This window comes from Myxine glutinosa, chromosome 2, assembly GCF_964187855.1.
Source record: "Myxine glutinosa chromosome 2, kmMyxGlut1.1, whole genome shotgun sequence".
Lineage (NCBI taxonomy): Eukaryota > Metazoa > Chordata > Myxini > Myxiniformes > Myxinidae > Myxine > Myxine glutinosa.
The window spans coordinates 115,419,613-115,537,621 of NC_136262.1; the positions used below are offsets into that span (position 1 = coordinate 115,419,613).

Here is a 118,009-nt window from a genome sequence, read left to right on the forward strand (position 1 = left end):
ATTGATTAAGCATTTATTTATTTCCTTTCTCATCTGGGCATTATCTCAGGCACCTTTTGAGCTAGGAAGCTGATATTTGGACATGCCAATGAACAAGTGATTTAGCTGTAAAGGCTATTTTTGATTTATTGATTAATCAATTAATAATTATTTATTGATTAATCAATTAATTATTTAATTTTTTCGATTAATGACTTATTTAATTAATTTCCAACAAGTTACAGCTTCGGATGAAGCACTGGTGGTTTAGGTATGCTATTAGCCAATTGATTAAGAATATATTGTTTGATCATTATTTGTTGATTTTTAATTATGCAATTAATCAATCAATTGTTGTACACCTCTCTCTCCAATACAGTCTCTATGAGCTGCACGGTGGTATTGCCGAGCGCCAAAGGTGCCCCGGCAATGCCGCGCTGGAGGATATTTTTTTATTTGGCATGGGGGCGGTGTACTTTGAATGTATCTGTTCTTGTTTCTTTTCTTTTCAAATTAACTGCATGAACATCAGGATCATTTGTGGCGGGCCACGTGAAAAGGGGAAAAGGGGGCTTATGGGTGTTCCTTGGGTAAACTGACTTTTCATCGTTTTCTGACCACCCGTAAGCCACCTTTTTACGTTGTGCGCCACATTTTATGAATGAACAATTTCACAGTACAATATCCATAGTTGGGTAAGGGATGCTTCTTTCTCTTCATTCATTTGCAGCCCATGGCTGAGGGTAGGATCATTTCTTTTGGGAGGGTGGGGGCGTAGTTGTGCACATGATGCAGTGCCCCCTGTATCAGGAAATTGTAATTTGTTCAGGGTGCCGGCGATAGCTCGTCAACTCTTCGCGAAGGACACCGTGGGATCTTTAACGTCCACTAACGAATTCTGGCAGACAGGACACCCAGTTTAACATCTGTTCGAGGGACGGCATACATATTAATGAATCACCCTTCCTGTGAAACACCGGGATGGCAGCTTATTTCTGGGATGGGATTCAAGCCCAGGCTAGACGGCTCAGAGCCAAGTGTATATACAGTCACGTGAAAAAGTAAGTACACCCCATGTAAAGTTTTGACTTTTTCAACATATTTCAACATACAGCTATTTGATCTTCATTTCAACAATATTGATAGATAAAGGTGATATAATGTAACAAATATTATGAAACATTTACATTTTGTAGTCCATTGTATAATTTAAATAAACATAAATGCAAATTTCGCATGTGTAAAGAGTAAGTACACCCTTGGCTCTAATAGGTGGTATTGCCCCCTTTGGCAGAAACAACCTCAAGTAGGCGTTTCTTATAACTGTCTACCAGTCTCTGACATCGACTGGGAGAAATTTTTGCCCACTCCTCCATGCAGAATTCTTTCAGCTTTGCGATGTTTGAGGGGTTTCTTGCATGCACAGCTCGTTTCAAATCCCCCCACAACATCTCGATGGGATTTAGATCCGGGCTTTGACTTGGCCATTCCAGAACCCTCCATTTCTTTCTTTTCAGCGATTCCTTGGTGGATTTACTGGCATGTTTAGGGTCATTGTCATGTTGCAAGGTCCACCTTCAGTTGAGCTTCAACTTTCCGACAGATGGCCTCACATTATCCTCAAGCACCCTCTGGTACAATGAAGAATTCATAGTGGATTCTATGATGGTGAGCTGCCCAGGCCCTGATGCAGCAAAGCTGCCCCAAACCATAATATTTCCACCACCATGCTTTACAGTTGGTATCAGGTTCTTGTGGTCAAATGCTGTCTTTGGTTTTCGCCAAACATGTCTTCTGGTACTGTGGCCAAATAGCTCTACCTTTGACTCATCTGTCCAGCATTGTTCCGTGCTTTCTGTTGCACATTGTTGCACGCCGCACAATGTTGCACATTGTTCCAGAAGTGCTGGTCTTTGCCTTGGTGTTCATTGGCAAACTTTAGTCTTGCCCTGATGTTCTTTCTGGACAGCAAATGTTTCCTCCTGGCACACCTCCCATGTAGATCAAATTTGTGCAGCCTCTTTCTAATGGTAGACTCGTGCACTTTGACATCAACAGTGGCAAGAGCTACCTGTAGGTCCCGTTATGACATTCTGGGGTTCTTAGGGACTTCTTTCAGCATCTTGCGGTCTGCTCTCGGGCTGAACTTGCAGGGCGGCCAGGCCTGAACAAGTTGGCAGTTGTTTGGAATCTTCTCCACTTGTAGATGATCTTCCGGACAGTCAAATGATTGATTTCAAATTGTTTGGAGATCTTTTTAAATCCCTTCCCAGACTCGTCGGCATCTATGACCTTCTTTCTGAAGGCCTCAGAGAGCTCTTTTGATCTAGGCATGGTGATGCCGCACACTTCAACAACAAAGAGCAAACCAAACTGAATGTCTGAAGTTTAAATAAGACAGGTTCCTCTAAGATCATCTCTAACGATGTTCTAATCATTTGCACCTGAGCTGGTGCACCCGATTCTAATTTTAGGTATTTGAAGTAGTGATAAATGTAGGGGTGTATTTAGTTTTTCCACATGTGAAATTTGCATTTATGTTTATTTAAATTATACAATGGACTACAAAATGTAAATGTTTCATGATATTTGTTGTATTATATCACCTTTATCTATCAATATTGTTGAAATGAAGATCAAATAGCTGTATGTTGAAATATGTTGAAAAAGTCAAAACATTACATGGGGTGTACTTACTTTTTCACGTGACTGTACCTGTAGGCCATACTGTACCTGCAATATCCAAACCCCTTGAGGTCCGAAAATTAACCCCTTAGTTACCTCTGTCACCAAAGGGGGATGGAGGTTATGTTTCCACCCCTGTCTGTTTGTGAGCAGCATATCTCAAAAGTTATGCACTGATTCGGACTAAATTTGGTGGACAAGGTGTGCATGTCAAGGATGAATCGATTCAATTTTGGTGAAGATCTGGTTTCGAGAATTTTTTAATGTTTTTAAGTGAGGGGCCAAAAACGATATATAGCACGATATTTCAAAAAGTTGTGACAAAACTAGGTGGATGAGTTGGTTAGGAGACAATAACAAGCCGATTATATTTTGGTTCATGTTGGATCCAGATCTGACCTATCAATGGGATACACAACAATAGACTGTTCAGCCTGACGCAGGTACGTGCTCTACCGAGTGCCGTTCCAGTTTCCACTGCAACATTTAAATTATCCTCACAACAACTAGGTTCTGATAAAACAGGTTTATTACCATTAAAGGTTGTAAAAAAATAAGTGAAGCTCTAAGCAAGTCAAGCGCGTGACAACAGTAAGAATAGTATTTTAACTGTATATTCAAAGAACGAGGACACAATCAATCCTCCACCATATGGACTCACACACTCACACCCCTCTGCAGTGCCACAACCCACATCCCCGCACCCCACCCACCCCACCCACACCTGGGCCACAGTAATGCCCGGCTCTGGTGATAAAATAAAAAACGTTAAAATATCCTCCTTGTAACCCTTCCTCACTTTGTCCATTGCGGAGCCGATATTAAACAGTTCCTTTTAACCGTATCTTAAATTAAATTCAAACTGGAACCATAACAGCAATTTTACATCAGCAGTACAGCGGATATCTCAGAAGAGAACAAAAACAATAATGCTGTAGTTTCAAAATATGTACATTTGCCAAAGGAGCGACAATCTCACAGCAGCCCAACACTGGCCAAACGGGCCCAGTGATGGCACTGAAAGGGAACCATCACTTTGACCTTGCGATGGTGAAGTGTTTCTCCTCCAGTAAGGTATCGATCGGTCGATACCTTACAATATATCATGTATAGTGCAATATCGAATTACCTTCATCTCCCTAGACCACCCCCCCCCCCCCCCCACCAATCCTCCTGTTGGTATATGCAGGGCTAACCGTCTATCCATGAAAGAGCCATAGGTTGAACCAAGGCAGGTGAGAACGTGACAGCATGACATCACAGACTGGTTTAAAAGCGCGAACAAACTATGATTGTCGAACCTTTTATCAGGACATGATCGATGTCTTGTCCATCCAAATGTATGTTTGGCAATGCATATAAATGATCAAACGCCATCTTGACCCCTCAAAGTGCAGCACATGTGAAATTAAGTGTTACAATGTGATCTATGGGGAGGGAGTTCACAGAACTCTACAATGGACTAGCTGAACAAGTTTTAGTTCAACTAGAGGAGAGCGCAGCATCGTACTAGAGGACAACCACCTCCCAAGGAGTAACAAAAGCCCATTTTATAACATAAACACAATTAAATAACAGAGTGCACAGGGTTATCATTGGTTGGAGACGTACTTCTCCATTCTTCCAAAGCTCCTCGTGTCCATGGATGCACAGCAGAGTATCGCTTTGCAACACGGGCGCACCTCATCCTCCCGCCACAATCAGAGCACTGTAACCATGTGACCTGGTGCCAAAGGTATGTACTAACTAGAAAACATTATACAAAAGAATCAACATAATAACTTAGACCCATAATATTAGTGCTTGAGGTCCTGATAAGCAACATACACGGAGTTCAGATCTACGAGCAGGAAGCCGATGGTCCGTTCAAAAGGTCCACCCGCCGAACCTTCCCTGACATTACGGTGTTGTCACAATCGGGCGGTTCAGTCGTCGCATCGCCGGTCTCAGCAAACCTCAAACGCCTTTTCCCACATCCTTGGATAGAAAAAGTAGCTTTTCTCATAAAGAAGCTTCTTTGTTCGGTACAAACTCAAAGCCATCATTTCACCAAAAAGGAAAAAAAAAACCTCCACCTCGACATCAAACGTGTACCCCCGTATTCCATCATGACCTTCTCACCCTGAGATGGTCCAGCAGACGATGTCAGCTTGAGAGAAAAACCGTTCGGTCCTGACTTTTCTATTTCCAACTTGCCAGCAGTTGCCTGTTGAGGGACACAGAAGCCATCGGTGAAAGGATACATTCCGCAACAGAGCCAGCGGTTCAATTCAAATGGAGGAGGAACTACTTTTGGACGAAGGTGAGAGCGCTTACGTTTTAAGAATCGACTCGTAATCAGAGATCATTGTTAACTATTGCAAAAGTTTGGCCAAGTCTTGAGAAAGCTCTAACATGGAAGCATTTCCCATGGTTTCTGACTGTTCAGGTTGAGGTTCAACAGTTTGACCTTTTAAATAAATAAATGCTTGCTCAACAATGTCGTGTTTTTCAAACCAAGCCCTTCACGTACCAAGTGCATAGCTGCGAGAAATGTTGAGGCCGCATATTGAGGCGATTCACCGAGCACGAGAGAACGGAAAGACACGGTGGCACGTGAGACCCCCACCCCTCCTTCTGAACCCATAGACAGAGCTGTGCACAGTTGTTCAATGCTGCTGGCCAGAAGAGGACTTTCCCACTGGAGTTCACAAAAGTAAGGATCGGGGACAGAACTGAGATCATTAAATGAGAACAGGTAGAGGTGTAGAGGTATAGAGATAATGAAAAGGATAAACATCGTTTCAACCACCCCCCTACCTGCTGGATAATCATCTTCTTCCGCACTGCCATTCCAGCATCTCCCACCCCAACCCTCCATCCTGCTTGAAGATCCTGACACCTCTCCCCCCACAAATATTACCTTTCCCATTAGTAGCATCAACACTCCAATAAGCCTCTGTTTTCCCAACCTCTGCTTCTACCATCTTCCATCACTGCACCACTCACGCCCCTTTCCCCTTCGCCCACAACCCAAACTTACTCCCCCAACCTCCACTTCCACAAAAGAAACATTCAATGCCACACAACCTCCCAGTAATTGAAGCATCTCACTGATTTTTCAAGGTGGGCAGCCACTCTGTTCTGCCAGTGCCGAAGGCGATCGAACCACTCGTCATCATAAATATCGACTTGATGTGCAGATCCGCATCTTTCGCCTTCACCTTCTACCTCCACCTCCACCTCCTGCTCCATGAAGTGCGGCTCCTGTGTACGAGTTATGAAAGACGTTAGTATGTTCATCATTGACAGTGTTTGTTTACCTCGTGAGCACAGCTCCCAGCAAACCCTCAATCCGATTTTAACCTGAACGGAAAGGGAGACGAAAGGGTCACTCCAAACACCAGAGTCGACTGGATCATGCTCAGCGAGGTCGGAGGTCGGGCTGACTGAACCGTTAACCAGAGGCGATCCTTGTTCTTGGACATTAGGCAGCAATGGTGAAGTCAGGTGAAGGGGTTGTGGTCTACAGCCATCTTGGGTGAAGAGAGTTGGGCTAAGGATGAGACTGCCATCCTTCTGAGGGGTTGAGCAATTTACCCAGGAGACCTGGTGATCACTTGATTGGGAGGGGGAGGGGGGGGAAAGAAAACAAAACCGATCAATATGCAAAAAATACTTCAACTGAAACGGCATTCTTTGACGTCGACTGATATGCTTCCCCCCATATTATTAGATCATTACACATACTTCTACCAAGTTTGATTTAAATCCCTTCAGCTGTTCTAAAGTTATCACATTTGTACCTGACATGACCTCTGACCTTTGACTTATTCATGTCATACTCCAATCAGTTCATATTTGCATCAAATATACTTGTACCAAGTATGTTAAAATTCCCATCACTGGTTCACCAGTTGTCCCAGTAATAATTTTTACTTCACTCTCTGCAGACCTGGACAATATCACAAACTTGTTAAACAAGTGGAACATGTCTTTCAATCCTGACAAATCTCACACTCTCACTTTGTCTCTCCATAAAAACCATCTGGACAACCCTCACATCTACTTTCTGAACAATCCTCTCCAATAAGTTCTGTCACTCAAGCTCTTGGGTCTCACTATCTGCCATAATCTTTCCTGGGAAAACCCCATTTCCAAGCTGGCCTCCAAAGCCAGTCGCCGATTGGGCATTGAGGAAGTGTAAAATTTATCTATGAATCGAGTGATTTATATGAGCCACAACCTGTCAAAATCGTGTGTTTAGAACCTACTCACCTCGTGTGCAAGTTTTTATGACTTCCATCAAGAAGTTAAAATTTGTCTAGAGTAGGTCAATTGTCGCTGGCACCCTGACCAAATTTATTTGCTCGGGAAAGTATAACTCTTAACAGAGGCAACGTTAGACCACCTCTTGTCATAGTTTTGTAGAAAACCACAGAATGGGAAATAATTTTTTGTATAGTTTTAATTATTTCTTTATGACTAAGAATGATATACACTACTGGTCAAAAGTTTTAGAACACCTCAATTTTTCCAGTTTTTATTGAAATTTACACAGTTTAATGTCTCAATGTACTCTGAAATTAAGCATAGAACAAATAAACAATTGGAGATAAAAAAATAAATCATAGAATCATTTTGTTTAATAAAATAAAATTTAAATATTTGACTCAGCAAAGTAGCCACCTTTAGCAGATTTTTTTTTTTTTTTTTTTTGTATACAAGATCGAGGCTCGTGAAAGAGCGAACATTAATCACACAGAAAGACAAACCGACACATAAAACATATAACATCGGGAGCGGTAGACAAGATGGGGAGAGAGGGGGAAGGACACAAACACAACATTTGAGAGCAGGGACCGAGAGACATGGAGACATCGAGAGATCTGAGAGAGGGCGAGGGCTTTGGGGGGGGGGGGGCATGGGAAGGGGGCGGTGGGAGAGGTATAAAACATATGGACACTGCCAGGACTTCCAGGAAAGAAGTTGGAATTTCAAACAAGGTGGATCTGGGGTGAATTAGCGGGGGTAGAAAAGCTCAAGGTTTTGGATGGGGGAAGATAAGAGATGGTGGTGAACAGCTGTTTTAAAGACCTGGAGGGAGGAGTGGGATTGAAGGGAGTGAGGGAGTTTGTTCCAGAGGCGGGAGAAAAGAGGAATGAAAGAGTGAAGGTGAGCAGAGAGCCGAGATTTCGGCAGCTTAACCATCAGAGGGTTGCTGGCAGATCTTGTGCGACCTGTAGGAATATTTGGGGGACAGAGCACAGAGAGAGCTGGGGGTGCAAGGCCGGAGAGGAGTCGGTAGAAGACAGAAAGACCACCTACCTGCCTGCGGTGAGTGAGTGAAAGGCCCTCAGAGATAGCTTCATCGCGGGAGATTCCAATAATTCTGAAAGCTTTGGTTTCAACAGCGTGAAGCCGAGCTAGGTGTGAGGCAGGAGCACCGGCCCATAGGGGAGAACAGTATTCCATTGAGCTGCGGATGAAAGTCTTGTATGTGGTGAGGAGCTCAGGTGTGCCGAGGAAGGACTTCGCACGACGGAGGATGCCCAGTCGGCGACTGGCTTTGGAGGCCAGCTTGGAAATGTGGTTTTCCCAAGAAAGATCATGGCAGATAGTGAGACCCAAAATCTTGAGCGACAGAACTTCTTGGAGAGGATTGTTGAGAAAGTAGATGGGAGGGTTGTCCAGTCGATCTTTTCGGAGAGACATAGTAAGAGTGTGAGATTTGTCAGGATTGAAAGACATGTTCCACTTGTTTGACCAGTCTGTGATTTTGTCCAGGTCTTCAGAGAGTGAGGCGGCAGCAGACTGCCGATCTGAGGGAAGAGGAATGGAGCGGCAGAGAGTGGAGTCATCAGCAAAGAGATAGAGAGGATTTTCGAGAGAGTCAGAGAGATCATTGATGAAGACCAGAAAAAGCACGGGGCCCAGAACACTGCCTTGGGGAACTCCAGCCTGAACAGGAAGAGGAGATGAGAGAAACCCATTCAGGGCCACACGTTGACGACGACTAGAGAGGAAGTCCGCCAGCCATGCGTGGAGATTTCCATGGATACCAAAGGAGGAGAGTTTGGTGAGCAGAGCGGGGTGCCAGACCGTGTCGAAGGCACGTGATATGTCGAGGGAGACAGCTCTAATTTCCTGTTTGGCATTGAGGACCTCCATCCATTGTTGAGACAGCAGAAGCAGCATGTCCAGAGTAGAGTGACCTGGTCTGAAACCAAATTGATGATCAGAGATCAAGCCATTGGAGAAGAGGAAAGATTTCATATCCGAAGCAATGATGGATTCCATGACTTTGCTGATAATTGGGAGAAGGCTGATTGGTCTGTAGTTGCTAGGATCTGTTTTTGCACCTTTTTTGTGCAAAGCGGTGATGTTGGCTGATTTCCAAGCAGATGGCAGTTGACCTTGAGCAAAAGAGAGGGTGAAGAGAGCAGAGAGAGGGTGAGATAGAGCAGCAGAGCAGGATTTTAGGACCCGTGGGCTGATGCCGTCGGGTCCAGTTGCAGAATCAGAGTCGAGGGTTGACAGAAACTTTTCCACCTTGTCAGGAGGAAAGGACACGGAGTCCAGGAGCAGCAGGGTACGACTGGGTATGGTGGGTACAGAGAGGGATGGGTTTGGGACACAAGATTTAGAGGCAAACACAGAGTTGAGGCATTCAGCTTTTTCACGTGCGGAGTCAGCTGTGTAGCCGTTTGAGGTAAGGGAGGGGATGGAGGGGGAACAAACACCAGAAACGGATTTGACCAGACGCCACCAGGATTTGGAAGAGGGAGACAGATAAGAGAGTTCGGTCTTGAGAACGGAGAGATATTGTTTCCTGGCTCTCCTGAGGGTGGACACACACTTGTTTCGGGCTTTGTGAAAGGAAATGAGATTTCCTTCCGTTGGATTTGCTTTCCAGGAGACGAAGGCAAGTTGTTTCTGGGCAACAGCCTCACCACAAGATTCCGTGTACCATGGACGGGAGGAAGGGTATGACAACTGAAGACGAGATGGGATAAATCTGTGCATGAGAGAGAGCAATTTACTTTGGAAGAATTCCCAGGATGAGTTGATGTCAGAGGTGGTAGAGATGGGAGACCAGTCCAGATGATTGATGGCTGCTTGAAGACCGTGCCAGTTGGCCTGAGTGAAATGCCAGACTCGTCGACGCTGAGCAGGCTCCCTGAGGATGGTCAGAGAGATGTCCACTTTAACAAGGACATGATCAGATGATCCGATCGGAGCAGAAGAAGAGCAGCAGACATTTTCAGGGAAGTTAGTCATAACCAAGTCCAGAAGAGAAGATGTTCCGTTGACTGAGATCCGGGTCGGGAAATTGACAGATTGTGTCAGTCCCAGTGAGTCGCAGAAGTCCTTTGCTGAGGAGCCATGGCTGGTGAGAGAGGTACCCACACCCAGCCAACTGGCATAATGACAGTTGAAATCACCACATATGAGGAAGAGAGAGTTGGGATGAGTAGATAGAAGTTGGTCCATATCATCAGACAGCGAGATGTAGATGGAGTCATCACTGTTTGGTGGACGGTACAACACACATATGAACAAGAGGTGGGAGCGAAGGGGAAGCCGTAGCCAGAGGTATTCCTGGGGGTGAGGTGGAGAGAGTGCAGTGCAGGGCGAATGAGGAAGAGAGTTTTTGATAAAGATAGCAACCCCGCCTCCAGGACGAGGCTCAGGTCTATCATACCGGAGGAGGGAGTAGCCCGGGAGAGATACTATGGAATCAGAGACATCATAAAGGAGGAAAGTTTCTGTTAAGCAGATCACGTCTGGTTTGACAGAAGCAACCTGTATGGAGAGATCAGTTAAGTTTGAACGAAGGCCCCGGATGTTTGAGGTCCATACCGTTAATGAAGAGGAAGGGGGAGCATCAGATACAGAACAGGGGGGAGGAGGGGTAGGGTAAGATGTGGAAGAGGTGGAAGAGATAGGGAGAGCTGTTGAAGGTGTGTCAGAGATTTCAGAATAGCTCGGAGAAAGGGAAGGATGGGGCGGACAAAAGGTTTGATGGTGATTGGGTGAGCCACAATGAGGTGTTATTTGAGGAGGGGGAAGAGCGAGGCAGAAGGTTGGGGGAGATGGAGGTGAGAGTTTGAAGGGGGAAGAAGCGGGGAGGACGCTTTGAGGAGGGGGAGTGAGAGGGGGGAAATTGAGAAGCAATGAGGGTGGGGAGATTTGAAGGGGAGGGGTGAGGGGGGAGTTTGGGAGGGAAGGGACAAGGGGAGGGATTTGAAAGGGATGGGATATGGGGGAGATTTGGAGGGGAGGGGTGAGGCAGGAGTCTTGGAGGGGAGGGGCGAGGGGGCGTCTTGGCGGGGAGGGGTGAGGGGGTAGTTTAGGAGGGAGGGGGCAAGGGGGGAGATTTGAAAGGGATGGGTGATGGGGAAGATTTGGAGGGGAGGGGTGATGGGGAAGATTTGGAGGGGAGGGGTTATGGGGAAGATTTGGAGGGGAGGGGTGAGATTGGATTTTTGAAAGTGTACGATTTATGGGAAACGAACATTTATTGCAAAATGAGTTTCTTGTGACCTTCGAGTTAAAAATACGTTTAAGGACGCTGGATGGAGGATGGAGTGCAGGAGAGTTTAGGGAATGTAGAAAAAAGGCACTATAGGAGATGGATATTTTTTTTGGGATGAATTGATTTGGTGAGCAAGTCGAAAGCAGCCTTTTAAAGAAGAAGAAGAAAAAGGTGTTATAAAATATGACGGAATACATAACTTGAGGGGAAAGTGTAAACATTGAAGGTTAATGAGTGAAAACTATCTGGGGAAATGGGGGAGAAACACGTGGTCGAAGAACGAACGAACGAATAAGAATGAATAAACGGATGAGAACAGAGAAGGAAAAAAAATTTTTTTTTTTTTTTTTTTTTTTTTTTTTGAGTTGAGATTTACACAAGGAAGTAGGCTATGGGTGAAAAGACTGGGAATACAGAGAACGAAAGTTATTGGATCACAAACGACGGACCGCTGAGAGAAAAACAAAGCCTCAAGGTTGTACAGTGCACACTGTACAAGGCCTCAAGACACGACACGGCAAACAGACGATCAATTTATGAAAGATAAACACCGAGAAACAACCAAAGTTGCACACAATAACTTCACACACCGAAAGATAAATACAGTTTCGACAAAATACAATTGTGAACACACTTAACTTCGAAAAACGTGGAGACCGTGTGGAGCTTCGAAAATCCCTCCCACCGTCTCCGAGATCTCGCGAGATCTAACTGCCGAACACACTCGTGGCACTCTTTCTAAAATGGAAATCAAATATTTTTCGGGAAGTTCTTCCCAACACTGTTGCAGAAGTTCCCACAAATGTGTTGCACTTGTAGGCTGCTTTGCTTTCACCCTTCTGTCCAGTTCATCCCAAACCAGCTCGATGGGGTTTAAGTCTGGAGACTGTGCTGGCTATTCCATGATTTGAAGCCTACCGTCTTGTTCTTTTCCGCAAAGGTAGTTTTGACATAGCCTGGAGGTGTGTTTAGGGTCATTATCTTGCTGTAGGATGAACCCCTGACTAACTAGGCATATACCAGAGGGTATTGCATGGCGCTGCAAAATGCTGTGGTAGCCGTTTTGGTTCAGGGTGTCAGTCACTCTGTGCAAGTCGCCGACTCTGGATCCAGCAAAAGAGCCCCAGACCATCACACTTCCTCCTCCATGTTTGACAGTTGGTGTAACACCTTGGAACCATCCTTTTGCCTACTCGATGGCGTACAAAAACCCTGCGTGATGAACCAAAGATTTCAAATTTTGATTCATCGGTCCATAAGACCTTCTTCCAGTCTTTAGTAGTCCACTGGTGGTGCTTCGTGGCCCAGGCAAGCCTCTTTTTCTTATTTCGCCATCTTAGCAATTGCTTTTGTGGAATTATATATATATATAATTGGGACAATCTATTGCTAAAAACAGTTAAATTAGATTTCAATGTAATTCTTGTAAAGAGGGTTCTCAAAGCTGCAAAGGAACGTGTGGACCCGACATCTGGAATTTATTTTGTCGCCCTGTCAAATGGCACAAGGTGAGAATGTTGACTTAGCACGGGGTTGGTATGTAACACACCATTAGTGGAGCCGAACAGGTCAAGGAATGACCTTAAATGGATAGATTGTCAGCTTGGGCAAACTCTTGAGTCGCCCCATTATTACAAACAGATGGAGTTGGCGCCAAAGAGTCTAGGGTTTAACTTGGCTTTAAGTGACCCCAGAATTCCAACCTGTGGAAGATAAGAGGGTACGATCCCTATTTAACAGAAGACTGCGAGGCTTGGAGAGAGAGATTTTCCTTCGACTGAACGACGCGTCGTCTGTGTGTAGTTTGAATTTGTGGTGGATTTTCTCTCCGCGATGATTGAATAAATTTATGGAACTCAGTGAGGTTGTCTTAATCCTTAATCGAGAAGTCTCACTGAGAAAGTAGTCTGGAAATAGCCAGATACAACAATTTATTACTGCCACTCGACCTGTCAAACCTGCAGCTCAGTCTTCTCTTCACAGTTGAAACTGAGACTTGTTTACTTTGACCAGTGTTAAGCTGTGCTTGAAGCTGTTGTCCTGTGAGCCGCCTATTACGCAAGCTGTTGACTCTCAGAAACTTGTCTTCCGATTCTGTTGTGGCTTTGGGTCTGCCAGACCTCTTCCTGTCAGTTTCCTCCAGTTTCCAATATACTACTTCCTGCAGTGCAATATTGTCCAAATAATGCTTCAGAAGGTGTAATAACAGTCTGTTCCAATACTGCTTTTATACAGACAGGGGGTTTGTCATCAAGTAATCAGCAGAGGTTGGGACACCTGTAGGAATTGTTTGCATCAACTTTCAAGGCTTAATTTACTTACATTGCTGCAGAACAGCTGTAAGTTGTTAACCCATTACTTGTTCCCTGAAGAAGGCCTTTTTTTTTTAACAATATAACTGCAATTTACCTTATTTTCCCATTTTTGCTAACCTAAACTTTTTTTTTTAACCTCGAGCAGTTTACTGCTTACCTTTGTACCATTTCAGGTTATTCACTGGACATTAAACTGCGTAAATTTCAATAAAAACTGGAAAAATTGAGGTGTTCTAAAACTTTTAACCAGTAGTGTATGCTGCTCTGAAATATATAGTAAGGGAAACATATGAAAATCTGTTAACTAAATTGTTACCAAAAAATTTCTTCACCAATATGTTTGTAAAGGTGTGTAATAACATGTGTTAAAATGTTGAAGGTCAACTCCCGTGGGAAACCCAGAAAAAAAGCTGTTGAATTCGGGTACCGAAAAATTATTTTCGAGAATTTTTATTTTTTTAAATCGGCCCTTAAGTAACTTATGAGGGGTCAAATAAGGGTTTTTCATGATTCTGAGTTGATTGTTAACATTTATATTTCACCACAGACACTCCTTTGTGGAAAAATAATTTCTAAATATATCTCATTTTCTACTTTGCAGGACATGGAGTCTAGCAATATGGATGAAGACGTTACTCCACCTGTGCTCAATTGCTTCATCTGTGCACGCTCGGATACACCAGCTGAAAGGCTCATACAGGCAACTCCAAAGGGATACTCAACTTTATTGAAACAAGCAGAAACTGTCGAAAATGTTACTGTTGTGGAACGTATGAAGGAGGCTCAAAAGGAAGGAAAACTGAGGTACCACCAGAAGTGTAAAAATGATCTGTACAACAACTTTGTTGCAACCACCAAGAAGTCAGCTCAAGCATCAAAGGCAGAGAAAGAGTCATCAAAGTTGAAGAGAAGACGCACTACTTGTGAGTTCAGTTCATCAACTGGCTGCAGTTCTAGAAGATCACAGTCAGTTGACCTCCTGTATAAGGATGTATGCATTCTTTGCAACCAACCAGCCCAGCTCTACAAAAATAATCCAGCACAAGCTAGAAAGAAATACAGAGTGCCAGATCATTTGACTGCAGATACACTGAAGGCAAGCTTGCTGAAGACAGCATGGAGTCGCGGGGATGACTGGGGCACTGAAGTCACTGGACGCCTGGAAGGGATCAACGACTTGGTAGCAGAAGAAACACTGTACCATTTGCGATGCAAACTTATGTTTGTGAGAGGTGACAGTTTGTCCAAGACTGATGAGGAAGGAAAAAGGAAGAGAGGACAGAGGAGTATTGATGAGGAGCGAGAGGCAGTTTTTATTGAATTCTGCGAATGGTTAGACTCAGAATTAGAGCATGGGGTAATGAACATGGACCAAGTCCATGAAAAGCTGCAGGAGTTTAATCAGTCACCAGAGAAGAGCCTTTCTTATTCAAAGCATTGGCTAAAGATAAAACTTCTAGAGAAATACGAAGACACCTTGTATTTCACAACACAGGAAAGAAGGGCAGATGTACTCTGTCTCAAAGATGGCACCGACAATATTCTGCGAGAGCATCATGCTAATCTTGACCATGGAGATGAGAAGACTCAGATCATAAAGACGGCACTCAAGTTCATATCCAATGATATTGCCTTGATTGATTTAGGTCCAAAGTCATACTCCACCACACACAGTATGACTGACATCGATAGTCAGCTGACACTTGTTCCTGCAAGCCTTCAGATGTTCTTGAGACCGATTGTCAAGACAGACGAAAGAGTTGCCGTTTGGGGGCAGAATTTTATTAAGGCCTATCGACCTCGGTCTGGAGTATTGCCACACCAAATGGGGCTTGCCATACAACTTGATCATAGATTTGGGTCAAAATGGATGCTCAACAAGTTCCACCGGCTGGGATACACTGAGTCTTACACGGAGACACAAAACTACAAATACTGCTTCCTTAATAGTAGGAGTGGAGATGATGTTCCAGATACTTCTGGCACTCTTGACACCATTGTGGAGGAAACCGATGAACAGATCAATGATGAGGTTGCGGTTGATGCTGCGCTTGAGGATCAATCAGTGATGACAGCCAAAGTGCCAGCCAGTGAAAGTGAATTGTCAAGTAATGATCAGGTGGTCTTTATGGAGGTTGGGGAAATAAACAATGCAGTCACTCAGTTTGTTGGAGACAATATAGATTTAAACATTGTCTCTATTCACGGAAACACTCCCTTTCACTCAATGGGTTGGATCGAAGTCACCTCTCCGGCACCACCTTTGCCAGATCCACAGACAACAGCAGCTTTCCCCCGGGTGAAGTTGAAGGCACTCGACAAAGCTAAGATCCTGAGAGGAACTGAAGTAAAGATTATTCCATTTACGAACAGGAAACAGATAGGAACGAACGCGATCATGTTTCTCCCCCTCGCTGAGCTTTCCTCCTCCCTGGCTCATGATCAGCCACTCCTCACTCCAGGTGACACACTCTGGGCAGCGGGGTGGGTGATCAAAGCCAACGATCCTGAGTTCCCACACTCCAACTGGAATGGCTGGATGAAGAGAATCCATGCTAATGATGCAAAGCAGAGCACACAGATCGAGTTCCTCCCAGTTATTGAAGGAGACCCTAATGACCTCAACACCATCTTCACCACTCTGAAAGAGTGCATACGGCGCGCTGGGGTCGCTATAGTGACCTTTGATCTTCCGATTTGGCTGAAGGCTGTGAATATAATAAAGCAGGCAAATCTACCCGTCATTCCAAGGTTGGGTGGTTTTCACCTGCTGAAGTCTTATCTTGGATCAATGGGTAACATCATGGAAGATTCTGGACTACTAGATGTGATCCAGTTGATCTATCCTGGAAGTACGACAGCCAACCACATCATGGATGGAGGATGTTTTGACAAGGCAATCCGTGTTCACCTCCTCATCGATGCAGCCATCTATCAACACATCATGAAACTTGCCTTCACTGAGGAGGAGCGTGGTGACATGAAGACCTTCATGGAGAAGGAGTCTGAAGAAGACATAGACCATGACTGTTGAAACTTCTGACATTGTGAATGAGAAATAACTCTTGAGTATTATATATGTATGTGAAATAAAAGCTACTTTGTGTGTAAATGTAAAAGTGAAAATATAAATGTTAACAATCAACTCAGAATCATGAAAAACCCTTATTTGACCCCTCATAAGTTACTTAAGGGCCGATTAAAAAAAATAAAAATTCTCGAAAATAATTTTTCGGTACCCGAATTCAACAGCTTTTTTTCTGGGTTTCCCACGGGAGTTGAACTTCAACATTTTAACACATGTTATTACACACCTTTACAAACATATTGGTGAAGAAATTTTTTGGTAACAATTTAGTTAACAGATTTGTGAAATATCTCATAAAATGCCCTTACTAATAGTATTAGTATTAGATTGGGTCTTCCCAAATGATAAATAATTTTGTACAATATCGAATAATGATTCAGAAAATGTCGTTGCGTTATGTTTTTAAATACACTCAAATATAGATATAAAATGTTTTTTTTACTGAGTTCTATAAGCAAGTTGTAGAAAGATGAGATTTTCTAGGTAAATAATACGGCTGACAGCTGGCGCCACGATGTCTGATTCAAAGAAACTTGTTTACCATTTACATTGTGTTTGGTAAAAACTAATTTCCATCGAGACAATGTTCTTCATTTGCATTGATTGTTTGCCTGTTGGCTAAACAAACTTGGTGAAATCGTAGCTGTCCTCTAGGTCAAATTAACTCAGTATGGAGTATGCAACGAACATAGTTTGATAAGTGAGATGCAAAATACTTGTAAATTATTTTGCAGGGTGGAGGGGTGTATTCCCTCCCACTTGCATACTTGAAAGTAAATGGTTTTGCCTACGTGACCTCTGAGGGATGGTGATTCACATGTACCTTTCTTTCTCACTTGCTTCACATACAAGTTGGTCTTATGGCTATTTTTAAAAAGTCTTAAAATTGCATATGGAATTGTCAATGCAGTCTTGTTTTTTTCAAAAAAAAACATATAGGCAACAATTCGGAACTAAATACCTGTAATTGATGCAGTTGCATACAAGTTTGCTTCAGCAGGGGAGCTATCTCTGGCCTTTTGAGTTAAAAAAAAAACTGTCAGGAGTCCCAGTAAGTCTTTTTCAAAAGCAATAATTAAAATTATAAACATCTACTGAATTATCAGGACAGTTATGCTAAAATCCTGCGAAATAATAATGTTAAAGATGAATGAATTACGGATAACATGCAGGTTTGGAATTTGATGTGCTTGCAAAACTCAGGTATTTCTAAGATTATATTGTTGCGGATCTCCCAAAGCCCGTTCCCGTTACAAAGGGGGGGATTAAACCCCTTTTTTCCCCCTGGGTCTTCGTGTCCACAAGGCCGAATCGCCACTTCCGGAGCAAGCGTGAAAAAGGGTATCGGGTCAACGTCGCACGTACCTTTAACCCATGCTGCCACGAAAGCGGGGACCGAACCTCGCACAAGCCACGCTTAATCGAGTATGCCCGATGGTATGCGTATCACGTGACTCGTGCCGTTACTTTTATGGAACCCGATTCAAGCGGTTCTAGTCGTACCATGCGAGGCCAATCAATGGAAGGGACGGAAACGGTCAAATAAGAGGAATAACACGATTTATTATTTATGTACAATGATTCGCAGAAGGAAAGGGGACACAGAGCAGAAGCTTAATCAATCTTAACTTATCCGCCCAGACACAGGGCCCACTCACGCACACGGGAGAAGAAGAGAAGAAGTTCGCGCGCCAAACGCGCTTTGCCGTCGGTCGCTCCGGGGCAGCTCGCCCGGCGTGGCTCTCTGGCGGTCACAGCACGTATGCAGGCGAAGGCAGGCAGGAGGAGATCGCGCGTCTGTGGCCCGGCACGGGTCGTCTTCTTGAGCCGTGCGATTAATACAGCGCAGGGCACTGGGCACGGGGAAGGTTCGTGTACAATCTCGATCACCGGAAATTCAATGCACTCGTTCTGCAGCACGTTCTCGTGTGTTCTCAAGCTCAACTCAACTCCACTCACTCTCACAGGGGCTTCGACGCTACTGAACTGAGAGAACTTGAACTCATCTGTCGACCCGAACTCAGAACTCATCACACACAGGGGCTCCGACTCTTGAACTGACGCGCAACTCTAAACTCATCTCTCACAGGGAACTCAGGTGGGGGGGGGGGGGGGGGGGGGGCTCGGAGCAGGGTTATATGGCTCCGCCCCAGCCCTACTCAAATGTTCCAAACCACACCCCTCATCGTCGTGGTTAGCCACTCCCCTCGAGCCCTGATTGGCGGCTCGTTCTTACCGGCCACTCCTCCTGCAGCTCCTCCCTTTGGCCTCGCTAGACTTGTTCAGGCCTGCCACGTGGCATGCTATCGCCAAAAGACCGCTCTACTCACGGGCCTGCTCAACGCAAAACTAATGCAGGACAGGACTACGCTTACATTCACTAAGAAATAACTGAACTATCGTGAGGCTTCATGTTGTGGTGCGTCTACCTACGAGGGGGAATTATCCTTTATTCCAAAACCACAACAATATTTAAAAGTTTAATAAGTTAAATATATCAAGTTTTTTTTGTAGTTTACATTTACATCGTATAAAGTAAGTAATCTTTCAGATGTCCTTGTAGTGTCAAACATGAGTAAAATATATATCCACTTATTTCTTACAAATGCTTCACATTGATAGTCAATGAATGATCTTCAATGTCCTTGAAGTCTTCAAGGATAATTAAAAGAATGATGGCTCCGCAAGGTCTGACAAAAGAAAATGGGAAACAGATGTGCCTTATTAAGAATATTTTATATGCAGACCTAATCTCTAACTCACTCGGCAGGAAGTCTGCCCATCGCAACATTTCACTCGACCAATCAGATTGCATTTCTTTATCTCTCCCACCCATATGTCATTCGACCAATCCCCACTGCCCTAAACCCTCCCACCCACACTTTGCTCAACCAATCCTACTACACACTTCCCCTTTTTTTCATGCGACCAATCCCATCTTCGCTCCTCCTTTCACTTGCTCCTCCCAATTATTTCTTTATTTTCAGCCGGTATAAAAAACATGTGGACAACTTCATATTAGGATTTTTCACTTAGGACTTTGATTTAGGATTTCACTTGGTTTGTAAATACTGTATGTTGATATTGTACTTAGGATTTTCACTTGGTTTGTCGATACTGTATGTCGATATTGTATACTGTGCATGCTACTGTGTATTTGGTGTATCCTTATGATATTTCCTTTGATATACATCTCCACTGTACCAGGACTTAGGATTTTGTAGTGTATCTTGCAATGTGCTTTTCGTGATTTGCAGTATGTTCTTCTTGGTTAAGAAAGGGTTTATTGTTTCTTAATGTGTATCTTCTCGTAAACAAAAACGTGATATCCTCCTCAGGAATTAAAATTTGTCAATCCTTCTTCTGACAAAAAGGTTTGGACATTGAATGCTTGATTCATCAATTACATACTGTCCAAAATTCCACAACAGCATCTCCGTCGTGCATCCAACTGGTCATCAAAGTCCTTCCTTGGCACACCTGAGCTCCTCACCACATTCAAAGATTTCATCCGCAGCTCAATGGAATACTGCTCCCCCCTCTGGGCTGGTGCTCCTGCCTCACACCTAGCTCAGCTTCACGATGTAGAAACCAAAGCTTTCAGAATCATTGGAATCTCCCGTGATGAAGCTAACTCTGAGGGCCTTTCACTTACTCACCGCAGGCAGGTTGGTGGTCTTTCTGTCTTCTACCGACTCCTCTCTGGCCTATCTCCCCCTGCTCTGTCCCCCAAATTTTCCTGCAGGATGCACAATATCTGCCAGAAACTCTCTTCTGGTGAAACCACCAAAATCAAGTCTCTGCTCACCTTCACTCTTTCATTCCTCTTTTCTCCCACCTCTGGAACAAACTCCCACACTCCCTTCAATTCCACTCCTCCCTCCAGGTCTTCATAAGAGCTCTTATCTTCCCCCAACCAAAACCTTGATCTTTTCTACCCCCGTTAATACATCCCAAATCCGCCTCTTTCAATCTCAAACTCCTTTCCTGAAATTCCTAGTTGTGTCAATTTGTTATATACAGTGCACCCTTTCCCTCCCCCCTTAACCCCCCCCCCCCAAAGACCCTCTCCCTTCCACAGATCTACTGACGTCCATGTTCTTTGCTGTTGTTGTGCTTGTATGTTTTCCTCTCTCCCCTTCTTGTCTCCTGCTCCCTTTATTTATTGCATGTTTTATGGGTCTGTGTCTGTTCTCGTGTGGAATGCGTTAGCTCTTACATGAGCCTTGACTCTGTATAAAAAAAAAAAAATTCAATAAAATAAAAACATGACCTCTGACTTTTGACCTCTTGACCCCAAAATCTAATCAGTTCATCTTTGCATCATAATATATAATTATACCAAGTTTGGTGAAAATCCCTTCAGCTGTTTTCAAGTTATAAACCAATTACAGACTTTGACCTTTGACCTCTTGACCCCAAAATCAAATCAGTTAATCTTTGCATCATAATACACACTTGTACCAACTTTGGTCAAAATCCCATCACTGGTTCACATGTTATCGCGGTAACAGGATTTTTTTTTTAACCAACATGACCTCTGACCTTTGATCTCATAACCACAAAATCGAATCAGTTAATCTTTACATTATCATACACACCTGCACCAAGTTTGACTTTGATCCCTTCAGCCATTCTCAAGTTATCGCGGTAATAAAAACCCATCACGGAAGGACGGGCGGAAAGACGGACAGCCGGACGGACAACCCGAAAACATAATGCCTCTGGCGACTTCGTTGGTGGAGGCACAAAAACAATAAATGAATGAATGAATGAAGGAATGAGTAATTGACTATGCATATGAAACCATCCCCCCAATAATTGAAACCACCCCACACCCAAAGCCCAGGTTACTCGTCATGGTGTCAATGGATGGGGAGAGAAATGTGCCAAAAATGACATTTTCCCTGATTATTTCTTGTAATGCAAATACACACAGCTTGTTATCCAGTTAGTACAGAAAGATTACCTTGTAAAGAATTGATTTTCAGAATCAAAGGAAGCAAGGTCCATCATCGTACCAATCTGCAGGAGATCTACGGTTAGTCAGAGTTTGTCTGCTTCACGGATGTTGGACTAGAGTTTTGTCTGAAACACAATTCTTCATCCGAGTAACATTTATCACACAATCTTATTCAAGAATTTATACATTCACATTCCTCATGATTCCAATCATTAACAACCACCTAGAGCCTTTTGCTCCGTCCTTCTCTACACTGGACAAACAAATACCTGCTGCACACCATGGTTATAACACCTCGCAGCGAGCCTAACACCTCGTCCGTTAAGAGGTTAACGTTGAGAGCTGCATCCGATTTGAAGCCAATCACCTGTTCAAGACTAGTCCGCCGTTGGCATCCTGGTACTTGTGGAAATATGAAACACAAAGGTGCAGGTGCTCTTTCAAACAATGGCTGATGCTTGTAACAATGCCATTTGTGGCACCCTGGCCCACCTTTCGAGATAAGGGGTGCAAGCCCTCATATCAACAATTGTACTTGAGATTTGAAAGAACATTCAAATTTGTTTTTCTCAGGTATTATGTCTCGAGATGTGCAATTGATGATGCGGATGTCCCTCTGAGCTGTCTAGTATGGGTTCAATTCCTGACCAGACAAACTAAATTGTCCGATCGGTGCTCCACAAGCAGGACGTCGCATCACAAAGTGTACCGTCCCTCGGCCGGGTGCTCCATCTGCAAGCATTACATGTTGAAGCATCAGACGGCTGACGTTAAAGATCTCACGTTGTCATGTGAGTAGGTTTGTTAAACAAATTACAAATTCCTGCTCTAATCTGTGCACAGCAAGTGGTTTGGCAGTTTATTTTTCTGGTCTGGATTATTTATCTTTTGAAATCTTGGCTGAGCCTCTGCATGTTTTATTTATTTATATAAAGTCAAGGCTCGTGGAAGAGCTAGGACATGGGATTAAACAGAACAAATAAAACAACAGAAATGGAGTGGGGTCACCAACAGTAGGGACGAGGGACAAAATAGATGGACACAGACAAACAAGCGTAGGGGGGGGGGTGGGGGCACCAACAGAACAAATAAAACAGCAGAAATGGAGTGAGGTCAACAACAGTAGGGACGAGGGACAAAATAGATGGACACAGACAAACAAGCGTAGGGGGGGGGCACCAACAGAACAAATAAAGCAGCAGAAATGGAGTGGGGTCACCAACAGTAGGGACGAGGGACAAAATAGATGGACACAGACAAACAAGCATAGGGGGGGGGAGGCACCAACAGAACAAATAAAACAGCAGAAATGGATTGGGGGCACCAACAGCAGGGATGAGGGACAAAATAGATGGACACAGACAAACAAGGGTGGGGGGGGGCACCAACAGAACAAATAAAACAGCAGAAATGGAGGGGGGGCACCAACAGTAGGGAAAATAAAATGTACCAACAGGAGGGAAAATAAAATGTACCAACAGTAGGGAAAATAAAATGTACCAACAGGAGGGAAAATAAAATGTACCAACAGTAGGGAAAATAAAATGTACCAACAGTAGGGAAAACAAAATGTACTAACAGGAGGGAAAATAAAATGTACTAACAGTAGAGAAAATAAAATGTACCAACAGTAGGGAAAACAAAATGTACCAACAGTAGGGAAAACAAAATGTACTAACAGTAGGGAAAACAAAATGTACTAACAGTAGGGAAAACAAAATGCACCAACAGTAGGGAAAACAAAATGTACCAACAGTAGGGAAAACAAAATGTACTAACAGTAGGGAAAACAAAATGTACCAACAGTAGGGAAAATAAAATGTACCAACAGTAGGGAAAATAAAATGTACCAACAGTAGGGAAAACAAAATGTACCAACAGTAGGGAAAATAAAATGTACCAACAGTAGGGAAAATAAAATGTACCAACAGTAGGGAAAACAAAATGTACCAACAGTAGGGAAAACAAAATGTACTAACAGGAGGGAAAATAAAATGTACCAACAGTAGGGAAAATAAAATGCACCAACAGTAGGGAAAACAAAATGTACTAACAGGAGGGAAAATAAAATGTACCAACAGTAGGGAAAATAAAATGCACCAACAGTAGGGAAAACAAAATGTACTAACAGGAGGGAAAATAAAATGTACCAACAGTAGGGAAAATTAAATGTACTAACAGGAGGGAAAATAAAATGCACCAACAGTAGGGAAAATAAAATGTACTAACAGGAGGGAAAATAAAATGTACCAACAGTAGGGAAAATAAAATGTACTAACAGGAGGGAAAATAAAATGTACTAACAGGAGGGAAAATAAAATGTACCAACAGTAGGGAAAATAAAATGTACTAACAGGAGGGAAAATTAAATGTACCCACAGTAGGGAAAATAAAATGCACCAACAGTAGGGAAAATAAAATGTACTAACAGGAGGGAAAATAAAATGTACCAACAGTAGGGAAAATTAAATGTACCAACAGTAGGGAAAATAAAATGTACCAACAGTAGGGAAAATTAAATGTACCAACAGTAGGGAAAATTAAATGTACCAACAGTAGGGAAAATAAAATGTACCAACAGTAGGGAAAATAAAATGCACCAACAGTAGGGAAAATAAAATGCACCAACAGTAGGGAAAATAAAATGCACCAACAGGAGGGAAAATAAAATGTACTAACAATAGGGAAAATAAAATGTACTAACAGGAGGGAAAATAAAATGTACTAACAGTAGGGAAAACAAAATGTACTAACAGGAGGGAAAATAAAATGTACTAACAGGAGGGAAAATAAAATGTACCAACAGTAGGGAAAATAAAATGTACCAACAGTAGGGAAAACAAAATGTACTAACAGGAGGGAAAATAAAATGTACTAACAGGAGGGAAAATAAAATGTACCAACAGTAGGGAAAATAAAATGTACCAACAGTAGGGAAAACAAAATGTACTAACAGTAGGGAAAATAAAATGTACCAACAGTAGGGAAAACAAAATGTACTAACAGGAGGGAAAATAAAATGTACTAACAGTAGGGAAAATAAAATGTACCAACAGTAGGGAAAATAAAATGTACCAACAGTAGGGAAAATTAAATGTACCAACAGTAGGGAAAATTAAATGTACCAACAGTAGGGAAAATAAAATGTACCAACAGTAGGGAAAATAAAATGCACCAACAGTAGGGAAAATAAAATGCACCAACAGTAGGGAAAATAAAATGTACCAACAGTAGGGAAAATAAAATGCACCAACAGTAGGGAAAATAAAAAGTACCAACAGGAGGGAAAATAAAATGCACCAACAGTAGGGAAAATAAAAAGTACCAACAGTAGGGAAAATAAAATGTACTAACAGTAGGGAAAACAAAATGTACTAACAGTAGGGAAAATAAAACGTACCAACAGTAGGGAAAATAAAATGCACCAACAGTAGGGAAAATAAAATGTACTAACAGGAGGGAAAATAAAATGTACCAACAGTAGGGAAAATAAAAAGTACCAACAGGAGGGAAAACAAAATGTACTAACAGGAGGGAAAATAAAATGTACCAACAGTAGGGAAAATAAAAAGTACCAACAGGAGGGAAAATAAAAAGTACCAACAGGAGGGAAAATAAAATGCACCAACAGTAGGGAAAACAAAATGTACTAACAGGAGGGAAAATAAAATGTACCAACAGTAGGGAAAATAAAAAGTACCAACAGGAGGGAAAATAAAAAGTACCAACAGGAGGGAAAATAAAAAGTACCAACAGGAGGGAAAATAAAAAGTACCAACAGGAGGGAAAATAAAAAGTACCAACAGGAGGGAAAATAAAATGTACCAACAGTAGGGAAAATTAAATGCACCAACAGGAGGGAAAATAAAATGTACTAACAGTAGGGAAAATTAAATGTACTAACAATAGGGAAAATAAAATGTACTAACAGGAGGGAAAATAAAATGTACTAACAGTAGGGAAAACAAAATGTACTAACAGTAGGGAAAACAAAATGTACTAACAGGAGGGAAAATAAAATGTACTAACAGGAGGGAAAATAAAATGTACTAACAGTAGGGAAAATAAAATGTACTAACAGTATGGAAAATAAAATGTACCAACAGTAGGGAAAACAAAATGTACTAACAGGAGGGAAAATAAAATGTACCAACAGTAGGGAAAATAAAAAGTACCAACAGGAGGGAAAATAAAAAGTACCAACAGGAGGGAAAATAAAAAGTACCAACAGGAGGGAAAATAAAAAGTACCAACAGGTGGGAAAATAAAAAGTACCAACAGGAGGGAAAATAAAATGTACCAACAGTAGGGAAAATTAAATGCACCAACAGGAGGGAAAATAAAATGTACTAACAGTAGGGAAAATTAAATGTACTAACAATAGGGAAAATAAAATGTACTAACAGGAGGGAAAATAAAATGTACTAACAGTAGGGAAAACAAAATGTACTAACAGGAGGGAAAATAAAATGTACTAACAGGAGGGAAAATAAAATGTACTAACAGTAGGGAAAATAAAATGTACTAACAGTAGGGAAAATAAAATGTACCAACAGTAGGGAAAACAAAATGTACTAACAGGAGGGAAAATAAAATGTACTAACAGTAGGGAAAATAAAATGTACCAACAGTAGGGAAAATAAAATGTACTAACAGTAGGGAAAATAAAATGTACTAACAGGAGGGAAAATAAAATGCACCAACAGTAGGGAAAATAAAATGTACCAACAGTAGGGGAAATAAAATGTACTAACAGTAGGGAAAACAAAATGTACTAACAGTAGGGAAAACAAAATGTACTAACAGGAGGGAAAACAAAATGTACTAACAGTAGGGAAAATAAAATGTACTAACAATAGGGAAAATAAAATGTACCAACAGTAGGGAAAATAAAATGCACCAACAGTAGGGAAAATAAAATGTAGCAACAGTAGGGAAAACAAAATGTACTAACAGTAGGGAAAATAAAATGTACTAACAATAGGGAAAATAAAATGTACCAACAGTAGGGAAAATAAAATGTACTAACAATAGGGAAAACAAAATGTACCAACAGTAGGGAAAATAAAATGTACTAACAATAGGGAAAATAAAATGTACCAACAATAGGGAAAATAAAATGTACCAACAGTAGGGAAAATAAAATGTACCAACAATAGGGAAAATAAAATGTACCAACAGTAGGGAAAATAAAATGTACCAACAGTAGGGAAAATAAAATGCACCAACAGTAGGGAAAACAAAATGTACTAACAGTAGGGAAAATAAAATGTACCAACAGTAGGGAAAATAAAATGTACCAACAGTAGGGAAAATAAAATGTACCAACAGTAGGGAAAATAAAATGCACCAACAGTAGGGAAAACAAAATATACTAACAATAGGGAAAATAAAATGTACCAACAGTAGGGAAAAAAAAATGTACCAACAGTAGGGAAAATAAAATGCACCAACAGTAGGGAAAACAAAATGTACTAACAGTAGGGAAAATAAAATGTACCAACAGTAGGGAAAATAAAATGTACCAACAGTAGGGAAAATAAAATGTACCAACAGTAGGGAAAATAAAATGTACCAACAGTAGGGAAAATAAAATGCACCAACAGTAGGGAAAATAAAATGTACCAACAGTAGGGAAAATAAAATGTACCAACAGGAGGGAAAATAAAATGCACCAACAGCAGGGAAAATAAAATGCACCAACAGTAGGGAAAATAAAATGTACCAACAGTAGGGAAAATAAAATGTACCAACAGTAGGGAAAATAAAATGTACCAACAGTAGGGAAAATAAAATGTACCAACAGTAGGGAAAATAAAATGCACCAACAGTAGGGAAAATAAAATGTACCAACAGTAGGGAAAATAAAATGCACCAACAGTAGGGAAAATAAAATGCACCAACAGTAGGGAAAATAAAATGTACCAACAGTAGGGAAAATAAAATGTACCAACAGTAGGGAAAATAAAATGTACCAACAGTACGGAAAATAAAATGTACCAACAGTAGGGAAAATAAAATGTACCAACAGTAGGGAAAATAAAATGTACCAACAGTAGGGAAAATAAAATGTACCAACAGTAGGGAAAATAAAATGTACCAACAGTAGGGAAAATAAAATGTACCAACAGTAGGGAAAATAAAATGCACCAACAGTAGGGAAAATAAAATGCACCAACAGTAGGGAAAATAAAATGTACCAACAGTAGGGAAAAATAAAATGCACCAACAGTAGGGAAAATAAAATGTACCAACAGTAGGGAAAATAAAATGTACCAACAGGAGGGAAAATAAAATGCACCAACAGTAGGGAAAATAAAATGTACCAACAGTAGGGAAAATAAAATGTACCAACAGTAGGGAAAATAAAATGCACCAACAGTAGGGAAAATAAAATGTACTAACAGTAGGGAAAACAAAATGTACTAACAGTAGGGAAAATAAAACGTACCAACAGTAGGGAAAATAAAATGCACCAACAGTAGGGAAAATAAAATGCACCAACAGTAGGGAAAATAAAATGTACCAACAGTAGGGAAAACAAGTGAATCCACTTGGATTCCGCCCAGGTTGGCACATGGAAATTATGATGTAGCATAATTATCATCTCGGGTCAAGATTTGAAATTATGCCATGGTTTTTGTAAAATTGCTACTAGTATTCACATTATGTACTTTTCTTTTGATTTAAACATCCATAAATACAAAACAAATAGTTTTGTAATCTTAAAAATTTATTAAATGTACAAAATTCCTATCCTATAACATATATATCCTATAACCTATCCTATATATATCCTATATCATATAACATATATCCTATATATCCTATAACATAACATATAACAAATATATCCTATATTATGTACTAGCGAGCGGCCGCGTACCAGCCAAAGGGGTAGCCCATGGTTAGCCTAAATATAGATTTGATGACGTCATGTTTACACATCTGAGCGACAGAAACTGTCTACACATCTGAGCGACAGAAACGTCTACACTGTTGGAGCTTCACTTTTGGAGAGACAGAAATTCTGGGTCATTTGGGTCCTCTGGGTCATTTGGGTCCTCTGGGTCCTCTGGGTCATTTGGGTCCTCTGGGTCATTTGGGTCCTCTGGGTCATTTGGGTCATTTGGGTCCTCTGGGTCATTTGGGTCCTCTGGGTCATTTGGGTCCTCTGGGTCATTTGGGTCCTCTGGGTCATTTGGGTCCTCTGGGTCCTCTGGGTCATTTGGGTCCTCTGGGTCCTCTGGGTCATTTGGGTCCTCTGGGTCATTTGGGTCATTTGGGTCCTCTGGGTCATTTGGGTCCTCTGGGTCATTTGGGTCCTCTGGGTCATTTGGGTCCTCTGGGTCATTTGGGTCATTTGGGTCATTTGGGTCCTCTGGGTCATTTGGGTCCTCTGGGTCATTTGGGTCCTCTGGGTCATTTGGGTCCTCTGGGTCATTTGGGTCCTCTGGGTCATTTGGGTCCTCTGGGTCATTTGGGTCCTCTGGGTCATTTGGGTCCTCTGGGTCATTTGGGTCCTCTGGGTCATTTGGGTCATTTGGGTCATTTGGGTCCTCTGGGTCATTTGGGTCCTCTGGGTCATTTGGGTCCTCTGGGTCATTTGGGTCCTCTGGGTCATTTGGGTCCTCTGGGTCATTTGGGTCCTCTGGGTCATTTGGGTCCTCTGGGTCATTTGGGTCCTCTGGGTCCTCTGGGTCATTTGGGTCCTCTGGGTCATTTGGGTCATTTGGGTCCTCTGGGTCATTTGGGTCCTCTGGGTCATTTGGGTCCTCTGGGTCATTTGGGTCCTCTGGGTCATTTGGGTCATTTGGGTCATTTGGGTCCTCTGGGTCATTTGGGTCCTCTGGGTCATTTGGGTCCTCTGGGTCATTTGGGTCCTCTGGGTCATTTGGGTCCTCTGGGTCATTTGGGTCCTCTGGGTCATTTGGGTCCTCTGGGTCATTTGGGTCCTCTGGGTCATTTGGGTCCTCTGGGTCATTTGGGTCATTTGGGTCATTTGGGTCCTCTGGGTCATTTGGGTCCTCTGGGTCATTTGGGTCCTCTGGGTCATTTGGGTCCTCTGGGTCATTTGGGTCCTCTGGGTCATTTGGGTCCTCTGGGTCCTCTGGGTCATTTGGGTCCTCTGGGTCATTTGGGTCCTCTGGGTCATTTGGGTCCTCTGGGTCATTTGGGTCCTCTGGGTCATTTGGGTCCTCTGGGTCATTTGGGTCCTCTGGGTCATTTGGGTCCTCTGGGTCATTTGGGTCCTCTGGGTCATTTGGGTCCTCTGGGTCATTTGGGTCCTCTGGGTCCTCTGGGTCATTTGGGTCCTCTGGGTCATTTGGGTCCTCTGGGTCATTTGGGTCCTCTGGGTCATTTGGGTCCTCTGGGTCATTTGGGTCCTCTGGGTCATTTGGGTCCTCTGGGTCATTTGGGTCCTCTGGGTCATTTGGGTCCTATATTCCTATCCTATAACATATATATCCTATAACCTATCCTATATATATCCTATATCATATAACATATATCCTATATATCCTATAACATAACATATAACAAATATATCCTATATTATGTACTAGCGAGCGGCCGCGTACCAGCCAAAGGGGTAGCCCATGGTTAGCCTAAATATAGATTTGATGACGTCATGTTTACACATCTGAGCGACAGAAACTGTCTACACATCTGAGCGACAGAAACGTCTACACTGTTGGAGCTTCACTTTTGGAGAGACAGAAATTCCCAGGCAAACGCTATAACGCACCAGGTTTACAACCTGTGCGTTAATAAAATGTACCAACAGTAGGGAAAACAAAATGTACGAACAGTAGGGAAAATAAAATGTACCAACAGTAGGGAAAATAAAATGTACAAGCAGTAGGGAAAATAAAATGTACTAACAGTAGGGAAAATAAAATGCACCAACAGTAGGGAAAATAAAATGTACCAACAGTCGGGAAAATATAATGCACCAACAGTAGGGAAAATAAAATGCACCAACAGTAGGGAAAATAAAATGCACCAACAGTAGGGAAAATAAAATGCACCAACAGTAGGGAAAATAAAATGCACCAACAGTAGGGAAAATATAATGCACCAACAGTAGGGAAAATAAAATGCACCAACAGTAGGGAAAATAAAATGCACCAACAGTAGGGAAAATAAAATGCACCAACAGTAGGGAAAATAAAATGCACCAACAGTAGGGAAAATAAAATGCACCAACAGTAGGGAAAATAAAATGTACTAACAGTAGGGAAAATAAAATGTACCAACAGTAGGGAAAATAAAATGTACCAACAGTAGGGAAAATATAATGTACCAACAGTAGGGAAAATAAAATGTACCAACAGTAGGGAAAATAAAATGTACTAACAGTAGGGAAAATAAAATGTACCAACAGTAGGGAAAATAAAATGCACCAACAGTAGGGAAAATAAAATGTACCAACAGTAGGGAAAATAAAATGTACCAACAGTAGGGAAAATAAAATGTACCAACAGGAGGGAAAATAAAATGCACCAACAGTAGGGAAAATAAAATGTACCAACAGTAGGGAAAATAAAATGTACCAACAGTAGGGAAAATAAAATGTACCAACAGTAGGGAAAATAAAATGCACCAACAGTAGGGAAAATAAAATGTACCAACAGTAGGGAAAATAAAATGTACCAACAGTAGGGAAAACAAAATGTACCAACAGTAGGGAAAATAAAATGTACCAACAGTAGGGAAAATAAAATGCACCAACAGTAGGGAAAATAAAATGTACCAACAGTAGGGAAAATAAAATGCACCAACAGTAGGGAAAATAAAATGCACCAACAGTAGGGAAAATAAAATGTACCAACAGTAGGGAAAATAAAATGCACCAACAGTAGGGAAAATAAAATGTACCAACAGTAGGGAAAATAAAATGTACCAACAGTAGGGAAAATAAAATGTACTAACAGTAGGGAAAATAAAATGCACCAACAGTAGGGAAAATAAAATGTACCAACAGTAGGGAAAATAAAATGTACCAACAGTAGGGAAAACAAAATGTACTAACAGTAGGGAAAATAAAATGTACCAACAGTAGGGAAAATAAAATGTACAAACAGTAGGGAAAATAAAATGTACCAACAGTAGGGAAAATAAAATGTACTAACAGTAGGGAAAATAAAATGTACCAACAGTAGGGAAAATAAAATGTACTAAGAGTAGGGAAAATAAAATGTACTAACAGTAGGGAAAATAAAATGCACCAACAGTAGGGAAAATAAAATGTACCAACAGTAGGGAAAATAAAATGCACCAACAGTAGGGAAAATAAAATGTACCAACAGTAGGGAAAATAAAATGTACCAACAGTAGGGAAAATAAAATGCACCAACAGTAGGGAAAATAAAATGTACCAACAGTAGGGAAAATAAAATGTACCAACAGTAGGGAAAACAAAATGTACCAACAGTAGGGAAAATAAAATGTACCAACAGTAGGGAAAATAAAATGTACCAACAGTAGGGAAAATAAAATGCACCAACAGTAGGGAAAATAAAATGTACCAACAGTAGGGAAAATAAAATGTACCAACAGTAGGGAAAACAAAATGTACTAACAGTAGGGAAAATAAAATGTACCAACAGTAGGGAAAATAAAATGTACAAACAGTAGGGAAAATAAAATGTACAAACAGTAGGGAAAATAAAATGTACAAACAGTAGGGAAAATAAAATGTACTAACAGTAGGGAAAATAAAATGTACTAACAGTAGGGAAAATAAAATGTACCAACAGTAGGGAAAATAAAATGTACCAACAGTAGGGAAAATAAAATGTACTAACAGTAGGGAAAATAAAATGTACTAACAGTAGGGAAAATAAAATGTACTAACAGTAGGGAAAATAAAATGTACCAACAGTAGGGAAAATAAAATGTACCAACAGTAGGGAAAATAAAATGTACTAACAGTAGGGAAAATAAAATGTACTAACAGTAGGGAAAATAAAATGCACCAACAGTAGGTAAAATAAAATGTACCAACAGTAGGGAAAATAAAATGTACCAACAGTAGGGAAAATAAAATGTACCAACAGTAGGGAAAATAAAATGTACCAACAGTAGGGAAAATAAAATGTACCAACAGTAGGGAAAATAAAATGTACCAACAGTAGGGAAAATAAAATGCACCAACAGTAGGGAAAATAAAATGCACCAACAGTAGGGAAAATAAAATGTACCAACAGTAGGGAAAATAAAATGTACCAACAGTAGGGAAAATAAAATGCACCAACAGTAGGGAAAATAAAATGTACTAACAGTAGGGAAAATAAAATGTACCAACAGTAGGGAAAATAAAATGTACTAACAGTAGGGAAAATAAAATGCACCAACAGTAGGGAAAATAAAATGCACCAACAGTAGGGAAAATAAAATGTACTAACAGTAGGGAAAATAAAATGCACCAACAGTAGGGAAAATAAAATGTACTAACAGTAGGGAAAATAAAATGTACCAACAGTAGGGAAAATAAAATGTACCAACAGTAGGGAAAATAAAATGTACTAACAGTAGGGAAAATAAAATGTACTAACAGTAGGGAAAATAAAATGCACCAACAGTAGGGAAAATAAAATGTACTAACAGTAGGGAAAATAAAATGTACTAACAGTAGGGAAAATAAAATGCACCAACAGTAGGGAAAATAAAATGTACTAACAGTAGGGAAAATAAAATGTACTAACAGTAGGGAAAATAAAATGCACCAACAGTAGGGAAAATAAAATGTACTAACAGTAGGGAAAATAAAATGCACCAACAGTAGGGAAAATAAAATGCACCAACAGTAGGGAAAATAAAATGTACCAACAGTAGGGAAAATAAAATGCACCAACAGTAGGGAAAATAAAATGTACCAACAGTAGGGAAAATAAAATGTACTAACAGTAGGGAAAATAAAATGTACTAACAGTAGGGAAAATAAAATGCACCAACAGTAGGGAAAATAAAATGCACTAACAGTAGGGAAAATAAAATGTACTAACAGTAGGGAAAATAAAATGCACCAACAGTAGGGAAAATAAAATGTACTAACAGTAGGGAAAATAAAATGCACCAACAGTAGGGAAAATAAAATGTACCAACAGTAGGGAAAATAAAATGTACCAACAGTAGAGAAAATAAAATGTACCAACAGTAGGGAAAATAAAATGTACCAACAGTAGGGAAAATAAAATAGATGGAGCCAGACAAACAAGGGATACAGTTAAGGATGAGGGCTGTCTTGAAGACCTGGAAGGAAGGATGAGATTGAAGAGAATGTGGAAGTTCGTTCCACAGGTAGGAAAAAAGAGGAACGAATGAGTAGAGGTGAGTGGTGATCTTGGATTTATGTAGTTTTACCAGAAAAGGGTTGATGGTGGACCACCAGGGCCCTGCAGAAACCTGGGGGGAGGGGAAGGGGAAGGACAAATCATGGAATGAGTAGAGAGTGCTCGGAGACTGGAGAATTAGAACGGAGGCGGTTGAAGACAGAGAGACCACCGACCTGTTCGCGATGGCAAAGTGATAGGCTCATAGACCCAGCTTCATCGTAGGAGATTCCAGTAATCTTGAAGGCCTTGGTTTCCCTGGCGTCAAGCAGAGCAAGGTGTGAGGCAGGGGAACCAGCCAGCCCATCAAGTTGTGGATGGAAGCCTTTTAGGTGGACAGGAGCTCAGGTGTGCCAAGGAAGGACCTTGTACGATGGAGGATGCCCAGTTGGTGGCTGGCTTTAGAGGCCAACTTTGAAATGTGGTTTACCCAAGGAAGATCAGGACTGATAGACTCAGGAGTTTAAATGACTCGACTTCCTCAAGAGGATTGTTGGAAAGTAGATGGGGAAGGGTTTTCCAGACGTTCCTTTCAGAGAGAGATCGTGAGAGCGTGAGATTTATAAGGATTGAAAGACATGTTCCAAGTGTTTGACCAGATTGTGAATTTGTCGATGTCTGAAGAGAGAAGATGCCGCAGCCTGCCTGTCTGAAGGATGACGGATGCCACGGCAGAGGGTGGAGTCATCAGCCAATAGATAAGGAGGACTTTCGAAAGAGTCAGAGAATCATTGAGGAAGATTAGGAATAAGATTGGCCTATCACTGCAGAGCTTTTTCACTGTACATTGCTAGTACCTGGGCTATAAATGATCAATTGTGGAAATAATGCACCACCAATGACATCCACCTATCTTTGTAGCCGTGAATGCAAAAACGGTACAACACATGCAAACTCAATCAGTTGCTCGATTCCAAAAACCTTATCTGAAGTAGCAATCGTTGATAACATGGAAATTGAGATGAGAGTTGACAGAGAAAATTAAAAACATCGGGGCAATACCCCTGGCGCTCACCTGGTGGAATAAACAGTTTACTGCACTGACTAAAGGTATTTTACACTAATTTCAATGGTTGCTAGAAGACAGGGCAGCAGGTAAAATCATACTAACATAATCATAAGACTTTAAACAAACAAATATAAAAATACCTATTTTGGGGGGCAACCCCCCCTCCCCTAACCCCAGATACCTCCTCAGACCCCAATTTTTCTAATGACTTGAACAAACATTGGTATATCATGGGTGATGAAGGTTGTGATGAAGTTTCATCGAAATTGCGTGTGTAGTTTCTGAGAAGAAAGCAAATACCTATATTTGGAGGAAACCTCCCCCATAGACCCCCAAAGGGGCAGATTTTTTTTAATGCCGTGAACAAACTTTGGTGCATCACGGGTGATGAAGGTTGTGGTCAAGGTTCATCGAAATAGTGTGTGTAGTTTTAGAGAAGAAAGCAAATACCTATTTTGGGGGGAAACCCCCCGTAAACCCCGAAAGGGGCAGGTTTTCTTAGTGCCGTGAACAAACTTTAGTACATCATTGATTATGAAGGTTGTGGTCAGGTTTCATCGAAATAGTGTTTGTAGTTTCAGAGGAAAAAGCAAATTCCTATTTTGGGGGGGTCAAACCTGGATCCACTTTCACCCCGGTAAAACCCCTTAGACCTGGATTTTTTTAATGCCGTGAAAAACTTTAGTCACAACACAACAAATATTATTTGTGCCAAATTTTGTCGCAATCCCATCAGCGGTTTCGGAGAACAAGTTTCAAGTATTTACGGACGGACGGACTGACGGACGGACAACGCGCCATCGCATAAGCTCCCCTGAACTTCGTTCCAGCTGAGCTAAAAAAAGTAATTTTTATAAACCGCAGGTTCGATCGGAGCGAGAGGAGAACAGCACACGCTAGCTATAGCCTGCAGTAGTTAATCGCACCGTACAGTCACATGACACTGCCCGGTGTTTTTGACACACGACCCCTAGGTGTTTGACAATTGTGCGAACAGCCAGAGGCTCAAAATGTTACAATGCAGACCACAACCAGGAGGGTCGCCAGATACCAGGAAACGTCACAACCAGGAGGATCACCAGATACATTAAACGTCACAACCAGGAGGGGCGCCAGATACCATGAAACGTCACAACCAGGAGGGGCGCCAGATAACATGAAACGTCACAACCAGGAGGGGCGGCAGATACCATGAAACGTCACAACCAGGAGGGGCACCAGATACCATGAAACGTCACAACCAGGAGGGGCGCCGGATACCATGAAACGTCACAACCAGGAAGGGCGCCAGATACCATGAAACGTCACAACCAGGAGGGGCGCCAGATACCATGAAACGTCACAACCAGGAGGGGCGCCAGATACCACGAAACGTCACAACCAGGAGGGGCACCCGATACCATGAAACATCACAACCAGGAGGGGCGCCAGATACCATGAAACGTCACAACCAGGAGCAGCGCCAGATACCATGAAACGTCACAACCAGGAGGGGCGCCAGATACCATGAAACATCACAACCAGGAGGGGCGCCGGATACCATGAAACGTCACAACCAGGAAGGGCGCCAGATACCATGAAACGTCACAACCAGGAGGGGCGCCAGATACCATGAAACGTCACAACCAGGAGGGGTGCCAGATACCATGAAACGTCACAACCAGGAGGGGCGCCAGATACCATGAAACGTCACAACCAGGAGGGGCGCCAGATACCATGAAACGTCACAACCAGGAGGGGTGCCAGATACAATGAAACGTCACAACCAGGAGGGGTGCCAGATACCATGAAACGTCACAACCAAGAAGGGCGCCAGATACCATGAAACGTCACAACCAGGAGCGGTGCCAGATACCATGAAACGTCCAAACCAGGAGGGGCGCCGGATACCATGAAACGTCACAACCAGGAGGGGCGCCAGATACCATGAAACGTCACAACCAGGAGGGGCGCCAGATACCATGAAACGTCACAACCAGGAGGGGTGCCAGATACCATGACGCGTCACAACCAGGAGGGGCGCCAGATACCATGAAACGTCACAACCAGGAGGGGCGCCAGATACCATGAAACGTCACAACCAGGAGGGGTGCCAGATACCATGAAACGTCACAACCAGGAGGGGCGCCAGATACCATGAAACGTCACACACATCTGTCCGCATTATCAAGTCACTGCCTTCTTCACAAGCAACCGCCGCACTCTCTGAACTGAACACAACAGGTACATTTGTGCACACTCCGATTGCTCACCCGTTCATCAAGGCTTGGCAAATGAACGAAAGGACATGGCGTCAGATGATCAAAAGACTCAAACTATGGAGGAAACAAAAGGAGACGAGGAAATTGCAAATAACTGAAATGTCCACTTTACAAAAATGCTAATTTCAAATGCCGATGCAAAGGGGTTTCTCGTTGTACCTCAATGTGCCACGGATGGGAAGTTGCCACAGGAAGCACTGGAGTGGGATCACGAGGCTCCGTGTCTTCAGAATCTTCTTCCTCCATGCCCAGGCCCAAATCATCAATCCCATCTGCAACATCACCAATGCAGTCAACATAATAAACGGTTACCAACCGGAATAAATCAAATCAAGATTTCTGCTTCAAGTGGCTTCAAGTCTTGAACATCACGACTACATGACCACTCAACCCGTCGTGCCCACGAGCCCCCAGGACCCACCAGAGCCATTAATGTCCGTCGTATCAGTCGTCGTGGACGACTTCATACTCAGCGGCGTGGATGTGGAAGATGCTGGAAATGACGCACAAGGGCTTGTGGGTAATGACGGTGAAGGCGTCGGAGACGAGCAGGTGCTTGTGGGAACCGTCGGTTTCCAAAGAGGTGAGTCGGTGGGAATCGCATGGAGGAACAGGCAGCCCGAGGCAACTGGGTGGCTACTGTTTACCCAAAATGCTCTGAGCCCATCAAGGCTGAAAGTGAAACAAGGATTCGATTGGACAAGGAGGTTCAAACACGGATAACGCATCGATGTTACAACAAACATAACCTGTGGTACAAGGGTGTTCTCCGTGACAAACTGCACACGTATCTATCTATCTATCTATATATATATATATATAATCGGGAGATTAAATCAGACGCGGACGTAGCTTCAGGACTTCGATCTTTAATTTTGGACAAGCTTTCGACCAACAAAGGTCTTCTTCTGAGTCGGCCCCAAGTTCAACGGAACTCCCGTCGAACTTCCGTTGAACTTGGGGCCGACTCAGAAGAAGACCTTTGTTGGTCGAAAGCTTGTCAAAAATTAAAGATCGAAGTCCTGAAGCTACGTCCGCGTCTGATTTAATCTCCCGATTATTTATTCAATGCAAATGAGACGCTCTGCTCGTACTGTGGAGTTTCTACTATTTCTCACAGTTATATATATATATATACAGACTTGGCATTTAATATGGAATTATTTTTTTTGTGGGGGTGAACTTACTTTTCAAGATGTCTTAGAACCAAAAGTTCATTGGAATTATGTTGAAATTATTCTAGATTTTGTTAATGTGACCTTTAAAAGAAACAAAAACCACATTTGACATTTCGAAACAAATAAATTGATCCTTGAAAGTGATGTAAACTGATATCGAACTCAATTCATGGACAGTACTGTGTTAAACTTCTGTGCGTTTTCCAGAAGTATCTCTTTATTTTGCACATTAGCCAAAATTTTTTTAAACAAAAACAAAAGTTAAATAACGACTGGGATTACGGACAGTAAAATTACAGTTCAGTACTTCGTGTAACCCCCACGAGCATTCAGGAGAGCACGTACATGTTGAGGCATGCTGTTCACGAGATTTGCCAAGGTTTGGACAGGAATCGCTTGCCATGCAGTGACAATAGCCTGCTGCAATTCACACACAGAGGCAGGCTGCTGGTCCAAGTGGTCGATTTGACGCGTTAATTCTGCCCACAAGTTATCTATCGGATTCATATCCGGGGACATGGCAGGCCACTCCATATGCTCTCCACCATGGTCAGCAAGAAAGTGTTGGATCATGCGAGCACGATGAGGCCGTGCATTGTCATCTTGGAAGACAAAGTTTCCTTGAATGGCTGCACAAGCAAATGGAAGCAATGTTTCTTCCAGAATGGCCCTGTACTTGAACTGGTTCAGGTTTCCATTCAGAACAACCAGGTCAGTTTTGCCCCCTGCATGAAAAGCAGCCCAAACGGTCACTTCACTCCCTCTCTCTGTTCTCTTCACCCTCTCTTTTGCTCAAGGTCATCTTCCATCTGCTTGGAAATCTGCCAACATCACCGCTTTGCACAAAAAAGGTGCAAAAACAGATCCCAGCAACTACAGACCAATCAGCCTTCTCCCAATTATCAGCAAAGTCATGGAATCCATCATTGCTTCAGATATGAAATCTTTCCTCTTCTCCAATGGCTTGATCTCTGATCATCAATTTGGTTTCAGACCTGGACACTCTACTCTGGACATGCTGCTTCTGCTTTCTCAACAATGGATGGAGGTCCTCAATGCCAAACAGGAAATTAGAGCAGTCTCCCTTGACATATCACTTGCCTTCGATATGGTCTGGCACCCCGCTCTGCTCACCAAACTCTCCTCTTTTGGTATCCATGGAAATCTCCACGCATGGCTGGCAGACTTCCTCTCTAGTCGTAGTCAACGTGTGGCCCTGAATGGGTTTCTCTCATCTCCTCTTCCTGTTCAGGCTGGAGTTCCACAAGGCAGTGTTCTGGGCCCTGTGCTTTTTCTGGTCTTCATCAATGATCTCTCTGACTCTCTTGAAAATCCTCTGTATCTCTTTGCTGATGACTCTACTCTCTGTCGCTCCATTCTTCATCCCTCAGATCGGCAGTCTGCAGCCTCCTCACTCTCTGCAGACCTGGACAAAATCACAGACTGGGCAAACAAGTGGAACATGTCTTTCAATCCTGACAAATCTCACACTCTTACGATGTCTCTCCGAAAAGACCGACTGGACAACCCTCCCATCCACTTTCTGAATAATCCTCTCCAAGAAGTTCTGTCACTCAAGCTTTTGGGTCTCACTATCTGCCATGATCTTTCCTGGGAAAACCACATTTCAAATCTGGCCTCCAAAGCCAGTCGCCGACTGGGCATCCTCCGTCGTGCGAAGTCCTTCCTTGGCACACCTGAGCTCCTCACCACATACAAGGCTTTCATCCGCAGCTCAATGGAATACTGCTCTCCCCTCTGGGCTGGTGCTCCTGCCTCACACCTAGCTCGTCTTCACGCTGTTCAAACCAAAGCATTCAGAATCATTGGAATCTCCCGCGATGAAGCTAACTCCAAGGGCCTCTCACTCACTCACCGCAGGCAGGTTGGTGGTCTTTCCGTCTTCTACCGACTCCTCTCTGGCCTTGCCCCCCCAACTCTCTCTGGGCTCTGTCCCGCAAATATTCCTACAGGTCGCACAAGATCTGCCTGCAACCCTCTTATGGTCAAACTGCCAAAATCAAGACTCTCTGCTCACCTTCACTCCTTCATTCCTCTTTTCTCCCACCTCTGGAACAAACTCCCTCACTCTCTTCAATCCCACTCCACCCTGCAGGTCTTTAAAACAGCTGTTCACCACCATCTCTTATCTTCCCCCATCCAAAACCTTGATCTTTTCTACCCCCGCTAATTTCACCCCAATTCCACTTTTTTGAAATACCAACTTCTGTCCTGGAAGTCCTTGGTGTCCTTGTGTTTTATACTTCTCCCTCCCCCCCCCCCCCCTTCCCACGCCTCCTCCCCCCAAGCCCTATCGCTTCCACACATCTCCCTGCTCTCAAATTTTTATTTTTTTATTTTTTTTGTATACAAGATCGAGTCTCGTGAAAGAGCGAACATTAATCACACAGAAAGACAAACCGACACATAAAACATATAACATCGGGAGCGGTAGACAAGATGGGGAGAGAGGAGGAAGGACACAAACACAACATTATTTTGAGAGCAGGGACCGAGAGACATGGAGACATCGAGAGATCTGTGAGAGGGAGAGGGCATTGGGGGGTGGGCATGGGAAGGGGGGCGGGGGTGTGGGAGAGGTATAAAACATATGGACACTGCCAGGACTTCCAGGAAAGAAGTTGGAATTTCAAACAAGGTGGATGTTGTGTTTGTGTGCTACCCCTTCTCTCCCCATCTTGTCTTCCGCTCCCTCTTTTTATATATTTTGTTTGTCTGGTTGATTTGTTTGTGAAGTAAATGTTAGCTCTTTCAGGAGCCTCGATTCAGTATACAAAAAAAAAAAAAAAAAAAAAAAACCCCCACCACCTCCAGCTTAGACTCGTAGCACTATATAATCTTTGTTGTAGGCTTCATGCACTTGTCTGTGCACTCGGACGCGGCCATCTTGACGATAGACCAGAAATCTAGACTCGTCACTGAAGATCACGTGATTCCAGTGTCCTGGCTGCCATTGACGGTGCTCTCTGGCCCACTGCAATCGGCGCTGGCGGTGTTGTCTGGTCAGGGGTGGCTTTCTCAGGGGACGCCTGGCACGATAGCCTGCTTGAACCAGTCGTTGGTTGACTAGCCTTCTGGATACAGGCACATTTGTCAGTTGCTGCCACTCAGCCCTAAGCCGATTAGCTGACTTGGTACAGCCATTGCGGACTAACCGGTGCAGCTGGCGATCATCCCTCCTTGTGGTTCTGCGGGGACGTCCTGGCCTCGGTATTGGAGTAGGGACACCCCTCTGAGCATTTCGTTTCAGGATCTTTGACACCTGACCTTGAGTGATGCCATACTGCCGAGCAATAGCACGCTGTTTCATGCCGTGATTTCGTAAAGCCACCACTCCATGACAAACAGCATTGTCGAGTTGACGGACCATCTCCAGAGGAAGCGGCAATAACTTTTGGAGACGTGCAGCAGTTGTTTTCCACTAATACAGAACGCAACAACCCTTGTATACCCGACTGTGAAGCCAATCATCAAATGCACCTGTCCGTACATTTTGCCACGCCACCTGTGATATAATCCTGTTGTTGACTTCTTGCTGCGACAGACAATCAGTGACATGGTTCTTTTAACAAATAAATCACCAAAGTGTAAAATAAACTCACCAGATTGATATACTGAGTTAAGAAAGTAAACCCAAGTCAAGAAAAAAAAAAAATTCCATATTAAATGCCAAGTCTCTATATGGAATCTGCGGTTCAGTCCTGCAGCGGTTTGAATCAAACTTAACAAGCCGTCAACAACGGGTGCAATTCCGGGGGTCACATGCAGCCTGGGCCCCGTTCCCTCAAGTGCTCCCAAGGGGTCAGTTCTCACGCCCCTGCTTTTCAATGTTTTTGCCTTTGATTTGCCATTTCTCCATCAGGTCGAACCTGCGACAGTTTGCTGATGACACTGTAATTTACAGAGTTATCTCCGGTCAAGATGACCATCTCACTCTGCAGAATGATTTATGTCAGATCGATGTTTATTGTTCTCCAAAGATGAAACTCCATGTTGATAAATGTAAATTGATGACCATTGCTCGTTCCAGAAACTTACCAAATCAGCTTACACGATAGGTTCTCACTCTTTAAATCACTCACCATTACAAATATCTGGGCATGTCCATTTCCAGGGATCTTATCTGGAAGCTCCATGTTAACACAGTTGTCTTAAAAGCATCCAGAATGACTGGGTTTATTGGAAGACCAAGGAGACATATCGAGTCACGGTGGTGACCCAGAGGAGATTTACCCGATCCTGTCTAGATCTCCCAAGGAGATGTATACCGAGTCACGGTGGTGACCCAGAGGAGGTTTACCCGATCCTGTCTAGGTCTCCCAAGGAGATGTATACCGAGTCACGGTGGTCACCCAAAGGAGATTTACCCAATCCTGTCTCGGTCTCCCAAGGAGACATATATCGAGTCCCCAATCCTGTCTCGGTCTCCCAGGGAGACGTATGTCGAGTCCCCAATCCTGTCTGGTTCTCCCAAGGAGATGTATACCGAGTCACGGTGGTGACCCAAAGGAGATTTACTCGATCCTGTCTAGGTCTCCCAAGGAGATGTATACCGAGTCACGGTGGTGACCCAGATGAGAATTACCCGATCCTGTCTAGATCTCCCAAGGAGACAGACATAGAGGAGATTTACCCGATCCTGTCTAGGTCTCCCAAAAAGATGTATACCGAGTCACGGTGGTGACCCAGAGGAGATTTACCCGATCCTGTCTCGGTCTCCCTAGGAGACATATTCTGAGTCCCCAATCCTGTCTCGGTCTCGCAGGGAGACGTATATCGAGTCCCCAATCCTGTATGGTTCTCCCAAGGAGATGTATACTGAGTCACGGTGGTGACCCAGAGGAGATTTGCGCGATCCTGTCCAGGAGACAGACCCAAGGGAGATTTACCCGATTCTGTCTAGGACTCCCAAGGAGACAGACCCAGAGGTAATTTACCCGATCTTGTCTAGGTCTCCGAAGGAGATGTATACCGAGTCACGGTCGTGACCCAGAGGAGATTTAACTGATCCTGTCCAGGTCTCTCAAGGAGACAGACCCAGAGGATATTTACCTGATCCTGTCAACGTATCACAAGGAGACAGACGCAGAGGAGATTTGCCCGATCCTGTCTAGGACTCCCAAGGAGACAGACCCAGAGGTAATTTACCCGATCCTGTCTAGGTCTCCCAAGGAGATGTATACCGAGTCATGGTGGTGACCCAGAGGAGATTTACCCGATTCTGTCTCGGACTCCCAAGGAGACAGACCCAGAGGTAATTTACCCGATCTTGTCTTGGTCTCCCAAGGAGATGTATACCGAGTCACAGTCGTGACCCAGAGGAGATATAACTGATCCTGTCCAGATATCTCAAGGAAACAGACCCAGAGGATATTTACCCGATCCTGTCCACGTCTCCCAAGGAGACAGACCCAGAGGAGATTTACCCGATCCTATCCACATCTCCCAAGAAAACAGAACCAGAGAAAATTTACACGATCCTGTCCATATCTCCAAAGGAGACAGACCCAGAGTATATTTACCCGATCCTGTCCACATATCCCAAGGAGACAGACCCAGAAGAGATTTACCCAATCCTGTCTAGGTCTCCCAAGGAGACAGACCCAGAGGATAGTTACCCGATCCTGTCCACATATCCCAAGGAGAGTGACCCAGAGGAGATTTACCTGATCCTGTCTAGGTCTCCCAAGGAGACAGACCCAGAGGATATTTCCCCGATCCTGTCCACGTCTCCCAAGGAGACAGACCCAGAGGAGATTTACCCGATCCTGTCCATATCTCCCAAGCAGACTGACCCAGAGGAGATTTATCCGATCATATCTCAATCTCCCAAGGAGACAGACCCAGAGGAGATTTACTCGATAATGTCCAGGTCTCCCAAGGAGACAGACCCAGAGGATATTTATCCGATCCTGTCTAGGTCTCCCAAGGAGACAGACCCAGAGGAGATTTACCCGATCCTGTCCAGGTCTTCCAAGGAGACAGACCCAGAGGAGATTTACCCGATCCTGTCCAGGTTTCCGAAGGAGACAGACCCAGAGGAGATTTACTCGATACTGTCCAGGTCTCCCAAGGAGACAGACCCAGAGGAGATTTACCCGATCCTGTCCAGGTCTCCCAAGGAGACTGACCCAGAGGATATTTATCCGATCCTGTCCAGGTCTCCCAAGGAGACAGACCCAGAAGAGATTTACCCGATCCTGTCCAGGTTTCCCAAGGAGACAGACCCAGAGGAGATTTACCAGATCCTGTCCAGGTCTCCCAAGGAGACTGACCCAGAGGATATTTATCCGATCCTGTCCAGGTCTCCCAAGGAGACAGACCCAGAGGAGATTTATCCGATCCTGTCCAGGTTTCCCAAGGAGACAGACCCAGAGGAGATTTACCCGATCCTGTCCAGGTTTCCCAAGGAGACTGACCCAGAGGAGATTTATCCGATCCTGTCCAGGTTTCCCAAGGAGACAGACCCAGAGGAGATTTACCCGATCCTGTCCAGGTCTTCCAAGGAGACATATACCGAGTCACGGTGGTGACAATATTGATTATTCCCTTCGTTGCTCCCAGCTAAGTCTGTCATTCTTGACGAACAGGTTTAAATATTTGTTTGTCGTTTTTGTTGTAAAATGTTTGTATAATCGATTTGACATTGCTATTGATAATCTTGTTAATGTTAATCCAAGACATGTCCATAAAGTTAAATATATTCACCACTGCTCCAGAATGAATGCTTTTCATCATTCCCTTTTTAATCAAACTCCCAAGTCTATGGGATACTCTTCCCGCCAATGTTATCGACAGTCCTATCCTTGGGCTTGGTCTAAATCTATTTTATTAAAAACCTTAAAAAGCATCGTTTGGTGCCAAATGTGAACAATCACTCGGTCATAACCTACCGATGCGGGTTTATTTTATGTCTGACTTGTTATGTTGTTTTCCTTTTAGAATATACTTGTGCAATTTAACTTTTTTTAACCTTGTATTTAATGTAAAATTTTGTTATACTTTATTTGTCCTTTTAGGGTTTGGAGACGGGGTGTTTTATCCTCTTTTGTTTGTTTTTCCAGCGTCAGGAGAGCTACTCGATAGTGGTTTGGTTCACTTTTTATCAATCCTGTAGGAGCACAATGTATGTCTTGATGTAGCTGCAAAATAATAACAAAATTTAAAAAACAGTAAACAGAACCTTACCTCCCTAAGTGAATCCCCAGCAGCACCCATGGCATTATGGGTAACATTTCTCTGCACTGCAAGAAGACATCAAGACATCGTTAACAAAGTCACTGCAAATTCATCGATGAAAGGTTATTGATATCCATTTGCATCTGACACACTCAGGAGCAATTCATATGTTGGTACTCAGGTTGTCATCATCGGTGTGTTCTGGTAAGAATACTGTTGTGGATCTCACACGTCAGCCTCCCCCTTATCAAGGGGGGATTAATCCCCTTGTCTTTTATCTAGCCGACGCGATCCGGGGCTATGACGTTCCTTCCGGACGGCGTTAAATAGGGCTGTAAGCCAAATTATTATTACCTAATTACTAACACCGGCCATGAAGCAAGGAAATAACCCCGCCCGAACCACGGTTTTAGTGGACACGCCGAGCGATAGCGAGCCGCGATTCGGGCCGTTAACAGGAACTAACCCGATTGGAGCGGTTCCTAATCGTGACACGTTTACCCAATGGAGAAATCACTAAAACGGTTGAATCAAGAGGAAAAGGAAGAACAGATTGGTTTATTAATTATTTACACAGGAAGAAGGAGAAGTACACACAGTGCAGCCTTAATAACAGTCTTATACTTATCACCAGACAAACGGACCCGCACACACACACACACTCACACGGGGATGTAGATGGTCGGGGTTGAAGGTCCAGGGATGATGTCCACAGCTCGCTCCGGTCCCCGACTCGTACCACGAAGAAGATGGTAGACGGCAGGCAAGCTCTCCGCGTGTCGTTGGCGCGGATCGGACAATTATATGGGGAAAGGTGAGCTAGGCTGGGCGGTTATTTCACAGCTTAGCCGCGTACGTAATAAATGAACCGGCTGGCGGTTATACTGGCGGTCTCAGCAAGCCCAAAGCCAAACCCCCAACGAGTTCTTGCAATCAATGCCAAACGTGACAGTCCTCTTGATCAAAGCCACAATCGTGCAAGTCCTTTGTAAAGCGCATATACTCCCCAGTCCTTTGTAATGCGCGAATATCCTCAAGTACTCATAAACCGCATAAGTCCTCTTACAAAAGCCCCTCGCTCCTCAGTCCTCTCCGCACAGTCCTCCTCGCGCAGTCCTGTGGAAGGGCTTTTCGTGCGCGATTATATAGCGCCGCCCAGCGAACCCTCTCAAATCTGCCAGACGCGCACTGACCACGCCCCTTAGGCCATGCCCACTGAGCCCTGGTCGGTTGTTGGGGTCTTACCGGCTCCGCCCTTGACGTCTGCTTGATGTGGCCACACCCCCGACCTTGCGCTCCGCCCCCTTTTCAGGCCTTACCTCGTGGCATTTGGGCTGGTTTGAGCATCCTAATGCGAGGGGCAATGGGTTGCAGACTGGATGGGCGCAATGGGGCATGGGGCGCAGACTGGATGGTGTGCAATGAGGTCGATTGGAGGGTGGGCTGCAAAATGAACGGGGCCTACTCTTATTTATTTATTTTACACAACGCAGGTATCACTATTGGAAATGGCCTTATCTCACATATACTAAGAAATAACTAACGTTCTAAGGTGACCTACGTGTTGCATGTGGACTAACTATGGGGGCAAAACCTTTAACCTTTATTAATCAAATATGTACACTTTCTCAGAAACGCAACAATACTAATATGGCACAGTCTGCAGGTGCACAAGGAATTAAGAGGAACTTAGACACTGGAGGAAGTCGTTTGGCCCATCATGGTCATGTCTGTGCTTGATCTCCAACCTATTGATTTAATAATCGTCTAATGATAGGAACCTGATCTACACAGTGTACTTCAGGTGAACCCAAGCTAAGCACTTCAGGTGTACCCAAGCTAAACACTTCAGGTGAACCCAAGCTAAGCACTTCAGGTGTACCCAAGCTAAGCACTTCAGGTGTACCCAAGCTAAACACTTCAGGTGAACCCAAGCTAAGCACTTCAGGTGAACACAAGCGAAACACTTCAGGTGAACCCAAGCTAAGCACTTAAGGTGAACCCAAGCGAAACACTTCAGGTGAACCCAAGCTAAACACTTCAGGTGAACCCAAGCTAAACACTTCAGGTGAACCCAAGCTAAACACTTCAGGTGAACCCAAGCTAAGCACTTCAGGTGTACCCAAGCTAAACACTTCAGGTGAACCCAAGCTAAGCACTTCAGGTGTACCCAAGCGAAACACTTCAGGTGAACCCAAGCTAAACACTTCAGGTGCACCCAAGCTAAACACTTCAAGTGAACCCAAGCTAAACACTTCAGGTGAACCCAAGCTAAACACTTCAGGTGAACCCAAGCTAAACACTTCAGGTGAACCCAAGCTAAACACTTCAGGTGAACCCAAGCTAAGCACTTCACGTGAAGCTGAAAAATGTCATAGCCAATTATTTGTTGCACTTTGATGAAACACAGCACTTTGAACTCTCAGTGATTTTGATATCGATTGTCTCTTCCAGTACGTTCTGAAGGTGTGTTGTGACGTCACAAGAACATTCTTCTGTAACCTTGATACACAACCTAATGATGCACCGAGTGTGTTCATACGAGTAAAATTAAAATCTTCCTTTTATGCAAGGCCTGGATTTGTGCTCCTCCAGTTTGTTTGTTTTTCTACATAACTATTTGTCCTCTCACCTGGAGTGGGTTTGGTGGTAACACGAGGTCTGCAGACGAGGTGAGGTCATCCAGGGGTTGCATCTGAAAAAGGTAAAAACGTTTTGTATTTTACACAATTGGAACCAAAGATACGTCACACACAGAGCCAGCTCAATGTGGAGCAATTTCGACATTCCAACAGAACAACATGCCATTGGGAATTTCGACATTCCAACAGAACAACATGCCATTGGGAATCTCGACATTCCAACAGAACAACATGCCATTGGGAATTTCGACATTCCAACAGAACATGCCATTGGGAATCTCGACATTCCAACAGAACAACATGCCATTGGGAATTTCGACATTCCAACAGAACATGCCATTGGGAATCTCGACATTCCAACAGAACAACATGCCATTGGGAATTTCGACATTCCAACAGAACAACATGCCATTGGGAATTTCGACATTCCAACAGAACAACATGCCATTGGGAATCTCGACATTCCAACAGAACATGCCATTGGAAATTTCGACATTCCAAAAGAACAACATGCCATTTGGAATCTCGACATTACAACAGAACATGTCATTGGGAATCTCGACATTCCAACAGAACAACATGCCATTGGGAATTTCGACATTCCAACAGAACATGCCATTGGGAATTTCGACATTCCAACAGAACAACATGCCATTGGGAATTTCGACATTCCAACAGAACAACATGCCATTGGGAATTTCGACATTCCAACAGAACATGCCATTGGGAATTTCGACATTCCAACAGAACATGCCATTGGGAATTTCGACATTCCAACAGAACATGCCATTGGGAATCTCGACATTCCAACAGAACAACATGCCATTGGGAATTTCGACATTCCAACAGAACAACATGCCATTGGGAATTTCGACATCCCAACAGAACATGCCATTGGGAATTTCGACATTCCAACAGAACATGCCATTGGGAATCTCGACATTCCAACAGAACATGTCATTGGGAATTTCGACATTCCAACAGAACAACATGCCATTGGGAATTTCGACATTCCAACAGAACATGCCATTGGGAATCTCGACATTCCAACAGAACAACATGCCATTGGGAATTTCGACATTCCAACAGAACATGCCATTGGGAATCTCGACATTCCAACAGAACAACATGCCATTGGGAATCTCGACATTCCAACAGAACAACATGCCATTGGGAATCTCGACATTCCAACAGAACAACATGCCATTGGGAATCTCGACATTCCAACAGAACAACATGCCATTGGGAATTTCGACATTCCAACAGAACATGCCATTGGGAATTTCGACATTCCAACAGAACATGCCATTGGGAATCTCGACATTCCAACAGAACAACATGCCATTGGGAATCTCGACATTCCAACAGAACAACATGCCATTGGGAATCTCGACATTCCAACAGAACAACATTCCATTGGGAATTTCGACATTCCAACAGAACAACATGCCATTGGGAATCTAGACATTCCAACAGAACATGCCATTGGGAATTTCGACATTCCAACAGAACAACATGCCATTGGGAATTTCGACATTCCAACAGAACAACATGCCATTGGGAATTTCGACATTCCAACAGAACATGCCATTGGGAATTTCGACATTCCAACAGAACAACATGCCATTGGGAATATTGACATTCCAACAGAACAACATGCCATTGGGAATCTCGACATTCCAACAGAACATGCCATTGGGAATCTCGACATTCCAACAGAACATGTCATTGGGAATTTCGACATTCCAACAGAACAACATGTCATTGGGAATTTCGACATTCCAACAGAACATGTCATTGGGAATTTCGACATTTCAACAGAACAACATGCCATTGGGAATTTCGACATTCCAACAGAACAACATGCCATTGGGAATTTCGACAATCCTACAGAAAAACATGCCATTGGGAATCTCAACATTCCAACAGAACAACATGCCATTGGGAATCTCAACATACCAACAGAACATGCCATTGGAAATTTCGACATTCCAACAGAACAACATGCCATTGGGAATTTCGACATTCCAACAGAACAACATGTCATTGGGAATTTCGACATTCCAACATGTCATTGGGAATTTCGACATTCCAACAGAACAACATGCCATTGGGAATATCGACATTCCAAAAGAACAACATGCCATTGGGAATTTCGACATTCCAACAGAACAACATGTCATTGGGAATTTCGACATTCCAACATGTCATTGGGAATTTCGACATTCCAACAGAACAACATGTCATTGGGAATTTCGACTTTCCAACAGAACATGCCATTGGGAATATCGACATTCCAACAGATCAACATGCCATTGGGAATTTCGACTTTCCAACAGAACAACATGCCATTGGGAATATCGACATTCCAACAGAACATGCCATTGGGAATATCGACATTCCAACAGATCAACATGCCATTGGGAATTTCGACTTTCCAACAGAACAACATGCCATTGGGAATATCGACATTCCAACAGAACAACATGCCATTGGGAATCTCGACATTCCAACAGAACAACATGCCATTGGGAATCTCGACATTCCAACAGAACATGCCATTGGGAATTTCGACATTCCAAAATGCCATTGGGAATTTCGACATTCCAACAGAACAACATGCCATTGGGAATTTCGACATTCCAACAGAACATGCCATTGGGAATCTCGACATTCCAACAGAACAACATGCCATTGGGAATCTCGACATTCCAACAGAACAACATGCCATTGGGAATATCGACATTCCAACAGATAAACATGCCATTGGGAATTTCGACTTTCCAACAGAACAACATGCCATTGGGAATATCGACATTCCAACAGAACATGCCATTGGGAATATCGACATTCCAACAGATCAACATGCCATTGGGAATTTCGACTTTCCAACAGAACAACATGCCATTGGGAATATCGACATTCCAACAGAACAACATGCCATTGGGAATTTCGACATTCCAACAGAATAACATGCCATTGGGAATATCGACATTCCAACAGATCAACATGTCATTGGGAATTTCGACTTTCCAACCGAACATGCCATTGGGAATATCGACATTCCAACAGAACAACATGCCATTGGGAATTTCGACATTCCAACAGAACAACATGCTATTGGGAATTTCGACATTCCAACAGAACAACATGCCATTGGGAATTTCGACATTCCAACAGAACAACATGCCATTGGGAATATCGACATTCCAACAGAACATGCCATTGGGAATCTCGACATTCCAACAGAACATGCCATTTGGAATTTCGACATTCCAACAGAACAACATGTCATTGGGACTTTCGACATTCCAACAGAACATGCCATTGGGAATATCGACATTCCAACAGAACAACATGCCATTGGGAATTTCGACATTCCAACAGAATAACATGCCATTGGGAATATCGACATTCCAACAGATCAACATGTCATTGAGAATTTCGACTTTCCAACAGAACATGCCATTGGGAATATCGACATTCCAACAGAACAACATGCCATTGGGAATTTCGACATTCCAACAGAACAACATGCTATTGGGAATTTCGACATTCCAACAGAACAACATGCCATTGGGAATTTCAACATTCCAACAGAACATGCCATTGGGAATTTCGACATTCCAACAGAACAACATGCCATTGGGAATATCGACATTCCAACAGAACAACATGCCATTGGGAATTTCGACATTCCAACAGAACAACATGCCATTGGGAATCTCGACATTCCAACAGAACAACATGCCATTGGGAATCTCGACATTCCAACAGAACATGCCATTGGGAATCTCGACATTCCAACAGAACATGCCATTGGGAATTTCGACATTCCAACAGAACAACATGCCATTGGGAGTTTCGACATTCCAACAGAACAACATGCCATTGGGAATCTCGACATTCCAACAGAACATGCCATTGGAAATTTCGACATTCCAAAAGAACAACATGCCATTTGGAATCTCGACATTACAACAGAACATGTCATTGGGAATCTCGACATTCCAACAGAACAACATGCCATTGGGAATTTCGACATTCCAACAGAACATGCCATTGGGAATTTCGACATTCCAACAGAACAACATGCCATTGGGAATCTCGACATTCTAACAGAACAACATGCCATTGGGAATCTCGACATTCCAACAGAACAACACGTCATTGGGAATTTCGACATTCCAACAGAACAACATGCCATTGGGAATTTCGACATTCCAACAGAACAACATGCCATTGGGAATTTCGACATTCCAACAGAACATGCCATTGGGAATTTCGACATTCCAACAGAACATGCCATTGGGAATTTCGACATTCCAACAGAACATGCCATTGGGAATCTCGACATTCCAACAGAACAACATGCCATTGGGAATTTCGACATTCCAACAGAACAACATGCCATTGGGAATTTCGACATCCCAACAGAACATGCCATTGGGAATTTCGACATTCCAACAGAACAACATGCCATTGGGAATCTCGACATTCCAACAGAACATGTCATTGGGAATTTCGACATTCCAACAGAACAACATGCCATTGGGAATTTCGACATTCCAACAGAACAACATGCCATTGGGAATCTCGACATTCCAACAGAACAACATGCCATTGGGAATTTCGACATTCCAACAGAACAACATGCCATTGGGAATCTCGACATTACAACAGAACAACATGCCATTGGGAATCTCGATATTCCAACAGAACAACATGCCATTGGGAATCTCGACATTCCAACAGAACATGCCATTGGGAATTTCGACATTCCAACATGCCATTGGGAATTTCGACATTCCAACAGAACATGCCATTGGGAATCTCGACATTCCAACAGAACAACATGCCATTGGGAATCTCGACATTCCAACAGAACAACATGCCATTGGGAATCTCGACATTCCAACAGAACAACATGCCATTGGGAATTTCGACATTCCAACAGAACAACATGCCATTGGGAATCTAGACATTCCAACAGAACATGCCATTGGGAATTTCGACATTCCAACAGAACAACATGCCATTGGGAATTTCGACATTCCAACAGAACAACATGCCATTGGGAATTTCGACATTCCAACAGAACATGCCATTGGGAATTTCGACATTCCAACAGAACAACATGCCATTGGGAATATTGACATTCCAACAGAACAACATGCCATTGGGAATCTCGACATTCCAACAGAACATGCCATTGGGAATCTCGACATTCCAACAGAACATGCCATTGGGAAATTCGACATTCCAACAGAACATGCCATTGGGAATTTCGACATTCCAACAGAACAACATGTCATTGGGAATTTCGACATTTCAACAGAACAACATGCCATTGGGAATTTCGACATTCCAACAGAACAACATGCCATTGGGAATTTCGACAATCCTACAGAAAAACATGCCATTGGGAATCTCAACATTCCAACAGAACAACATGCCATTGGGAATCTCGACATACCAACAGAACATGCCATTGGAAATTTCGACATTCCAACAGAACATGCCATTGGGAATATCGACATTCCAAAAGAACAACATGCCATTGGGAATCTCGACATTCCAACAGAACAACATGCCATTGGGAATATCGACATTCCAAAAGAACAACATGCCATTGGGAATTTCGACATTCCAACAGAACAACATGTCATTGGGACTTTCGACATTCCAACAGAACATGTCATTGGGACTTTCGACATTCCAACAGAACAATATGCCTTTGGGAATTTCGACATTCCAACAGAACATGCCATTGGGAATTTCGACATTCCAACAGAACAACATGTCATTGGGAATTTCGACATTCCAACATGTCATTGGGAATTTCGACATTCCAACAGAACAACATGTCATTGGGAATTTCGACTTTCCAACAGAACAACATGCCATTGGGAATATCGACATTCCAACAGATCAACATGCCATTGGGAATTTAGACTTTCCAACAGAACAACATGCCATTGGGAATATCGACATTCCAACAGAACATGCCATTGGGAATATCGACATTCCAACAGATCAACATGCCATTGGGAATTTCGACTTTCCAACAGAACAACATGCCATTGGGAATATCGACATTCCAACAGAACAACATGCCATTGGGAATTTCGACATTCCAACAGAATAACATGCCATTGGGAATATCGACATTCCAACATATCAACATGTCATTGGGAATTTCGACTTTCCAACAGAACATGCCATTAGGAATATCGACATTCCAACAGAACATGCCATTGGGAATTTCGACATTCCAACAGAACAACATGCTATTGGGAATTTCGACATTCCAACAGAACAACGCCATTGGGAATATCGACATTCCAACAGAACAACATGTCATTGGGAATTTCGACATTCCAACAGAACAGCATGCCATTGGGAATTTCGACATTCCAACAGAACATGCCATTGGGAACTTCGACATTCCAACAGAACAACATGCCATTGGGAATCTCAACATTCCAACAGAACAACATGCCATTGGGAATCTCGACATTCCAACAGAACATGCCATTGGGAATCTCGACATTCCAACAGAACATGCCATTGGGAATTTCGACATTCCAACAGAACAACATGTCATTGGGAATTTCGACATTCCAACAGAACAGCATGCCATTGGGAATTTCGACATTCCAACAGAACATGTCATTGGGAATTTCGACTTTCCAATAGAACAACATGCCATTGGGAATTTCGACTTTCCAACAGAACAACGTCATTGGGAATTTCGACATTCCAACAGAACAACATGTCATTGGTAATTTCGACATTCCAGCAGAACAACATGCCATTGGGAATCTCGACATTCCAACAGAACATGCCATTGGGAATTTCGACATTCCAACAAAACAACATGCCATTGGGAATTTCGACATTCCAACAGAACAACATGCCATTGGGAATCTCGACATTCTAACAGAACATGCCATTGGGAATCTCGACATTCCAACAGAACAACATGCCATTGGGAATTTCGACATTCCAACAAAACAACATGCCAATGGGAATTTCGACATTCCAACAGAACAACATGCCATTTGGAATCTCGACATTCCAACAGAACGACATGCCATTGGGAATTTCGACATTCCAACAGAACAACATGCCATTGGGAATTTCGACATCCCAACAGAACAACATGCCATTGGGAATTTCGACATTCCAACAGAACAACATGCCATTGGGAATTGGTGGAGGAGAGGGTGGGAAAGTGGGCAGAAAAAAAAACCTGGAGATGTTCACCCAAATCCCACATCCCCCTCAGATCCCTCAACCCCAATAGGCACATGCAGGCTGATCACACTAACCTCCTCTTCTTCACTCGGACATCTTCTGCAAGCAGAGATTGTCAACCTGTGATGAACACCTCTGGTCGTGCCATTCTTGAAAGTCCGCCGATCGCCATCTCGAGTATTTTTCAACGTGGCGTTGCCGTCTGAGTGTTGGACGCGAAGGAGCTGAGAGTCTTCAGAGCGAGACCCATCCAAATGCCCACCTGGGAAGCGCCAGGTCAGCAGGTGTAGCTCGTCCACCTGGTGACGCAAAGGAGAGGTGGCTTCGTGTATGAACATCTGCACAAAACATTTGTAAAATCATGAACAGCAATGAGAACAGCGAACCCTGGAGCAATAGAGGGCCGTGAGCTCCTGCAGAAGCAACGCAACCTCGGTGAACGTCAGTCTGTGACTTTGCGTACCACGTGACAGACTTCCGTCCAGCGTCACCTGCACAACGAACAGAGGAAAAGGAGAGAAAACATTCCGCGAACAAGAACCAATTCAAATAGCAAATACACACCTGGTCGTCCGATGGACCAAAAGTGCAGAAACTTGGAGTTTAATCAAGTCTCTCCACAAACGTAGAACTCGGCCTCTCACCCTGCGCACACACTGCTCCAGAAGATTTGGAATGGAAGGACTCCACAGGTGTCTACCTGACAGGCGCTGCCTCCTCAGGTGTTCCAGCAACTCCATCCTCCGCTTCTCGTGACAACCATACCCAGAAAGGCCCAATCACTGCCATGGAAAGCAGCGATTGGTACTCTGCACATCACAATGAAAGGAAACTCAGGTTCCCAGGCTCTTTGCTCTTCCCAAATGAATGACCAGCTGTTTGCACTCACTCGAGCTGTTGTTTTGACAAACTACATTTAATACCAGAACGGCACTAGGAAGAGGGCACACCTCCACCAGGCTGAACAGGTTACGTATTCGTATCCCACCGATAGGTCGGATCTGGATCCAGACCTGAACCAAAACCGAATCGGTTTGTTCTCGTCACCAAACCAACTCATACACCGAATTTGGTCATAACTCGTCCACAGGTTTTTGAGGTATTATTATTATTATTATTATTATTATTATTATTATTATTTTGTACACAAAATGGAGGCTCGTGGAAGAGCTAACATTGATCAATAAAAAAGACAAACTGACATAAAACACATGATAAAGGGAGCGGGAGATAAGATGGAGAGCAGGGACATCGGGAGATCTGTGGGAGGGAGAGGGCTTGAGGGGAGGAGGCATGGGAAGGGGGGGGGAGGTAAAAAAACACATGGACACAGCTAGGACTTCCAGGAAAGAAGTCGGTATTGCAAAAAAGTGGATCTGGGGTGAATTAACGGGGGTAGAAAAGATCAAGGTTTTGGATGGGGGAAGATAAGAGATGGTGGTGAACAGCTGTTTTAAAGACCTGGAGGGAGGAGTGGGATTGAAGAGAGTGTGGGAATTTGTTCCAAAGGTGGGAGAAAAGAGGAATGAAGGAGTGAAGGTGAGCAGAGAGCCTAGATTTTGGCAGTTTAACCATAAGAGGGTTGCTGGCAGATCTTGTGCAACCTGTAGGAATATTTGGGGAACCGAGCACAGAGAGAGCTGGGGGAGCAAGGCCGGAGAGGAGCCGGTAGAAGACAGAAAGACCACCAACATACCTGCGGGTAGAGAGTGAAAGGCCCTCATAATCAGCTTCATCGCAGGAGATTCCAATGATTCTGAAAGCTTTGGTTTCAACAGCGTGAAGCCGAGCTAGGTGTGAGGCAGGAGCACCAGCCCAGAGCGGAGAGCAGTATTCCATTGAGCTGCAGATGAAAGCTTTGTATGTGGAGAGGAGCTCAGGTGTGCCAAGGAAGGACTTCGCACGACGGAGGATGCCCAGTCGGCGACTGGCTTTGGAGGCCAGCTTGGAAATATGGTTTTCCCAGGAAAGATCATGGCAGATAGTGAGACCCAAAAGCTTGAGTGACAGAACTTCTTGGAGAGGATTGTTGAGAAAGTGGATGGGAGGGTTGTCCAGTCGGTCTTTTCGGAGACACATCGTAAGAGTGTGAGATTTGTCAGGATTGAAAGACATGTTCCACTCGTTTGACCAGTCTGTGATTTTGTCCAGGTCTGCAGAGAGTGAGGAGGCTGCAGACTGCCGATCTGAGGGATGAGGAATGGAGCGACAGAGAGTAGAGTCATCAGCAAAGGGATAGAGAGGATTTTCCAGAGAGTCGGAGAGATCATTGATGAAGACCAGAAATAGCACAGGGCCCAGAACACTACCTTGGGGAACTCCAGCCTGAACAGGAAGGGGAGATGAGAGAAATCCATTCAGGGCCACACGATGACTACGACCAGAGAGGAAGTCCGCCAGCCATGCGTGGAGATTTCCATGGATACCATAGGAGGAGAGTTTGGTGAGCAGAGCAGGGTGCCAGACCGTATCGAAGGCACGTGATATGTCGAGGGAGACAGCTCTGATTTCCTCTTTGGCATATCCTGCTGATCCTGCTTACAAACTGATGAGATATCCTGCTTACAAACAAACAGGGACGAAAACATAACCTCCGTCCACCTTTGGTGGTTGTGGTGGTGGTGGTAACAAATTGCAAACTCTTGCACATGAAATGGCCCACATACCTGCACGAGGTGATCGTCATGGGTCAACTGGCTGGTGAGGGTAGGAATTTGGAATTTCTCCAGGGTGTTGAAGACAATTGCTGTTTCTGTGCAAAAGACACCACGGAATCTTTAACATTCACCAGCAACCAATGGGAGTGGACGGGTCCCCAGATTAATGTCCCATCCAGGACATTCATGCACCAGGACAACAGTTCTTATTGTCAGGTCGGGATTCTAACTGAGTGTAAATAGCCCAAAGATAAATCCACAACCTCTGACTGGTTGGGGTCCAGCATTAGACACTCTATGGATGATATTACTCCATTTCGACGGTTTCTAACATGGTGCGGGACCACCATTGGATTGATGTTAGTGGCATTCAAATAGAGTCTGATTGAGTCGATGCACCTCATCCTGGGGCGTCCCGAGGTCTGCACCAACCAGGTGCATTTGCTATGTACCTGGTAGGGTGGTAGTTGAGTTAGCATGCGATGGAGACATCCGTACCATCGCATATATCGTTGGCATAGAAAAGAGGATGCAAGTGGCTGTTGGGTGCTTTACCAGACATGGTGATCGATGATGTGCTGGACCCATCGGATACTTTCTAAGCACTGGAGACACTGCACATCAAAGTGGTCAAGTCTAGGTAGATCAGTACTGGTGGTGGTCCAGTCTAGGTAGATCAGCACTGGTGGTGTTCCAGTCTAGGTAGCTCAGCACTGGTGGTGGTCCAGTCTAGGTAGGTCAGCACTCGCGGTGGTCCAGTCGAGGTAGATCAGCACTGGTGGTGGTGCAGTCTAGGTAGATCAGCACTGGTGGTGGTCCAGTCTAGGTAGATCAGCACTCGCGGTGGTCCAGTCTAGGTAGATCAGCACTGGTGGTGGTCCAGTCTAGGTATATCAGCACTAGCGGTGGCCCAGTCTAGGTAGATCAGCACTGGCGGTGGTCCAGTCTCGGTAGATCAGCACTGGCGGTGGTCCAGTCTAGGTAGATCAGCACTGGCGGTGGTCCAGTCTAGGTAGATCAGCACTGGTGGTGGTCCAGTCTAGGTAGATCAGCACTGGCGGTGGTCCAGTCTCGGTAGATCAGCACTGGCGGTGGTCCAGTCTAGGTAGATCAGCACTGGCGGTGGTCCAGTCCAGGTAGATCAGCACTGGTGGTGTTCCAGTCTCGGTAGATCAGCACTGGTGGTGTTCCAGTCTAGGTAGATCAGCACAGGTGGTGGTCCAGTCTAGGTAGATCAGCACAGGTGGTGGTCCAGTCCAGGTAGATCAGCACTGGTGGTGGTCCAGTCTAGGTAGATCAGCACTGGCGGTGGTCCAGTCTCGGTAGATCAGCACTGGTGGTGTTCCAGTCTAGGTAGATCAGCACAGGTGGTGGTCCAGTCTCGGTAGATCAGCACTGGCGGTGGTCCAGTCTCGGTAGATCAGCACTGGTGGTGGTCCAGTCTAGGTAGATCAGCACTGGTGGTGGTCCAGGTTTCCACTCTACACAGGAACAAATGACTAGTGCATGGTACATCTTGATCTTCGTCGACAATTGAATGTGACGCTTGTTGAATAAAGGACTCTCGGGGGTCATGCCTCCACCTTTGTGGTTTATGGGTAGGGAGTGGTCTGGTCTCAGATAGTCCTGAAAGCCGCCGGGTACACTTTTCACTTTCGAGTGTGTGGTTGCTCCACAGGTATCTGCTCCCACATTATGAACAAATTCATTATTAAATACGAGTTCTCTCACAAGGACCTTCAATCTCACCCTACTCAGCGAGGCGTTTCCTCAAGAGGAATTTCCTCCTCCCCATGGATGCCAACCAATGGGAATTGTCCGTGCGTTATGCTTTTCAAGCGAGGAAGCAGCATATACAATTTTCAAAGTCTTTGGTATGACTTGCACATGGTTAGAATCACGGACCTGCCAGACTCAAAGCAGACCCACTAACCAATAGCAGAGATGAAGGCCAAAACAGGGAAGGCAGACAAATGGGTGTTGGGAGGAATGGTGTGCACAAGATGGACACAGAAGGGAACTCTCTGGAGGGAAAACTGGAAATTGGGAAGGAGGACAACTTGGGATGGGCCTAACAAGGGTAGAAACAATCGTGGGATTATCTGAGGTGGTCTTGAAGACCTGAAGGGAAAAGTGAGATTGAAGAGGATGTGGAAGTTTGTTCCACGGGTGGGAAAAAAAGTGGAACGAATGAGTGGAGGTGAGCAGTGAACCTGGATTTCGATAGTTTAACCAGAATTAAGTTGATAGTTGTCCATGTGAGCCCTACTGAAAACTAGGGGGACAAAGCATGGAATGAGCAGAGAGTGCAAGACCATAAAGGAGGTGGTAAAAGACAGAGAGACCACCGACCTGTCTGCAATGGCGAAGTGATAGGCCCAAAGGCTCAGCTTCATTGAGGGAGATTCCAATGATCTTGAAGGTCTTGGTTTCCACGGCATCAATCTGAGCAAGGTGTGAGTCAGGTGCACCAGCCCAGAGGGGAGAGCAGTACTCCATCAAGCTGCGGATGAAGGTCTTGGTTTCCACGGCATCAATCTGAGCAAGGTGTGAGTCAGGTGCACCAGCCCAGAGGGGTGAGCAGTACTCCATCAAGCTGCGGATGAAGGCCTTGGTTTCCACGGCATCAATCTGAGCAAGGTGTGAGTCAGGTGCACCAGCCCAGAGGGGTGAGCAGTACTCCATCAAGCTGCGGATGAAGGCCTTGGTTTCCACGGCATAAATCTGAGCAAGGTGTGAGTCAGGTGCACCAGCCCAGAGGGGTGAGCAGTACTCCATCAAGCTGCGGATGAAGGCCTTGGTTTCCACTGCGTCCATCTGAGCAAGGTGTGAGGCTTCATGTGATAGGAGTTCATGTGTGCCAAGGAAGGACATTGTACGACGGAGGATCCCTAGAGGACTGCTGGCTTTGGAGACCAACTTGAAATGTGGTTTACCCCAGAGAGATCATGGCCGATAGTGACAGGAAGTAGATGGGGTGGAGAGAGGGGGGATAGGAGGAGAGGAGGGGGAGAGAAGGGGGAGAGAAGGGGGAGAGGAGGGGAGAGGAGGGGGAGAGGAGGGGGAGAGAGGGGGGAGAGAAGGGGGAGAGAAGGGGGAGAGAAGGGGGAGAGAAGGGAAGGGGAGGGGAGAGAAGGGGGAGGGGAGGGGAGAGGAGGGGGAGAGAGGGGGGAGAGAGGGGGGAAGAGAAGGGGAGGAGGGAGAGGGGGGAGGGGGAGAGGAGGAAGAGAAGGGGGGAGGAGCGGAGGAGGGAGGAGGAGGGAGGGGGAGGAGAGGGGGAAGAGAAGGAGGAAGGATAGGGGGTTTATGCAGGACATATCCCAAGTGTTTGGCCAGATTGTGATGTTGGCCTGAAGAGAGGGAAAAGGCTGCAGCCTGCCGATCTGAAGGATGAGGGACGTCACGGCAGAGGGTGATGAACCACTCACTCACTGCAAATCAGTAAAACAATTACAAACCGCATAACTAACTAAACCTGTTTACTCAAACACAAGAAACCCAAACATCCAAAAAAAAACAAACCTAAATAAGCGATTTCTCGATCTTGCGCCAAATTAAAAAAAATTACCCTTAATTGGGGATTAATTACGATTCCGACCCCGTGGGCTCATTGAAACGGTGAATGACGTCACGTTCATACGTCATCGCTCAATAACCAGGTAAATTAATTTCGCCTCGCGTGTTGTGGAGTACAGTAAGTACGAGTATGTGTAATGGATGATTCAAACCCGCCGTGCTTCGCCGTGCTCGGTCGTCTCTCTGTACCCCGCAGGTACGCAGGTAGCAATGTGGGAATAATCTAATCATTGCGCCATAATGATTATGTTATTATCGTCAATTATAATCGCGTCACAAAATCGATTCCCAAGTTATTGCTTTTAATCGTTCACAAACCGCGCGAATTTGTCACCGGCATGTTACGACTCACCTGCTCGTTCATATTAACCACGCCCCGTTACGTCAGCGGCGAAGAGCGCAACTAGCGTGAGGCCTCGTGGGTTTCACTGAGGCGTCGCGGCGGAGCGATCCAAGCGGCATTTTTGTGTAATGCGGTCGAGGCAAAGGGAGGTGATGCGACTAATGAGGGCCGGCTATTCGTCCGCGGAATCAAACAATCCCTTCGTGTTCCCAAATATTTCACACTTTTCCGAACATTTTATGGCCCCGAACACAATTATAATATCTTCGTTTGGGAAACCTCCCTCTTCAGGCGGTTCTGTTCTCAATTTGGTTCGACAGCCCAAGCCGTTTCCTGGTAAGTGTTGCACTGGAACTGGAAGCTTTTCCATCCATCCCTTCCTCCCTTCCTCCCTTCCTCCCTTCCTCCCTTCCTTCCTTCCTTCCTTCCTTCCTTCCTCCCTCCCACAGCATTCGTTAGAGCAGGCATTTGTAATTTGTTCAGGATGCCGGAGATAGCTCGCCGACTCTTCGCGAAGGACACCATGGGGTCTTTAACGTGCGTCGACGAATACATGCAGACAGGACGCCCGGCTTAACGCACACCTGTGAAACACCAGGATGACGGTTTACAGTAGGATCGGGATGCGAACCCAAGCTCCCTCTAATCCAGAGTCGAGGCCGTCATCCTGCCAGTCCAAGAGGATGTAGAGAGGGAGTCGAGGTGTGTTATTAATGGTCTGTATCTGTATGGCCAACCCTGGTTTTAGGTTTATATTACTATTAGTAAATGGCGCGTTTATAAACATTCCCTACTAATTATTCACGATGAGTGAACAGTCAATCGCGGGAGTATTAAACTAGTAATACTAGTATTAGAGACCAGAACCATTCTTGACCATGTTATTGAATGTCAATGGAGACCCTCATTTTTTGTCCCCCGTCTCCGATATCGTTATTAAAATGAGCTCCGATCATCCGACCGACAGACAGTCCCACCGATCATCCGACCGACAGACAGTCCCACCGATCATCCAACCGACAGACAGTCCCACCGATCATCCGACCAACAGACAGTCCCACCGATCATCCGACCGACAGACAGTCCCACCGATCATCCGACCGACACAGTCCCACAGATCATCCGACCGACACAGTCCCACCGATCATCCGACCGACAGACAGTCCCACCGATCATCCGACCGACAGACAGTCCCACCGATCATCCGACCGACAGTCCCACCGATCATCCGACCGACAGTCCCACCGATCATCCGACCGACACAGTCCCACCGATCATCCGACCGACACAGTCCCACCGATCATCCGACCGACACAGTCCCACCGATCATCCGACCGACACAGTCCCACCGATCATCCGACCGACACAGTCCCACCGATCATCCGACCGACACAGTCCCACCGATCATCCAACAGACAGACAGTCCCATCGATCATCCGACAGACAGACAGTCCCATCGATCATCCGACAGACAGACAGTCCCATCGATCATCCGACCGACAGACAGTCCCACTGATCATCCGACCGACAGACAGTCCCACTGATCATCCGACCGACAGACAGTCCCACCGATCATCCGACAGACACAGTCCCACGGATCATCCGACAGACAGACAGTCCCACTGATCATCCAACCGACAGTCTCACTCATTATCCGACCGACTATCGATCGTCTGACGACAATCTGACCTACCGACCATCCAATTGTCCGACCGACAATCTGACTTACCGACCATCCGAGCGTCCAACTGACCGACGATACAATCGTCTGACCGACCATCCGACCTACCAGCTATCCGATCATCCATCCGAGCATCCAACCGACCATCCGACCTATCAACTATCCGATCATCCATCCAAGCGTCCAACCATCCAAACAACCATCCGACCGACCCACCATCCAAACGACCAAATGTCCGACCGACCGACTGGACCATCCGATCGACCGATCGACCATCCGATTGTCCGACCGACCGACAATCCAACCAACCGACTATCCAATCATCATCCGACCGAGCGTCCAATCGACCATGCAATCGTCCGACCGACCGACCATCCAAGCGTCCAACCTACCGACTATCCAATCTGCCGACCGACAATCCAACCTACCGACCCTCCGAGCATAGAACCGATCAACTATCCAATCTTCCGACCGACAATCCGACCTACCGACCATCTGAGCGTCCAACCGACCATGCAATCATCCGACCGATAATCCGACCTACCGACTATCCGAGCGTCCAACCGACCATGCAATCATCTGACCGACCGACCATCCGAGCGTCCAACCGACCATGCAATCATCCGACCGATAATCCGACCTACCGACTATCCGAGCGTCCAACCGACCATGCAATCATCCGACCGACCGACCATCCGAGCGTCCAACCTACCGACTATCCAATCTGCCGCCCGACAATTGTCTGCTGACAATTGTCTATCCAATCTGCCGACCGAGCATAGAACCGATCAACTATCCAATCTTCCGACCGACAATCCGACCTCCCGACCATCTGAGCGTCCAACCGACCATGCAATCATCCGCCCGACAATTGTCCGACCGACCGACAATTGCAATCCGACCTACCGACTATCTGAGCGTCCAACCGACCATTCAATCGTCCGACCGACAATCCGACCATCCGAGCGTCCAACCAGCCATGCAATCGTCCGACCGACAATCCGACCTACCGACTATCCAATCTTCCGACCGACAATCTGACCTACCGACCCTCCGAGTGTAGAACCGATCAACTATCCAATCTTCCGACCGACAATCCGACCTACCGACCCTCCGAGTGTAGAACCGATCAACTATCCAATCTTCCGACCAACAATCTGATCTACCGACCCTCCGAGCGTAGAACCGATCAACTATCCAATCTTCTGACCGACAATCCGACCATCTGCGCGTCCAACCGACCATGCAATCACACGATCGACAATCCGACTATCCAATCTTCCGCACCCGACCTACCGACTATCCAATCTTCCGACCAACAATCCGACCTACCGACTATCCAATCTTCCGACCGACAATCCGACCTACCGACTATCCAATCTTCCGACCGACAATCCGACCTACCAACGATCAAATCATCCATCCAAGCGTCCAACCGACCTACCGACCTACCAACTATCAAATCATCCATCCGAGTGACCAACCGACCATCCGACCTATCAACTATCAAAATCATCCATCCGAGCATCCAACCAGCCATCCGACCTAACAACTATCAAATCATCCATCCAAGCGTCCAACCATCCGACCAAGCATCAAACCAACCAAACAACCATCCGACCGACCTACCATCCAAATGAACAAATGTCCGACCAACCAACGGACCGTCAGACTGACCGACCAGACTATCCGATCGTCTGACTATCCGATCGTCTGACTATCCGATCGTCTGACTATCCGATCGTCTGACTATCCGATCGTCCGACTATCCGATTGTCCAACCGACTATCCGATCGTCCGACTATCCGATTGGCCGACCGACAATCCGACCTACCGACCGACCATCCAACCGACTATCCAATCGTCTGACCGACCATCCAACTGACCATCCATCCAACCTACCGACCCATCCGACCGACCGAGCCAGCGAGCATCCAACCAACCAAACATCCAACCGACTATCCAATCTTCTGACCGACTATCCAATCTTCTGACCGACTATCCAATCTTCTGACCGACTATCCAATCTTCTGACCGACTATCCAATCTTCTGACCGACCATCCGACTGAGCGAGCATCCAACCAACCAACCAACCAACCATCCGACCGACCCACCATCCAAACGACCGACTGACAATCCAACCGACAATCCGATCATCGGACCGACCATCCAACCTACCAACCATCCGACCACAGACCAAGCGACCAACAGTCCGACTATCCAACCGACCGACTGACCATCCGAGTGTCCACCCGACCAACTATCCGATCATCCATCAAACCTACCAACTACCCAATTATCCATCCGAGCGTCCAACTTACCAACTACCCAATCATCCATCCAAGCGTCCAACCTACCAACTATCCGATCATCCATCCGATCGTCCAAGCATCCAACCAACCAAACAACCATCCGACCGACCTACCATCCAAACGACCAAATGTCCGACCAACCAACGAACCGTCCGACCGGACTATCCGATCGTCCGACCGACCGACTATCCGATCGTCCGACCGACCGACTATCCGATCGTCCGACCGACACTGTCCAACCGACCAACAGATGATCCGTTTGTCCGACTGACAATCCGACCAACCTACTATCCGATTGTTCGACTGACAATCCGACCAACCGACCGACTATCCAATCGTCTGACCAACCATCCATCCGACCTACCGACCGACCATTCGACTGAGGGAGCACCCAACCAACCAACCATCCGACCAACCCACCATCCAAACGACCGACTGTCCGACCGACCGACCCGACAATCCAAACAACAGTCCGACCGACCATCGAACCCACCGACGGATTATCCGACGAACTTTCTGAGCGTTGACTGACCATCCGATCATCCGAACAACCGACTATACAATGGTCCGACCAACCAACACAACGATCATCCGTCCATGTACTTTTGTGTACACGATATTTTAAAACCGTTCAACATTTAGCTTTCATATTGCAGATATCTATTCCTCATGACATTATCTGAAGCTGATTAGATCATGGTGGTGATTGGATGAATTGTTACCATGGTAACGATCTTGGTAACTTGGCTTCTGTACTCGATATTTCAAAAACCGTTCAATATTGAAGTTTCATATTACACAGACAGATCTATTCCTCATACCATCCAAAAGGTGGGAGACCTAGAGAATCAGCTCCTTCTTCACCTTCATTCTTTTTTAGGTTATTTCTGAGTATTTCTCCAAAATAACCTCAGAGTGGGTCCCATCCGTCCATCCGTTAACATTTGACTAAAACAAGTCAAACGACCAGACCGATACGGACAAAATTTGGTACGATGCGCCAGGATAGCAACGTCAGGGGGTTATGCTCCCCATCTGGATCCACCCATATAAGAGGCTGAAAAGGGGGCTTTCACCTTAAATTCAGGTAATTTATTTTAAAATCTCAGAAACCCTGAGGAAACAAGAAGAAAAAGACATAAGATGTCATTGCCACCGGCGTTGTTTCAGTAATCAAGGGAGGTGCAAAGTGCCCCTCTGTGTATATCTGAATCAAATTGGCTACTGCCGACCGAGTTGGTATACTGTATGAATCAAATTGGCGCCCCTTTATATGAACTTTTCTAGAGCATTCCTTGGTTCCTCCTAAGAACACAAGGGTAGACAAGCATGCACACAAGATTTTTTAAAATGTCCCTTCTTTTCTATTGTTTGGCATTTTCTACAAGCTATGGAATGTCACTTCTTTTCTATAGTTTGCCACATGGCACATACCATGCAAAGGGGCCTTTTATATGCCCCTGGCATTTCCCCCAATAATTTTACTGTACGGCGTTAAAGGCTGTCAGTCGGCCATCTTTGGTCGGATGACAAAACAAAATCTTCTGCATATGTATATACTCATGTATTGTCTTTGTGCCAAGTTTGAAGAAAATCGGTGCATGCATGTCCGAGAAGTGGATGGGGACACGCTTAAGTAAGAAAATGGCCGCCAGTCGATCATGTTGGATATGATCTCGAAAAGAAATGCCATGCATATGTAAGCCATCATTCATTATCTGTGTGCAAAGTTTGAACAAGATCGGCAAATGCATGACCGAGAAATGGTTGAGGACATGTTCAACATCGGAGGGGTTATTTATTTTATTTATTTATTTTTACAAGTAAAATCACCACCAGATGGGCATCTGTGATCGCATCGCGACACAAAATGATGTGCATAACACCGTCATGTATTGTCTTTGTGCCAAGTATGAACAAAATCGGTCCATACATGTTCGAGATATGGTTGCAGACATATAAACGAGACCAAATCCAAAAGCCCCCATTTCAGACTAAGTCCAAAGGGGGCTAATAACCGTTAGTCCCCCACGGGGATATTTATTAGTCCCCTACCGGTGTACACCGGAGGGGACTTTGGGTTTGCACGCCGTCCGTCAGTCTGTCTGTCTGTCAGTCCGCCACGCAAAGAACAGCTTTCCGGACTTTTTTTCTAAACGCTTCATGCTAATGATTTCAAACTTGGCACATGGTTTCCTCATAAGTTACACATAAAGTTCGAACTTCACGACGTTTCGATCATTTTTGACAAAGTTATGGCACTTTGAACTTTGGTAATTTCCCCCAACAGTTTTCCGGACTATAATTTGGAGTGCGGTAAGTCAAAGCTGTTAATATTCCTTGTTTTAACTCCAATTTACATTCTGTTTCCACTTTTAGTGAGAAGTAGGGCTGTGCAACCATTCATAAACTTTATTTGGTGCAAATTGGATAATTTTTAGCCGAGTTACCTCAGACCGTGAGTTGGTCATTATATAATTCACACATAGTGCAATACGTGCAGGCTGCTCCACGGAGCGACCTTGCGGGCTTATTTTAACTCAGATTTACATTCTGTTTCCACTTTTAGTGAGAAGTAGGGGTCTGTGCAACCATTCATAAACTTTATTTGGTGCAAATTGGATAATTTTTAGCCGAGTTACCTCAGACCGTGAGTTGGTCATTATATAATTCACACATAGTGCAATACGTGCAGGCTTTTTTTTTTTTTTTTTTTTTTGTATACTGAATCGAGGCTCGTGAAAGAGCTAACATTTATTTCACAAACAAATCAACCAGACAAACAAAATATACAAAAAGAGGGAGCGGAAGACAAGATGGGGAGAGAAGGGGAAGCACACAACCACAACATTTGAGAGCAGGGAGAAGTGTGGGAGGGAGAGGGCTTGGGGGCAGGAGGCGTGGGAAAGGGAGGGGGGGGGGGGGAGAAGTTGTGCTCCACGGAGCGACCTTGCGGGCTTATTTTAACTCCGATTTACATTCTGTTTCCACTTTTAGTGAGAAGTAGGGGTCTGTGCAACCATTCATGAACTTTATTTGGTGCAAATCGGATAATATTTAGCCAAGTTACCTCAGACCGTGAGTTGGTAATTATATAATTCACACTGCCGGTAGGGGACATGTATTGCAGCGCAATACTCAGAATGCTTGTTTAATTTGTTTTCTCCGAAACCGCTTGAGCGAGTGACGCAAAACCTTCAACAAAGGAGCGACTAGCCGTGGAGAACTTTTAAAGTTGCATGATGATGGGATGGATGTTGTGGACGGTGTTCCTGTTTTCTGCAGGCATGGTTTGCAGGGTGTTTCACATACCAGTGTTACGAATCTCGGCCGTCGGCGCTCCCCTTATCAAGGGGGGGGGGGGGGTTAATCCCCTTGTCTTTTTATCTGGCCGACCCGAGTCCTTGGAAGTTATACGCTCCTTCCGGTCGGTATTAGATAGGGTGATTGGTCAATTTAGTCCCAAATACCGAATTACCAACACTGACCGCGAAGCAGGGAAATAACTCCCGCTCGAACCGCGGATACGATGGAATAGGCCGAGCTGATAGCAATCCGCGATCCGAGCCGTTAACAATGTGACTAACCCGATTCTAAGCGGTTTCAATCGTGCCACATTTACCCAATGATAGAAAGGACGGATGCGATCGGATGGAGAGGAAACCAGAAGGTAGGAAGAACAAAGATGGGTTTATTAACAAATGTACAGAAAGAAGAGGAAACAAAAGAATGTACAGGATAGGGAGAGAAAGAAGCAGAACACAGGGCAGCCTTAAAAACAGTCTTACTCTTAATACCCCAGACAAACATACACACTCACATGTGGATTGTAGATGGTTGATGGAACGGGTAGAGGGTCCGGCGATGGGGTCCAGGCTCCAGTCCAGCGGGAGAAACCCGGCAGACAGCTCCGCGTATGGTTGAACGCGAATGGACAGTTATATAGCCTCCAACACCGCATAAGTCCTTTACAACGCGCGCGCCTCCAACAAGTTCCTTCTCATGAGCGCCGCTGAATAATTCCTCTTAACAAATGTGCTCGCTGGCCAGACCTCCGCGCAGTCCTTTACAATGCAATCAGCGCGCTCTCCCAACAAAAGTCATCTGCGCAGTCCTTTACAATGCAATCAGCGCGCTCTCCCGACAAAAGTCCTCTTAATAGCGCCGCTCTCGCACGAGTCCTTTAAGAATGCCAACATTCCGCTCGAGTGCTTCGCGAGAGTACTGTGAAAGGGCTTTGCGTTCGCGCTTATATATCTCTCCACGCGATCACTCCACGAGCCAAAAAGCCACGCCTGTCGGTGATGTTCCTTCAGCCCTGGTTGGCTGGTGAGGGCTTACCGGCCACGCCTTTGACGACTGGATGACGTGGCCACACCTTCTTCTTGGCGTTGCGCCCCCTTTTTCCTGGCCTCACCGCATGTCTTATGGCGGCGTTTGAGCGAGCTCCAGCTCAAGGCAGCGAACGCTGCTGGCAGAGGCGTGTATAAATTTGAGAGAGACATAGGGCAGACTGTAGGCGCGTAATGGCGTCGCTTGGAGAGAGAGGCTTGTAAAATGAACAGAATGAAATGGGCCTACTTCTTATTTGATTGACACAACGCATTCAACTATTGGAAACACGGCCTTATCTAAAACACATACTAATGAGATAACTGAAGTTCTAAGGTGGCCTACGTGCTGCTTGTGGACTAACTAGGGGGTGCAACCTTTAACCTTTTAATAATGGGATATTTACAAGAGTGTGGGTTCTAAAACCGCAACACTGCACCCCCCCCCCCCTTTTCCAGGCTCGGCCCGAGCTGAAACAAAAGGGCTATCTTTTAACTTAGTGTGACACTTAGGTGGGGTTACCCTCTACTTTTAACCTCAACCTGAGTGCGACAGTTTTAACACTAGATATGTCCCACCTGCTGCGTTGCATCCTACCTAACTGACTCACGCCCGCAATTAACCGAATTACGGAATGGTCTTCAAACTACACATTTAAGCCGGTGGGGAGCATTATTTACAAGACTAATTATTTACAAACTGCAACGCAGGACCTGTCTTTTGTGGGAAAAGAAGAACTTTTGAGAAGGGGAAATGCCATTGCCATGCACTGCACCGATACACCATACCATATGTACCCATAAAATGCACCATAAAGCACAATGCACCATAAATGCACAAAAAGCACCATCCATGAAAATGCACAAAAAGCAGACATTTCAGAAATAATAAATGATGAATGATGTCTTCTTCTTGCACTTGCTCTGCTGGGCCGATGTTTCTGGCTGTCTTCTTGCTTGATGTTATTTCAATTAAAAGGGCACACACCGCGTCCGCTTTTTATTATCTATTTGGCCAGCAGGGCCAACTCAGGTGGTCCACCTGCATGGCACAGATGCCACTTAAAACAGTGGTCCACAAGCCAGATACCGCTGGCAACAATGGTCGGTCCCAGCAGAGGTGCCAGGCCACACAACGTGTGGTCCATAAGTGGTGCCAGGCCACAGAACGTGTGGTCCATATGTGGTGCCAGGCCACAGAACGTGTGGTCCATATGTGGTGCCAGGCCACAGAACGTGTGGTCCATATGTGGTGCCAGGCCACAGAACGTGTGGTCCATATGGTGCATCAGTGCAGGCAGGAGGCAGCAAGGGTGCGGGCGCAAAATCCGCGGCACCTGCACACTCCCCTCGGGCACAAAAGAACATTGTCCATGAGTGGGGAAGGAAGACAAGCAGAGCTAGCCGGGGGGGGGGGGGGGGGGCAAGGGCGCAAGGGTACACATCAAAAAAAGGCAATGCAAGATGAGGGGCGTGGGAGAGCGAGCCGAGAAAGCTCGTCCCTAACCGTTCGTCACCCCCCCCCCCCCCCCCCCATGTCACCTACTCTACCCTTGCCCCTACCCCGTATTTACACAATTTACACCGTTACAAATTCGTCGCTAACGTCTTGTCCCCCATATCTCCCTTAAACCAAATTCGTCATCAATCCCTCATGGAATACCCACAATGTCTCACCCGCGTCAAGATGCGTCTTTCATTCCAAACATTTGCAAAACATGGTGTGGAGCGCTATCACCTTAGTGAGTGGATGCGGATGGTGCGAAGAGATTTTCTCCTATCTATCCTTCTAAAGTCTGGTGTTGGGCTAGCGGCTAGGGTGCCAGCTTAGGATCCTGGGTTCGAATCCCTGTCGATCGCTGAATTAACGCCAGGAGGGTTGACTCAGCCTGTCATCCTTCCGAGGTTGGCTAATTGAGTACCAGTTCACTGGTAATTCCCTGCTCGTCATAAAAGGCGACAAAAAGGGTTGGCGGCAGGAAGGGCATCCGGCCGTAAAACATTGCTTCAAAAAGGGGACCAACAAAAACAACAACAACCACGGTGCCCGAAAAAGGCCAACCCCCGCTTTGTGGGGAAAAATGGCCTCTAAAAGGTGGTTTATCCTTCTAATTGACATTAACACAGTTAAACTACCCGGGATCTCGCCCTGCCAATCCATTGGCCATCATTACACAATGTGGTTCTATAAACCAATTCCCATTGCACATACTGTGGTGCTCACCAATTTGGGGTCTCACTCCCCCGATTTTTCTCTACTGTGCCCTCGCACAATTTCGGGGCTGGGTCGTGTGGCTCTCCTAGCAAGTGCTACTCACCTGCGCATCTCCGCCACTGAACGTCGCCACCCGAGCTTGCCTAGCTCCTTCACACTACCCTAACCTGGGGAAGGCTCTCCCTGGCACTTACCCCCTCGATGCCCTCTCTGGCATTGGGCTGCCCGGGTCCTCTTCCTTAGGATCCTCGGGCCCCGCTGAACTCTACTTGAACTGAACACCGACTCTAACTGGCTCCCAGAGCCTACCTGCAGCCTCACCTGGCCGACAGACTACCAGTGGCGGAGTGCTCAACCAACCATACTCACTAACAGGCCACACGCCCAGCCATTCCATACACTTATGCACCAAACCAAGCAATACCGTGCTACTTTCAGCACCACAGATGTCAATATCCAATCAAATTTGCCTACTCCCTCTACCTACTTTTAAACAACCCTCCCCGGGTATTCTTGAAGGGGTCCATCCTTCTCCCATTCACTCCTTCGCACCATGCACTCCACTCCACTCCACCATACTCACTCCACACCATTGATTCCACACACCTGTTCCCATACACCCATTCTCCACTTGCACACCATGCAAGTCAATGCACTCAATACTCAATTCCATTTGTCTCAACACAATTTCTCACACACACAGCATCATCTAGCTAACTATTTCCCCTCTGAAACTCGTGCTCCCCGTCATCCCTTATACTACGCACATCCCACGTCATTATCAACCTGAGTTGATACTCAGGTCAACTACTCTACTACTCTACGTCCCCACTACAGGTACAATGTCACTACTTAAATCTTGGTCACCTATAGTCATCTCTAGAGATTTCTATCATTTATCCTAACCCTCCCGGGCTAGTTTGTACTGCCAATCCCCATAAGTCTATAGCTCCTCTGCCCCCAAAAATGGATGTGAGGGATGGTAGAGCCACCATCCCACTACATCGGGCATCTCCCACTATCACCCCCTCCCCCCACCCCCCAGTCCTCTTGCACTATGAGCCCCCGTCATGTGAGGTACTGGGTCCTGCCTCGGCATCTAAAGCCGAGGCGATCCATGAGGGCGCCTGCTCGCCGGTATAAGGTCTTAACCGGTCGGTGTGGACAATCCGAGAGAGGGCTCGTGGCCCCATTCTGATCTTAACGACCACGTCACAGACTTGCGACAGGACGACCCCCAGGCCTTGCCAGGGAGAGGTGAGTTTGGGGCACCTACCCTTCCACCTCCAGGGATTGAAGAACCAAATCTTCATCCCCGGAGCGTACTGACTCCCCTGGCTCCGGTGGTCGTACCTGCGCTTCATCTTGGCCCCCGCCAGCTGGAGCTGGCGGCGGGCGAATGCATGGACCCTCTCCATGCCTTCCTCTAGGTGACGTGCATAGCCCTCCCTTGGCGGGATATCCGTGGTGTCTGGCACGGGACCGCATAGCAAGTCGGCGGGAGCCCGCAACTCCCGCCCATACATAAGCAACGCCGGACTGCATGCGGTGGCCCCGTGCTGGCTGGTTCGGTAGGCCATTTACAAATACGGGAGATGTTCGTCCCAGTCAACCTGACGGGTGGTGGTGAACAATGCCAGTTGTTGGATCAATGTTCGATTGAACCGTTCCACCATCCCGTCAGATTGTGGCCGCAAGGGCGTTGTCCTTGTCTTCCTAATTGACAGGAGTCTGCACACATCTTTTAGTAATTGACTTTCAAAATTTCGACCCTGGTCGGTGTGCAGCTCCTGTGGAATCCCATGCCGACATACAAATCCTTCCACGAAGGCCTGAGCCACCACCCCGGCTTCTTGGTTGGGGAGGGCATAGGCCTCCGGCCACTTGGTGAAATAGTCCATTACAACAAGGATGTACTTATTACCTTGGCGGGTGCGGGGTAGTGTTCCTAGAATATCCATAGCCACCCGCTTAAGGGGGGCCCCCACCTGGTGTAATTGAAGGGGGGCCCTCATCCTCTGTGCTGGTCCCTTTTTAGCAGTACAGGCGTCGCATCTCCGACACCAGTCCTGTATATCGCGCCCCATATTTATTTACCCAATAGAACCTCCGGCGGACCCGAGATGTTGTCTTTGTCCTGCCCAAATGGCCGCCGGAGCGGGTACCATGCACCTGCTGTAATATGATGTTCTTAAATTTGTCTGGGACTATCACCAACCAGGAAGTTCTCTCAGAGGGAACCTCCACCCATTTGCAATACAAGATGTTGTCTTTCAATTCCAGGGTTTGCCACTGAGCCCAATATGCCTTTGTTGGCGCCCCGAGGGGGGTGACCTCTTCCCCATTAGGTCTCTGTCCCAATCGAACCCATTCGTACACCGGTCCCAGGACGGGATCCTCCTGCTGGGCTGTGCTCCAAGCCAATGTGCCAAATTCTTCATCTGCGGTTAGTGGCAAAATTGGCCCTCTCACCCGGGTTGCACGGACTACGAGGGTAAGGGTGGAATCTGCCAATTGTTCCCTCTCCTCGTGTCTCGCACAAAATTTACAGTTTTCCCCCAAACAAGGACGTCGAGAGAGTGCATTGGCATTCCCATGGGCCTTCCCGGCCCGATGGGTCACACTGAAATCGTACTGCTGCAACTTTTCCAACCACCTTGCAATTTGGCCCTCCGGTTCCTTGAACCGAAGGAGCCATTGCAAGGAGGAATGGTCAGTTCGAACCAAAAATTTCCGCCCGTACAAGTACGGGTGGAAATGGTTCATGGCAGCCAGCATAGCCAATAACTCTTTACGAGTGACGCAATAATTTCGCTCGGGCCTACTTATGGCCCGACTAATACGCGATCACTCTCTCCACGCCCTCCTGTGTCTGAGACAAAACTGCGCCCAATCTTTCCTGGCTTGCATCCGTGTCCAGAGTAAATGTCCCGTCACTAGTGGGGTAAGCTAGAACGGGTGCGGATGTCAAACACCCCTTCAATGCTAGGAAGGCCTCTTGGCACTCTCTTGTCCAATTAAACCTTGTCCCCTTCTCCGTAAGCCGGTGAAGGGGCCGGGCCATCTCTGCAAATTTTGCCACAAAACGCCGGTAGAAGGAGCAGAGTCCCAAAAATCCCCGCACCTCCTTGATGGTACGTGATGCGGGCCACTCCTCTACCACGGTAATTTTGCCTGGGTCTGTTTTTACCCCCACACGACCAATAACGTGACCTAGATAGGCCACCCCTCTTGCAAACAAAGTGCATTTACTTGACTCGACTTCAACCCTGCCTGTCTGAGGCACCCAAACACCTGGTCCAAATTAGCTATGGATTGGGGGAATGTTTTAGCATGTACCAGGATGTCATCCATGTACACCAGGCATGACTGCCATGGCATGCCGCCCAGTACATGCTCCATCAATCGTTCAAAGGTGGTGGGGGCGTTACACAAACCAAACGGCACCACAGTGAACTGATACAGCCCCTTACCTGTGGAAAATGCCGTTTTCTCCTTCCCTGCCCTATCCATCTCCACCTGCCAATACCCACTCTTGAGGTCCAAAGTTGAGAACCAATTTGAGCCCGCAACGGCATCGAGGGTGTCGTCAATTCTTGGCAGGGGATATGAGTCCTTGAGTGTCACGTTGTTTAGCTGGCGATAGTCCACGCAGAAACGCGTGGTCCCATCCTTCTTTTTGACCAGCACAACAGGTGACATCCAAGGACTTCCCGAGGGCTCGATGATACCTGCATCGAGCATTTTTTCTACCTGCTCGTCAGCTTCCTCCCTCTTGCTCCAAGGGAGCCGTCGGGCGGGCTGACGAATAGGCCGGGCCTCACCGGTGTGGATCTGATGTTTCACCAGGCCCGTACGTCCAATATCCTCGGAGGACACGGAGAAGATATCCAAATGGGATTCAATTAATTTATGTAAGGCCTCCCTCTGGGTACCTTCCAAGTCTACGCTACTACGATTTACCATCTCGCAAATGGGATCGGGCCAATTCCTAGTTCTTTTTGAAGGCTCCCTCTGGGGCCGGCTCGGCTGGACGTTCTCGTCCCTCACTGGCGCGACTTCGTTAACTGGGGTGCAGCCGGCTATCTTCGTGCCCCTTACTATAGTGCGTGGTTCTGTACTAATATTGATTACCCGGGCGGCCACCAGCGGCCCGTCCGTTTTTACGAGCGTGCGGCCCACGATTAAACCTGGGATGGACTGCGCTGCCACCGGTTCGACTAGGCCGCAGGACTCCTGCCATGTTGGGCGAGCTAACCATCGGGCCGGCACTATGGCCTCGGCCCTCGGAGGGATGGTCACGGCCTCAGAAGCCTCCAGTCCGTCCTCTCGGCCGTGCTCACCCCCTCCAATGGTAGCTCCTCTACTCCCACTTGCAGGGTGCCCCGGCACAAATCGATTTTACAACCGCTGGCAGTCAACAAATCCAACCCTATTAAGCATGGGTCGCACACCTCCGCCACCCAAACTTCTATCTCCCTCTTTACCGACCCTAACTTGAGGGTTACAAAACCACGCCCTATGATGGGGCCGTTACCCCGGTAGCCAGCTGCAAACTATGATTTTCCAGACGCTGGATTTTATCCCAGCAGTCTGCACTTGAATTAAGGATCACAGGGCTGATGATCGTGGCGCCAGCTGTCGTGCCCACTACGGCCTCTACCCCCACGCCGGCAATTTTGCACTGAATTGTCAAACTACCAGTACCAATTTGGCCACAATGAATGACCTGTCGGGTCAATGAGGGCACTTCACCATCCCCTACTGCCGAACACGGCCCTGTATGTTCGGCACATTCTAGTTTCCCGGGCCCTGGCGGGGGGGGGGGGGGGGGGGGGTGTCTGGGGTCGACTAGTCTGACCCGTACGAGGCGGAGTTGATGGTCTCGGCTGCCGGGGTCCGTCCCGGCGGGGAGCTCGACACTCCCACGCACGGTGACCCAGCCGACTACAATTATAGCACTTCACCTGGTAAGGTGCTTGCCTCCGAAATTCCAAATTGCCCCCCCTGAAGGTCCTAATTGGGGCACTTGCCTGTGGTCTACCGGGGGCCACCTCCGGAGCCACCTGCCATGGTCCGGGTCCCGCCAGGCGCTGGTTCACCAGCCTCCGGACCATGCTCTCCAGGTCAGGGTCCCCTACAGGGGCGGGCCCTCTCGGGGGGCCGCCACCCGTCACGGGCCCTACCTGGTGCACCGCCACTGCGTGGCGCTCACTTCCCCGGGCCAGGGGCCTCGCTGCTTCCCAACGGGCCGCAGCGTCGGCCGCCTGGCTCAAAGTCCGCGGGCGCCACATGGCGAGTTGTTGCCGAAGCTCGGGGTCCGGGAAGGCCTGGATGAAATGATCCAGTGCCAGGCTTTCCTGGGAGGCCGCCGCCATGTCCGCGTGTGCGATCCCTACTGCGCGGCGAATGTCATGGGCAAGCTCCCCGATGGTCTCCTGGGGCTTTCTCTTTCGCACCGCGAGCTGAGCTTTAACAAGCTCGCTCTGCTGTTCAATGACGAATCTATTAATTAAGGCCGCGCAGAGGGCTGGCAGGGTGAGAGCACCCGGTGGTAAAGCTGTCAGCACCTCCGCCGCCGCGCCGCGCAATGCCCCCACAAGGTGTACTCCACCTTCGTCCGGATTCCAACCGTTGCCCCTACTCACATGGTCGAATTGCGCCAGGTACGCCCTCAGATCACTCTTACCGTCATACGACGCGAGTGGAACCTTATGGCCGCCCGAAGGCCAGACCCCGTGCGTCGCTCCTTGCGGAGTTAGCGCGGGGCCGAACCGTTCGGGTCCCCACAGTACACTATTCCCGGGGGGCTCGCGTGCGTCCCCCGTCCCTCTAAAGGCTACCCCTGTCAGTGTCGATGCTTGGGTCGCCCCGTCGCAACCCGCTACCCACTCCATACTCGCACATCCCAGCTCAACACCTCTCACACTCCCCATGATCGGACATCCTTGCACACACTCTCTTTCCACACACTCCGGACCCGTCGCACGCCTTACTATTGGCCTCTCACGAACGCCCGGGTCTATACCAACCCCCAAGCTCACTGAACCTCCCCTCACACCATATGCATTTCCGATCATATCGCAACTCACCTCGGCGTTTCTTCCTCTTCGCTCCTCCTCCGCCACCTGCAAACTCTATTTGGTTAGCAAGTATGTCATCACGATGTGAGCACAGACCTTGTACCAATTCCATCACCTCCTCCTTTATTTCCTTCTTAGTCTCCCTCCGTCTGTTTTTAATTTCACTCACCCCTTCTTCCACTTCCTCTAACTTTTGTTTCACCTCTTCTATCTCCCGGTGCGCCCCCACAATGTCCTCTTCTAAGGCCACCTTAGTCATCTCTATATGCTTCCTAACTTCTCGTTTTCTCACCCCCAACGTCTCTACCACCTCATCCAACCTCTGTCAGCCCCTCGTGTACCATCTCACATTCTTTCTTCATCGCTATAAGTTCCTTCTTAATTTCCCTTTGTGCTGCTTTCAGCCCCCCTATCACGTCCGTGTTCCTACTTACTTGCTCCCCTAACTCCTTTTGTCCCACTGTCAGCTGTTCTACTCCTCGCGTCAAATCCTCTATACCCCCCTGTAACCTAGCCGTACTCTTTCTCACCTCTTTCTCCACGCGCTCCTCACCCCGCTTTACCTTGTTGCGTACCCCCGCGACCTCTACGCTCACCCAGCTCCTTATATCCTCCCCCATCTCTCCCATTTCCTTCTTAGATGTCGCCCTCATTTGCTCCAATTCATTCTTTTGGGCGTCCAATTTGCTTTCCAGCCCGTTCTTTACCTCCTCTATCTGATCCCCCACTTGTTTGATTTCCCGGGCGGATTGATCCCCCATTTCCCTCAATTTGCCTCACATCTTGTTTTCTAACCCCGTTAACCCATTCTTCACCCCTTCCATTTGGTTCTCCTGGGTGGCCATTCTATTTTCCAATCCCGTTAACCCGTCCTTCATTTCCTTCATTTGGCTACCCACGTCCTCCAATTGGCCCCCTAATTTGTTTTCTAATCCTCCCAATTTGCTGTCTAACCCCCCCAAATTTGCTGTCTAACCCCCCAAATTTGCTGTCTAACCCCCCAAATTTGCTGTCTAACCCCCCAAATTTGCTGTCTAACCCCCCAAATTTGCTGTCTAACCCCCCAAATTTGCTGTCTAACCCCCCAAATTTGCTGTCTAACCCCCCAAATTTGCTTTCTAATCCCCCCAATTTGACTTCTAACCCCCCAATTTGACTTCCCAATTGCTCCCCCAGTTGATTACTCTGAGCATCCATTTTATTTTCCATCTGCTTACTATTCTTTGCCATCTCCATTTGTATGACCGCCTGTAGCTGTGCCATGAGGTCCTGCATGTCCATCCCTCCCACTTGCGCCGCGGGTGCGGCCCTCGTCGCCATGTGCGAGGCGCCGCCATTTTGTGCGCCCACTAACCCAACCCCATCCTCCTCCATCTCTCCCAATTGTTCTTCCCTGGGGTCCTGGGTTGCCTCTAACTCCTCTTCTATTTCCCCCACCGGCATCCGATCGCCTTGGTTATCCATGGCACGATTCAAAATTTAGATGTTAATAAAAATTTCGGCCGCTCGTAATTTCGACCAAATTTTTGTCCAAAAATATATAAATTTGGTTCGGGTCCAAATCCCACTCCTGACACCAATTGTTACGAATCTCGGCCGTCGGCGCTCCCCTTATCAAGGGGGGGCGGGGGGGGTTAATCCCCTTGTCTTTTTATCTGGCCGACCTGAGTCCTTGGAAGTTATACGCTCCTTCCGGTCGGTATTAGGTAGGGTGATTGGTCAATTTAGTCCCAAATACCTAATTACCAACACCGACCGCGAAGCAGGGAAATAACTCACGCTCGAACCACGGATACGATGGAATATGCCGAGCGGATAGCAATCCGTGATCCGAGCCGTTAACAATGTGACTAACCCGATTCTAAGCGGTTTCAATCGTGCCACGTTTACCCAATGATAGAAAGGACGGATGCGATCGGATGGAGAGGAAACCAGAAGGTAGGAAGAACAAAGATGGGTTTATTAACAAATGTACAGAAAGAAGAGGAAACAAAAGAATGTACAGGATAGGGAGAGGAAGAAGCAGAACACAGGGCAGCCTTAAAAACAGTCTTACTCTTAATACCCCAGACAAACATACACACTCACACAGGGATTGTAGATTGTTGATGGAACGGGTAGAGGGTCCGGTGATGGGGTCCAGGCTCCAGTCCAGCGGGCGAAACCCGGCAGGCAGCTCCGCGTATGGTTGAACGCGACCGGACAGTTATATAGCCTCCAACTCCGCGTAAGTCCTTTACAACACGCGCGCCTCCAACAAGTTCCTTCTCATGAGCGCCGCTGAATAATTCCTCTTAACAAATGTGCTCGCTGGCCAGACCTCCGCGCAGTCCATTACAATGCAATCAGCGCGCTCTCCCGACAAAAGTCCTCTTAATAGCGCCGCTCTCGCACGAGTCCTTTAAGAATGCCAACCTTCCGCTTGAGTGCTTCGCGAGAGTCCTGTGAAAGGGCTTTGCGTTCGCGTTTATATATCTTTCCGCACGATCACTCCGCGAGCCAAAAAGCCACGCCTGTCGGTGATGTACCTTCAGCCCTGGTTGGCTGGTGAGGGCTTACCAGCCACGCCTTTGACGACTGGATGACGTGGCCACACCTTCTTCTTGGCGTTCCGCCCCCTTTTTCCTGGCCTCACCGCTTGTCTTATGGCGGCGTTTGAGCGAGCTCCAGCTCAAGGCAGTGAACGCTGCTGGCAGAGGCGCGTATCAATTTGAGAGAGACATAGGGCAGACTGTAGGCGTGTAATGGCGTCGCTTAGAGAGAAAGGCTTGTAAAATGAACAGAATGAAATGGGCCTACTTCTTATTTGATTGACGCAATGCAGATTCAACTATTGGAAACACGGCCTTATCGAAAACACATACTAATGAGATAACTGAAGTTCTAAGGAGGCCTACGTGTTGCTTGTGGACTAACTAGGGGGTGCAACCTTTAACCTTTTAATAATGGGATATTTACAAGAGTGTGGGTTCTAAAACCGCAACACCAGAAATAAATGGCATCGTGCGTTATCTTCGCTCGGCCTTCTATCAATTTATTGATCAATCACCAAACTCAAGTAACATAACGGTTCTGAGATCGAGACTGAGGTCGGCAGTTTGATTCTTGTCTCGCATAGCGTATAACATGTCATAGGTGTGGAATTCTGTGATGGGCAGAGGTTATATTTTCACCCGTTTGTTTTTGTGCAGGGTATCTCAAAGTTGACGGATTCAGACGAAACTTGGTGGATTAATTGCTTAGGTGACAAGAACTAGTAGATTAGATTTTGGTGAAGATCCAGATCCAGATCTGGCCTATCAGTCATCAGTGGATACAACAAATCGTGAACTGTTCAGCCTGGCGGAGGTATGCGCTCCACCTAGTGTCGTTCTCGTTATTGTCATGTCAACATTGTGCACATCTGAGGTTTATACCAAAATCATAAACAATGAGACTTTGTTTCTGGCAGATGAAGCAACACCCTCTCAACTAACAATTATTTGTTTACAAGAATCATAAGTAACCCCAACCCGAGCCATCAAATACTTGGGTTTGGCAAACTTCACAATAGGCACCATGTCACCAAACTGTTCAGCTGTGGTGTAGCGTAGATTCTTAAGACCTTTTCTGACTTGTGTAGATCCTTAGAACCTACACATCTTAAACCCCTCCTTGAAGATTTAACTTTAGATCCTTAAGACTCTCAGTACCCCCATTAGACCATAAAGATGCTCAAGAAAAAGAAAAAGAAAAAAAAAAGAAGTATTTATAACCCCTCAAGGACACCATTGGACTCTCAAGACCCTTTGCGATTAGCCAAGCTTTTTAATAACTGAGGATGAACTCTGATTGCACAAGGTACACATGACCAAAAGTATGTGGACATCCCTTCTAATTGGTGGATTTGGCTATTTCAGCCACTCCCATCACTGACAGATATATATATAATCAAGCACACAGCCATGCAATCTCCATAGACAAACATTGGCAGTAGAATAGGCCGTACTGAAGAGCTCAGTGACTTTCAACGTGGCACAGTCATAGGATGCCACCTTTCCAACAAGTCAGTTCTTCAAATTTCTGCCTTGGTCAACTGTAAGTGATGTTATTGTGAAGTGGAAACACGTAGAAGCAACAACAGCTCAGCCGCGAAGTGGTAGGCCACACAAGCTGAGCGTGACCGCCAAGTGCTGAAGCGCGTTGTGCGAAAAATAGTCTGTCCTTGGTTGCAACACACTACCGAGTTCCAAACTGCCTGTGGAAGCAACGTCGGCACAACAACTGTTTGTCGGGAGCTTCATGAAATGGGTTTCCATGGCTGAGCAGCCGCACACACGCCTAAGATCACCATGCGCGATGCCAAGCGTCGGCTGGAGTGGTGTAAAGCTTGCCGCCATTGGACTCTGGAGCAGCGGAAACACTTTCTCTGGAGTGATGAATCACACTTCACCATCTGGCAGTCCGACGGATTAATCTGGGTTTGGCGGATGCCAGGAGAACGCTACCTGCCCGAATGATAGTGCCAACTGTAAAGTTTGGTGGAGGAGAAATAATGGTCTGGGGCTGTTTTTCTTGGTTTGGGCTGGGCCCCTTAGTTTCAGTGAAGGGAAATCTTAATGCTACAGCATACAATGACATTCTAGAAGATTGTGTGCTTCCAACTTTGTGGCACAGTTTGGGGAAGGCCCTTTCCTGTTTCAGCATGGCAATACCCCCGTGCACAAAGTGAAGTCCATACAGAAATGGTTTGTCGAGATGGGTGTGGAAGAACTTGACTGGCCTGCACAGAGCCCTGACCTCAACCCCATCGGACACCTATGGGATGAATTGGCACGCCGACTGCGAGCCAGGCCTAATCGCCCAACATCAGTGCCCAACCTCACTAATGCTCGTGGCTGAACAGAAGCAAATCCCTGCAGCAATGTTCCAACATCTAGTGGAAAGTCTTCCCAGAAAAGTGGAGGCTGTTATAGCAGCAAGGGAGGGGGGGGACCAACTCCATATTAATGCCCATGATTTTGGAACGAGATGTGTGATGTTCAGATGTCCACATACTTTGTCATGTAGTGCATGTATGCCATGTTACAGACAAGGTTTCTTATATCTCTGCTTGCCTTTACCAAGATAAAGTCACCATAACACATCACATTTCATGACGTTTCATGTTTCTCCAGTAATGATTTATGCATGTAATTTACAACATGCAATGTATGATCCACTCACGACTGTCATTCCATTTAATATGTAATGTTACATGAAACATGCATGTAATGAATGCTCCACTCGTAATTGTGGTCCCATATATTATGTAATGTTACATGACTTTTGCATGTCACGAATTATCCACTTATGATTGTGGTGCCATATATTTAATATGTAATGTTACATGACATACTGTATGCATGTAATGAATGATCCACTCATGATTCTGTGGTCCCACATATTTAACATGTAATGTTAAATGAAACATGCATGTCGGCACGTACAAATTTTATTATTTGAAAACTTGTATTATAACAGATTGTCCATTACAAGATCGTATTACAACATTTGATTACATGTGGTACAACTCCTGATCCTACGTGGCGTGTAATTGATCATGTCCCCACAAAATTAGCGAACTGATTGGGTGGGAATGAAAGTCAAAATAAATAAGTAGTAAATACCCAATTCAATGGTAATTGACCCCCAGAGAAGGGGAATCTGTAAAAGAGAATCCCTCTCTCTTGCTCAGTGCAGATCAATTACCATTTAAGTTTATTACCGATTTGTCCTGATTTTATACTTAGCTCGTTTTAATAACAATTATTCTCGTTACCACACACAAACGAGTCGTTGTTAATTCTTCATTCCACGTGACAAACTTTTACTTGATATTTTCCCCTTTTCTGGATAATGAGGATAAATATACTTCTTCCTTCCTCTGATCGATTGGAACTGCACCATGTTGCACATTACGGCATATTTTACACCCAAAAACGACTTCAGAATGAAAAATAATGATGAGATGTAAATATGACGGAGGGTCACCAAACATGCACACGGTTTAGCGCTTCGCTCGGCGAAGATGAGTAACAAGATGGTGGCTTGCGGTCATGTGATCACATCATTCTCCAATCACGATCGTTTTCGCCGAACTCGAGTAATCTATGACTGAGCCATCCATTCCACCCGATACAACACAACATGCATTTTAAAGGCCATTTTCCCTGCTAGAGCAGGGGTTAGCCTTGTGGTCCCCATGACAATCTTCTCCATTTTGCCCTATTTTCTGCATCTCTCCTTGTTAACCCCCTTGCCCGCATTTCTTCTTCCACCATCTTTAGCCAAGTCTTTCTCGGTCTTCGCCGTCCTCTACTTCCTTCTACATTCATTTCCATCACTCTTCTCAACCAGTCACTTTCATCCTTCCTCAACACATGACCAAACCATCTCAACCTGTTTCTCTTCACAGCATCCATTACAGGCTCTATTCCCATCATCTTTCGCAATTCATCATTTGTCTTCCTCTCTCTCAACGATACTCCGCCCATCCGTCGAACCATTCACATTTCCACCCTTTCCAACCTTCGTTGCTGCTCTACGTTCATTACCCATGTCTCGCTCCCATAAATAACACTTCTCACACATGCAGTATACACCTTTCCCTTCAGCTTCAACGACACTCCCCTCATCATCAGCACGCCACTCAATTCCCGAAACTTCTTCCATGCACATCTCACTTGAGCAACCGTTGCCGAGTCTGATCCACCTTCTCCATTCAGCATGTCTCCGAGGTAGCAAAATGTTTACACACCTTCCAGCTTCACGCCGTCTCCAAGATCCAACTCAACATTTCCTCCATCTGCAGCTCCCTCTGTGCACACCTTACATTTGAATGTAGCTGCCACACTGGTTAATGACCCTCTCAGACCACTACATTTTTGATGAACCCACTCAGCGCACATTGTACATTGAATGGAGTTCACTCCGACACCCTGCACACAGCACATGGCCACTTCCCAGTTCTTTCCACCTCACCACATGCTTTACCACTTGCCATCACCTTCGTCTTTCCGATATTCACCTTCAGACCTTTTGTCTCCATACATTCCTTCCACGTGTTCATCTTTTCCTTCAGTCCATCCATACTTTCCGCAATCAACACTAGATCTGCATACAACTCCCACGGTAAACCCTCCTTTACGTTCTGAGCCAGCACCTCCATCACAGCTACAAATAGTAGTGGACTTAGTACCGACCCCTGATGCACTCCCACCTTCACCTCAAACTCACCACTGTTCCCGTCCTTCGTCCTTACAGCTGTGCGCGCTCTTTTGTACATTGCCATCACTACTCTGATCAACCATTCCTCCACTCCTAACTTCCTCAATGCCCATGTCAATACTTTGCGTGAAACCCGATCGAATGCTTTGTCCAGATCAACAAACCCAAGAAACAACTTCTTCCTCTTCTCCATGTACTTCTCCTGCAACTGCCTCACAATGAAAAGCGTGTCTGTCGTTCCTCTTCCTGGCATGAATCCAAACTGCATTTCGTCGATCTTCACTTTCTTCCTTATCCTCCTCTCCAACACCTTCCAATACCTTCATTCCATGTTCCAATAACTTTATCGCTCGGTACGAGCCACATTCCAGAGGGTCACCTTTCCCCTTGTATAGAGTGACGAGGGTACTGTTCCAAATCCACTGGAATGCAGCCTTCTTTCACCACCAGATTACAGATCTCTGTCATTCTCTTCACACCCCAACTTCCTGCTGCCTTCAACATATCTCCCACAACTCCCATCGGCCCTCCCGCTTTTCTACCCTTCATTGCTTTTATCGCTTCCTCAACTTCCTTCTCGGTTATCTTCTCTGCCGGTCCTAAAACTGGGTTACTCTCTATGTTGCCATCCCATTCATTCTCTGTATTCAACAGCATTTCCATATATCTTTTCCATCTTCCTTTAATTCCATCTGGGTCGACAACGATTTGTCCCACTTCATCCTTCAATCAACTCACCCCCATCACATCACACCTCTCTTTCGCTATCTGCTTTGCAATCCTGAATACTGCTTCCTGACCCTCTTCCGAATCCAAGCGTTCTCCGAACATTTTCCTACATGCCTCCTGCGCCTTTGCTACCTCTTTCTTTGCAGCCTTCCTGGCTGCCTTATAACTTTCATGCTCTGCTGTTTCTGCTCCCGTACCCTTCTCCTTCTGCCACTCCTTGAACTTCTTCCTCTTCTCGTCAATCCTCTTTCCAACTTCATCATCCCACCACCATGTTTCCGAGTGCCTCGGTGGTCCTTTTGTCCATCCACATACCTCACCAACGGCTCCCAACAGACTAGCTTTCATTGACATCCAACCACTTTCAAGCTCAACCACATCTTCGACCCTACTCAGCCTCTCTTTTAATGCCTCCCTTACTGTCACCTCTTTCAACCTCCACACCTTCATTCTCGGTTGGTACTTCACCCGCCGAGCTCTCCTCGCACCTTTCACCCTTACGTCGCAGACAACCAAGTGGTGCTGTGAAACAGCCTCCTCCCCCAGGATCACTTTTGTGTCCCGGAGGTGCCCCCTATCTCGCCTACGTACCATCAGGTAGTCAACGGTTGTCGTCGACCCACCTGACGTGTATGTAACAAGCTTATTATCCTCTTTCTGGAACTGAGTATTACAAATCAACAAATCAGCTCCATCAGCAAACTCCAAAATCCTTTCACCTTCTCCATTTCTCACACCATATCCGTAACCCCCATGAACTCTGCCAAAACCATCCATACTACTTCCCACATGTCCATTTAGGTCTCCTCCTACCACAACAACCTCATCTTTCACGTTTTCCATCAGCTTCTCTATCGCACACCAGAACTTGTCCTTCTCTTCATCGCTTCGACCAACCTGCGGAGCATATCCCGAGATGACGTTCACCAAGAGCTTTCCAATCATCATTTTCACCATCATCAACCTATCACTCACTAGTCACACTCACCACACTGTCTACAAACTCCTCAGAAAACAGGACACCAACACCATTCACGCCCTCCGGGCACCCTTGCCACACAAACTTGTATTTCTGTCCCTGCCTACCCTTCACCATTCTCACACCACTTCCCTTCCATCTCGTCTCTTGCACACAACATATGTCCACTCTTCTTCTGACCAATACTTCCACCACTTCTCCTGATCTCCCTGTCATTGTCCCTACATTCCATGTCCCAAACCTCAGAAACCGATCTCCACTTCGGGCTGTACCCTGCCCACATGTAGTTGTAATTGTCATGGTTCTCTTTTTGAGGCAATGTTTTTATGGCCGGATGCCCTTCGACGCCAACCCTCTTAGTCGCCTCTTACGATACGCAGGGATACGGCGTACCTATTCTTATCCAGGGTACACTGGGAAACGTTTAAAACATGGAAATTCTGGGGGGTGGGGGGGGGGGGGGGCGGCGTCAGCATCACGGCTGTGGTTTAAACATATTTAAATAAATATTTAAACAAAACAATGAAAAACAATCTGGGAAAAGTCTAAGTGAGAACGTGGATTTGAGAAAGCAGGAGCAGAGGTGAAAGAACAAACGAGATATAGAGGGCGGGGCACAAGTCAAGACGAGGAGGCCGCACGACACCAGGCCGCACGAGGCGGAAACAAAAACGACTAATTACACACAAATTTGCAACAACGACAAAACCAAAACCAAATAGAAACACACAACACATACACAACAAAATACGCAGCGGAAATTTGACAAAGAAACGAACGGGAAAACACTCAAACTTTGATGCCGTGGAGAGATCGAAGCAAGCCCCGTCGCTCGAGGGACCATTCCACCCGATAGGAACTCAATACATTTCTATTAATATATATATATATATATATATATATATATATATATACAGACTTGGCATTTAATATGGAATTTTTTTTTTTTCTTGACTTGGGTTTACTTTCTTAACTCAGTATATCAATCTGATGAGTTTCTTTCACACTTTGGTGATTTATTTGTTAAAAGAACCATGTCACTGATTGTCTGTCGGAGCAAGAAGTCAACAACAGGATTATATCACAGGTGGCGTGGCAAAATGTACGGACAGGTGCATTTGATGATTAACTTCACAGTCGGGTATACAAGGGTTGTTGCGTTCTGTATTAGTGGAAAACTGCTGCACATCTCCAAAAGTTATTGCCACTTCCTCTGGAGATGGTCCGTCAACTCGACAATGCTGTTTGTCATGGAGTGGTGGCTTTACGAAATTCTGGCATGAAACAGCGTGCTATTGCTCGGCAGTATAGCATCATTCAAGGTCAGGTGTCAAAGATCCTGAAACGAAATGCTCAGAGGGGTGTCCCTCCTCCAATAACGAGGCCAGGACTTCCCCGCAGAACCACAAGGAGGGATGATCGCCAGCTGCACCGGTTAGTCCGCAATGGCCATACCAAGTCAGCTAATCGGCTTAGGGCTGAGTGGCAGCAACTGACAAATGTGCCTGTATCCAGAAGGCTAGTCAACCAACGACTGGTTCAAGCAGGCTATCGTGTCAGGCGTCCCCTGAGAAAGCCACGCCTGACCAAACAACACCGCCAGCGCCAATTGCAGTGGGCCAGAGAGCCCCGTCAATGGCAGCCAGGACACTGGAATCACGTGATCTTCAGTGACGAGTCGATTTCTGGTCTGTCGTCGAGATGGCCACGTCCGAGTGCGCAGACAAGTTCATGAAGCCAACAACAAATAGTATAGTGCCAAGAGTCCAAGCTGGAGGTGGTGGGGTGACCGTTTGGGCTGCTTTTCATGCAGGGGGAAAAAACTGACCTGGTTGTTCTGAATGGAAAGCTGAACCAGTTCAAGTACAGGGCCATTCTGGAAGAAACATTGCTTCCATTTGCTCGTGCAGCCTTTCGAGGAAACTTTGTGTTCCAAGATGACAATGCACGGCCTCATCGTGCTCGCATGATCCAACACTTTCTTGCTGACCGTGGTGTAGAGCATATGGAGTGGCCTGCCATGTCCCTGGATATGAATCCGATAGAGAACTTGTGGGCTGAATTAATGCATCAAATCGACCACTTGGACCAGCAGCCGACCTCTGTGCATGAATTGCAGCAGGCTATTGTCACTGCATGGCAAGCGATTCCTGTCCAAACCTTGGCAAATCTCATGAACAGCATGCCTCAACGTGTATGTGCTCTCCTGAATGCTCGTGGGGGTTACACGAAGTACTGAACTGTAATTTTACTGTCCGTAATCCCAGTCGTAATTTAACTTTTGTTTTTGTTAAAAAAAGATTTGGCTAATGTGCAAAATAAAGAGACTTCTGGAAAACGTACATATGTTTCACACAGTACTGTCCATGAATTGAGTTCGATATCAGTTTACATCACTTTCAAGGATCAATTTATTTGTTTTGAAATGTCAAATGTGGTTTTTGTTTCTTTTAAAGGTCACATTAACAAAATCTAGAATAATTTCAACATAATTCCAATGAACTTTTGGTTCTGTCATCTTGACAAGTTCACCCCCACAAAAAAAAATTCCATATTAAATGCCAAGTCTGTATATATATATGTATATATATATATATATATATATATATATATATATATATATATATATATATATATATATATATATATATATATATATATTCACCCACATCTCTTCCTAACCAGAATTGACTATGCAAGAAGGAACTCTTTATTCTGGATTATGGAGACTAAGCCCAAATAAGTTTTAACATGTACTGTATTGGGATTTTTGAAGGAAGGTCATGTGACATAACAGGTAAGCAGAATGTACACAAAGCAATGGCATTACTGTTCAAAGGATGCTCCAAGATGCTGCACTCCCAGGCAATCTTCACTCCATCAGCAAGGGATGCTAACGAAGCTCGTTGGTAGTTCAATTAAAATAAATCAACACAGATGCGATTAACAACAGGGTCAACATCTAAAATGTTTGTAGTCACCGTTACCTCAACCACAAGTGCATTTACCTTTGGAGGAACGAGTTGGGATGTCGATGTGACGCGTGTAGTTTACTCCGAGTCCATACAATTGAAGACAAAGTGGAAGCAAGCCGTTTATTGGAGGGTATGATACAGCACAGCCATTTGTAATAACCACTAGATTCTCAGCAGGCTTGTATACCCTGGAATACATCAACTTCACACCGAGTTGGCGGACTGAGGGGTGAGTGGTGGCCTTTTTGAACAAAGTACTGAAAAGATAACGAGCTTCATAAAATGTCAAATGCTGTTTACATCGTTTGTTTCATTCACCTATTTGTAATAATCATTGTAACAATTGTTAAATATTGCCAGTAATTATTTCAATATCCCATTAGAGCAAATGGTGGATAATTAGACGTAATGGCAGGGAACCCCTCCCCACCAAAAAAACAAAACAAAAACAAACAAAAAAGCAAACGAACACCAAAATAATCCAAATTGCAACAAAGAAAATCAGAACAATTAAATCAAATGTACATTTGGCTGGGTGTGGTGAACTGGGTGGGAGAGGCCACGAATAGCCTGTGCTGTACAGGATTGTGGGACGAGATGCGACACGACACGACTTGGGTGGAAAGGTGCGTCCATCGAGCAATTAGAAAGTCCCAGGTGTAAACCCAACATCACAGAACTGATCGATACCTGTGCCGTTCAGAGCTGGACACATCCTTGGTCAAAATGACAACTTTGATGGAACCATAGCAAATGCCCCTCACCAAAGTTAGCCATGTCAAAAGAAATTTTATAAAACGGCCAATTAAAATTTTATTTATTTATTTTAAACTACATTCCCAGTCTGGAACCGAAATCCAATTAGTACCCCTGAACATGCCCCTCCCCCATCTTACAATGATAATTTTCACAGCAGCAATTCTCCCTTTTTATTCTCAAACCACAACTTCCTCGCTCACCATGATTGTTCAGATTTGTTTTTCACCACCACAAGCTTGCGCCACTTACAGCACACAAAGAAGCTTCCTCTGTGCGATTGCCGTTCTCCCCCTCACCTCTTCCTTCCATCCATCCATCCCTAACCCTCATCCCTCCCTCTTTCACTGTCCATAAACACTCTCATCACTGTAAGCAATGTACAGGAAAAAATCTTCTTCGTGATGTTCCTGGTGGAGCAGAGAGATGGAGGGCATGGGGGAGTTGAGAGAAAGAGAGGGAGTGAGTGACACGAGGCTCATTCTGTTTACCATTTTACTGTTAGTCGCGTTGTCAGCAAAGTCAAAATATCAGCATGAGGGCTCAATGTTTGTCTTGGACCGGTCACACAAACAAACGCTTGGTGTTCAAGGTTATAGTAGTGTAGGACCTGCATAAAAGGTCCCAATGCAGGGTGGTTCTGATCATTTAAACATCACTGCCGGTTACCCTCCTCTCCGACCCCCCCCCCCCCCCCCTCCAGGAGCCTGGGGGTATCGCAATCCACCCCCACTCACACCCCAAAAAATGTAAGGCTTGCTAGGAACCCCCCCCCCCCCCCCCCCCAACACACCAGAAGAATGGCAGTCACACACAACCAACAAGGGTGCATGGCCAGAATCCTCCTTCTCTCAGCCCTCCCCTGTCAGTCATCCATTTTGTACATTTTAAGACTACAGCTCGTTTTCATAATCGGTTTCTTGTCCTGATGCAAAAGCTCAGGGCCTGCTCCATGCCCTCGACAGGCTCGTCTTTCCGTGCAACTCAATTCCATACTAGTCAAAGTCCTCAACATCGTACATGTGCTCATGTCTCCATCCGGTTCAAACCATCTCATCAAACATATTAAATGAGCGATACTCCACGTGCCTGGATTACGAAAGATTTATTTGTGACCAAACACTAGGAAAATGATCTTACCTGGTATAGCTGGCCCATGGTGGCAGATGTGGGTGGAATTACGTTGTTCACGAAAAAGAAGAGGGCATCCTCTGCGCGAAGGTGGATTCTTTTTCGGATCAGGAAGTAAAACTGTCCAACTGCACACGCCGGTGTTAAAAACCAATTACATCATGAAACAACCATCCTTGACTAGGCCAAGTCAATATTATGACATCAGGGGGAGCACACATGAAATATACATCTCATGTCAGTCACTGATTTCACTTTAAACATTAAAAATAATCTTTCAACCTCATACATCTGCAAGATCGAGGTGATGTGGTGCGTGCACATGTTTCCAATACAATGAATGAATGAAAAAAATAAGATATGTTTCCAATATGTGGAATATGTTTATGTGGAAATTTGGAAACCAATATGTGGAAACTTCCATACGTTTCCAACACAAAAACAAGAAAAAGAGCAATCAGAGATTGCAAACCCTCACCAGGATGTATTTTCAGTGGTTTTTAAGGCTTTTGTGTTAAAACAAATATATCGGTCACGCAGCTGAACCACGTGACCGATGACGTCCTTTTTTTTCTGAACTAATTTATTCCTAGATTATGCTCAAGAAATTTCATCTTGATTGGATGAAGTTTTGTACTTGTCGAATTATGCCGTCATAATAGAGGCACCTATGACATCATTAACATTTTATTCCCCATGGAGTTCTTTACAATGAGACATGTCAATTTTTTTCTATTCAGCACTTTTGGAGATAGAGGTGCAATTTTTTTCAGTTTTTCCAAGATGGCGGCCGAACCATGTGACCAATGACGCAATCATTTATTTTTTTTCTCCACCAGTTTATGATGACATGGCGCTCAAGAAATTGCATCTCGATTCGATGAAGTTTTGTAGCCGGCGAAGCCGGTGTTGTGAATAAACGCGTACGTATTATGTTGAAAACCAGATTATGCTGGATCCCTTGGCTTGAGAATTTCGAAGCTTTGACGCACCAAATCGCTCAATGGAGGCCACCATCTTGCGGATGCGGAAGTATGCATAACAAATTGAAAAACGTTCAACAGGAGTTTGTTTCACCCGTCTGTTTGATTCACAATCTTATGCACCTCTAATTTGTAATTAAAATACTTTAGGACCAACCTCGGCCCGCACGGGCCTAGTTATCTTCAACGAAAATCGTCACCAAACACCGGAACCAATGAGATGCGAGCATTTGAAAAAATATTTCAGAAACCAAATCACTCAATGGAGGCTGCCATCGTCCGGATGCGGAAGTTTGCATAAAAAAAATTGAGAAAACGTTCAATAGGAGTTTGTTTCACCCGTCTGTTTGATTCACAATCTTATGCACCTCTAATTTGTAATTAAAATACTTTAAAACCAACCTCGTTATCTTCAATGAAAATCGTCACCAAACACCGGAACCAATGAGATTCGAGCATTTCAAAAATTATTTCAAAAAAGCTTATTACGCGTTTCGGAGGGTGAAAACGGCGTCAAATATTCTAAAATTGACGAAGAATTATTTTTTAGAAATCTCGCAGCCGTAGGGGATAGTTTTTCACGCCCGGAAATATCCGAAGTTGAGACCGAATTCACCGAATTAATCAAGAAGGAAATTTTATCAATTTTAATCTCATCCAGAATGCAAATGGTGTCATTTTGAACTAGGTACGGTACCTACTACACCTACCTACTACCAACTACCTAACCTACTGATGCCATAGTGATGGGTAAAATAGTGGCAAGAGGCTTTGGCTTCGCCGGCTCATTGCGGCTTTGCAGTCGGGTACTAGTACTTGTCGAATTATGACGTCATAATGGAGGCATCTATGACCAACATATTTTATTCCCCATGGAGAGTTCTTCACAATGAGCCATGTTTCAATTTTTTCTATTCAGCGCTTTGAGATATAGAGGTGCAAAGTTTGATTTTTTTCCCAAGATGGCGGCCAAACCACGTGACCTATGATGTCATAATTATCATTTAAAAAATTATACAGGCGGAGTTGCACCGATGGTGAAAATTTCCTGTCAATCGGACCAACGGTTGCAGAGAAAATCATATTTATTCTGTGCGGACAAACAAACAAATGGACTCAAATGCAATACCCTCTCCTCTGGCGAGGGGAATCATGAGCCGAACAGCCAAATGGAGGTGGTCTACAAAGAGCATGTGAGGGGCAGCATTTGCCTCTTGGGGACCAAGCACGTGGTCCCTGAATGGATATTCCATACTCTGTTCCATTACAAACAAGAAAGAGAAATCGGAGATTGCAAACCCTCGCCAGGATGTATTTTCAGTGGTTTTTAAGGCTTTTGTGTTAAAACAAATATGGCGGCCGAATCACGTGACCAATGACGGCATCATTTATTTTTTTTTAACGAATTTATTCCTAGATTATGCTCAACCTATGATGTCATAATTATCATAAAAAAATTATACAGGTGGAGTTGCACCTATGGTGAAAATTTCCTGTCAATCGGACCAACGGTTGCAGAGAAAATCATATTTATTCTGTGCGGACAGACAGACAAACGGACTCAAATGCAATACCCTCTCCTCTGGCGAGGGTAATGACTGGTGATGTAGTTAAAAGGAAGACGAAGAGCAAATCAAAATGATACAAGAACATGCAAAGCAAACTGCCGGGTCCATGCGGGTTCTCAAGAGAAGGAAGTGAAAACGAAAAAAGACAACACACAAACTGCAAGAGCAGGAACATCCGTCATGTTCACAAGATCGACGTAGTTTGTGAAAACCAGAAAGAAGCTCAAACCAAAAATACAAAATTAATTACAGTGCCTATAGAAAGTCTACACCCCTTTCAAAATTTTCACCTATACCGGTCTTATAACCTGGAATTAAATCAGACTTTTCCATTTTTATTTACACATCGTAACCCACAACTTCCAAGTGAAAAAGAAATTCTACAAATTTCAGAAAATTAATTAAAAATACAAAACTAGAATATCTTGTTTGGATAAGTGCTCTTTCAAATTCCGTTTTCTTTCCTGAAAGTCCCAGTATTGTCCATTTGTTTATCCTGTGTATCCCACCCCAGCCCTCCCTTCCACAGATCTCCTGATGTCCCTGTTCCCTGCTGTTGTGCTTCCCTCTTTCTTCCCCTCTTGTCTCCCTCTCCCTTTATTATATGTTCTATGTGTTACCTCTCCCATGAGCCTCGACTTTTAGTCCTTGAGCCAACCGGCCATATTTTGAAGTGAATGCTCCGGCGGGGGGAGTAATTCTCATTATGATTTTCCATTAGACCAATGTCTCAAGTGTCAGAAAAGGTGTGATGGACATCTGAGAACGGTAGCTTAGTGCCCGGATGGACGCCATCTTTGAAACCACCCAGCTCGAAAATGCCCATTTGGTGGGGTACATTGTTGCACGTGTATCTGGACTTCTATACTAGCTATCGATGTGCGGTTGACGACTAAATATACGTCCGATGTGTACCGTCTAAATAAAAAATAATATGAAGCATTTTGTTTTAGATTAATTATTATAAAAATCAATTATCGAAAAAAAATCATATATTTTTCAATATTTTATTATTAGACTTGTACTTTTTTTAGTGAAACAACACTGGTATGATTTTCCAAATTATGCATTGTGCTACACCGTTTATCTGTCTATAAAAATAACTCAAAAACTAAAACATATCATCCACCACGAGTGTACACAAAAAATATATGAAAAGGCATGCACTTCCCACAAACCGAAACTATGTCAGTTGGAATTTCCCGCCGATAATCAACCCACAGAACCCAGTGCCGAAAGTGACGTCAGTCTATTCTATATCTATATTCTATATTCTATATCTCAGTCTGAGATTTGTTGCGGTGACCTGATTAATTTCTGAGGGGGGGGGGGGGGGTGGGTGGCTTAAGAACTAAAAGTGAACATGTTAGATGGCGCCACATACAACTCTATTATAGAGTTGTATTGTGGCGCCATCTAACACGTTCACTGACTTGGATGAGTATGTCTATGTAAGCTGGCGAGCTTTTCGGATATCGGAGTAATCTAACGTCAGTCTTTTTGTTCTTTCAGCTGAGATGGCCGGTGTCGAGGCGAAACGGGCGAAGATTGAACCTGAGTCCGGAACGTGCATCCTGTGCAGCAAGAAGTCGCCACTCTCTGAACTAAGCAAGGCAGCGGGCAACAGTTCTTGGAAGACATTGTGTGACGCAGCCGCAGTTAGAAACTTTTATCCAATTCTAAAGCTAGTCCAAGAAGGCGCAGTTGAACTTCCTAATATTCCAATATTATACCATAGGGCTTGTAGATCAGACTTCACTCACAAAAACCACCTAGCTACTTTGACCAATGCAGCTAGAAGTTCTTCAGTTGATACTGGCGATGCGGTGCGACGGCGATCATCACGGGAAGAGACAGGATCAACTTCAACGGTCTACGATGATAAATGCATTTTTTGCCAGCGTGCTTCAAAATTCATAAAAGGCAGTCGTACCCGTAAAACAGTTGTCTTGGCTGTTGAACTTCGAGCAGATAAGACAATAAGAGATGCTGCGACAGCTCGCAATGATGAGAGAGTTTTGGCATTGACTACACGAGATATGGTTGCAGCTGAGGCTCACTACCACTTCTCCTGCTATAGAAACTACACACGGCCCCAAAAACCTCAAGTAGAAACTGACATTGAAGATAATATCGAGAAAAAAGAAATGATACGATGTATATTCAATTTCATTCGCACTGACTTGTTCTTGAACCCGAGGATTGTTCCAATAGTTGATGTTGCAACAGATATCCTGTCTTCAGATACATTTTCAGTTGATGTTCGTGACTCCATCAAGAAGAATCTGCAGCGCACATTACAAAGAGAGTTTGGAGAATCGCTCATCTTCTTCAATGTGAAACACCGTGTATACTTGATGCCCGATAATCTGACAAAGCGAGAGATTGCTGCAGAGTGCGTAAACCTGAAAGCAGAAGTGAAAGCATTTGAACGAACGGACGGTGAAAGTAACATTGTGCGTGCAGCTACTTCACTGCGACACCAGATCAAAGATGCTCATTACAATGAACGTTGGCCGCCTCAGCCAGCAGAACTCACTTCAGATTACGTGAAGATACCAGATTCTCTTCGTGTATTTCTGCATACTTCGATTTGCGGGAGTGGGGGTAGCTCTGCGCGTGCCGACACACTGGTATGGTCGATGGCTCAAGATATCATCAATGCTGTACACCGGGGTACCATCAGAACATCGAAGCATGTCCTACTTCCGTGGGTCATGAAAACGCTCACCGGTAATACAGAGGTCATCAGAATATTGAATCGACTCGGGCACGGATGTTCGTACACAGTTCTGGAAGAAATCGAGACAGCGCTATGCATAGACAAATTAGCAAGTGTGGAGAAAGATACAGTACCACTTCCGTCACATGTGCACCCTTCGGTCCCGACTGTATTAGCATTCGATAACATCGACAGGCTAGAGGAATCGCTGAGTGGTGGCGGAACATCGCATCGCGTCAACGGTATCATCGTCCAACCGAAGTCGCAGTCGTGTTTGCCGCCCCAACCTCCATCGGCAGTATCCAAAGCAGATAAGAAGCGATCTATCCCGTCATCCAGCGATTTAGTTCCAATATACAGCGGTGGGAAACGAGAGGGCCCACCTGCAATCAAGCCTGCAGATCTTTCTGACACTCTTGCAGGCGCAACATCCCTTGCGCAGCGCCGAAATCACGTATGGATTATGTCTCGCATGCTGGAACCATGCGACCAGACAATCAGTTCGTGGACTGGTTTCAACATCATGACTAGAGATCATGTTCAGGTGACGGAAGATGTAGTTGGCTACCTGCCGGACTATAAACGCGCCTGCCACAGATATGGCAACAGTGCAAGAAATCCTCAGAGAAGCTCTGAACATCATGTCATCACTTCAGCTTGAGCGTGAAAGGGTCAATGAAAAAAACGAACAAAGCTGCACTTGCGAAACACATGGAAGGTCTTGTGGAACCAGCCGAGAACGTTGACAAGCGAAGTGCAACAATAATTGATGCGATGGCTCTCATACAAAAGATGCATGGCGAGAACGACACGTTCGAAGAACTATCTGACCGCATCCTTGCTGCAGCGCTTCACGCTGGTCAAGGCAGTGAGCGCATCGATGTTGTCTTTGACACATACACAGAAGAATCCATCAAAGCAGCTGAGCGTGTGAACCGCGGTTCAAATGAAGGCATCAGTTTCAGCGAGATCAGACCCGCACACAAAATCATGAACTGGCGGCGTCTCCTTGCTTGCAGCCAGACAAAGGAGAAACTGGTTGTGTTTCTGGCGGAGTCGTGGAAACATGAAACAAATCGCGAAAAGCTAGGCAACAGAACACTGTATGTCACCTGTGGTGAAAAATGTCTGGTACTGACCCGCGATAGGTGGAAGTTGGTGCAAGCACTCGAATGTAGCCACGAGGAAGCAGACACGCGTATGTTTCTCCACGCAAAGCACGCCGCTACCCACTACAAGACGATCATCTTAGTGGCAGATGACACCGACGTTCTGATCATCAGTCTTCATCTCAGCAGAACCATCGATAGTCAGCTCTTCATCAGACGAGGAACAAAGGTTCGAGTCAGAATGATCGACGTTGGAAAGTTGGCTGCGGTATTGGGGTCTGGAGTTTGCAGTGCATTGCCAGGGCTTCATGCATGGAGCGGGTGTGACACTGTGAGTGCTCTGGCTAGCCAAGGAAAGATAAAGGCTTTGAAGCTTGTGCAAGCGAATGAGCTGTATCTTCAAGCACTCACAGATCTGGGATCTTCGTGGAATGTACCAACAGACGTCTTCAATAACATTCAGGCCTTCACGTGTCAGCTGTACGCCAAGAACACGAAGATCGTCGGTGTTAATTCGCTCCGTTATCACATGTTCTGTGCAAAGAAGGGCCAGATCGAATCTGGACAATTGCCACCTTGTGAAGACTCCTTGATGCAGCATACGCTTAGGGCCAACTATCAGGCGGCTATCTGGCGACGCAGCCTTGAAAACCTACCAGACGTCCCAACACCATCAGCAGGACATGGTTGGGAACTCGATGATGGCGGTTCGCTCACAATCCGATGGATGGCGGGTCTACCAGCTCCAGATGTCGTCTTGAATCTCATCTCATGCACATGCAGAAGGACGTGTCGACCGTCAGATTGCTCCTGCATACTGAATGGGTTGAAGTGCACTGTTGTGTGTAAGCTGCAGGGATGCTCCAACATGGTGCAGGATGATGCTATCGTGGCTCAGGATGCCAATGACTCTGATGGCGACTCTGATGATTAACTTTGTGTGCACTGTATATTGTATAGCATATGTTGTTCTCTATTATAATGCAGGCCAAATTGCCTGAAAATCTTTATAGACAGATAAACGGTTTAGCAAAATGTATAATTTGGAAGATCATACCGGTGTTATTTGACTAAAACATGACATGTTCAATGATACCTCCGCTTGCTTATTAGGAATATACATCGTATGGTGTTAAAATCAGCTCCATACGTCTTTCCAAACTCTAGTAATGAATAATTAATATAATTGGCGGCCATTTTGAAATCCAAGATGGCCACCAAAGTGCAGATTTCCTATGTAACAATTTCCGCCTGCTTATTAGATATCGTATGGTGTTAAAATCCTCTCCGTACGACATTCCTAACTTGCGTTATCGTCAGAATAGATAATGCCAGCGGCGGCCTAAGTCATTTTATGCCTCTTTACATTTATTTGTTGTAAACTCGTGGTGGATGATATGTTTTAGTTTTTGAGTTATTTTTATAGACAGATAAACGGTGTAGCACAATGCATAATTTGGAAAATCATACCAGTGTTGTTTCACTAAAAAAAGTACAAGTCTAATAATAAAATATTGAAAAATATATGATTTTTTTTCGATAATTGATTTTTATAATAATTAATCTAAAACAAAATGCTTCATATTATTTTTTATTTAGACGGTACACATCGGACGTATATTTAGTCGTCAACCGCACATCGATAGCTAGTATAGAAGTCCAGATACACATGCAACAATGTACCCCACCAAATGGGCATTTTCGAGCTGGGTGGTTTCAAAGATGGCGTCCATCCGGGCACTAAGCTACCGTTCTCAGATGTGCATCACACCTTTTCTGACACTTGAGACATTGGTCTAATGGAAAATCATAATGAGAATTACTCCCCCCGCCGGAGCATTACTTTTGGTCTGGCTCAAGGACTATTTGTATGCAACAAAAAGTCATCCTACAGATTTTCGATTGGATTTAGGTTGGTGCTCTAAATGGGCCACTCAAGGATGGACATTCATAGTTTTGTTCCTTAGCCCCTCCAGTGTAGCTTTGACTGTGTGCTTCTGGTCATGGTGAAAGGTGAACCTCTGTCCCAATTTCAGCTTTCTTAGAGGACAGCAGTTTTTCCTCTTGGATAATTTGGTATTTTGCTCCATCCATTTTCCCTTCTATCCTGACAAGTGCCCCAGTCCCTGCTGATGAGAAACATCCCCACAACATGCTGCCACCACCATGCCTCACAGTAGGGATGGTGTTCTTTGGCTGATGTGCTGTTGGGTTTGCGTCAAACGTAACGTTTTGCATTTAGGCCAAAATGTTCCATCTTGGTTTCATCAGACCACAAAACGTTTTGCCACATGGCTTCAGAATCTCCGGAGTGTTTTGGTTTTTTTGCATACCTCAAGTGGGACTCATGGTGGGCTTTTTTGAGTTATGGCTTCCTTTTTGCCACCCTACCATACAGGCCAGACTTGTGGAGTGCTTGGGATATTATTGTCACCTGCACACAGTGAACAGTCTTTGCCATAAAGGCCTGTAGCTTTTTTCAAAGTTGCCATTGGCCTCTTGGTGACCTCTGATCAGTCCACAACAATTTACCACAAGTTGAGGCCAATTAACTGTGTGATTTTGAAGGTGATTGGTTACACCTGAGCCAATTTATAATTGATATTATAAGGGAGGTGGACACTTATGCAATCAAGATATTCTAGTTTTGTCTTTTTAATTGATTTTCTGAAATTTGTAGTTAAGACACCCCAAATCCACCTCTTTCGATCTCCAACTTCATTCCTGAAATTAGTGTCAATTTTATGTGTCCGTGCACGTTTTTTGTTTAACGTTAGCTCTTACATGAGCCTCAACAACACAACACAACATGCATTTTAAGGCCATTTTCCCTGCTAGAGCGGGGGTTAGCCTTGCGGTCCCCATGACAATCTTCTCCATTTTGCCCTATTTTCTGCCCTATTTTTTTTTTACATGAGCCTCAATACCAAAATATACCAAAAAAAACAAAAATATATATATACCAAGAAAATACCAAACACCAAAAAAAAGTATACCAAAAATATACCAAAAGTATAAAAGTATACCAAAAAAAAAAAATGAATTTTTACAGGGTGTAGACTTTCTACTAGCACTTTACCTCCGACACCGACGGTAAACAGAGGTTATGTTTTCAGCCCTTTCTGTTTGTGAGCAGTATATCTCAAGTATTCTAGTTCAGAATTATATGAGCAGTATTCTAGTTCCTGCATGTGATTGTAAGGACAACTACATGTGCCCATCATTGCAAAATACATATAACAATGCACAGATTTGGCATAAAAGGCTATCAAATATCAAGGAGAGTTCAGCCTTCTCAATGTATATGTCTTATTTACTCAAAAGTGCAGATTTAATTTATAGTATCAAACATTCTGATGTTGGATACTCCCACCCCATCCTAAACATAAACACATTAAACACTTCATACATCAGCATTCAAATTGAACTTAAATCATCAACACGTACCGCGGCAATATCAGCCTATTAACCAAGATACTCTCCAAACTACCCCCAACAGGTCTCACCAGTGAGGTCGGAGGGCACAAGATACTTCTTCTTGTCCAGGTCTCCTATTCGTGCTTTGGGGGCCTTTTCTACGATCACCTGCCAAGATTACACAAGTACACCATTACAAATCACCACCATAATCATAATATAATGAAAGTACAACACCATTTCAGCTCTGTCACAAGAACCAATCTTTCGATTAAAATATCAAAATGAAGAGAAATTTAAAGGGTTTTCATCATCAACATGCAATGATAATCGCGTCATCACCTGGCTTCGCCAGGTAAGGCTCGGTGACGAGGTAAAGACCCAAGGACCAAAGCCTGAACGAAACGTTGGAGGCAACGAAGAGGCAGACACAGGACACACAAACAAGTTTGGTATTATGAAGGAAATCATTCGATCAACACCGACGAAGCAAGCACAGAAGCACAAAACCACACGAAGTGAAGTGGTGGTGGTGCACACCCTGCTTGAAGCACTGGAAGGAAGATTGAATGAATGAATCAGGAAGGCAGTTCCATAAAGGGATAAAATAGGGACAAAGTATTGGGATGCAGCAAGTCTGGCTTTGGAGTTTAACCAGGAAGGGGTTATTGGAGGAACAGGTGCATGTGGGGTAGGAGCTGGGGAGAGTCAATGGGCTGAAAGATCCTCATCGCCATAAGCACCACCCACAGTTGTGGGGTGAGCCACGCCCCTCCTGCCACGGCCCAAATGAGCACCAATGACTGTTGCACAGATAAAACCAGCACGACGAAAAGCATTTGCTCTCATTTCAAAATGGATGGACATGGCTTTTCCTGCAATTCTCAGTTGTTAATATAACAACTAGTGTGGTGAACAACCAGCCAACAGATTTCCAGGTTATACCAGGGTTTCTTGAGGGAGATGTTCCTCAATGGACAGCTCTATAACTCACTTGTATGACAATGTTAAACCCTTGAAGACCTCTGCTGACAACAATTTCAGGAATGTGATATCAGATTACTATAAACTATTGATTACCAGATTACGATACTTGCACTTGCGCATACTTGCACTTGCGCAAGCGGCGGTTGTTGAAAACGTTAATACCAATATTTCATCATAGAATCGGCTACAATCTACGCGTACCCTCGCTCTACGTCTAACAAAGTCACCACGATACGGACCGTGATTGGAGAGGAGACTGCAGAATCGGGCACATGAATGAAAACGAAATAAAAATGGCCGTTCCTCGTGACGTTTCAATGCTTTACGGCTCCTATAAAGAAGCCATGAATGCCAGATGCTGATGCAATGTGATGTGTCCTTCCGTTGAAGATTGCAGCTCAACAAAACATTCCCCCCCGTACGAGCTCAAGGTTTGCAGATCACGGGTACTTCAAGGATATTGTACCGACCCAGTAACGGCAGAATTTAGTGGTTTCAACACAAACGTCTGTCAGCCTAGACAACGTCTGAAACCAGAGACTAAAGTGGTGTGCGGACCACTCAGATATGGAGCCCTCTGACCCTTCCGCAAATTTGAGCAATGTATAATGGGCAAAAACCCAGACTGGACAAACTTTCACATCGATAGTCACAGACCGGATGATTCAGCTTGACGGTCGACGAGCTCGGAGATAGGACAGGAAAGAGAGAGAGCGAGAGGGTGAGGACAGAGATAAGAGACAAGAGTGGGAGATGACAAAGACAGGAAACGAGCGGGAGAGGACAAAGACAGGAGAGACAAGAGCGGGAGAGGACAAAGACAGGAGAGACAAGAGCGGGAGAGAACAAAGCCAGGAAACAATAGCAGGGGATGACAGCAAGGTGAGACAAGAGTGGGAGATGACAAAGACATGAGACAAGAGCGGGAGACCCGGAGAGGACATAGCCAGGAGAGAAGAGCGGGAGAGGACAAAGACAGGAGAGACAAGAGCGGGAGAGGACAAAGACAGGAGAGACAAGAGCGGGAGAGGACAAAGACAGGAGAGACAAGAGTGGGAGATGACAAAGACATGAGACAAGAGCGGGAGACCCGGAGAGGACATAGCCAGGAGAGAAGAGCGGGAGAGGACAAAGACAGGAAACAAGAGCGGGAGAGGACAAAGACAGGAGAGACAAGAGCGGGAGAGGACAAAGACAGGAGAGACAAGAGCGGGAGAGGACAAAGACAGGAGAGACAAGAGCGGGAGAGGACAAAGACAGGAGAGACAAGAGTGGGAGATGACAAAGACAGGAAACAAGAGCGGGAGAGGACAAAGACAGGAGAGACAAGAGCGGGAGAGGACAAAGACAGGAGAGACAAGAGCGGGAGAGGACAAAGACAGGAGAGACAAGAGCGGGAGAGGACAAAGACAGGAGAGACAAGAGCGGGAGAGGACAAACACAGGAGAGACAAGAGCGGGAGAGGACAAAGACAGGAGACACAAGAGCGGGAGAGGACAAAGCCAGGAAACGAGAGCGGGAGAGGACAAAGCCAGGAAACAAGAGCGGGAGAGGACAAAGACAGGAGAGACAAGAGCGGGAGAGGACATAGCCAGGAGAGACAAGAGCGGGAGAGGACATAGCCAGGAGAGACAAGAGCGGGAGAGGACACAGCCAGGAGAGACAAGAGTGGGAGATGACAAAGCCAGGAAACAAGAGCGGGAGAGGACATAGCCAGGAAACAAGAGCGGGAGAGGACATAGCCAGGAGACAAGAGTGGGAGAGGACAAAGACAGGAGAAACAAGAGCGGGAGAGGACAAAGACAGGAGAAACAAGAGCGGGAGAGGACAAAGACAGGAGAAACAAGAGCGGGAGAGGACAAAGACAGGAGAGACAAGAGCGGGAGATGACAAAGCCAGGAAACAAGAGCGGGAGATGACAAAGCCAGGAAACAAGAGCGGGAGAGGACATAGCCAGGAAACAAGAGCGGGAGAGGACATAGCCAGGAGACAAGAGTGGGAGAGGACAAAGACAGGAGAAACAAGAGCGGGAGAGGACAAAGACAGGAGAAACAAGAGCGGGAGAGGACAAAGACAGGAGAAACAAGAGCGGGAGAGGACAAAGACAGGAGAGACAAGAGTGGGAGATGACAAAGCCAGGAAACAAGAGCAGGAGATGACATAGCCAGGCGAGACAAGAGTGGGAGATGACAGCCAGGAAACAAGAGCGGGAGATGACATAGCCAGGAGAGACAAGAGTGGGAGATGACAAAGCCAGGAAACAAGGCGGGAGAGGACAAAGACAGGAGAGACAAGAGCGGGAGAGGACAACGACAGGAGAGACAAGAGCGGGAGAGGACAAAGACAGGAGAGACAAGAGTGGGAGAGGACATAGCCAGGAGAGACAAGAGTGGGAGATGACAAAGCCAGGGAACAAGGCGGGAGAGGACAAAGACAGCAGAGACAAGAGCGGGAGAGGACAAAGACAGGAGAGACAAGAGCGGGAGAGGACAAAGACAGGAGAGACAAGAGCGGGAGAGGACTCTATCTGCCATGATCTTTCCTGGGAAAACCACATTTCAAATCTGGCCTCCAAAGCCAGTCGCCGACTGGGCATCCTCCGTCGTGCGAAGTCCTTCCTTGGCACACCTGAGCTCCTCACCACATACAAGGCTTTCATCCGCAGCTCAATGGAATACTGCTCTCCCCTCTGGGCTGGTGCTCCTGCCTCACACCTAGCTCGCCTTCACGCTGTTGAAACAAAAGCATTCAGAATCATTGGAATCTCCCGCGATGAAGCTAACTCCAAGGGCCTCTCACTCACTCACCGCAGGCAGGTTGGTGGTCTTTCCGTCTTCTACCGACTCCTCTCTGGCCTTTCCCCCCCAGCTCTCTCTGGGCTCTGTCCCGCAAATATTCCGACAGGTCGCACAAGATCTGCCTGCAACCCTCTTATGGTTAAACTGCCAAAATCAAGACTCTCTGCTCACCTTTACTCCTTCATTCCTCTTTTCTCCCACCTCTGGAACAAACTCCCTCACTCTCTTCAATCCCACTCCACCCTCCAAGTCTTTAAAACAGCTGTTCACCACCATCTCTTATCTTCCCCCATCCAAAACCTTGATCTTTTCTACCCCCGCTAATTTCACCCCAATTCCACTTTTTTGAAATACCAACTTCTGTCCTGGAAGTCCTTGCTGTACTTGTGTTTTATACTTCTCCCTCTCCCTCTCTCCCCCCCCCCCCCCCCTTCCCATGCCTCCTCCCCCCGGGCCCTCTCCCTTCCACACATCTCCCTGCTCTCGGATGTTGTGTTTGTGTGCTTCCCCTGCTCTCCCCATCTTGTCTTCCGCTCCCTCTTTTTGTGTATTTTGTTTGTCTGGTTGATTTGTTTGTGAAGTAAATGTTAGCTCTTTCACGAGCCTCGATTCAGTATACAAAAAAAAAAGACGAAAAAAAAAAGGACAAACAGGAGAAACAAGAGCGGGAGAGGACAAAGACAGGAGAAACAAGAGCGGGAGAGGACAAAGCCAGGAAAACAAGAGCGGGAGAGGACAAAGATAGGAGAGACAAGAGCGGGAGAGGACAAAGACAGGAGAGACAAGAGCGGGAGATGACAAAGCCAGGAGAGACAAAGCCAGGAGAGACAAAGCCAGGAGAGACAAAGCCAGGAGAGACAAAGCCAGGAGAGACAAAGCCAGGAGAGACAAAGCCAGGAGAGACAAAGCCAGGGGAGACAAAACCAGGAGAGACAAAACCAGGAGAGACAAAACCAGGAGAGACAAAACCTGGAGACACAAAACCTGGAGACACAAAACCAGGAGAGACAAAACCTGGAGACACAAAACCTGGAGACACAAAACCTGGAGACACAAAACCTGGAGACACAAAACCTGGAGACACAAAACCTGGAGACACAAAACCTGGAGACACAAAACCTGGAGACACAAAACCTGGAGACACAAAACCTGGAGACACAAAACCTGGAGACACAAAACCTGGAGACACAAAACCTGGAGACACAAAACCTGGAGACACAAAACCTGGAGACACAAAACCAGGAGACACAAAACCAGGAGACACAAAACCAGGAGACACAAAACCAGGAGAGACAAAACCAGGAGAGACAAAACCAGGAGAGACAAAACCAGGAGAGACAAAACCAGGAGAGACAAAACCAGGAGAGACAAAACCAGGAGAGACAAAACCTGGAGACACAAAACCTGGAGACACAAAACCTGGAGACACAAAACCTGGAGACACAAAACCTGGAGACACAAAACCTGGAGACACAAAACCTGGAGACACAAAACCTGGAGACACAAAACCTGGAGACACAAAACCTGGAGACACAAAACCTGGAGACACAAAACCTGGAGACACAAAACCTGGAGACACAAAACCTGGAGACACAAAACCTGGAGACACAAAACCTGGAGACACAAAACCTGGAGACACAAAACCTGGAGACACAAAACCTGGAGACACAAAACCTGGAGACACAAAACCTGGAGACAAAACCTGGAGACACAAAACCTGGAGACAAAACCAGGAGAGACAAAACCAGGAGAGACAAAACCAGGAGAGACAAAACCAGGAGACAAAACCAGGAGAGACAAAACCAGGAGAGACAAAACCAGGAGAGACAAAACCAGGAGAGACAGGAGTGGCAGAGGACAAAGACAGAAGGGAAGAGAGCGAGAGGACAAAGACATAGGTAACATAAGCAGGCTTTTAGGTTGTATTTGTAGGGGGATCAATTCTAAATAAAAGAAAGAGGTGGTTGAAACACAACAGGAATCTTAGTGAGGGCCGATCTAGGCCTAGAATAGTGTGCATATTTGCTCACCACAACTCAGGAAGGCCAAAGCTGCTATAGATGGTTCAGCGCAGGGCTACTGGATTGATTCCGGGCCTAGCTAGACTCAGATATGAGTGGCTGAAGGAGACAGGGATTTATACTATTGCTGGGTGAAAATCACGATGGGATGATAATCTTGCTTTAGATTTGTTATCACGACAACGATAATGGAAATTATCACGATAACCGCTGCACATGCACAGTAGGTAAATCACACTTCGAACCCGGATATCGATGGTGTATCGGCTGCTTTTAGCGTTTAGTTTCCCTCGAGATATTCCCGTATTAAATGCAGCTCTATAAAATAAAGCAGGTGATATAATATAGAATGTATATTCTCCAAGATGTAATTTAAATAGTATATCGTTGAACAATAAACGGAAAAATAAATAAATAAACCAACTAATCAAGGCACCGGTGCTTCCGGTGTCTAATTTGGCGATCCGTTTGAGTTCGCTTTGTCTGTGCGCGAAGTTAATCACTCAAGGCAACATCATGTCAAAGATCGAGAAGATGAGCGTCCTCGCTGTGCGGAGGTTTGGCACCGAGGAGAAGGACAAGCAGGTCACCTCGTTCTTGTCTCGTCTCACCATTCTCATTGGACCTAACGAGCAGGTGAGACGGTGTTGTGTTTCATTTATTTATTTGTTTAAATCCCATTTGTCACAACATGGGATTGCTTGGCATTTATTATTCAAAGTTCCACATCGAAGGTGTTATTTTAAATACCTGAGGATAATCGGATTCGACTTTCTTCACCACTGTCCCAATTACCAAGCAGCTTGCTTTGTGTTCCATTAGGAAGCAGCTTGCTATTGCTTGCCATGCCAGACGTTCAATATCAACATATCAACGCCCAGGCCTACTTTATACATTGGAAAGGAGGTGGTTATGAGGGGACGTGAGAGAGATGTTTAAGATAATAAAGAGTATAGACAAAAGTGCAGATGAGTTATCTATATATATATATAGATAACTAACTCAGCGTGTGTGTGTGTGTGTGTGTGTGTGTGTGTGTGTGTGTGTGTGTGTGTGTGTGTGTGTGTGTGTGTGTGTGTGTGTGTGTGTAATGTTACCGATAGACTCCTAAACGGAGAGGCTCACGTACTTGATATTTGGCACAAACATGGCCTTTGAGCCTGGGAAGAACATGGCTGACCTAAAAATTTATTTCATAATATTTTTTTTACCATATTTTTACCTGTGCATTTCAGCGAGGAATATTATGACCGGAATGGCAGAGCAGCGCGCTGATTCGCTCAGAGCGATCACGTGATGTTCCTTGCCACCATTGCCCATTAACTCAGTTATGCGTTCGCACGTATTTCAGAGCGAAAAGCGATTGCGTTTTTTCACATTTCAGCGAGGAACATTGCCATTCACACCACATAGGTTTTTTTTCTTTCATCTTTAGATCCATATTTTTTGCCATAACGTAGCGCATTATGGCTCTCTCGAGCTCGAGTTAGCCAATCACCTGGGAGCATGAGGCCACGTTGGCCACGTTGGCCACGCCCACGACACGACGCAGAGTTTCAATCGATCGCTCAGAGCGATCACGTGATGTTCCTTGCTGCGCGGTTGCGGTTTTTCACATTTCAGCGAGGAACATTGCCATTCACACCACATAGGTTTTTTTTTTTCTTTCATCTTTAGATCCATTTTTTTTTTCAGCGAGGAATATTATACACGGAATCTGAATCGGTGGCATAGCAGCGCGCTGATTCGACGATTCGCGCGCCCTCCCCCCTCCCCCTCCCCCCTCCTCTCCCATCCCTCCCCTCCTCTCCCATCCCTCCCCCCCTCTCCTCCCCTCCCCCCCACCCCCTTGTTCCCCTCCCCTCCTCTTCCCCCTCCCCTCCCCCCCCTCCCCCCCACCCCCTTGTTCCCCTCCCCTCCTCTTCCCCCTCCCCTCCCCCCCCCTCCCCTCCCCCGCCCAGCACTTTCCCCCCCTGTTCTCCCCTCTCCCCCTCTCTTCCCCTCCCCCCCGTTCCCCTCCCCTCCCCTCCCCCCCGTTCCCCTCCCCTCCCCTCCCCCGCCCGGCAATGCCGGGTACTTCTGCTAGTTCATTATAATGTAGACAATGATATGACCAGGGGACATAGCTTAAGAATAAAGAAGAGCGAATCATTAGGACGGTAGTAAAGCAAGGGTACCTTTCACTCAGAGTAGACAATGCATGGAATGGTCTCCTGGGAAAGGTAGTGGCAGCAGAAACAGCAGACAAGCTTAAATTTGAATTGGACAGGTACCTGGAAGCATTGGAGGTAGAGGGATATTGGCAGGACTTTTAAGTAGCTCAAGTAAGGATGGGTGATAGTATCTGGGGTTGGTGTAGTACAGGCATCAGAAGCCGAATTACCTGCTCGTGCACCAGGTAAACAAGAGTTAAATGTATGGAGCAACGACTGTGGCAGGGGCCCATTGGCCTATTCTCCACGGAAGATCTCTCACACGACCAACAATCAGAAACGTGTTCATTACATAACCACACCGGTGAGAAAAACTCCCGCAGGTAAACTCTTACCATCGATTCCTTAAGGGTTCAACGTAACCAGGTGGACAACATTAAACAAGTCTTACAAATCACCCTCCCCCACACAAGATGGACCCCACTGGACCAATCACTGTGCGAGGACAACGCAACATGTGGTTATTACCTCCACCACCAAAGGTGGATGGAGGTTATGTTTTCACCTGTCTGTCAGCTTGTCTTTCAGCTTGTCTTTCAGTTTGTGAACAATATATCTCAAAGTTGTGGACGGATTCGGATGAAATTTGGCAGAGATGTAGCGTTTGTCACAATAACGAAATGATTAGATTTTGGTGAAGATCCGGATCCGGATCCGGCTACTCGAATTTTTTAAGTGGTTCTTCACCATTGGGAGATAGGGCCAAAAACGATACAAAGCAGGATATCTCAAAAAGCTATGGATTGATTTGGACGAAACTTTGTGAACAGGTTGTGTGTGTGACGAGGAAGAATCGATTCGATGTTGGTGAGTATCCGGATCAGGACCCAGCTAGTATAATTTTAAGTGATTCTTCACCATTGGGAGATATGGCCAACCAGGTGGAGGTATGCTCTCTACCGAGTGCCTCTAGTTGGACAAGAGACAGATCGTCATGTGCCTCATCCAACGTTCCGCCCGTATATTCGGTTGTAAAACGGTACAACTTGCTATCCTCATGACGCCGCTCTGTTCTAATTGATCGAAAAACAATTTTTGGAGATAGAGTTGCCAGGTAACCATCGACACAAGGAAGTCTCCGATCATGGATTGCACTTTCTTTACTCCAATATTCATGAAGTATTTAATTTATAATAGACGACCAGATACCAAAAAGGGGGTTTTGATCGACTGCAGAAAAATACGATTTTGGAAGAACTATATGATGCACGAACTTCGTAGCATCATAAGAATCCTCGAAAGCCTACAACATGGCACTCCTAGAGCTTGCCAATGCAATCAGAAGACTCTTATGGGACTTGGGACTGAGCTTTGTAGAGCACCTTCAAGTCCATAATGAAGAGTTCCTGTCACCTGAGAGAAGAAGAAGAAGAAAAAATGAGAAAAGGAAAAGAGGATCAGTTCCGCCGACCATTTTCGAAGCCATGCTTTATTCCGGGAATACGAAAGCTTTGATGACTTGCATATTTTAATAAACGAATTAAAAAACCACCTTTAGAGGCCATTTTCCCCCGCAAAGCAGGGGTTGGCCTTTTTCGGGCACCGTGGTTGTTGTTGTTTTTTGGTCCCCTTTTTGAAGCAATGTTTTACGGCCGGATGCCCTTCCTGCCGCCAACCCTTTTTGTCGCCTTTTACGACAAGCAGGGAATTACCAGTGAACTGGTACTCAATTAGCCGACCTCGGAAGGATGACAGGCTGAGTCAACCCCCCTGGCGTTAATTCAGCGATCGACCGGGATTCGAACCCAGGATCCTAAGCCGGCACCCTAGCCGCTAGCCCAACACCAGGGCTTAATAAATGAATTGCTCAACATAAAAAAAGCCAAAACCCAATGCCATAGAGTGGGAAAGCCAAGATTGGATTACGATACATTTTTACAGTCCAAGAGCTGTCTAGGACAAAAAAAAAAACAAATTAAAAAAAACACACAAACGTTTGGGAATGCCACCACTTCCCAGGGACTCTTGGTACCAGCGACATCAACAATGGCCCTGGCTTTCTCACCACACTCAACGGGGCATTTCCTCTTACCCAAGGACCCCAACCTACGAGGACCGTCTGTGCTTTTATCCTTTTTATTTTTCAAAATGCTGAATATCTTGGATATCTGAAGTTGCCCAAAGGGGCTGAAGTGGCATCATCCACATTCTGATTGAGCACCTTCAAAAATTGTGCACAGCAATTTTTCTGGTTCACAACAAAATCTGGCTTTGGCAAGAGAAAAGAGACAGACACGACAAACAGACAGATAGACATGCCACACAAATAGACACGGAGAGGAAATAAAATTATTAAAGAGGTAAATTCATTGAAGCCTCACAAAAGTAAAAGGGGAACGATGAGAAAACAGGATCTGGCTGCTGGGCTGGGTTTACAAAGGCCCCGAGCCAACACAGGTAACCAAGGCAACACCCTGGGCCTCGTAAAAAGGATCTTCACAAACATGGACAAGGAATCCGTACCTGTACTCTTCAAAACTGAAGTACAATCGCTACTGAAGAGGCCTGGTGTTGGCTTAACATTTCCGGGTCCCGAATTCAAGCCTGACATGTCGTAGATCGACTCAGCCTGCCACCCTTCCGAGGTCGGCAAAATGAGTACCAACTGACTGGAAATGGGGGTGGGCATTGCATCAGCGGCACACCGCACCCCCAGAAAATTATGCAGCCAAAGGATGCATACAAACCACCACCACCACCACTATTGGAGCATAAACACATTTTAGGTCACGTATTATCGACACGACGTCCACAGAACACAGTAGTGAAACTCCCTGCTGTCTATGGGCCTTCGTTTTTGAGATATTGCCCATTTCTAGTATGACGTCACTTCCTGTTGCCAAAATTAGCCCCATTTGATAAGTTGCAACTCCAAAGTGTCCAACTCCAATTCATATTTTGATATAATGCCCACTTTGTATCAAGACGTCACCAGCGGTTATATTGTGTTTCAGATCAGATTCTTTTAATCAAATGTTCCCACAGGTAGATGACCACAAGTTTGCATTGATCAGTTAAGCCGTTTCAGAGGGGATTAATTTGAAAGTTTTTCATTTGATCTAAAATGACAACCAGAACACATGACCTATGACCATTACGAAATTACATTTCCAACATGTAGTTGATCACACATATAACGGTACGCATCCATCAGTCGAGCGGTTTGAGAGAAGGCTTTTAAAAAGTTTTCCGGTAATCCAAAATGGCGGCCAAACTAGATCGAAATTCAAATACTTTTGGGATTTTAGAGCCATACGATGACCTACTTATCGGTGGAGGAGAATGCCATGAACAAACGGGCTCTAACACACCAAAAATCATTTTTGCCAATCTTTGTCATAATCCTAACAGTTTCGGATACGTGTTAACGGATGACGCGCCATCCCACAAGCCATAAGGTCACCTGAACTATTTTCCAGGTGAACAAAAATGATGAACATTCAAGCAGTGCCCAGAAACAAGAAAGTAAAGCAGAATTTGGTGAAAATAAAGCAAAACTTCCTCTTATAAGCGGTTAAACACCCGATGGACACCTGCGTGTCGTGTTAAAGACAACTTGTGTCGATCTTCGGCCTTTGACAAAGGTTCCCCAAATTTGTTTGGATTCCAGGCACAGTCTGCCTGGGATGTGACCGAGTGCTGGTGGATAGGGATTGGTGTGCCGTGCAGGACGCTTCGGTGCAGACACCTGAACAAGAACATCCTGTTAAAACAAATTACATATCCGACAATGTCTGATTATTCCCACCTCATTGGGTCGTCCTGGGAACCATTTTGTCGCCAGTCTTTCACAAACTTGTCGGTTGGATCTGACGTTCAACCGAAATTTATTTTGAGCAAGAGGTAAATAAATACCTGCTCCCTCCAGAAGCGAAATATGGTGTCAATACCCCCATAGCCATACCTTCAGGCAGGTATCGGTGGTTAAACCAATTCCACTATTGTGCCTGCACAGGGCAACATTGCAAGGAGTATCCCAACCTCGTTACCCTCAAGTTAACACGTAAAGCATGTATCAATCGAAGTGTTGCTCACTTCATTCACCTCAAATATCCATAAAGTACGTACGCATCACGGTCAATCCATAAAGTACGTACGCATCAGTCAATCCATAAAGTACATACGCATGACAGTCAATCCATAAAGTACGTACCCATCACAGTCAATCCATAAAATACGTACACACGCCGTCACAAAGACGGCTTGGCACGTTCACTCAGCATGAACTAACGCTCAGGAGGTCCAAGGAGATCAGGGACAACCCTCGACATGTTTACACCGAAAAACCGGATGTCTCCAAGTATGGGATCCTACCAATCATCGAACGGCTGAGAAAACGACGAGACGATTCGATGTAGATTCGAGCCCGAGACGGATGTGGATACACACTCACACTGCTATCACACAACACCGCACCACATCACACCGCACCCCACCCCATATCGCACCGCATCACACCCCATATCGAACCGCATCACACCCCATATCGAACCGCATCACACCATACCATACCACACCCCATACCGCATCACACCACATCACATCACATCACACCAGACCGCATCACACCGCATCACACCTCACACAACATCACACAACACCCCATAGCCCATATCGCACCGCATCACACCCCATATCGCACCGCATCACACCCCATATCGCACCGCATCACACCCCATATCGCACCGCATCACACCCCATATCGCACCGCATCACACCCCATATCGCACCGCATCACACCCCATATCGCACCGCATCACACCCCATATCGCACCGCATCACACCATACCATACCATACCATACCATACCATACCACACCTCACCCCATACCGCATCACACCACATCACACCACATCACATCACATCACACCAGACCACAACGCATCACACCACACCACACCCCATATCGCACCGCAACACACCATACCATACCCTACCATACCACACCACACCACACCACACCCCATACCGCATCACACCACACCACATCACACCACATCACACCACATCCAATCAAATGAGGATCCAACAGACGCTCCCATCTCGCAACCTACCGGGACTCGATCCGGGTACTTCTTGCGGATTTTCTCTCCCTCCGAGCGACGTTTCTCAAACGGGTGTTCTTCTTTATACTGCCACTTCATGGTGATAACTGTCCGCAAAGGGGTAAAACTCAAACAAGCCCGAGGATAGGGGCAGCCAGGCACTGGAATCAAAATACAAATATTCAACACCCAAAGAAAGAAGTACGATAACGTCCGTCGTCTCCGTTATATCACTCCGCCGTGACGTCATCACGCAAACTGCTTGAGAACGTCAAGTTGCGAGGAATTGCCGGTGCAGACGGACCATCTAGCCTATCGTACCTGCAGTCTGCACTCATATCACCCCCACGTCTGTCTCGTTGTCTGAATCCAACGTTTTGCTTATTTATAAGAAACGCTTCGCTTGTCTCGAGTGTCGGCCATCGCCGTATCGCCTCAGCTTTATGGGTTAACATCGAAGCAGTGCATTGCGCCTTACCGAAGGAATGTTTTTAATTTAGGGTACGGATCCGAATGATAATTTTCTAAATGCTGTACATTTGGTCATTTTCGGCACACGTTCCACTTTAAAATGTTTTCTCGGAATGGCGTGGTCATTTGTACGTAGTTACGTCACACGTTCGTATAATGTAGACGACCATATCAGCATAAACAAGCAATGAATGTTAAAAGAATGAGTCACGTACACAACAGGAACTGGCGCCTGGCGGGGAACGGGGAATGAAACTGGTTTGGAAACTATTTATTCACCCTGTCGCGGATGGTTATGGAACCGAATCACACGTCACATGAGATGACGTAGTCGAATCAAAAGCCAGTGGGCGTGTACGACGGTGTCACGTGGTGAACTTTGGCTCGCTCAGGGTACTGGTAGTACTGTATGGTACTGTACATGGAAGGGAGACTCGTGACGTCCGTGGAAGAGCCCGATTACTCTTCTTCTTCATTAGTTCTCCTGTGGACTCGAACTCCATTGAAACTACCCTCTTGCGCAGTATCGACAGGGGGTGCTGCATCTCGGAGCACACCGGCTTATGGACCTGGACGTTGGTCTGGCCTTCCCTTATGGACGCGAAAGATCACGAAGTGTAATGTATATTGTGCCTTAATATAGGAATGGGGTCCAAATGGGGTGAAAAAAGGAAGTTATTTAAAATGGTGGATTGGGCCAAGGTACGCTTCCCTGTTTATTGGGGATGTAGACTCTGAAAGGAAGGGATTGTCCTTGTACAGTACCAAACTGTACTGTACTATGCCACAACATTCATCACGTTTGGTTCATAGCCGGATTGTATCAGACTAGGATGAGTTGAGCAGACGATGATACAAAGCACCATTTGCTGGAGCTTTGTGTTCCCAAGTTTGGTGTACATATCCCATCTATCATCATCTGCAAGTCCCTGACAAAAGGGAGTTTAAACGCGTTCAAAAAGATGCAGAAATGGTAAACTAAAGTCCAGTAGCTCGTGGATCTTGGATACCTGGGACAGTTAAAAGTGCAGATAATTAATATGCGTTCTGCAGAGTATCCTCAGGTTAGATGATCACGAGGTCATGAGCACATGGGCTGGAAGGAGGGAGTCTAAACTGTCTAGCCTGGGTTCCAATCCCCAGGTAGCCAGTTTCACAGGTGTCCCTCGGATGGACGTTAAAACTGCGTGTTCCATCTGTCGGAATTAGTCGGTGGATGTTAAAGATCCCATGGTGTCCTTCACGTGGTCGGCGAGTACTGTTGACGAGTTATCACCGGCAGCCTGAACGAATTAAAAATGATTGTCCGAACGTATAGGGGGCACTGCATCAGGTGTACATCCGTGCCCTCAGCCAATGATGCTACCCCGCAGCCTCGTGCCGCATATGAAAGAAGTTTAATAGATAACTGCGATCACAAAAGGTGAGCTCCCCCGGCCGATCTTCAGCGATCCAATGATGGCACCACCATATGACCTTGACCTTCAACATTTAGGGAGTGTAGATTATGAACATTAAATGTGTCCTCATCTACAACCAATCCATAAAACTCAAAATCGAAGGAAAATTATTCAGGTTTTGATCAAAGAAGGTGTTTTTTTTATTAATTAGGTCACAATGCGAAAAAGTAGGTCAAGGACACGAATCAAATATCAGGTGCACAACTTCAGTGCAGGTGCGCTATTATGATGCAAGAACATCTTGGAAGGCCAAGCGATCTTTGGGATTCCGTATTGGCAAAAATGAGCGATAACAAGTGTTTTTTTTGTTTTTTTTCAGATCGCCATTTGATCTTGACCTTTAACCCGGAGGGTATGACCTAAATTCAGCATATATGCCACTTGCTCTTAGCTATCTAGTGAGGGCAATTTAGTTCCAATTGGCCGAGCCTTGGTGGAAAATGTCTAATTGGGTCATGGCCTAAAAAATAAAAATAAGGTCAACAGAAAAAAAATAAAAAATGTAAACCATGCAAAATTTTCATTCCGGAAATCCCAGCCGACTCAGATACAGCTCGGAAATTGGGAGTGTTGGGAATGCAAGAAGAAAAAATAAATAATTTTCTAAATGGTGGTTGAGCGATGACAAAGTACTCCTTGGGGTGTAAGAAAGTGTGGTACAGCAACATTAAAAATTGGGGGTGCCAATTGTAGGAACCTCCAACAAAGGGGAGGTCATTGCGTGTCTGCATCCTGTCCGAGTTCCAAATGTTCTGCCATTA

At 45.5% G+C, this 118,009-nt stretch overlaps 2 protein-coding genes across 9 annotated transcripts; both read right to left on the bottom strand.

Moving 5' to 3' along the window:
- Window positions 1–3,382: 3,382 nt before the first annotated feature.
- On the bottom strand, window positions 3,383–90,718 carry LOC137417043 (uncharacterized). Of its 8 annotated transcripts, none has more exons than XM_068102785.2 (15): window positions 62,022–62,148; window positions 56,081–56,245; window positions 55,823–55,927; window positions 55,511–55,735; window positions 48,167–48,229; window positions 45,544–45,599; window positions 37,578–37,828; window positions 37,316–37,428; window positions 37,148–37,210; window positions 21,555–21,610; window positions 6,010–6,262; window positions 5,758–5,910; window positions 5,177–5,344; window positions 4,786–4,870; window positions 3,383–4,641 (listed from the first exon to the last, which is right to left on the bottom strand). In XM_068102785.2, exons 2-15 carry the CDS (start codon window positions 56,174–56,176, stop codon window positions 4,505–4,507), a joined length of 1,824 nt encoding a protein of 607 aa, XP_067958886.1. In that variant the 5' UTR covers window positions 56,177–56,245; window positions 62,022–62,148; the 3' UTR covers window positions 3,383–4,504. The 8 variants fall into 8 exon arrangements, with proteins under 8 accessions (XP_067958886.1, XP_067959385.1, XP_067958879.1 ...); XM_068103284.2 differs by having other exon boundaries at window positions 3,383–4,387; window positions 4,492–4,641; window positions 5,758–6,262; window positions 62,022–62,123; XM_068102778.2 differs by lacking the exon at window positions 62,022–62,148 and adding an exon at window positions 90,600–90,718 and having other exon boundaries at window positions 5,758–6,262.
- GABARAP (GABA type A receptor-associated protein) lies at window positions 90,673–115,572 on the bottom strand. Its single transcript, XM_068103291.2, has 4 exons — window positions 115,327–115,572; window positions 102,342–102,420; window positions 92,463–92,581; window positions 90,673–91,732 (listed from the first exon to the last, which is right to left on the bottom strand). Exons 1-4 carry the CDS (start codon window positions 115,414–115,416, stop codon window positions 91,667–91,669), a joined length of 354 nt encoding a protein of 117 aa, XP_067959392.1. The 5' UTR covers window positions 115,417–115,572; the 3' UTR covers window positions 90,673–91,666.
- Window positions 115,573–118,009: the final 2,437 nt, after the last annotated feature.

Excerpts from the sequence above, each read along its gene's own strand:
- LOC137417043 (XM_068102778.2), bottom strand. The coding sequence starts at position 56,176 with ATGGAGTTGCTGGAACACCTGAGGAGGCAGCGCCTGTCAGGTAGACAC. Across the intron at positions 55,928-56,080 it reads TGGAGCAGTGTGTGCGCAGG|GTGACGCTGGACGGAAGTCT; the intron begins GTGAGAGGCCGA and ends TTCGTTGTGCAG. Across the intron at positions 21,611-37,147 it reads TGCCAAGCCTTGATGAACGG|ATTGGTACGATGATGGACCT; the intron begins GTGAGCAATCGG and ends GATCTCCTGCAG.
- GABARAP (XM_068103291.2), bottom strand. The coding sequence starts at position 115,416 with ATGAAGTGGCAGTATAAAGAAGAACACCCGTTTGAGAAACGTCGCTCG. Across the intron at positions 102,421-115,326 it reads AGTACCCGGATCGAGTCCCG|GTGATCGTAGAAAAGGCCCC; the intron begins GTAGGTTGCGAG and ends TAATCTTGGCAG. Across the intron at positions 91,733-92,462 it reads CCATGGGCCAGCTATACCAG|GAACATCACGAAGAAGATTT; the intron begins GTAAGATCATTT and ends CTGCTCCACCAG.